Source organism: Salvelinus namaycush, chromosome 29, assembly GCF_016432855.1.
Source record: "Salvelinus namaycush isolate Seneca chromosome 29, SaNama_1.0, whole genome shotgun sequence".
Taxonomy (NCBI): domain Eukaryota; kingdom Metazoa; phylum Chordata; class Actinopteri; order Salmoniformes; family Salmonidae; genus Salvelinus; species Salvelinus namaycush.
Window position 1 is genome coordinate 25,623,741 of NC_052335.1, and position 144,179 is coordinate 25,767,919.

Here is a 144,179-nt window from a genome sequence, read left to right on the forward strand (position 1 = left end):
TGCGAATACGTCCTCCAGGACACCTACAACACCCGATATCACAGGAAGGCCAAAAAGATCATCAAGGACAACAACCACCCGAGCCACTGCCTGTTCACCCTGTTCACCCTTCCATCATCTAGAAGGCGAGGTCAGTACAGGTGCATCAAAGCTGGGACAGAGAGACTGAAAAATAGCTTCTATCTCAAGGCCATAACACAGGCAAATCACGTTTTTGACCGCACTGGGCATTTGACCTGTAAAATGCGATTAAAATCACAGCATTATTTTGCAGATTTAGGGCAAAACTATTAATACATTGACCAGTAGGTGTCAGCAGAATGCAAAGAAACATCATAGCAGCAGGGTATGAAACCAGCTGTTAGAGGACAACGGCTCTGTGCTGCATTGACTCTACTGAAGCATGACTTGGTGCAACGTACTTCATAATGCCCTCTGCGCCCATACATGACTAATGATATTGGCATGAAGGAGAGAATGTACGGGAAGCAAAATAACAAACACTTGCAATGTGAATTCATATGGAAAACAAGAGTTACTCAAGGGCCATCCCCTTTATAGTGCTATGCAAATTGATATGGAAAGATACCATTATCCAAACACTGCCCGGGTTTTTGCTTTCTTATCAAGAAATTGACCTTGACACACCACTCAAGTTAAATATTTAAAAAAACATTTACAAAAAAAATCTGTGGTCTCCTTTGCAATAGAATATGACTGCTAAAGTACTGTCTCGTATGTAAATACAGGGCAATGGACTGTATGCTACTGCAGTGTTTCTCTAAAACACTGTTTTGTGTTTACTGTATTTATATTGTACATTCTGTATGTTGACTTTGTGTAAATCCCTCTGTCTGTGTTCTGTCTGCACATTTGTCTATTGCTGGCAGCACCTGTTCACCAAGTAAAATTCCAGGTATGTGTACTTTTACTGTACTTGGCGAATTAAATGATTCCGATTCAAAGTGTCTCTGGGTGATGATACTGTAAATACGAAAATAGAGACAAACCAAATAGTGAGATCCAACTAGTGTACATTCAGTAGTGAGTGGTCATTTCATTTCATTGATTGATTGATTGATTCTGCACATATTCTGTTTCAAGATGTTGGGGACTTTAATCTGCCATTAAAGTAAAGGCATGGCATGTAACTAGGCATGGCTAATTGTCTTATAGGGATAGGTTTTTTCTCACCATATTTTCTGACCCAGTTTCTCAGAGAAGTATTGAAGTTCTCTTCGATTTTTCTACAAGGGCTGCTACAATTTGATTATATCCTCCACCTGAAAAACACTGGCTTATCCTGCCCAGACACTTCAATATGGTTTATTTAGTTATAAGCATATGAGATTTCAACCACAGAATTATATTATCATGGTAACCAATTTTCAACTTTGACAAACATTGTATAAAATGTGTTGAATTTGTGCCTTCGAAACAATGTCAGATCTTCAACGTTATATCCACTATCAGAAAAAAAATAACAATAGGCCGAGCAGCACCTCCTACTGGAGATTTGATCAATCTACAGCTACCGGTTTAACGAAGTACAGCCCTGCTCAGCTTTGATATTTGTCACGGACTACTACCAAAGTGCTATTGGGAGAATTATTATTGAGAGATCTCTTAATAACTAAAAGATTTCACTGTTGCTATCCAAGTCATTCCAAAAGGGTAGGTTTAACAGAGAAAATGAAATGGAACCATACTTTATCACTCATATCATCAATGATATTATTTAGGCCTATAAAGCATTTGTAAAGTCATCAACAGCTATTGTTTCAATTCAACCCAGGGTTCAACAAAAATGACCAAAATAGACAATATATATAGGCCTAGGGTTTCATGCTTTGGTTGATGTCAAATGTGATCTTAAGTTAATAATTCATATGTTAGATGTACATCTTCATTTCAAAAATCAAAGTTAAATAATAGGGTAAAATCAAATCAAACTTTATTTAAAGTGCATTTAAAGTTTGATTTGATTTAGTCCTATTCTTTAACTTAGATTTTTTTCAACTAGTTAACAAATGATCTGTTGGATTCACGTCTCCAACTAAACCAAATATAAAAGTTAAAGAATAGGATTAAGCCAGTTGCTCAGATGAAACTATCCAAGCATTAGATACATCTCCTTTAAATGTTGATATTTGGTTGCTTTGTCAACCTAACACAATTCAATATGACTTTTGTAATACAGTAAATGGCCTAAAGTTAAGGCTATCTTACAAACTAATGTAACAGTTTTTATTCAACCTTAAAATTAGTTAATCACCACTGGCCACATTGAGGTTACTGTAACTACAAAATTATTATTATGTAATCATAGAAACGGGCATGTTTAAGATAGCATGCAAAGGTCGCAGGTCTGTGGAGATCTTCACAATATAAATATATGTTCAGAATTTCGCAGCACTGATCACTTAACTGTGTACTTTTAATGTAATCTCAACTACAATCGAGGTAATTTGTTTGTGCTATTAGATGAAGCACAGAGATAACACATTAAGTTGTTGGGGGGGGAAAACGAGCCCGTCCTCCTCAATTAAGTTGCCCAGGATGTGTAAATGTTCGGGTTTACACACGAAAGGGCTCATTTTTAGTAAGTCTATTGTCCATGAGCCTGGTGATGCATCCTCCTAGGTTTCGAGAAGTCCAATTCCCTTTATTCATGGTGAAAAAAATCACATCCTTGGGTGGTTCAAATTGAATTATAATCAAACATGATCAACAAGCACCATGCATGGCCATTGTGTGTCATCCAAATAAGGGCTGACTTTTTGGTGGAGCCAGGGTTAGCTACATCTATGGTAAAAATATCTCAAGAGTTGTTATATTCTGTCTTTTATAATTATGTTATATATGGAAGGCAGTCATGGCGTGGTCGGGCTACATTAGTAATGTACACATAGCTAGCAATTGCCTGCTGGGCAGTCATTGGTTTTGAGTGTGAGTCTCACACAAAATAACATAATTTGAAAATGTTATAATGTTTGAAAATATTACATCATATTTTGTGAATCATTTGAGGTGGATTTAATCAAATGAAGATTAATTACATATAATCCTGTGTCCTGTACTCGTATTCCCCTTGATGCAAGTTGGCAGGCTGAGGTGGGGGACAGCTGGCTGGCAGTACAGAGACAGAGTCGACTGGAGGGTAAAGATGTAAAAGGGGAGGGTCCTGGGGTACTGCAGAGATTACATTAACCACAGCCGTAAAGCCCTCCCTTTAATCCTGTTTCACCATGGAGCTATGAAAGGCCACTGCAATCCCATTAAAAGTGTTTCTGGATAAATGGGAAAATATATATATATATAGAGAGAGAGAGAGAGAGAGAGAGAGAGAGAGAGAGAGAGAGAGAGAGAGAGAGAGAGAGAGAGAGAGAGAGAGAGAGAGAGAGAGAGAGAGAGAGAGAGAGAGAGAGAGAGAGAGAGAGAGAGAGAGGGAACGAATGAAATAAAATGTATTTTAATAATAAAATGTATTTTAATAAAGTTTTATTGTTCAAAACTTGACTTTTCTACTTCCTGTTTACGTTTTTCCAGTGACATCACACGACTAACATTTTTCTTCGAACAGGTCACCGTCCCACCAAATTAGTGGAACAACAAACTTGTGCCACGTCAGGATTTACGTTGTAGCAAACTAACTGCATACGACTTTTAGCTGTTGCTGAGCTTTACCGAATACACTGTTTGAATGTTTTGGACGTTTCAGACGAAGCAAAAGTCAGTGTTAGCTAGCTCCTAGCTAGCTAGTAAAGTCAGCTGTCTCTCATAAAAATACACTAGCTACATTTTCAGTCCAGTTGACTTGTTAAAATGGAGAACAAATACAACCTGAAAAGCCCAGGTAAGTTTAAATAAAACAGTTTTTACTCCTTTCAATATCTCGACCGAGCAAAAAACAGCGACGGTGCTATCCTGGCTCGCTAAACTAATGCTAGCTAGCCTGGCAGAAATGATTAGGCTTTATTTACTTCCGCATTGGGTTTCCCATAATGATGGAGTGATGACACCCGCATTCTATTAATTTATTTATCTATCTAGCTACCTAAGACATGACATCCCTTTCACTTTACCACCATGTTAGCTAGCTTGTTCCTGTATGTTTATCCAACTTCGTGCCCAGTGATAATTTAATAATCAGACTAAACTTTATTATTGCCCTGATAGTGGAAATGGACATTTTCAATCATTGAGCTATTTTCTCACAGTCATTTCCTGATTTGTGCAGCTCAATAGCCTTTTGTCGCACATCATTACTGTATTCTCGGGTCTTTCCCATAGTGATGGATGACTATGGGAACTTGGCCTGTATGTCACCTCATATGTATACCCCAGTGAAACAGGAAGTCATAGCTTACCACTTAAGTATTCCTAATCACTCAGGTGAACTTAAAAACGTAAAATATGCATGGGAAATACTTCAGTTAGATTTTACTTAAGAATTTCTAGGGGTGCCAATAATTGTGGCACACATGTTTTGAAGAAAAATATGTATTTCATTTACTTCACATTTATTTTTTTCAATCATTTTACTTAAATTAAAGGTTAGATTTTTTGTGAATATTTTGAATGAAAGACCAAGAGGATAAACAGATAAACATATCTGACGTTAGAGAAGCTTCCATTGAAGAACACTCTCTGGGTTCTATTGAATAAGTAACTCTTCAATCATGTGATGGCAGGTGATGTAAAGTCATAGCAAGTTTTTTTTCAATAACAATTTATGATCAATAACATCAAAGGCTGCGCTGAAATCTAACAGTACAGCTCCAACTATCATCTTATTTGGGGCTGACCCCAATTAGTCGACTAGTCGATTGTTTGGTCGTTAGGCTGTTTGTCGCCCGATATTGTTTTAGTCGAGCAGTAACAAATATACACTACCGTAGAAAAGTTTGGGGTCACTTAGAAATGTCCTTGTTTTTAAAAGAAAAGCACTTTTTTGTTCATTTTTAAAATAACATAAAATTGATCAGAAATACAGTGTAGACATTGTTAATGTTGTAAATGATTATTGTAGCTGGAAACGGCTGATTTTTAATGGGATATCTACGTAGGCGTACGGAGGCCCATTATCAGCAACCATAATTCCTTTGTTCCAATGGCACGTTGTGTTAGCTAATCCAAGTTGATCATTTTAAAAGGCTAATTGATCATTAGAAAACCCTATTTTAATTATGTTAGCACAGCTGAAAACTGTTGTTCTGATTAAATAAGTAATAAAACTGGCCTTCTTTAGACTAGTTGAGTATTTGGAGCATCAGCATTTGTGGGTTCGATTACAGGCTCAAAATGGCTAGAAACAAAGACCTTTCTTCTGAAACTCGTCAATCTATTCTGATGTTATTTTAACGGACAAAAAAATTGCTTTTCTTTCAAAAACAAGTACATTTCTAAGTGACCCCAAACTTCTAAGTGAACATTGCGGAGGCCTAGACTAAAAGCCAATTTATGGTCGGAGGCTTCATATGGAGGGTGTGACGCAATTGCGGAGCCTCCAGAGACATGCAGAGGCCAAATCAAGCTCCGTACCGCATCGCCATGCGCCTACCAAATTTTGTAACAATGTGGAGGGCTCTGTATAGCTCCGCATTGACATGATTGGTTAACGTTATACATCCTGTTTAAACACAAAACTCACTTCCTTGACAACAGCTCTGCACTGCTCTGCAAAGCACAATAAGTGTGAATGCCCTGTCTTCTGCTGAGGCCAAATCACCGTAAATGCATATGTTGGATTGACCATACGCCCAGATGCACAATGTACTCCTCTCTCTGTGTTCTCTCCCACTAATTTGTGCACATTCATTGTTTCATAACGTCATTGTGTGAATTGTTTGCGTTTGATTGTTAGTGTATATCACTTCCCCATTACATACAGTACCAGTCAAAAGTTGACACACCTACTCATTTTTTTTTTTATCAAGGCAAAGGGTGGCTACTTTGAAGAATCTCAAATATAAAATATATTTTGATTTGTTTAACACTTTTTTTGGTTACACATGATTCCGTATGTGTTATTTCATAGTTTTGATGTCTCCTATTATTCTACAATGTAGAAAATACAAAAAATTAAGAAAAACCCTGGAATGAGTAGGAGTGTCCAAACTTTTGACTGGTACTTTATATCGCCAGTAGTACATTTACCGTTAATTCCTATAATTTATAATCTACAATGTGTGTTACTTTGGTTACGGTCATTTATTTGAATGCATTCAATATTATTATTCCAGTCTTCCCGTTCTCATTGCAAGCAAACAAAGTCTGTTTCAACATCCATTGAGAATTACAATAGTTCCTCGGTATATTTGAAAAATCTTTCCAGCTCTCTCCCTTTCGATAACCACTCAGCGTGAAACTGAAAAATGTCATGCTCTGACCCAGTGGAAAGGTCATAAAATAGGCCTACTTGATTACTTCTTATCAGTGCTTGACTTGGACTGAAATAGGTTCCGGTGCTCATTTTGGGTGCTGATACTGTTTATTTTTAGGTGCAGGAGCTCCACAATACTTTTGAGCTAATATTCTATAGGAGGAACAGGAGCTCAAGCAGTAGAACATTTGAGGTGCTGGTAGTCAGCTCCGGTGATACCCTGCCATAGTCAAGCGCTGCTTCTTATCCCTTACGCAAATAGCCTACAGCATTGTCTGTCCCGAGCTCACTGGTGCAGGAAACTGAGGGCCCTGAATATTTTATACAATGTTGCTAGTGCAAGCTTGGGGCTGGACCCAAGTTAATAGTTGAGAAAATGTTTCAAGTTCGTTGCAGACAGGCCATGTGTAGCCAATGTGATTTATAGGATATTTATTTTTATCAGGATATTTTCTACCTGCAGGCTGCAATGTTTTTATTTGTTGGCTTTATGTAGGCTATTTTTTACATCGTTGGCAATGTCATTGTTATTTTTTAGGTTTGTATCATTTTCATTTAGATTTCGATTGAATGTTGATTAACCACATAATAATGATTTTGAGATATGAAGAAATTGTTATAAATTAAATGAAACTGTTTCATGAAAATGTGCATATATTAACCATAACTGGCATTGGTAAGATAAATTGGCATTCCACATGAGAAAGGTTGCCAACTCCTCGTGTCGCCTATTACCGGCAACTTCAGGAGAGTAATGGCAGAATCTGTGAAAGCCAGCAGGAGAGGGAGGAGAATAGTTGCGTCAGGTTAAGGTTTTTTTCTTCTGGTGATATAGATCTATGGCGCACTCTTGGGGCATTTGTCTTATTTCATCAAACGATAAGCTGAAAGCTTCAGACAAGCTCAATGCATAAACTCAAAAAAAGAAACGTCCCTTTTTCAGGACCCTGTCTTTCACAGATCTTCATTGTAAACGGTTTAAACACGGTTTCCCATGCTTGTTCAATGAACCATAAACAATTAATGAACATGCACCTGTGAAACGGTCGTTAAGACACTAACAGCTTACAGACGGTAGGCAATTAAGGTCACAGTTATGAAAACTTAGGACACTAAAGAGGCCTTTCTACTGACTCTGAAAAACACCAAAAGAAAGATGCCCAGGGTGCCTGCTCATCTGCGTGAACGTGCCTTAGGCATGCTGCAAGAAGACATGAGGACTGCAGATGTGGCGCCTAAGACAGCACTACAGGGAGACAGGACGGACAGCTGACCGTCCTCGCAGTGGCAGACCACGTGTAACAACACCTGCACAGGATCGGTACATCCGAACATCACACCTGCGGGACAGGTACAGGATGGCAACAACAACTGCCCGAGTTACACCAGGAACACACAATCCTTCCATCAGTGCTCAGACTGTCCGCAATAGGCTGAGAGAGGCTGGACTGAGGGCTTGTAGGCCTGTTGTAAGGCAGGTCTTCACCAGACATCACCGGCAACAATGTTGCCTATGGGCACAAACCCACCGTCGCTGGACCAGACAGGACTGGCAAAAAGTGCTCCTCACTGACGAGTCGCAGTTTTGTCTCACCAGTGGTGATGGTCAGATTCGCGTTTATCGTCGAAGGAATGAGCGTTACACTGAGGCCTGTACTCTGGAGCGGGATCGATTTGGAGGTGGAGAGTCTGTCATGGTCTGGGGCGGTGTGTCACAGCATCATCGGACTGAGCTTGTTGTCATTGCAGGCAATTTCAACGCTGTGTGTTACAGGGAAGACATCCTCCGCCCTCATGTGGTACCCTTCCTGCAGGCTCATCCTGACATGACCCTCCAGCATGACAATGCCACCAGCCATACTGCTCATTCTGTGCGTGATTTCCTGCAATACAGGAATGTCAGTGTTCTGCCATGGCCAGCGAAGAGCCCGGATCTCATTCCCATTGAGCACATCTGGGTATGACACATAGGGTGTCTCTTGTAAAAATACATGTTTAAAAATTTGGACTAATCGATTGGTCAAAAGAACAGACGACTTTCAGTCGACTCCAGAAATGTTTTGTCAGGGACAGCCTTAATCTTATTATCAATTTCCTTTAACAATCATCAGTCATCAGAGTCAGTGTAGTACAAGTTGAGTGTCCTTCTCTATATGCATGCTGAAAGTCAGTAGTTAACTTGTTAGTGAGTGGGCAGGAAGAACATGACACTTTCAACCAGTTCCAATCAGTTGCACTAAGCTCCATGTGTTCGCAGGTTCTGTGGTTTCACACTCAATCAAATTAGAGATGGTTTCTAGATTTCATTTTCTGCCTTCTGTGGCATTTGCCTTGGGCTGTGTCAAGATAATCGAAATGTACCGAAACCTTGTTTTAGCATGAAGCATTTTTTTGCCTGTTGCTTCTGTCACACTAGATCAGGTATAGAGGTAGAATTCTCTCTGATCAGAATATTGATCAAAGCTGTCTTGTCCTTGCACACTTGGTGTTGGTTGGCAAGTGAGCTGGATTTAAGGTAAGGGCTTACAATAAGGCATGGGTTAGCTAGAGTTTGGATTTTGAGAAATAAGTCTGAGGCAATAGTTGAGTTAGAGAAATTATCAAATAAAAAAACTTGGTTCCAGTTTTGAAATGGGGTCAAAAGAAGGATAAGGCTGCAACACTTTGTAGTAGTTCAATTATATTATGGGGAACTAGAGGAATTATTCACATTGTAAAATAATGCAATTACAGTTTGCCCTCTGTGTGGAAAAGCAAATGAAGATTCTATGTTTAGAGTATCACTTTCCGCCTTTTGTCTCTGAGACCTGGCATTACCTCCCAGTTTGGAGAGCAGATGTGAACAAACAGCATTAGAAACCCACAACCAAAACAATGTTCTCGTCCCAAATGGCACCCTATTCCCTATGTAGTGCACAACTCATAGGGCTCTGGTCAAAAGTAGTGCACTATATAGGTAATAGTTTCAAGTTTTAATGTCTTGTGCACAAGTGCTGTGAAATGTCGTTCTTCCAAGCTCTAAACCTAACAATTCAGTGATCAATATCAATGTAGTACTAAAAAAATGACATATGGTAGAAGAAAAATACACGAGAAATAAAACTGAGTGCCATTTGGGACGTAGCCCTTCTCTACGTTTGGAAAGGGGAGTGGTCAGTAGTGAGCTCCACGTTTTCTATCATCACCTATGTCTCTAAACCCTATCGTGTCTTCTTAAGAGTTTGGTTAAAAGTGGTTACATAACGGTGTCTCCCTGCTCGCAGGACAAACCCTGCCTGAATCGCCCCCAGCTGCAAACACTAAAATGCGTTACGTAAAACGATTTTGTGTACAGGATTATAATCCTATCTCCCAGGGCCGTTGACCGAAACCCTTCTCACCACTGGAGTCAGGAGGCCCATGTGGCAGCAGAGGCTTTTCTTCTTTCACTCCCACTCATTGTTATTTCGAGACATGGCTAAAAAAGGACTCCACATAAAATGTGTCCCAAATGGCACCCTATTCCCAGGGCTCTGGTCAAAAGTAGTGCGCTGAGTGTACAAAACATTTGGAACACCTGCTCTTTCCATGACAGACTGAACAGGTGAATCCAGGTGGAAGCTATGATCCCTTATTGATGTCACCTATTAAATCCAGATGAAGGGGAATGGACAGGTTAAGGTGCGGGGAGCTGCCTTTATCGACATCCACGTCTTCTGCGCACTTTTAAGTGCCTTTTAAAAGAGGTATGATAGTATGTCTCAGGCGCACTGGTTTGAGTGTCAAGAACTGCAACGCTGCTGGGTTCGGGATGTGTTCGGGATGCAGCCATAGAAAACCAATGAGGGTTTTGGGCTCCTGTCAAAGTGCATCCAGGTGTTTGAGGAGGACCAACGGGCTGAGATCCAGCCCTAGTCTGTCTGTTCCTTTTTAGGAACAGTCACAGCATTGACAACTTCCATAGGGAGACAAGTGCTTCACATGTGTAGAGTTTTTATTTCACCTTTATTTAACCAAGTAGGCTAGTTGAGAACAAGAGTTCCACTCCGATGCTCACCAAGTCTCCAAGTAATGAGGCGTGAGGAACTTTGATTATATTCAGCAGAGCAATCAACTGATCCAGTGAAGAAAAAAACGTCACTGTCTGTCTGCAACATCTGGTCCCTGTGTATCAGCAGTGAGTATCAGTATTGATGAAAAGTCTGTGAGCCTTGGTAAGAGCACTGTCGTGTAAAGCTTGACGTTACTGTTGTCCTGATCTGGTTTATTATATGATTTTGAACAGCTGGATTCCTACTGACAAAATTATGCAATACTGTTGTCAAGGATTTTTTTCTTATTATTTTAGCTCTGTGCCCTAACTTGTGAATTTTTACGATAACTCACCATGCTTAACCAATAGCCTGACTCTCACTTTCAAAAGCCCCTGATCCCACAGTGGCTTTAATGAGGGACGGCTGAGTAGTTTAGCCTATACGAGGGGGCATGTTCGCTGTCGGAGGAGGGGTCTAAAAACTGCATCTCACCTTTGTATCCCCCGGGAAACACGAGTGCAGACTAAGCTATATCAGACTGCTCCAAGACCATGCCGATTTGACCACCCACATGCGAAGAAAAGAAAAAAAACCTAGGCTTTTTATTCTCTTCAGGCTTTTTTTCTCTCTCCCCGCAACAACCAGAGTGCCAAGTGTTTTTTTTAAGGCAGCTGCATCTCTTTCAGTAGTGGGAGCCAGTGCTTAATCCCCAAACCAAATGAATTGGACTTGAGGCCGGGTGGTTCTTAGAGTGCTTAGTGGCGCTCCAGGATAGTGCTCACATGGCCATAACACACATTTTTATTTAACCTTACACTCATTATAATATAGCCCTTGAACAATTAGGCTATGCATCGAACTCCCAAGATTCAGAGTTAGAAGTTTACATTAAGCCTATTTGCCTAGTAACAAATGGGCAATTGCAACTTTATGACAAGGTAGGTAGGCTAAATGCACAATAGGAATAGGAAGTGAAGTGTAAGCTATGTAGCCCTATACTGTATGTTCACTGTCATGGCAGCTGTCTCTTCCGGATAATCGTCACAGAGGGGTGGTGTGCACAAGCCGACCACACTGTGCTAGTGTTATCTGGAAATCAACCCTCCAAAGACCTATCAAATCCCAATTGAAACCACTCAGTATACAATATTTTGCTCTTCATCCCACCAGCCTACTGTATTAAACCTGGTTAGTCCAATAGTGGGTGTTTTCTGTGAAATCTCAGAATATTAGTCAGCCAGCTGCTGAGAGAGACAACCACCATGCCAAAGTTGGAGGGGGACCCACATATTACCCAATGAGTTTCCGGACAAACTGTTGACAGCTGCCATGGCCCGGGGATCAGGCCCATGACTGGAGAGCTTAGTGGCACAGGCAGTGTCTGAGTTGCCATTGGCCATGCCATCAAAGCCTGGTGCTGACAGACACCCAGTCATCACCGTAATCAGGCTGAATGAGAAATGGAGCTGAGACACTCCAAGTGGCCCTCAACATAGCAAGCCTGGCATGCCCGCCTCTGATACCGTATCTCACCTCCGTCACAATAATTTCCCCATCGCTGAACCGTAAAGAAGTCCCAAGTGGAAGATTTTGTCTGCCACCCCACAGCAGTAGAGATAGAGGGGAGGTATCAACTTAAAAATTGCTGTGAAAATCTGTATCCACACGTCCACATACAGTGTCCTCTGTAATTATTGGGACAGTGAGAAAGTTACAGACACACAAATATCATACTCCCAAGACGCCATTACAATAACGGGAGGTTATCATTTTTATGGGTGTATGATATTTGTGCGTCTAACTTAATCACTCATCATTATTCACGATTCATTCAGTTCTATCCATAATCATGGTAGCATCTACATTAATGTAGAAGTGTTTAGAAATATATTCTATTCTTATTTACAATAAAAGTAACTCCAAAATGCTACAATACATTATTTACCATTTAATTTCTATTGGGCACAAAATAAAATGGAACACAACCAAAACAAATAGCAAATGCATCCAACAAGTTTGTAGAGTCACAAGCTTGATGTAATCATTGTGTGCTAGGAATACGGAACCAAATACTAAACATTTGACTACTTTAATACACATAAGTGAATTTGTCTCAATACTTTTGGTCCCCTAAAATGGGGGCATGCGGTGGACTATGTACAAAAAGTGCTGTAATTTCATATGGATGAAAATACCCTCACATTAAAGCTGACATTCTGCACTTTAACCTTGTAGTCATTGTATCATTTCAGATCCAAAGTGCTGGAGTACAGAGCCAAAAGAAGAAAAAATGCGTCACTGTCCCAATAATTACGGAGGGCACTATATACTGTAGTTTTTTTAGACCAGAAAACACTTTTCTGCTCATAATCACACACGGTCCTCCTCCACAATAGCTGCTCCTTTGTGTGAATGCATCATCTGTTGCTGCTGGGGAGTGCAAGAGAGGATTGCTCGCTCTGCTTTGCAGGCTTGTTGTGTCAACCTGCTGGAGAGTTGTGCCCTAGTTTGGACAGTTCTAACTCACAGTGGCTGTCACTGTAATTTATTGCCCTTGCCGTCTCCTCCGGTCCAGGGTTTCTGTGGCCCAATGCATTAGGGCAGAGGCTGTAGCACACACACACACACACACGCAAACCATACACTGCATTCGGAAAGTATTCAGTTCCCTTGACTTTTTCTAGACTGATTCTAAAATGGGTTAAATTGTTTCCCCCCCATCAATCTACACACAATAACCCATAATGACAAAGCAAAAACAGGTTTTTAGAATTTTTTGCAAATTTCTACAAAATAAAAAAATATGCATTTACATAAGTATTCAGACCCTTTACTCAGTACTTTGTTGAAGCACCTTTGGCAGTGATTACAGAATCAAGTCTTGGGTATGACGCTACATGCTTGGCACACTTGTATTTGGGGAGTTTCTCCCATTCTTCTCTGCAGATCCTCTCAAGCTCTTCTCAAGCTCTGTAAGGTTGGATGGGGAGCGTCGTTGCACAGCAATCAGGTCTCTCCAGAGATATCCAATCGGGTTCAAGTCCGGGCTCTGGCCGGGCCACTCAAGGACATTCAGAGACTTGTCCCGAAGCCACTCCTGTGTTGTCTTGGCTGTGTGCTTAGGGTCGTTGCCCTGTTGGAAGGTGAACCTTCACCCCAGTCTTAGCATTCTGGAGCAGGTTTTCATCAAGGATCTCTCTGTACTTTGCTCCGTTCATCTTTCCCTCAATCCTGACTAGTCTCCCAGACCCTGTTGCTGAAAAACATCCCCACAGCATGATGCTGCCATCACCATGCGTTACCTTAGGGATGGTGTCAAGTTTCCTCCAGATGTGATGCTTGGCATTCAGGCCAAAGAGTCTTGTTTCTCATGGTCTGGGAGTCTTTTAGGTGCCATTTGGCAAACTCCAAGCGGGCTGTCATGTGCCTTTTTCTGAGGAGTGGCTTCCATCTGGCCACTCTACCATAAAGGCCTGATTGGTGGAGTGCTGCAGAGATGGTTGTCCTTCTGGAAGGTTCTCCCATCTCCACAGTGGAACTCTGGAGCTCTGTCAGAGTGACCATCGGGTTCTTGGTCACCTCCCTAACCAAGGCCCTTCTCCTCCGATTGGTCAGTTTGGCCGGGCGGCCAGCTCTAGGAGAGTCTTGGTGGTTCCAAACTTCTTCCATTTTAAGAATGATTGAGGCCATTGTGTTATTGGGGACCTTCAATACTGCAGACATATTTTGGTACCCTTCCCCAGATCTGTGCTTCGACATAGTCCTGTCTCGGAGCTCAGCGGACAATTCCTTTTTTGCTCTGACATGCACTGTCAACTGTGGGAACTTATAGACAGGTGTGTGCCTTTCCAAATCATGTCCAATCAATTGAATCTACCACAGGTGGACTCCAAGTTGTAGAAAGGATGATCAATGGAAACAGGATGCACCTAAGCTCAATTTTAAGTCTCATAGCAAAGGGTCTAAATACTTATGTAAATAAGGTATGTTTTTTTATTTTTTATACATTTGCAAACATTTCTAAAAACCTGTTTTCGCTTTGTCATTGTGGGGCATTGTGTGTAGATTGATGATAATGTTTTATTTAATCAATTTTAGAATAGAGCTGTAATGTAACAAAATATGGAAAAAATCAAGGGGTCTGAAAATTTTACGAATGCACTGTATATCTTCTGCCATGACCTCTTGACTCCCTACAGTCTTTGTTCAATATTTACTGTGCTATTCATTCATACTATACAAGGTCCTTAAGCTCTATCCACTGTTCTTTCTTCATACTAAACTAGGCAGTTATATTCATTATTTTGTTCTGGAAGAATATTATTTTAAGCACTGTGCAAATGTTAAGCACTGCAAATTAATATATATAATATTAAGCACTCTGTCAATTGATCAAATTGTATTAGAATGCAACACATTTGAATTGATGCCCTGGTCGGTGTCAACAAACAGGGTACAACTTAAAACAACCTATTGCACAATTCCACAGAAAATGATTAATATTTCCTTTGTAATGTGGTTGAAGTTGTGACTAGCTTGAGTGCTTACATACATTGCAGCTTTGTTGTATTGTGCCACTTCCTGTTGAAGCTTAGCATCTATTTGTAACGGATTTCCAAGCTGTACTTCAATATTTGGGAATCGGGATTGTTTCTCTGCTATTGATTATAAACAGAAATGCATTTGTCGGTGTCTGACTCCTACAACATAATGTCTAAGCTTGATTTAAAGGTCCTACACAGGATTTATAAAAAAAATTCATCAGCAAATGTCCATAATATATGTCGCTAATAGTGAAATGATAGTGTTTTACAGTATTACTTCATCTGTATTACTTCATCAGATGAGCGTCATCTGTTGGGAAAAATTATACTGGGAAAGCTGTTCTGACTTTGGCTGTGTTATCAAGTGGATTTGCTAATTTCCTGGTTGCTGCAATTCTACACTGTTCACTCAATTTCAGTTTATGTGAGAAAACAAGCACTGAATAGTGTAAGGAATGATTCTACCATCTAAAATCGCTGTGAAATATATTTTCAATTACACAAAATATCGTTTTTACAGCTATTTGAAGCTGGTGGATATTTTTTGTTATGGAAAATATATTTCACAGCGATTTTAGATGGTACAATCATTTAGATGTTACAATGATTCCCTACACTATTCAGTGCTTGTTTTCTCACATAAACTGAAATTATCAATTTAGTAACACTATCATTCCACTATTGGCACCAGAAATATTTTATTAATTTTATGAAATTACGATGCACCTTTTAAAGCCACAATAGAAACCACTCGCTTCACTAATTAGTATGGGTGACTAAAGTCAGGATGTGAAAAGAAATTTCTCAGACAGTAAAATATTATTCCCCCATTGCTTTGGTCACACTGTTTGACCTGCATGTCATTCGCTCTTCGAAAGGTGCTTATTGATAATTATTAGCATGTCATAACTAGGGCTGTGGCGGTCATGAAACTTCGATTGTCAAGCAAATAACTGTTGGTCTCACGGTAATTGACCGTTAAGTAACAAACACATTTAGCATCTCCTGGCTTCTACACATAGCCTACAACTCACAGATACCTTTGGAACGTCTACATTTTTTTAAAAGTCTAATAAATCCATGTAGTATAGCCTACACCTTCACAATAAATAAAACATTTTTTTAGACAGGTCTAAAGAAACATGATTTGAAGATAATGTTGTCTATTTCAGAAAAACAGAATAGCATTGTCCTTATGTTAGGACCTGATCTGGCTATGCCATATTGCTGTGGGCTACACTAGTTCATTTAGCAGACAAGATTTGCTTAGAATTCCGTGGCATTATTTATATATTATTTCATAGTATGAATACAATTAAACAAAGCTGAATAAAATAGAAAGGATATGATCTCCGAACGATTTGGGGGAGTGTGGTTAAATAAATAGGTACTCCTATATGCTTAATTTAGAGTTATTAATGTATCTTTAGTTGTTCTACAAACATTGGGCTATATGTTTTTATTTTTAATACATTGTAAGGCTGCATGATGCGACTCTAATGATGATTTGAAAAAAAGTGTCTTGAAAGGCATGAGCTCTGCTTTGTTTTTTGCGCAGGCTGTACACACTTCATCACTCTCATTCACAATTTGACAAGCACTTGATAATGCCTGAAATTTCACAGTGGCATCCCCTTTGTGTGGCTGTAATGCACCCTAAAAAAATCCATGCCTTTTGCGGCCAGTGGCCATGGTGCCCTTGGCCCAGAGTGCTGCGTTGTGTGTGCCCTTCTCCCTGAGTGCTGCGGGCTCTGAAGCACCTCTTACTCACATGGCTCTCCATCACGTGATCGGGTCTTTCTCACAGGCTACAAGTGAAGATAGACACACCGGGGACGCAACTGTGTCCTTATCCAATTCCGAGGTGCATATTTAAAATATTGGAAGAACTGTCCACATTTACTTTTCGTCAGCCAACAAGATGAGTAATTCTAACGAACAGCAAAAGCACTAGCCTATGTCAATCTACTATCCCCCATAGTACAGAAGTTTACCTATTCTATTCTGTGCGAGAAACAAATATTCCAAACATAGTCTGGGACAGTTGTGGGATGCTATAGATCTCAAATGAATACAACCACTAGCATCAAAACCACTTTTTTACGCTATGTGGCTGACGCAACAGATCTGAACGTTTAGCTTAAAATGTTGATAAACTATTAGGCTATTTCTTCACATAAGTGCAGCAGTGCACACACAACAGTAGGCTATAAGGGCCAATGTTCCATTAGTGGGAGAACATTATCAAAAGTGACCGGAAATGCGATTATGCAGGTGATGCTTTTATTATAAAAGGTGCATTTTTATGGTAAATGATCTTCCCCAAACTGGAAACTCACGCACTGCTAGGCTCTACACCTCTTGTAAAGTGGATTAATGTGCATCATTTTAAGAAGTTATTTGGACACCTTCCTGTTTTGGAGGACGCATGGTTCTCGACCTTCGCCTCTCCCGAGTCTGTACGGGAGGTGCAGCGATGGGACAAGACTGTAACTACCAATTGGATATCACAAAATTGGGAAGAAAAAGGGCTAAAAAGTACAAAATAAATAAATTTAAAGAAAACATATAGGCCTATGGGCTAGGCTACATGAGGTGCTCGACTATTATTCGAAGAAGTTGCAAAAAAAGGCTTTGTTTCTTGCCTTAAGCTGGGCATCATTCACAAGCTAATATTGTCACCCATCAGACTATTCTTGATTTAATTTTGTCTTTACATATACTAAATAATGTGTGAAATTTGTTTTGATTTAGAATGGACCATTATCATGCACCTGTCTCAAAACAGGGGCAGTGGAAAACGCTTTCCCGGGGTTCATTTTCATGCCAGCCAGGTAGACTATACTCCTATTGTAAAGTTAAGCAATGTGCTTAATATTAGGAAAGTTGAGAAATAAATATAGTAAGCCTAGCCTATAGAAAGCTGATGGGATCCTCCTCTTTTTAATAGAGGTCATCATTGTTTTCTCGCGGAATTGTATAGCCTATAGAAATGTTGCACAACATGAGCTCATGGGCTCTTATCTAAATGATTAGATTATATTTCTAATAGATTTGCATTTATGTCAAAGTGATTTAGAGGGACCATAGAGTGCTGAGTACCAGGCAGTTAACTTCTCTGGGATATGTGGGACGGCAGCGTCCCACTTGGCCAAAAGCCAGAACAAATTCAAATATATTACTATAAAAATCTATCTTTCATGAAATCACACATGAAAGACACCAAATTAAAGCTACACAAGTTGTGAATCCAGCCAACATGTCTGATTTCAAAAAGGATTTACGGGGAAAGCACACCAAACAATTATGTTAGCTCAGTACATAGCCACAGAAAAACACAGCCATTTTCCCAGCAAAAGATAGTAGTCACAAAAAGCAGAAATAGAGATAAAATGAACATTGGCGCCATGTTCAGAAAGGCCTCAGAAAGGCCTCCAAAATATCCTGAGAAATTGCAGAGAGCCACGTCAAATAACATAAATACTCATCATAAACTTTGATGAAAGACACATATTTTACATAGAATTAAAGATACACTTGTTCTTAATGCAACCGCTGTGTCAGATTTCAAAAAAACTTTACGTAAAAAGCACACCATGCAATAATCTGAGACGGCGCTCAGATAAAAACAACATTTCTCCGCCATGTCAACAGAAATACGAGTCAACAGAAATAGAGTCAACAGAAATACGAAATTACATCATAAATATTCCCTTACCTTTTATGATCTTCATCAGAAAGCACTCCCAGGAATCCTAGTTCCACAATAAATCGTTGTTTTGTTCGATAATGTCCATTACTTATGTCTAAGTAGCTCCTTTTGCTAGCATGTTTAGTGCACATGTCCAAACGCTCGCGCAGCTGCAGGCGAACTCGGACGAAAACTTCAAAAAGTTATATAACAGGTCGAATAAACTGGTCAAACTAAGTAGAAAATCAATCTTCAGGATGTTGTTATCATAACTATCCAATAGCGTTCCAACCGGAGAATTCCTTTGTGTCTCTAGAAGAAATGGAACGCAAGGCGATATCATGTGTAATGCGCGTGACCAGGAACTGGCATTCTGCCAGACCACTGACTGAAACACCTCCCATCCGGCTCAACATCACAGCAGAGGCTTCATTCCACGTTCTACAGACTGTTGACTAGTGGAAGGCGTAGGAAGTGCAAACAGATCCATATCTTACAGGGAATTGAAAAGGCGATGAGTTGAACATCGACCAGCCTCAGAATTCTCACTTCCTGTTTGGAATATTTCTCAGGTTTCTGCCTGCCATATGAGTTCTGTTATACTCACAGACATAATTCAAACAGTTTTAGAAACTTCAGAGTGTTTTATATCCAATAGTAATAATAATATGCATATTTTAGCATCTGGGACAGAGTAGGAGGCAGTTCACTATGGGCACGCAATTCATCCAAAAGTCAAAATGCTGCCCCCTATCATAAAGAAGTTAACAAGTTTGGTAGGCTACTAATGACCATCAGCAGCATCAGAGCTTGGAGAAGCCTAATTACCGTGACTAAACGGCCATGTGGAATTTGACTGCCTCGTAACCGCCAGTGTGTGGCGGTAATACAGTCACCGCAACAGCCCTAGTCATAACCTCATCTTTAGTTTATGCAAACAGTTTTTTCCCCCAGAAAGATAAACTTGATCTTACCATCTGTGAGTAAACAGGGGGGTGGAGGGGGAAGAGTTTACTCAGCGCATTCTAGTTTCACACACCGACTTCCTTTTCTTTTCCTTCTCTTTTCAGTGTAGGATTACAGAATAGTACAGATAGATCTTTAGAGGGTCTGGCCCGAGGCGAGATTAGACCTGGAACACGTGCCCTGGGAGGCGTGTGGTGTCAGAGCCTCTCTGTTCCACTACCTTGAACTGCCTTCCTCCCCTGCTCTTCGCCCTATAGTCATACAGGGGATGTGTCTGAAAACCTTACTAGCTGTCAAATCCTTGTTTCTTCTGTCCTTGTTTTTCTCAATTCCTCTCAAAGCAGGTTCAAGGGAGGGACCTTGGATCCTCCTCCAATGTGCTTTAAGAGAAATGTAGGAAACTAGGATGCAGGAAGTAAGGATTTGATTGCTGGTAATGTTTTCAAACATAGCCAGGCCAGCCAGAATTTCTTTCCAACTGATGGTCCCCACTCCCACTCCTGAGCTCATTTCACAGGCTCACTTCTTCTAAAGGATTCCAAACCAATTCCGTTCATCTGAATACCCCTTAGTTCCACTTTCCTTTTCCAATTATTTTCCAATTTCGGTTACATCTCGCCTCCTTTTCAACAGGTCGGTGGGTAAGCGTAACAACTCAATAACTGAACAATCATAGAGAACTCCATGACCTTGCGCGCTGACAATTTTTTTCAATTTAAAATTTGTTTTCGATTTATCAGGGGCTGCTGCAGCACCCTCAGCACCCATACTTCCCGCAGCTATGAGCGCTGTGTACTTCAGGAGTCTAGCCTTTCTGTCATGTCTGTAGGGCTCTATCAGGAGTCTAGCCTACTGCCGTGTCTGTAGGGCTCTATAAAATCTATTATTTTTTGACTGATTTCATTTAGTTTTTCCCCAAAATCATTTAATGCTTTTTCTAGTAAGTTCAATAGAATTTTGAATATTGTTGAATTCTGTTTTAATGTCTGAATCCTGTGATTCTGTCCGCGTTTTCCACAACGCAGATTTTATAGGGCCCTATATCTGTCTGTGGATATGGGGATGTAGACCTACCGGTGGAGAAGATGCCTGGAACACCACATGCTAGTGGAAGTAAACTGCAAGCTTGGTGTCAGCTGGGATAAAGAATGAGTGGATGTCAGCTTTACCTGGCGCTAACCGTGATGTTTTGTTTGTTCTCTTCACCGGGTGGGTGCTAGCTGTGAAGAGGCTGATGAAGGAGGCAGCTGAACTGAGGGACCCCACAGAGCACTACCACGCCCAGCCACTGGAGGTCAGTCATACCTGGGGCCACCCAAACTCACTCAGGCTCATCATCAGATGACGCTTACCTGACACACTTGTCTAAATTGATGGTTCATGTGAAGGAAATGCTATAACCACCCCCAGTCACATCTAGCTAAGTGGATGGGTCACTATTGTCTAGACATGTACACGTTCATGAAATACAATAAATGGCCGTAATCACCCCCAGACATACCTGGCTAATTTGATGGGTCATGTAATAATCCGGCCGAAGTGGAGTCTTTTGTTTAGACATGTAGCTAGCTAGTAGGTAGCTAGCAAGCTAAACAATGAAACGGCATAATCCCAACTCATAAAACTAACCAATACAAACATTGTCATAGCTGTAGTATAAATTTGCAGGTAGCTAAAGCTAACAAACTAGGTTCAATGTTAGCTAGCTAACATTAGGCTATAACTAGCAATGCAAATGGCTTTCTGATTCTAATAATATTACTACACAGATCATACACGTAACTTTAGCTAGCGAGCCAGCAAGCTAATGTTCCCTAACTAACAGTACAATTGAACTTGCAATAAAAAATATTTTCTGACTAAATTAAAAACTTATATCAGAAAATGTAGCTAGACTCTTACCTGTATAACATGGATGAATGCTTCATGGCAGGCTGGAACCATTTAACTCCGTTTGTAGCTACATCTTGTTTGGCCAGCATTGTGTCAAGTCACTCCGGTTCACATTGACCGTGGCATGTGCAGAAAGTAGCCCATCACTTTTTCCAACTGATCTGTCGATAGCGCCTGCTAAATTCAAGGCATCAATGTTGTTGAGAAAAGTAGCAAAACTTTTGTTGTTCTCGATGGCTAACGTTATATCTTTCAAAAAACGGCGCGTTAGAAAGGACTATCAACACATACTGAAAAGCTCACATTACAAACTGAAGCATGATACATAGCAGACCAATCCAAACTCATCTCCCAGCATGTCCAGCCCTTCCATTATCTCAGCCAATCATGGTTGGTGGGAAGGTTCCTTTCTTTTTCAGTGGCTAAATCAACTAGGCTTGTAATTTAACAATTGTATTCGTATTTATGGATGGAATACAAGTTTGTTATTAAGGCACATGAAAGTTCACATGTTCCAGAAGGCATTTTAATAAAAATAAAAAAATGTTTACGTTCAAATGCCTCTCCTGTGTAGTAGTGACGTGCAACATACGCCTAGTTTCCTGAAACGAGTCACATATGTGTTTGTGACTGGCTTGTTGGGTACCCGCAGGATAATCTGTTTGAGTGGCACTTCTCTGTCCGCGGGCCCCCAGACTCAGATTTTGACGGTGGGGTTTACCACGGCAGGATCGTGCTGCCCCCGGAGTACCCCATGAAGCCCCCCAGCATCATCCTACTCACAGTAAGACCCCCAACACACACATGCACACACACACTTATGAAGATATTCCCCTGTTTCGAACAATCACAGCCAATTATGTGTAAATTGAAGTAACAATGAAAAGCAACCAATCAAATTATCAAAGGCTGGATGATAGATAGCTATAGACGTCTTTTCTTAACCCGGAGCCACATCATATGACACACCGAGACACTATTGTCAGAACAAAGCCATGCCTGTCACTGCACTGTCACAGAGGACTTGAATGGTTCTGTGGGAAAGAAGCGGTAATGTGTTTTTTTCATGCACCAATAATAACCTGAAGAATCAATGACAGGCTGATAAAAGCCAGTGGATCAGACAGGTTGTGACAGTCTTTTTTATGTCCAGAGTCTCTTTTTTCTCTCTCTCTTAGCTCAGGCTGGCAGGTTTTACTTGGTCTTTGAAGGCTCACTCTCTTTCTCTTAATATCCCTCCCTTCAACCACCCCCCAGCCCCCACCTCACCTCGGCCTGTCTCACTGTCTCCCTGTTGCTTGTTCAACCTGGTTGTCATAGACCGTGATATGGTAATAGAGATCCTATCATCGAAATCCTATAAATCACTTATCTTTATTATACATGTATTCTATATGTAATTCTATGGATATGCTTCTCTTTCAGCCCAATGGAAGATTCGAGGTGGGAAAGAAGATATGTCTGAGCATCTCTGGCCATCACCCGGAGACATGGCAGCCATCTTGGAGCAGTAGGTATCCCTTTGTAACTGGTGTCACTTGCTTAACAGTATAGATACCTTCTTCATGAGCCCGCACTGGTACTCGATCTCAGATCTTCTGCCTCGTGAACACGTGACCACCACCGCTATTGAAAAGATAGCAGCCTGGCAGATAGTTTTGATTACTTTAACCAAAAAAAGGTCTTGGAGCAAGTTAGAAAAGGCAAATTATCTTGATACATTTTCTGTGTAAGCAAAATCAAGTAAATGGCTTGTCTCCTCCAGCCTGGAGACACACACACACACCCGGCTAACCACAAAGTCCTTGTTCCCTCTTCCAGTCCTACTCATCCAGCTGCTGCACTAAACTTAGCCTAGCATCCCCACTCACTCGTTCTCTGCCTGCCAGGGACCAACAGGAACAAACGACGGATTAAGACTTTTAATTTGAATTTAAATGAAGGCAGATATGCAAATGTTTTTTTGCTCAGGCATTTTTGTTCTATCATTGAGCTTTTTCCCCACAATTTAAAGAGTGGAAACTGGAAGGGGCTGAAAAGAAGACTTCATTTCAGAACAAAGTAAATAAGAAGAAAGTGTGTCACTGGAAATGCATATTTGGCACGCACATCTTATTCGCTCACAAAGCCCCGTATTGGCAGCAGGCAGCACACTATTTCCTACATTAAGTCTGATATTTCCATTATTTTCTGGCATGATTTCATTTACCACCGTTAAGCCATCCTATTTCTGAGTATTCCTCTCATGTTATTCTCCGTACCAAAAGCATGGAAATGTAATCAGATTCAATGGGAGAATCTCGCACTGCTTTTCTTTATATTACTTTCGGGGTATTTTAATGAGCATAAAAAAGCTAATCTAAAATAACTCCCGCTTTTGTCCTCTGGGGTCACATGGCAAGCCACGCTCAAGGTCCTAAACGATATCATAACCTCCATCGATAAGAGACAATACTGTGCAGCTGTATTCATAGACCTGGCCAAGGCTTTCGACTCTGTCAATCACCACATTCTTATCGGCAGACTCAACAGCCTTGGTTTCTCAAATGACTGCCTCGCCTGGTTCACCAACTACTTCTCAGACAGAGTTCAGTGTGTCAAATCGGAGGAGGGCCTGTTGTCCGGACCTCTGGCAGTCTCTATGGGGGTGCCACAGTGTTCAATTCTCAGGCCGACTCTCTTCTCTGTATACATCAATGATGTCACTCTTCCGCTGGTGATTCTCTGATCCACCTCTACGCAGACGATACCATTCTGTATACTTCTGGCCCTTCTTTGGACACTGTGTTAACTAACCTGCAGACGAGCTTCAACACCATACAACTCTCCTTCCGTGGCCTCCAACTGCTCTTAGGGTTAACCCTAACCCTAACCGAAAGCTACCAGCACCTGCCCGCCCGTCCAGCATCACTACTCTGAACGGTTCTGACTTAGAATATGTGGTCATCTACAAATCTCACATTAAGCATCTCCAATCCAAAATTAAATCTAGAATCGGCTTCCTATTTCGCAACAAAGCCTCCTTCACTCATGCAGTCAAACATACCCTCGTAAAACTGACCATCCTACTGATCCTTGACTTCGGCGGTGTTATTTACAAAATAACCTCCAACACTTTACTCAGCAAATTGGACGCAGTCTATCACAGTGCCGTCTTTTTTGTCACCAAAGCCCCATATACCACCTACCACTGCGACCTGTATGCTCTCGTTGGCTGGCCCTGGCTTCATATTTGTCGCCAAACCCACTGGCTCCAGGTCATCTATAAGTCTTTGCTAGGTAAAGCCCCACCTTATCTCAGCTCACTGGTCACCATAGCAGCACCCACCCATAGCACACGCTCCAGCAGGTATATTTCACTGGTCACCCCCAAAGCCAATTCCTCATTTGGCTGCCTTTCCTTCCAGTTCTCTGCTGCCAATGACTGGAACGAATTGCAAAAATCACTGAAGCTGGAGACTCATATCTCCCTCGCTAACTTTAAGCACCAGCTGTCAGAGCAGCTCACAGATCACTGTGCCTGTACATAGCCCATCTGTAAATTAAATAGCCCATCCAACTACCTCATCCCCATACTGTTTTTTTGTTTTGTTTTTCTCCTTTCCACCCCAGTATCTCTACTTGCACATTCATCTTCTGCACATCTATCACTCCAGTGTTTAATTGCTAAATTGTAATTATTTCGCCACTATGGCCCATTTATTGCCTTACCTCCCTTATCTTACCTCATTTGCACACACTTTATATAGACTTTTTTTCTATTGTGTTATTGACTGTACGTTTGTTTATGTGCACTGCTTTGCTTTATCTTGGCCAGGTCGCAGTTGTAAATGAGAACTTGTTCTTAACTGGCCTACCTGGTTAAATAAAGGTGAAATAGATATATTTTTTAAAGCCAATGAGTCCATGACCCAGAGATTGAACATCCCCCACTGGGTTTTTGGTGTCTCAGCTCTCCACTACAGGTTCACTCCGGGGGGGCAGCTGCATTGGTTCCTAGCTTATGTTTGTTCTGCAGTACCATGTGCAGTACCATGAGCCCACAGTTGTAATAATTTGTGGAGAGATAATTCAGACTGATATCACCTTGAGAGCATTCTTCAACCAAATCATTATCTGTTGAAACAGGCTTTCACTGTGTTGCAGGCCTCCTTAACTTGTTATGGCTGCATCCCTTGTTCTCAATTTCCGCCTGAAGACATACCCTAATCTAACTGCCTGTAGCTCACCCCCAGAGGCAAGGATATGCATATTCTTGGTATCATTTGAATGGAAACATTCTGAAGTTTGTGGAAATGTTAATTGAATGTAGGAGGATATAACACAGTAGATCTGGTGGAAGAAAAGAGAAAGAAAGAGCATACGTTTTCTGTTTTTTATTGTTGTAGCATCATCTTTCACATGTACTAGAATAGCCACACAGTCAGATAGGATGCTGGAGATAATTTTGATGGGTAACACAAGAGGGCAACTGTAGGTGTGCAAGGTTTCAGACTGATAACTTCAGGAATGGGTGAGCTACATGACATTTAGCATGAAGTCACCCAGGTGTCCCACACAAGTTGCCCAAATGTACCCAAGTGGCCGAATTGGTGAAACTACCTATAACTATATACAACAGTGCAAATAACTATATACAACATATCAAAAAGCAATTCTAACACACACAAAAATATATAAAAATGTTTTAAAAAATATTAGAAAAAATATATAAAACAAACAGGGGTAGACCCTTTGGAAGTCCTCTACACAATATTTTGCTGCCTGTGCCATGTCCCATAGCAGTCGCTTTCTGATGTAAAGCAGAGGCAAACTGAACAAGTGGTGCAGGTGATGGGGGACTTCATGCGACACAGAACACAACGACTCCTCCATGCTTTGCCCTTTTGGCCCTGAGGCATTGTCATGCCTGCAGTAATGAACTGTGGCATATGAACACCACTGGAGGCAGGAGTAGAGCTGGCAGAGGTAGAGGGGGCAGAATGTGATGCAGTGTACTTTTTTCTATAGCCAGCAAGCTCCCGGATGAGCAGCTCCCTGAAGGCTAGCTGTGAGATGGGGGGCTGTCCACAGCTCTTCGCCATTTCCTTCTGCAGGATGAAGGAATTCACCACAGCAATGTCAATGAAATGGTAAAACAATGTCTTGGATGAACCCGCTTCAGTGGGGGATGGGCACCTTGGCACCGGGGGCTCCCAGTCGGAGTCGCTATCACTGTGAAAGAAAACATTAAAAAAATATTTGTATTGTATGAGCCTTTTATCATCACATAAAATAAACAGATATGTATTGTATAGAGCAGAGGGAACAGTCACTAAGGTGCTGCCATGTGTGTGTTTGCTGTTCTACTCCATTCCATTTGAATAAAAAATTGAAAATATATATATCTGACATGGAATATATATATATATATATATATTTATATTTCATAAAACGGCATTAGCACTTACCAGTCCAGAAGTACGTCCTGTCCTTGCAGAAACAGCTCCTCAATGTTTGAATCATAACTGTGTTCACTCAAAGATTCCTCAAACAAAAAATCTGTCTCACTTTCCCGATCAATCTCTTCTATAATCTGGTGAATATCTGTATACTTAGACTTGGACTTCGCTTTTCCTGATTTATTCGACATGATGTCTTCAATGAAATTGTTGAAAAAACACTTTCCAAAATACTGCTTCCAAAATACTACTTTCCAAAACACTGCTGTGCGTAGCAAGCGTGACTGCAACTAGTCTGATGGTCAATGGCGAGAATGAAGTTTGTTACGCGTGCGTTTACAAACAAGGGATGGTGGTCCAACCCATAACCATCACATACTGGCGTTTACCTCAGCTCATTGGCTATCTACCCAGCTAGATTTCAAGAAGATCAGTGGTCATTGGGCAGAAATACAGTCAATCAACGAAGCTTCGCTAATATTATTGGTGCGCAATGAAGTCATTGCTCGTTGTCTTCAAATCAGTTCACTTCGGTCAATACTCCCCGCAAAAAAAACAATCAAGTTTGGCTGTGTTGCAAACATCCAGAGGATTGCAATGAAACCAACTATGACTAGATAAACGATTGTTTAGTGTGTGTAATTACGTCGAATGCTCCATAAAAAGTTGATAAAGATGGAATTCACGACACAAACGGTTTACAAAATGTTTCGTTTTAGGCTATAAAAATGGATTTTATCAAAGAAAACGGCACTTCATTTGATCACTGGGACCCTCAGGAAGAGAAATAAGAGCAAGATATCAGAATGTAAGTCATAATTTTACCTTTAGATGTGAATGTGTCAAAACTGTCATGGCGGAAAATGTTTGTTAATGTTGATCGCTCTTCTCAAACAAAAGCATGGGATTTGTTCTCTGTAATAGCTATTTTAAATCAGAAAACGTAGTTTGATTACCAAGATTCTAATCTTTTGAAGGATGTAAGACACTTGCATTTTCAAGAATGTTTAATGTTACGACGTTGTATTTTTAGTTAGTCACTCTGAAATTTCCCCGGATATTGATCCCTGTACGGGGATCGCAGCCATAAGAGGTTTTAACCTCTCTCTTCTCTTTTCCCTGTAGTTGTTTTCTCACCTGCTGTCCATTCTTTGCCTCCAGTCAGCCTGCTACTTGATTTCATAGGTGTTTATAATGTACATTCTAGCCTTTTTACAAATGTCTTTATTCAAATCATCCATTGGTTTTGAGTTGTTAGAAAGCCCTGAAGCAACCATTGACATGACAGAAGCTCTCCCAACATTTTGTGAAAAGTGTCCCATCATGTCAGCTGGAGAATGCTATTTGAGGAGTTGCTGTGGCGAATGTCCTCAGAAATACTTTCTAAATCCAGGCTTACGCAGTAGAAAACAAAGCATTACTCCCGCAACGCATTACATAACATGGGTGGCGAACTTGACAGAATGTGCTGTGGTATTTCATGTGATTTAGCGACTCCCTTTATCCACTGCTGTTACGAGACGACAGACAGTTTTTGGGGGTTTTGTCTCTCATAATTTTTCTGTTTCTCCCTTTCAGTCAGAACGGCACTAATAGCTATAATCGGATTCATGCCAACCAAAGGGGAGGGTGCAATCGGATCCCTTGATTATAATCCAGAGGAGAGGAGAGGCCTGGCCAAAAAGTAAGATTACACAGATTAAACCCTCCACTGTTTCCACTTTACTCTCTTTCCAATGCAAAGATTAAGCCATGCAAGTCTAAGTACAAACGGCTGGTAGGTACAGTGAAACTGCGAATGGCTCATTAAATCAGTTGAGTGTCTGCACTGAGGGAGGGATGGATGAATGGTGGCGATAACAATGACTGGGAGGGGAGCAACACAACAACACAACAGTCTGGGGTGAAATGTCTGTTTGCTGTTTGTTTCAATGTGTAATCCTTAAACGCATCATTACATGTATGGTGGATACTTGTATCAAGCACTAGCTTTACATACAATTAGATGGACTAACTGGATATTCATCAAATTGAATTGTATTTATCACATGTGCCAAATACAACAGACCTTACAGTGAAATGCTTACTTACAAGCCCTTAACCAACAATGCAGTTAAGAAAAATAGTTAAGAAAATATTTACTAAATAACAAAAGTAAAAAAATTAAAATAAAAAAAATACAATAACAATAATGAGGCTATATACAGGGGGTACTGGTACCGAGTCAATGTGTGGGGATACAGGTTAGTCAAAGTAATTTGTACATGTAGGTAGGGGTAAAGTGAGAACATATAGTGATAGACAGGTGTTTATTTAACAAAGTTGAGAATAAAGTGATGCTTATGCAAGCATGTCATGTAATTAACACCTGGGCCACAGTGGATTTGCACTCTACAAATAGCTATGGTCATTGCCAGGGAAACAAAGGCATGTCTGGGCATGTTGTTGCTCATTCTTCTCCTCTTATTGTTATGGGTCTCTCCCTTTGAAGAAACATGCAAAAGCTCTGTTGGAGAAGGATAAAAAATGTGTGGGGGGTCCAAGAGCTGTGTCCCAAATGGCACCCTATTGCCTTTATAGTGTATTCCTTTTGACCAGGGCTCTGGTTCGAAAATATACAATAAAGGGAATAGGGTGCCATTTGTGACGCATCCCAGATGACTGTCTGTTCTATTAACACATACAGACAGGGGGTCTTTAGCGACTGGCTGTTTCATTAACACATGAAGATGAGATGTGACACGGGAACATATCCTTGTCTATAAATACATACAGTACACTGCCTGCCTGTTTATCTTCCTGATGAAAGAAAGGCCCATGTTTCACAAAGGGCTGTCGTGGCTGCGGTTGAGACAGAAACTTTGCTTTGATTCAAAAATTCCTTCTTGGTTGTCTCCGTACCCTATGGTAATTGTGAGAGCTGTCAGTCAACACCAGGGCCAGGGGCCCCTAGCAGGAAGCAGATAAACAGCAGCACAGAAGAAGAATTCTGAGTTTTCAGAGTTGGCTCTGTTTCCTGACAGAAAAGTAAACTGCTGGAGAAGTTTTGCTGGCTGGCAGGCTGCTGTAATGACGAGCGTTAATAATGCAGAAGTTAGAGGAACATTTTCAGATGGTTGTCTTTTCTGCCTATAAAAATAATGATATTGGTTGAGTGGGAAAGCACCTTGGAAGAATAGCAACTCTTGGGAGGTGATGCTTGACTTCATTGATGGAATTGTATTTTATATTTATATTGGTCTAGCTGTCAATATTCACAGTTGAATGTTGTCTTCACATAATGAGTTTCAATCCATCCGTCAAATTGCCATCTACCCACCCACACGAGTCATTTTTGACAAACCAAATCTCTAAGAAGTTTGTACGTTTCTCTACGTTTTTTGTGTGTTGTGATGGGAGCTCCTGTCTGACTCAAAGTAAACAGCCTTGTGATCAGAGAGCATCAGCCAACATATCTCAACAGGGTTTCTGTCATAGAGGATATAGGCCCAGATTGGCTCAGTAAGCCTAGGGTTGTGTCCCAAATTATACCCTATGCCCTATAAAGTGCACTACAGGTCAAAAGTAGTGCACTATATAGGAAATAGGGTGCCATTTGCGACAGACACCCAGACTCTGGAAACCCCTCAGGTCTCCTACCTGGATCAACTTTAATTCAGCTGTATAGGACTCGGAAACGGCTTTGACTTGTATCACTTAATGCCTCCAAAACGTACACTAATCCAGGCCCTCTTTTCCTTAGGGGGCTGCTGGGGGTGAATGATTTCCCCTCGTTTGTATACTGGTTTTATTGAGTCATCTAATCTACTCTTTACCCTTCTCATCAGATGAATCCATTGGGCTCCTGGAAAAGTCAATGGAAACCCTTTCTGCCCCTAACTTCCCTAACGCTCCCTCCCTGCCGACCCACTGACAGATCCCAGGACTTCTGCTGTGAGACGTGTGGCTGCTCCTTGCGCTCTGCCCTCCTAGGTCCCTCCCCCACTAACCCCAGTCCAGATGACCAAGAGGACCAAGAGCTCGCCCAGCAGATCAACTTCAAGGTGTGCTTGCCGCTGCCAGCCACAGTCCAATCCCATCCACGTATTGTTGTTTATTTACATTCTAGTCCAGTGACTTCAGAAGTGTTAACAGTTGTCAGAATTGGATGAATTGTGTTTCCATGTCTTTACCCATTCGTGCTTCAAGCAGTCACAGACAGAAAAGACAATGGGCTTTTCACCCGAGGAATATTGTCTCGGGCCTGTGGCCAGAGCTAGAGTATATACTGTATTCTCCGACATTGCTCATCCAAATATTTACATATTCTTAATTCCATTCCTTCACTTTAGATGTGTGTATTGTTGTGAAATTGTTAAATATTACTTGTTAGATATTACTGCACTGTTGGAGCTAGAAACACAAGCATTTCGCTACACTCGTAACATGTGTATGTGACCAATACAATTTGATTTGATTTGAATACATTGTGGGTGACAGCAGCCATTTCCTGTGTGTTGCTTCCTGCAGGCAGAAGCCAGGCAGGCCAGTGAGAGCACAGGGGCAGAGAGCGGGCCCCCCACAGACCCCCGGGGAGAGACGTCCACCTCGGGGGGACAGGAGGAGGAAGAGGCCCACGCTGAGCAGGTGAGACGAACACCACCAGGGTTATGCTTGCTAGATTGTGATGGACTGAGAGATCCAGCTGGAGTAGAAGGCCAGCATCCCGGAGTCGCCTCTTCACTGTTGACGTTGAGACTGGTGTTTTGCGGGTACTATTTAATGAAGCTGCCAGTTGAGGACTTGTGAGGCATCTGTTTCTCAAACTAGACACTCTAATATACTTGTCCTCTTGCTCAATTGTGCACCGGGGCCTCCCACTCCTCTTTCTATTCTGGTTGGAGACAGTTTGCGCTATTCTGTGAAGGGAGTAGTACACAGCGTTGTACAATATCTTCCGTTTCTTGGCAATTTCTCGCATGGAATAGCCTTAATTTCTCAGAACAAGAATAGACTGACGAGTTTCAGAAGAAACTTCTTTGTTTCTGTCCATTTTGAGCCTGTAATCGAACCCACAAATGCTGATGCTCCAGATACTCAACTAGTCTAAAGAAGGACAGTTTTATTGCTTCTTTAAATCAGGACAACAGTTTTCAGCTGTGCTAACATAATTGCAAAAGGGTTTTCTAATGATCAATTAGCCTTTTAAAATTATAAACTTGGATTAACTAACACAACGTGCCATTTGAACACAGGAGTGATGGTTGCTGATAATGGGCCTATGTAGATATTCCATAAAAAATCTGTCGTTTCCAGCTACAATAAATCGTAATGTCTACACTGTATTTCTGATAATTTTGATGTTATTTTACTGGACAAAAAATGTGCTTTTCTTTCAAAAACAAGGACATTTCTAAGTGACCCCAAACTTTAAGGTAGTGTACATGGGTAGAGAAAGAACTATATACTGAAGATATTTGCTATGTTGGGGGATTATTAATTTATTTGCCATAGATGAGGTTGGCATGGTTGCACACGATTATTGTGCCTTGTCGCAGAAGACGTCCCAAAGTCTATTTTCTCCGGCATCTGTATTATTCTCGAACCATTAAATAAAAAAAGTGAATTATGAGAGGCATAGAAAAAGGAGCGGCGGGGGGTCCCTAGGCTCCAGAACAGAGGATAAAAGGGAGAATATGGCAATGTTGTTATCCCGTAAATCATCCCTCATCTCTCATAGTGCTTTATGTAATGTTGTGGCTCCGCTGTGCTACATCAGCCACTGTCACTCACTCAGTGAACATCCCTTTTTAAATCACTGTGTTTAATGGCTTGGTGGGTAATATTGTATGATGACGGTGCAGGCGACACTCTGCTCTCTGGCCCTACAGCTTCTCCAGGGTTCTCCAACTCTGTGTCAATGAGGCATGATGCCACTGTCTAGCAGTCACCTATGACAACATTAAAGATAACTGTGATAGGTGTTTTCTTATAAACCGATTATAGCTGGATATCATCGTTATAATGTATTATTTTAGTAAAAGGCATAAGCTGACTCACGCCCTAAAATGTTGTGTAGAGCTGTACTCCCTGTTCATCCATGACTGAATGGCCAAGCACGACTCCAACACCATCATTAAGTTTGCCGGCAACAAAACAGTGGTAGGCCTGATCAATGACAACGATGAGACAGCCTATAGGGAGGAGGTCAGAGACCTGGCAGTGTGGTGCCAGGATTACAACCTCTCCCTCAATGTAATCAAGACAATGGAGATGATTGTGGACTACAGAAAAAGGAGGACCGAGCACACCCCCATTCTCATCGACAGGGCTGCAGTGGAGCAGGTTGAGAGCTTCAAGTTCCTTGGTGTCCACATCACCAACAAGCTATCATGGTCCAAACACACCAAGACAGTCATGAAGAGGGCACGACAACGCCCATTTCCCCTCAGGAGACTGAAAAGATTTGGCATGGGTCCTCAGATCCTTAAAAAGTTCAACAGCTGCACCATCAAGAGCATCTTGACTGATTGCATCACCGCCTGGTATGCGGTGAAACTGCACGACCTCCGACCGCAAGGTACTACAGAGGGTAGTGCGTACGGCCCAGTACATCACTGGGGCCAAGCTTCCTGCCATCCGCGACCTCTATACCAGGCGGTGTCAGAGGAAGGCCCAAAAAATTGCCAAGGACTCCAGCTACACTAGTCATATACTGTTCTCTCTGCTACTGCACGGCAAGCGATACCGGAGCGCCAAGTCTAGGTCAAAAAAGCTTCTACCCCCAAGCCATAAGACTCTTGAACAATTAATCAAATGGCTACCCGGACTATTTGCATTGTCCCCCCCATTTTTACACTGCTGCTACTCTCTGTGTATTGTCTATGCATAGTCATTTTACCTCTACCTAAATGTACATATTACCTCAATTACCTTGACTAACCGGTGCCCGCGCACATTGACTCTGTACCGTAATCCCCGTATGGATATCATAAGGTGAATGCACCAATTTGTAAGTCGCTCTGGATAAGAGCGTCTGCTAAATGACTTAAATGTAAATGTAAATGTAATATAGCCTCGTTATTGTTATTTTATTGTTGCTCCTTAATTATTTGTTATTTCTTTTTTTAAATATATATATATATATATTTTTTTTTTACTGCATTGTTGGATAAGAGCTTGTAAGCATTTCACTGTAAAGTCTACCTACACCTGTTGTATTCGGCGCATGAGATAATAAACATTTGATTTAGGTGCTGACTAACCGAGAGTAAACTGTAAAAAGAAAAAAGGTTGCTAATTATGCTCCAAGACATTGAATGTGTCTAGCAACCAACGTTTCAGCATGCAGTGCCTTCTTCTGTGTGCCGAAACGTTGGTTGCTAGACCCATTAAATGTTTGGGAGCATAATTAGTGTGCAACTTAATTTTTATAATAACAATTGAAAATATGACAGGAAAACATGACCATTTCCAATCATGGTAAAGATGAGTGTGAGTATTTCTCTTCATGCTAGAAAGGGTCTATGTAGATTGAGATTAAATCTGTCTGAACTTACCTGAGAGAGAGGGACAGTCAAAAAAATGTACTTGCCATCTGCTGCTGGACGCAGTAATAAACGACCGATATAACCTCTGGCCGGGAGAGGGACCGACCAACTTCACCCCTATAGAAATAGAATAGATCATTCTGGTTCTGTGATTATCCCACCCATTAACTGCATTGTCACTGCCTGTCTTGCTCTTCCTATATCAAACTGAACAGAGTGATGTAGACAGGATTACAGCTCCCTGCTCTGTCCCAATGTCTCTCTCTGCATGTCACCCCTCCCTGTCCTGCAGCCATGCCCTAATTATGAGTAAGATTCAGCTTTCTCTCTCGGTGTAAAACCTGAGCTGTACCCTATTGCTCACTGTTTAGTCATCATGCTTAAAGCTGCTTTAAAGAGTTCCCCCTTAAAACAACCGACTGTAGCATTTTTGTTAAATTCAACTGCGTTGGTTTGACTGCACTGCAAGGACAGTTAGTCCCAAGCAGATTCATAGTGTATACAGTGCCTTCGGAAAGTATTCAGACCTCTTGACTTTTTCCACATTTTGTTACGTTACAGCCTTATTCTAAAATGGATTAAATTGTGTTCCCTCCTCAGTCCACACATTTTACCACATAAAAAATCTAAACTTGTTTTTGCTTTGTCATTAACAAATGTATTAAAAATAAAAAACGGAAATATCACATTTACGTATGTATTATTACCCTTTACTCAGTACTTTGTTGAAGCACCTTTGGCAGTGATTACAGCCTCGAGTCTTCTTGGGTATGACGCTACAAGCTTGGCACACCTGTATTTGGGGAGTTTCTCCAATTCTTCCCTGCAGATCTTCTCAAGCTCTGTCAGGTTGGATGGGGAGCGTCACTGCACAGCAATTTTCAGGCCTCTCCAGAGATGCTCGATCAGGTTCAAGTCCAGGCTCTGGCTGGGCCACTCAAGGACATTCAGAGACTTGTCCCGAAACCACTCCCGAGTTGTCTTGGCTGCGTGCTTAGGGTCGTTGTCCTGTTGGAAGGTGAACCTTTGACCCAGTCTGAAGTCCAGAGCACTCTGGAGCAGTTTTTCCTCAAGAATCTCTCTGTACTTTGCTCTGTTCATCTTTGACTCGATCCTGACTAGTCTCCCAGTCCCTACCGCTGAAAAACATAGATTGATTAGGGGGGAAAACAATTTAAGCTATTTTTTAATAAGGCTGTAACGTAACAAAATGTGGAAAGTCAAGGGGTCCGAATATTTTCTGAATGCACTAAAGCCCTAAGCATGTTTGTGTCTGTGTATTCATAAAGTATGTGTGTGTAACTGTTGTATGCACGTGTGTGGGTTCTTGTATTGTGGGTTCTTGTATTGTGGGTGTGTGTCTGCATGCACGTGTGCACCATGTCGAACGAAATGTGTGTGTTTATTCGTACTGTGTGTGTGTGTGTGTGTGTTGGACCACAGTCTGATCCTGTGTATGCTATGCTGTGCTCCCAGCAGGCCGAGGCGGCTCCAGCTGCCAGTGAGGACGAGCCATGTCCCACAGCCTCAAGCAGCCGTTCTCTCAGCCCCCGCCAGCGCCGGGCCCAGCAGCACCAGAGAGAGCCCCCCAGCAGGCCCACCTTCCCTGCCTTCCCCCACACCGCCGCCCCCCACCCCCCTCAGGACGCCAGCCACACAGGCTCTGTGGTGCTCATCATGGTGCTCTCCCTGCTCCTGGCTGCCCTCATCTTCCGCAGGATCTACCTGACCAACGAGTACAAGTTTGACTACGAGCTGTGATGACACTGACCTGAACTTCCCCAGACCACCTGACCATGACACCCTAGCTGGCAACAAACTGACTTTATCTCTTTACATTGTCAGCCTAGAGCCCTGGAAAACATTCTGTTCATAGAGGGTTAGGCATAGCGTTGGTGACTGTTTCTCCCACTAAGTAAAGAGGGCTTGCGGTCCACCTCCAAGGTGTCTTTTATTACTTTGAATTGACTCTAAACTGTACCACATTTTAAAGAAAGGTCCAAACCTTTATAGAACACAGACACTGTGGGCTGTATTCACAAAATGTCTGAGTAGGAGTGCTGATCTAGGATCAGGTCCCCCATGTCCATATAATCTAATTCATTATGATCTAAAATAAATATAGATCCGCACTCCTGAGGTGCTTTATGAATACGGCCTGTATCTCTACTTTTTATTTTGTCAGGCAGCTGTTTATCATGGACGGCTGCTTGCTCTCATTTAAACAAGTTAATGCTGTATCATATGACTTGTAAACAATGAAGACTATTACATTGATTTGTTTGTCTCAAATAATTAATTGTGCACAGGGAATCAATATGCATAATAAATTGTATACAGATAAGATGCTAATTATTTCTGCTCAAATGTTACGCCATTGACATTTATTATTGGTTAGCCAATTCTCCGGTGGTTTCTACTTTAGCGGCAGCAGATACAGTGCAGCCTTCTATACACATACGTCTGTCAATCTTAGCCTGAGTGTGTTAAAAGAATTTCATTCCTATATGTTCATCAACCAATTCAATTAAAACACTCTGCCCATTCATAAGAATTTGTAAGATACTTATTTGCATAAAATGGACAGAAACCAGTCTCAAAATCAATCAATCAATAGCGTTTATTCTCGAGAGTACTGACCATAGTACAATTTACATCAGGTTATATAATAAAAATGACGTCATAGGTTTTAAAATGTCCTTCCTCCTCTCGGATACAACGGCAGTACAGTTTACAAGCCTTCTTACATTGTCTGCCACCTGTTAAACAATCTACAACCAGCCCAAGGTCTCTCCCCTCCCTGGGTAGAGACAGAATGTCCTGTTATGAACACAGCATTCCAGCCTGTCTGATGATAACTCCATTCGTTTCTAACAAGGAACAGACAGTCCTTGTTTTAATACTTGATTAAAATTACACACATTATATTCAGCATTATGATTATAATAAGATTCATACATCCATACAGTAACATAGTACTATTCAGTTTAGTTATAATTCTGTTTAGTCATTATTCATAAAAATCCCATAACAGAGTGTCAGTTTGTTTCTGCTCTCTTGCCAATTTCATGCTGTTCATACTGTAGGAACCTGGCGTTATCACTGATTGGGTCCAAAGATAGTGAGACAGGGATGAGGCAATAAACCATTGTCAACACAGGCGCTTCAGAAAGGGAGATTATACAAGAAAGAGGCTGTATGACTACCTTTTTGAAGGCCTCACAAGAAATGGATTGGGGACTAATGCAAAGCAATTTAAATATTGTGGTTACATTGTACTTCAAGGAAAATAAAATGTCCAGAGTAAGTCCTCTCTCTAAGTTGTGTTCTCATGATATTTGAGCCATGTATAACAGCTTTGTTCATGTGAATACTGAATCCATTGCAGACAACTTCATGTCTTAAGATGGCATTCACACATCTATCCATCATTTCAGACTGTATTTGAATGCTACATATGAACATTGTATCAGAAAATAAATTCCTTGAATAAAAAAATAAATGTTCATGTGTCACAGTTTACAGATTCTGAAATGTTATTTATTTATTTTCTAGGTCTTGGTGGATGACAAAGTAACACTTAGTTATCCATCACCACACACACACCATTAAGTAATCTGAAGATTTTAGAACACATTTGATATGTGCATACAGAAAGGTCAGGTTACACCATCCAGTATGTGTTCTCTCAAATCTGTATTCTTAGGATATGCACTTGCTGTTGATATGAGACTTGATTCCAAGGTCTTTTACATTATCAGTATATGCAAAGAGCTTTCCCAGTTGTTGCAGAGACGTTTATTAAGCACAGGATCCATATATATATATATATATATATATATATACACTTTTTGGTTTTTCGAAAGTGCCCAGAAAGCTGTGCGAATTCTGAGTATGTTACGTCACTTGATCGAGGATGCCCTGGAATGTGGTCATGTCATTATACTGTAGCTAAAACAGGGCTGCTGCTGAAGCTGCGCGCGCGGTGCCTTGGTTTGGAGTGCGTTGAAACCAACCGCTGTGGACCAATCAGGGAGCAATATGCGGGACAAGCCGCTTGGAGTCGTAAACATATCTGTCGTTGTTACTTAATCAACCGACACACTGCCTCACTACAATGCATGTTACCACACATGTTCTGCTTTAGATCAGAATACGCTACAATGCTCAAACCATTGCGGACGTCGATTAAAGGGATTTCTTCACTCGACGACTTTTGAGTTTTCACACATAATGCCTTATTATATTAAGTTCCTGTTTTTAATTTTTTGCTTGATACTTATCGGAGAATGCCGAAAGCACAAAAGTAGGAAAAGGAGGTGGTCCGGGGCGGTAGAATCTCACAAGCATGGCGCGTAAGTACCTGGATCCTTACCTTTTTTGACAGTTCATCCAAATAGGAGAAAATGGGCGTGTTACATTCGCCACATGTTACTTTCTTCCCATCTCCCCATGATTTTCTTGTTTCATTTGCACGTTCACTCTTTAATTTGCAATTTAAAGCAACTGGGGGTCATCATGACATGACCCTCTTTCTTTGGTTAAATTCTGCACTTGTAGACGGACCCTTGCGTTCCGTTTGATTTTAATTCGATTCAATTTGTCACGTTCCAATCATTGATGGCTCGTGTCAGTAATGCAAAACCAGTTATAGTTATTGACACAGACTATGTAAATATTAGCCTAGGGGTGGTCTGGACTCGATGGGGATTGCGCAACGGGTAAACCATGCCGGTGCGTAAAAATGATCCAGAGCGCAGTGCGCATTGATGGGAAGGATGTAATGGGTGGACCCTGTCTACGCAGAGATGTCATGAATCATCCCTATCTGCAAGTTTCATCATCCATACAATTAATTTGAACCTTGCATCATTATTCTGCATCACACTTCACTGTCGGTTGGGCTATGCTCTGCTTCAGATGACCCATGATGTGTTCCGTCATTATTAATAATCTTATCTGTGAAATGAGAGGCGATCCACATGTGAGGCTGTTCAATGACACAACGCTGTCAAATGCACTTGAAATACAGTAAGGGCAGAACATGTTAATGTAATCTGCGAGATTTAACAGTCCCATGGTGACAAAGGATGAACTGGGTTCTCCAGACGGTTCTCAGGCTCCCTTGCTGTATTACACGTAGCCCCCCAATGTCTGTTATTCTTGCATATTGAGTTATAACATGATACGTTTTTGTCCATTACAAAGTATAGGATTACAATTCCGAATCGACCACTAACATGAACCGTGCGTTTCACTATTAATTGCGCAAAATCACAATCACACCAAGCGTGCCTGCCGGTGCCGGTAAAAGTGGTTGTCTGGTGGTTTAATTAGCCAGCCTCCACGCGTTCAATAATTGTCACCCCCTCTATTTTGGGACGTCGTTGAAACTGGCATAGGCGCGCGTAAACGCGTAAATTGAGTCGGATGGGGGTCTATTTGGAACAGAGTTTTCCCTCTCTTCACTGAGCTTTATAACCAAGGAACATAATAAATACAGAATATCGGAACGAACTTCGACCCATGTTATCCTCAACTAACAAACATAACACAAATGGGTTAGATAAGACCACCTTGACAGCAAAGCATAGTAGGTTTCTCTTGATTATTTGAGGGCATGCAGTACACACACACACACACACACAAACACTTATGTTGTAAAGTCTGTGTTCTTACTCCTAATCGTTCTGTGCCTTTCATAATCTCACTGTTGTGGTTTGAGGGTCATTTTAAAGGTGGTTGTATGGTTCTCTGTAAGGAGTAAATGGAAACTTTACACTGTTATCTGCCAATCTTTTCAGAAGTATTGATTGCTGTTTTCTTTTGTAGTCCACTGACTGGAAAAAAGATAGTTGATAACACCAAATCTCACAAGGTGAAGACAGACCACCTGCTGCGAGTTGATGACCATGATTTTACCATGAGACCAGCCTTTGCAGGTAAGGACATAGATCTAAACTAATTGGCTGATGTCACTAAAGTAGACTTCAGTGCCCTCTAGAGCAGGTTTGGGCAACTGGCGGCCCGTCTGTGCCCCCCCTTTTGTAGGATCAACCTCACAAGGTGGGACTGGGGGGGCCAATACAATTTCGCTTAAGGCCTCCAAAAGGCTAGGGCAGGCTCTGACTGCATGTGTGGTTAGAGATGTGGGTACGCAGACCCGCGAGCCACTCCGGCCTCTCATGATGAGTTCAGATTTTTTGTGGCCCCCACCCCCAACAAAGTTGCCCATCCCAGCTCTAGAGGTATTAGGCCTGGCGAAGGGGCACTGATATCACTGGTCAAATCAAGGGTGCAAAACTGTTCCTCCAGGGCCACAGCAGTGTTTCCATGTTTGTTCTCCTTGGGCAATCAGATGTTTCTAGTCTCTCTGAACAATCAATTAGTGGCATTAATGGATCAATTAACTGCCAGGATCAGCTAGCAAGGAATGTTCCTACTGGGCAAAAACTGGTTGAATCAACATTGTTTCCACATAATTTCAACCACAAAACATCTACGTAATGATGTTGAATAAACGTGGGAAAGTGATTGGATTAGCAGAAAGTCATCAACAGGACACTTCACTTTTTCAACTTTTAACATAAATCCAAAGACATGGTAAATTTTTTGTTGATTTCACGTTGAAGTCACGTTAGTTGACAACTCAAACCAAATGTAAATCAAAACTAGACTTGAACTGATGTGCCCAAAGCTGGAAGCTACCAGTATATTATTGCATTGTAAAGGTGTTCTAGCCTGTATGGACATTGTTTTGCGAACAGTAATTAACAGTTTCAACATTTCTGCATGCCGTGTCGCATTATTCAAGTGTGTTAACTTCTGTTCAGCAGGAGTGGGGAGCAGCCCAGACTCCAAGTGCAGGCTAGCAATGAATAAGTGGAGCGTGGAGCAGGCACATGATTGATCCGTGAGACATTTGACAGAAGTACCGAAAGTAACAAAAAGTCTAGTACTGAACCATTTTTCATGTTCTAGTATCGAAAAAGTACAGAAGTTTCAGTTTACCATGCACCAGTTTAGTTCTGAAGGATGTCAAACAAAGAAAAGGACATCGATGTTCATTAGTAGTCTTTTCATATCAATAACATGACCCCAGTGTCTGGTCTGGAGCGTGAAGTCATTCACAAGCTCTGCTGGGTGACTACTGCGTAGCAACCTAGCTGTGCCAAAAGCCCTGGTCTGCCCTAGAAAGGCTATGTAAATTGCAATAGCCAGAACGGCCAAACCAAAAGAATGTAGTCGCCTGTTCTGGGCTTTAAAATGTGTTCATTATGATCAAGTTCGATCCCCACTGTGAATTATTTTTCAAGTTTTCTATGAATCGAGATATTTAATTAAATAGTGACCCATTCTGACTACTCCATTTATCCTCACACCGGACCACGTGCTGACACAGACCAATCACAGGCCGGCAGGCTACGAGGAGACTCTGGTTGACTCTTTCAGGCAGGATGAAAACGGCTACATCGACCATGATCCTATGCTAGTTACAGCCATTTTCACCACAGATAGAACAGTAGGTTAGTTTAAAAAATGTATTGCTTTCACCATGATCTTTAGCGATTTTTTTTGGTGCCATTCATCCCCATTCAGCAATATAGCGTGTTTCAAATTCAAATATTTCCCGGGTCCTACATTTAAAAAAAATGATATCTGTGAGTGGGACACACAGCCTTGTGTCCTGGAAGAGAGCACTTTGGGAGATTCTAAAAGTCTGTCTCATACATTTTGAAAAGCTGACTTGTGTAAGCATCGTGACGTCTGTAAAAACGGTATTAATTTGGGTGGGTGATGTGTAGTGGTAGCTGTGTTTTCTTCCCTAGCTTCAAAAGGAAGTGGCCGTACAGTGTTGCTAATGAAAGCCTCTTACACTACTGCTTCCCACTCGCTGGAGGAATGTTATCTGACTGTGTGACGCTGTGACATGCCAGCAGGGGGTTTCTCTCAACACTGGGGTGGAGAAATCCCACTGTGAAGGAGCAACTGCATTGTCCCATTGCTCATAATAAACAGCTTTGTGTGACATTGTTATCACAAAGAACAGGCATTTTCACAGAGAGAGAAAAGTTAATTGTTTGGTTAGAATTAGGACTGTGCAAATGTAGTTTCTGTGGATGTTTTTTCAGAGACAACGAGTGTGTGAGATTTTACATTATGCATACAGTGCTCTGCAGGTGGGAAGGCCTTTATGGGGATAAGCCTTCAAATATCCCCAGCATAAAGGTTAGAGCTATTCCCATGTGTTTCAGGTTAAGACTGTAGGGAAGCACCCCCGCTGCTCAATAACCATTTCAACTTTTATAAATAGCAGACAAAAGAAGATTCACTTTTATATCCATGCAAGTTGTCTGCATAAAATCACCAGGAATATTCCATTTTGCAGATCGTTGGAAGTTTCTGGTTGGTTTCTGGTTTAGAATCCACCATCTAAACAATGTTAGGATATTGAGACAAAGATTTTTCTGTTGTAGTGAATCTCATATTTGTCATACGGTACATCAAGTTTCACTTTGCTGTGTTCACCTATAAATGGAAGTATTAAAAAATATATATAATAATCTTCCACCGGGTATAAAACCCACCTGAGAAGTATATAGACCATTCATGGCTTAATCACATTTGCATTACACAGATTAATCAAATTTGCATTATGGTTTTTGCATCCCCCCATTTCATTCCTATGATTTCGAAGAACATCCGCCAAAGCCATCCCATCAATCGGATTTCTTTCAGGAGTGAGCAGCAGTGTCTAATGCATGGGCTTAGGTTAGTGATCTGGCCAGTGATAACCAATAGTAGATTTAGAGTTGCTAATCCATGCAAAGGGGAGCACTCCAGTGTTATTCGGTGAAATAGATACGGGCTATTTTTCATTCAGCATCACAAATTCCGCTCCAGTCCTTACCACAAGACCGCTCTCCCCAAATAAGGTGCCATCAACCTCCTGTGATCTGATCTGTGATACTTGTAGCTTGAAATATAGTGCCTTCGGAAAGTATTCTGACCCCTTGACTTTTTCCACATTTTGTTAAGTTAGAGCTTTATTTAAAAATGTATTAAATATATAGATTTTTTTGCAATCTACACACAATACCCCATAATGCCATAATGACAAAGCGAAAAGAGTTGATTTTCTATTTTTTGCAAATGTATTACAAATAAAAAACAGATACCTTATTTACTTAAAGTATTCAGACCCTTTTCTATGAGACTCGAAATTGAGCTCAGGTGTATCCTGTTTCCTTTGATCATCCTTGACATGTTTCTACAAATTGGAGTCCACCGGTGGTAAATTAAATTGATTGGACATGATTTGTAAAGGCACACACCTGTCTATATAAAGTCCCACATTTGGCAGTGCATGTCAGAGCAAAAACCAAGCCATGAGGTCGAAGGAATTCAAATCAAATTGTATTTGTCACATGCTCCAAATACAACAGGTGTAGTAGACCTTAAAGTGAAATGCTTACTTACAAGCCCTTAACCAACAACGCAGTTTTAAGAAAATACAACAAAAAAAAGTAAGAGATAAGAATAACAAATAATTAAACAGCAGCAGTAAATAACAATAACGGGGCTATGTACAGGGGGTACCGTTAGAGTCAATGTGCGGGGGCACATTGAGGTAATATGTACATGTAGGTCGAGTTATTGTCCGTAGAGCTCCGAGACGGGATTGTGTCGAGGCGCAGATCTGGCGAAGGGTACCAAAACATTTCTGCAGCATTGAAGGTCCCCAAGAACACAGTGGCCTCCATCATTCTTAAATGGAAGAAGTTTGGAACCACCAAGACTCTTTTTAGAGCTGGCTGAGCAATCAGGGGAGAAAGGCCTTGGTCAGGAGGTGACCAAGAACCCGATGATCACTCTGACAGAGCTCCAGAGTTCAGTAAAATGCACATGACAGCCCACTTGGAGTTTGCCAAAAGGCACCTAAAGGACTCAGACCATGAGAAACAAGATTCTATGGTCTGATGTAACCAAGATTGAACTCTTTGGCCTGAGGGTGCGGGCAGCAATCGGTTGAAGAGCATGCACTTAGTTTTACTAGCATTTAAAAGCAGTTGGGGGCCACGGAAGGAGTGTTGTATGGCGTTGAAGCTTGTTTGGAGGTTTGTTAGCACAGTGTCCAAAGAAGGGCCAGATGTATACAGAATGGTGTATACATCTGAATGTCCTTCAGTTGCCCAGCCAGAGCCCGGACTTAAACCTGATCAAACACCTCTGGAGAGACCTGAAAATAGCTGAGCAGCGATGCTCCCCATCCAACCTGACAGCTTGAGAGGATCTGCAGAGAAGAATTGGAGAAACTCCCCAAATACACGTGTGCCAAGCTTGTAGCGTCATATCCAAGAAGACATGAAACTGTAATCGCTGCCAAAGGTGCTTCAAGAAAGTATTGCATGAAGGGTCTGAATGCTTACGTAAATGTGATATTTCCAGTGTCGATGTTAGCATGTAAATCTCGGTGGGGAATTTTTTTTAAAGAAAGTGGGATGCACGCCAGCAAAGCCAGTACACAACACAACATTAAACAATACATGAATTGCACTATAACGGCGACAAACGGTGCCCACAAACTGTTAGGGCCTACATAAAGCAGTCCCAACAGCAGTCCCAACATCTTACCACTGCTACACCTGGCTATCAGCGGAGCCTTGTCTGGCGTCTAGCAGCGAAACAGTTCATTCAGCCTCATTTACTGCCTTTTGAAAAAACATAGCTGATATGGCTGACTTGCTAAAACAAATGTGGCTTCGACTGACAATTAATATGTGGAAAATATTGCGTAATGGCACGACAAGCTGTTAAGAGGCAATCTGTAATTTCGATTAAGACATTAATGAGCGAGCTAGGATGGACGTAGTCAATATAACTATTTGTTTAGAACTTTTGAAATGTACAGCGATAGAAATCAGAACATGGGCTGTTCTTACAGTGTTCTCGCTGTACACCAAGTCAGAACCGCAGGATAAATAAACAGGGCATATAAGCAGGCAATGAAAGCTCTTACAAAATTTAATGATTACATTTCTCTAAAACAGGTTATAGGCTACATGTGCACCACCAAGTCAGAACAGTAGGCAAAATGAAGAGGGCTAAATAGACCAAATTATTAGGGTGAGGCACATGGGCTACTAACAGCTTACTACACAACATACACTTAGTATTACTTTCTTAGCTACAGTATACATATCTCCCTGGCATATTACATAATTTATGCAGCAACATCTCACCTTGATGTGAGTCGGTCCTTCGTGGCCATCAGTCTGGCATTCTCTGGATTTATGGTGCTTCAAGACAACTGGGAACTCGGGAAAAAAACAAGATCGAATCATGATGACGTACGTCATTGATCTTCAAGTCGTAGCTCTAGAAAGAGGCCCGAGTTCCCGACTTACAATTCCTATTTAGATGACCATTCCGGAATTCCTAGTTATCTTGAACTCACTGAAGTCAAGTTAACAGTTGTTTTTGAGCATGGCACAAATCTTGCTTCATTGTCAGCATGGCCAATGTTGAATGTTTATCATTTTAAACTTGGAAAAGAGACAATCCCAGATTTGGGACCATACAGCCACTCCACTGAATAGCAGGCTAGTGATTACTTTGCAGCGCTTGCAGTTAGCCACTGTCACTGATTCCTTCCAAACCACTCATTGTTGAATTTGCGATTTCCAGCTTGTTGTGTAATGTTTATGTCCAGTGGCTGATGAGCACCGATACGTTTTATCTATAATTTCTCGTCATTATTTCTCTTCAAATGATAAGGATTAAAAAGGATTTGCCAGTAGATTGTCGACTTGATTCATGATGATGACTGCTAGCTAAGATTTTGAAAGTATGATGTTGACAGTCCAATCAAAGCTACTGTAGATATAACGTGATTTGACGTAATTTTATCTGTGGCCAATGACCTTGAGCCTTGGATGGACACTTCTAATGTAACTCTATGGCAGCACCCAAGGGGCTTGAATTTTCAAGGTCTACCCTTAGACTTGGCTGTGAAGTACTGTCCTGACGAGTGACAGAACACTGAGCTAATCATGGCGCAACTAGAGAACATTACCAATACCTACGCTCCGTATTTTCCGCTAGCTGCCCCACCACCACAGAAAGCACTGACCTAGGCTGAAACACCTGCATTTTGGAGCTGCCTTACTCAAGAAAGCTAAAAAGAGACCATGTTTGTATGCAGCTTTATTAACTTAATGATTTTATTTATTTTTACATTGTTTGCAAACTGATATGTGACACTTATTAATGCCAAAATAACATGCAAACAGGTAAGCTCAAAACAGGTGGGTAATGACGGGTCGCCACTGGATATTTCAGTAGTTTGTTTTAAATACATTTGATAAAATTTCTAAAAACCTGTTTTTGCTTTGTCATTATGGGGTATTGTGTGTAGATTGTAGAACAATTTAATCAATTTTAGAATAAGGCTGTAACGTAACAAAATGTGGAAAAAGTCAAGGGGTCTGAATACTTTCCGAATGCACTGTACATAGAATTCGCACTGATATAGGACCAGGCCTACTGTAAACTGCATTATTGCTGAGCATGGACATGCCAAATGTTGTCAATAAGCAAGATTCAATTCACTAAAAAGAGAGCAAATAATTCAAATCAAACAACTTGTTTTAAATAGGCTATGTCTAAAAACCCTTACAGACACCATAATTGCTTCCCATGGGCATATAATATTAAAACAACGCACATCCAAACTTTTCACAGTAGCTGGACAAAGATCCAATACAAATAGAAAGGGAGAATGTCCACTCACAGTTATACTGCTCCCAAATAGGCCTGTGTTTTATGAACATAATCGGAATCATTTTACAGATCAGATCGCATTCACACATCTCCAGAAGTTGCATTGCAAGCGCGCCACGGACATTGTCACCATAAAACATTCTAATACGTTTGGTTGTAATAAAATTCTACAAAAAACAAGCAAGTGTTTTCTTTATTGTGCATGTCCAAAACGGGACCTTAAAACTTCTTATGGCTGCAGGGGGCGTATTGAAAAACTGGAAAATATGTGCCCATTTTCAAACGGCCTCTTAATCAATTTTTGCTCTTACAATATGCATATTATTACTACTATTGGATAGAAAACAGTCTCTAGTTTCTAAAAACGTTTGAATTATTTCTCTAAGTGGAACAGAACTATTTTTACAGCCCATTTCCTATCCGGAAGTGAGATTTCCAACATCGATGTCTCTCTTCAAGACCTTGTCTATAAAAGGGCATGTCACTTAGGACTGTAGAAACACGTCATACGCCTTCCCCTGGGTGTCATGCGGAAGTGAGAGCAGAAAGGACTTGAATATCTCGTCCAGGGTTTGAACACAACCTCTTGGAGTGAGACTTGCGCACTTTATTTTTTTTTTCTGGGCGCGAAGTAGGACCTGTACTCGGCTCCTGGAAAATGCTCGTTAAAGGTGAATATGACCTCCGGCTTCGATTTTATTTGATACATGTCACAATATCATCCTAAAGTATGTTTTTTCAATATAGTTTAATTATATTATTGAAATTTATTCTGGACTTTAGACGTGATGCGACGCAAGAATTTTGTCAAGATGGAGAGGTTAGCGTCGCACTGCCAGTGTGCTTGCTAATTCAAGAGGGAAATCGTTCGTTCTGGATCGAAATAAAGACGTTTCTGAACAAAGGACCCCTTGGAGAACATTCTGATGGAAGATCAACAAAGATAAGGACCCAATTTGGGATGCTTTTTCATATATCTGTCGAACTGTGCTATGCTACCGTTCGACTAGAATCAATGCTGCTGTGTGCTAGCTAATGTAGTAAGCTAATATAACGATATATTGTGTTTTCGCTGTAAAACACTTCAAAAATCGGAAATATTGTCTCTTTTCACAAGATCTTTGTCTTTCATTAGCTATCCACCATATATTTTTCTGAAATGTTTTATGATGTGTAATTAGTAGTTGACGTTGGTGTCTGTATTTTCTCTGGCTACTCCCGTGCGATTTCTGACTGTTGCTATGATGGTAGCAGTAATGTAAAACTGATTTATAGCTAAAATATGCACATTTTTTGAACAAAACATAGATTTATTGTGTAACATGTTATAGGACTGTCATCTGAGGTAGTTTTTTCTAGGTTATTTAGGTTGGTTCTAGGTTAGTTAGGTTGGCTTGTGCATGCTACTTGCATCCTACTTGTGCTGTGAAAAATGTCTGTCCTCTTTTTTATTTGGTGGTGAGCTAACATAAATATATGTGGTGTTTTCTCTGTAAAACATTTAAAAAATCGGACATGTTGGCTGGATTGACAAGATGTTTATCTTTCAAATGCTGTATTGGACTTGTTAATGTGTGAAAGTTAAATATTTAAAAAAAATAGATTTTGAATTTCGCGCCCTGCACTTGAGCTGGATGTTGTCATAAGTGTACCGATGTCGGGACAGCCCGCCTAACAGGTTTTTAATGGCTAAAATAATGTGGGCCTGCCTACAATGCATAGATAAAAAGGGAATGTCAGCTCACTGTTTTACTCCTCTTAAACTTAATATTATTATTATTATTTTTTTTTTCTTTTTTTTTTCTTTTCTTTTTTTTTAAAATTTTATCCCCTTTTCTCCCCAATTTTCGTGGTATCCAATCGCTAGTAATTACTATCTTGTCTCATCGCTACAACTCCCGTACGGGCTCGGGAGAGACGAAGGTCGAAAGCCATGCGTCCTCCGAAGCACAACCCAACCAAGCCGCACTGCTTCTTTAACACAGCGCGCCTCCAACCCGGAAGCCAGCCGCACCAATGTGTCGGAGGAAACACCGTGCACCTGGCCCCCTTGGTTAGCGCGCACTGCGCCCGGCCCGCCACAGGAGTCGCATGGAACCATGTAGTAACCAGAAAGTGTTAAACAAATCAAAATATATTTTATATTTGTCACGTCTATTCCTGCTCCCCCTCTCCGGCATTCGACATCGCTGGTTTACTAAATCACCGGTCCTGGCAACCATCATTACGTGCACCTAGCATCAATCATTATGTGTACCTGCTCCTCATGATGACACACACCTGGACTCCATTTCCTCACTCATTACCTCACTATATCTAGCACTCACTTAGGTTTATTCCCCAGGCAGTATTGATGTTGTTTCAGGTCTGTACGCTACTGTTGTTTCTTGTATTGTTCCATGTTTATTGTATTATTAAACTCACCACTTGCACTTGCTTTCTGACTCCCAGCGTCTACGTTACAGAATACAGCCTCAACAAATGGAAGCAGCATTCACAAGTGATAGGCTAATATTGTCACCCATCAGACTACTCTTGATTTCATCTTGTCTTTACATATACTAAATAATATATGTGGTAAATTTGTTTTGATTTAGAATGGACCATTATCATGCAGCTGTCTCGAAACAGGGGCAGCGGAATAAAATACAGTTCATCTATACACTTAAATATCGAATGGAGGACACTTTTCCCGTGGCTAATTTTCATGCCAGCCAGGTAGGCTATACTCCTGCTGTAAAGAGAAGCAATGTGCTTAATATTAGGAAAAATAAATATAGTAGTCCTAGCCTAATAGAAAGCTGATGGGATCCTCCTCTTTTTAATAGAGGCCATCACTCTGTTTAATCGAGCAATTGCATAGCCTGTTGTGCAACATGAGCTCATGGGCTCTCATGAAGTGTTTGATTCGATTTTCGATTACATTTGCATTGATGTCAGAGTGATTAGAGGAACAATAGAGTGCCAGGCAGTCAGCAAGTTTGGTAGGCTACAAATGACCATGAGCAGCATCGGCGCTTGGAGAAGCCTAATTACCGTGACTAAACAGTCACTTGGAATTTGACTGCCCTAATGACTTGTGACCGCCATTGTGGCGGTAATACGGTCACCGTAACAGCCATAGGTGTAAGTCGATATTAGGAAAGTCTTCCCAATGTTTGGTATACTCAGTGTATACTTCCATATTTTGTTTTTACCTGGTACCGGGCTACCTTCAGACGAGTCTTGAGAGGCCGGGGGCATCCTAGAGCAAAACAACCGATATGTACGTGTTCGTGGGAGTCTCACCATCCGATAGTGTGTAGCCAAAACAGTTCGGATGCTACAGACGTTTTTGTGAGAAGACTGATTTTCAGGATGTCTCCTGGTCTGACAAACACCGCTATAGCGGTGGAAGGCCGACATCAGCGGATGCAGTGGATTGAGATCTCTAGTTTAAATGGACAGATTTTTATGGGGATTTTTTTATTATGCTCTAGGCCTAGGGGACTTACAGATTTTGTGATCTTTCCTGATCTGCTGGTATTTTACAGCAACATTACATAATTGAGTACGTTTACATGCACAGTAATAATTCAATATTAAACTGATTATGGCAGTAGGCAGATTATGCAATAGTCATGTAAACACCTTACTCTGCTTATCTTAATCGGCGTGAGGTCAAAATCAAAGTAAGCATACAACGTTTAAACACCTGGTTTTCTGAGCAATCATTCAAATTATTAGGACACGTAAACACCATAACCTTTCGTTCTACCAGTGTATTTGATCTGCGCATTTGCTAGCACAAGCCGAGTGAGCCTCCCTCTTTAGCTCGATTGAAGTGAGTTCAGAACTGAATGTATGCATCCTAGAAGTAGTTTTCATATACAAACTTTATATGTCCCAACTCAGAATCAAATATGCTTCCCAAAAATAACATGGTCGGTGTGGTAGAGCGTTTATTTTGATTGGTGATTTTCTGCATTTATCAGAGTGCCATCAGGTAACCTGATCTCAGATGTGTCCATGTAAACAGGATTATTAGGGAATTCGTTCTTCTTGCAAAGCATGTAAACGTTTTAATCAAACTATTAAATTAATCTGACTGTCCACAACAATAATCGCATTACTGTGTGCATGTACCATACTCATTGTTCTGTACAGAGATCTGAATAGCTAGCGGTTGTCTTGACTCCTGTGTATGAGAAAACGGACTAAATTATGCTGATCAACCTGTTTGTTATTTTATTTTATCTGTATTTAACTAGGCAAGTCAGTTAAGAACAAATTCTTATTTTCAATGACGGCCTAGGAACAGCCATGAGGTGTTGTGTACGTGTTAATATTTTTTTTTTGTCGTAGTAGTTTCGTAATTTCAGTGTTATCTTTGAAGTCTTTGTGGCAGTCAGCTGACTGGGGAATTGCTTACTCTATCATCTTGACTTCCACAACAGAGACACTCTTGATGACTGAATTCATCAGCACAGGCCATAGTGGCACAGGCCACAGCACAGGCCATAGTGTCTGGAGTTGTGTGCCCCATTGACAACTGTTTACCAGATCATAGTAACGTCTAGGGTTGCAAAATTCTGGTAACTTTCCCAAAATGGCCATGTTATCCGGATCCCTGTTTATTCCCTCCTGATTCTGGGAATCTTCCAAACGGGATTCATAGAAAACCAGGGAATTCTGGGAAAGTTACTGGAATTTTTCAACCCTACTAACGTCCCACTCTATGAAGAGACTGAAGAGAACAATATAAGTCAGTCACACAGGGCTTTGCTGTGATCTCATCAGAATATCTTATACGTGAGCTTTAACAAACAACTATTTTCTAAGGGAACAGGAAAACTGATACGGAGTCAACTTGAGGTTAAACGCACAGTGAAAATGTCAAACACATAGTTCTCCATTCTCTGGACAGGAGCCTATAATGACCCATAATGATTGTTCTCAGGAGTGGTCTTCTAAGAAGAGCACACCTCCCACAGCCTCCACACCCCCCTCAGCCACAGCCTCCACATCTCCCTCAGCCACAGCCTCCACATCTCCCTCAGCCACAGCCTCCACACCTCCCTCAGCCACAGCCTCCACACCTCCCTCAGCCACAGCCTCCACATCTCCCTCAGCCTCCACATCTCCCTCAGCCATAGCCTCCACAGCCACAGCCTCCACACCTCCCTCAGCCTCCACACCTCCCACAGCCTCCACACCTCCCACAGCGTCCACACCACCCTCAGCCACAGCCTCAACACAGCCACAGCCTCAACACCTCCCACAGCCTCCACAACTCCCACAGCCTCCACACCTCCCACAGCCTCCACATCTCCCACAGCCTCCACATCTCCCACAGCCTCCACATCTCCCACAGCCTCCACATCATAACCATGCCCTCCTGTGGCTCCAGATGGAGGGAGCACATGTAATCACTATGAATTAAAGATATGTTTCTTAAATAACCACCCCAATCCCCCGCTAGTTCCGTCTAATCCAGGGGAAGAGGCCACGGGAGGTCAGGCTGTTCTCCCAGCAGTTGGCAGGTGTGGCAAGCAGCATCATCCACACAGGTCCTGGGAGGGGAGGTGGTCCCGGGGGAGCTACTGCCTGGGAAGCTGGTGCCTGGGTCCCTGGGTCTCTGCCCAGTTAAGGATCTGATAGATGGCATATGGTGTGAGTGAGGAATGACAGGGCACCCAGCTGGCACAGGGCGATGAATTAATATCCTCTCTTCCAGGTAACAGGCTAGTGGAGGCTGAGTGACAAGAGGCTTTAGTTACTAGCGATTACATAAGAGGCTGGCACTACGGCAGCGCAGGCAGATTAGACAATGGCAGGCGATCAGGACACTACCAAAATGCATAACAAACATACAGTTGAAGTCGGAAGTTTACATACACCTTAGCCAAATACATTTAAACTCAGTTTTTCACAATTCCTGACATTTAATCCGAGTAAAAATTCCCTGCCTTAGGTCAGTTAGGATCACCACTATTTTAAGAATGTGAAATGTCAGAATAATTGTAAAGAGAATTATTTATTTCAGCTTTTATTTCTTTCATCACATTCCCAGTGGGTCAGAAGTTTACATAAACTAAATTAGTATTTGGTAGCATTGCCTTTAAATTGTTTAACTTGGGTCAAACGTTTTGGGTAGCCTTCCACAAGCTTCCCACAATAAGTTGGTTGAATTTTGGCCCATTCCTCCTGACAGAGCTGGTGTAAGGTTTGTAGGCCACCTTGCTCGCACACGCTTTTTTAGTTCTGCCCACAAATTTTCAATGGGATTGAGGTCAGGGCATTGTGATGGCCACTCCAATACCTTGACTTTGTTGTCCTTAAGCCGTTTTGCCACAACTTTGGAAGTATGCTTGGGGTCATTGTCCATTTGGAAGACCCATTTGTGACCAAGCTTTAACTTCCTGACTGATGTCTTGAGATGTTGCTTCAATATATCCACATAATTTCCCATCCTCATGATCCCATCTATTTTGTGAAGTGCACCAGTCCCTCCTGCAGCAAAGCACCCCCACAACATGATGCTGCCACCCCCGTGCTTCATGGTTGGCATGGTGTTCTCGGCTTGCAAGCCTCCCCCTTTTTCCTCCAAACATAACAATGGTCATTATGGCCAAACAGTTCTATTTTTGTTTCATCAGACCAGAGGACATTTCTACAAAAAGTATGACCTTTGTTCCCATGTGCAGTTGCAAACCGTAGTCTGACTTTTTTATGGCGGTTTTGGAGCAGTGGCTTCTTCCTTGCTGAGCAGCCTTTCAGGTTTTGTCGATATAGGACTCGTTTTACTGTGGATATAGATACTTTTGTACCTGTTTCCTCCAGCATCTTCACAAGGTCCTTTGCTTTTGTTCTGGGATTGATTTGCACTTTTCGCACCAAAGTATGTGCATCGCTAGGAGACAGAACGCGTCTCTTTTCTGAGCGGTATGACGGCTGCGTGGTCCCATGCTGTTTATACTTGCGTACTATTGTTTGTACAGATGAACGTGGTACCTTCAGGTCTTTGGAAATTGCTCCCAAGGATGAACCAGACTTGTGGAGGTCTACTGAGGTCTTGGCTGATTTCTTTAGATTTTCCCATGATGTCAAGCAAAGAGGCACTGAGTTTGAAGGTAGGCCTTGAAATACATCCACAGGTACACCTCCAATTGACTCAAAGTATGTCAATTAGCCTATCAGCAGCTTCTAAAGCCATGACATCATTTTCTGGAATTTTACAAGCTGTTTAAAGGCTTGTAAAGGCTTTTACAAGCTGTTTAAAGTCAACTTAGCGTATGTAAACTTCTGACCCACTGAAAATGTGATACAGTGAGTTATAAGTGAAATAATCTGTCTGTAAACAATTGTTGGAAAAATGACTTGTGTCATGCACAAAGTAAATGTCCTAACCGATATGCCAAAACTATAGTTTGTTAACAAGAAATGTGTGGAGTGGTTAAACTATTTTTAACCTTTTTGTGCTAGACATGCCACTAGCACCCCACCTCGACAACATCCGGTGAAATTGCAGAGCCCGAAATTCAAAATACAAATATCGTAATATTAAACATTCATGAAAATACAAGTGTCATACATCATTTAAAATCTTAACTTCTTGTTAATCCAGACGCTTTGTCAGATTTCAAAAAGGCTTTACGGCGAAAGCATAACATGCGATTATCTGAGGACAGCGCCCCGCGTACAAAAGCATTAAAAACATTTTCCAAACCAGCAGAGGCGTCACAAAAGTCAGAAATAGCGATAAAATAGATCTTCCTCTGTTTGCAATCCCAAGGATACGAGATACATAACAAATGGTCGTTTTGTTCGATAAAGTCTTTCTTTATATCCCCAAAAAGTCAGTTTAGTTGGCGCGCTTGATTCATTAATCCACCTGTTCCCCTCATTCAAAATGCATACAAAGGAATCCCAAAAGTTACCAATAAACTTTGTCCAAACAAGTCAAACAACATTTGTAATCAATCCTCAGGTACCCTAATATGTAAATAAACGATACAATGTAAGATGGAGAATAGTGTGTTCAATACCGGAGATAAATAACGAAGTGTGCGCCCTCATCCACGCGCGCCACCAGACTACAGTCAAAATGAGAACCACCTTGAAAAACTAGAAATTCTAGCTAATTTTTCAAAAAACAAGCCTGAAACCCTTTCTAAAGACTGTTGACATCTAGTGGAAGCCATAGGAACTGCAATCTGGGAGGATTTCCTTTGATTTTCCCATAGACAGGCATTTCAATGAATGGTCACCTCAAAAATAAATTCCGGATGGATTCTCCTCGGGTTTTCGCCTGCCATATCAGTTCTGTTATATTCACAGACATTATTTTAACCGTTTTAGAAACTTCAGAGTGTTATCTATCCAATACTACAAATTATATGCATATCCTAGCTTCTGGGCCTGAGTAACAGGCAGTTTACTTTGGGCACCTCAGTCATCCGAACTTCTGAATACTGCCCCCTATCCCTAAGAGGTTTCCAACCTAAGTGTATGTAAACATCCGACTTCAACTGTATGTATTATGCGTTACTTGTGCTTCTTATGTGAACCTTTAACATGGGTTAGATGAAACTGTGTGCTATATAATTGCATAGAGAACTGATTTATAGGATCTATGTGCTGTTTAAATAAATATTACTTTATTTGGAGAAATTCTCAAATCAAATCAAGTCAAATCAAATCAAGTTTATTTTATATAGCCCTTCGTACATCAGCTAATATCTCGAAGTGCTGTACAGAAACCCAGCCTAAAACCCCAAACAGCAAGCAATGCAGGCGTAGAAGCACGGTGGCTAGGAAAAACTCCCTAGAAAGGCCAAAACCTAGGAAGAAACCTAGAGGAACCAGGCTATGAGGGGTGGCCAGTCCTCTTCTGGCTGTGCCGGGTGGAGATTATAACAGAACTTGGCCAAGATGTTCAAATGTTCATAAATGACCAGCATGGTCAAATAATAATAATCACAGCAGGGTGTAGCAAGTCAGCACCTCAGGAGTAAATGTCAGTTGGCTTTTCATAGCCGATCATTAAGAGTATCTCTACCGCTCCTGCGGTCTCTAGAGAGTTGAAAACAGCAGGTCTGGGACAGGTAACACGTCCGGTGGACAGGTCAGGGTTCCAGGCAGAACAGTTGAAACTAGAACAGCAGCAAGGCCAGGTGGACTGGGGACAGCAAGGAGTCATCATGCCCGGTAGTCCTGACGCATGGTCCTAGGGCTCAGGTCCTCCGAGAGAGAGAAAGAAAGAGAGAAGGAGAGAATTAGAGAGAGCATACTTAAATTCACACAGGACACCGGATAAGACAGAAGTACTCCAGATATAACCAACTGACCCTAGCCCCCCGACACATAAACTACTGCAGCATAAATACTGGAGGCTGAGACAGGAGGGGTCAGGAGACACTGTGGCCCCATCCGATGATACCCCCGGACAGAGCCAAACAGGAAGGATATAACCCCACCCACTTTGCCAAAGCACAGCCCCCACACCACTAGAGGGATATCTTCAACCACCAACTTACAATCCTGAGACAAGGCCGAGTATAGCCCACAAAGATCTCCACCACAGCACAAAGCACAAACCAAATCAAATGTTATTTGTCACGTGCCGAATACAACAGGTGTAGGTAGACCTTACCGTGAAATGCTTACGAGCTCTTAACCAACAATGCAGAGTTTTAAAAAAAGTGAATAAACAAAATGTGCTAAGTAAACTAAAGAAAAAATAGTAACACAATAGAAATAACAATAACAAGGCTATATACAAGGGGTACCGAGTCAATGTACAGGGGTACAGGTTAGTCCAGGTAATTGAGGTAATATGTACATGTAGGTAGTGGTAATGTGACTATGCATAGATAATAAACAGAAAGTAGCAGCAGCGTATGTGAAGAGTGTGAAGGAATGTGAAAGTGTGTGTGTGTGTGTGTTGCGTCAATATGCATGTGTGTGTGTGTGTGTTTTGTGTGTGTGTTGGAGTGTCAGTGTAGTATGTGTGAGTGTGTGGTTAGAGTCTAGTGAGTGTACATCGAGCCTGTGCAAGAGAATAGGAAATAGGAATAGATAAGAATAAAATAAGGGGGTCAATGTAAATTTGACAATGGCAATTTTTAGGGCCTTCCTCTGACACCCCCTGGTATAGAGGTCCTGGATGTCAGGGAGCTCGGCCCCAGTGATGTATTGGGCCGTACGCAATACACCTTGCGGTCAGATGCTGAGCAGTTGCCATACCAAGCGGTGATGCAACCAGTCAGGATGCTCTTGATGGTGCAGCTGTATAGAGGGCAATATGGTGTTGAGCACTGAGCTGTAGTCGATGAACAGCATTCTCGTGTTGGTATTTGGCGTTCTTGGGCACAGGGACTATGGTGGTCTTCTTGAAACATGTAGGTATTAGAGACTGGGTCAGAGAGAGGTTGAACATGTCAGTGAAGACACTTTCCAGCTGGTCAGCACATGCTCTGAGTACACGTCCTGATAATCCATCTGGCACTGCAGCCTTGTGAATGTTACCCTATTTAAAGGTCTTACTCACATTGGCTACAAAGAGTGTGATCACACAGTTGTCTGGAACAGCTGGTGTTCTCATGCATGGTTCAGTGTTGCTTCCCTCAAAGCGAGCATAGAAGGCATTTAGCTCCCCTGGTAGACTCATGTCACTGGGCAGCTCGAAGCTGGGTTTCCCTTTGTAATCCGTGATAGTTTGCAAGCCATGCCATATCCGATGAGCGTCAGAGCCGGTGTAGCAGGACTCAATCTCAGTCCTGTATTGATGCGTTTTCTGTTTGATGGTTCGTCATAGGGCGTAGCGGGATTTCGACATAGCGTGTCCGGATTAGTGTCCCGCTCCTTGAAGCGGAAGCTCTAGCCTTTTGCTCAGTGTGGCTGTTGCCTGTAATCCATGGCTTCTGTTTGGAATATGTACGTACGGTCACTGTGGTCACTTATTATTGAAGCCGGTGGTATACTTCTCAATGGCATCGGATGATTCCCGGAACATATTCCAGTCTGTGCTAGCGAAACAGACCTGTAGCTTAGCATCCGCTTCATCGGACCACTTCCGTATTGAGCGCATCACTGCTCCTTTTTTGCTTGTAAGCAGGAATCAGGAGGATAGAGTTATGGTCAGATTTGCCAAATAGAGGGCAAATGGATTTTTGCTTGTAAGCAGGAATCAGGAGGATAGAGTTATGGTCAGATTTGCCAAATGGAGGGTGAGGGAGAGCTTTGTACGTGTCTCTGTGTATGGAGTAAAAGTTATCTATTTTTTTCCCCCCTAGTTTTCCTGCATTAAAGTCCCAGGCCACTAGGAGCGTCGCCTCTGGATGAGCACTTTTTTGTTTGCTTATGGCCTTATACAGCTTGTTAAGTGCGGTCTTAATGCCACCATCGGTTTGTGGTGGTAGATAGACAGCTACACTCTTAGAAAACAAATTGCCATCTGGAACCTTAAAGGTTATTTGGCTGTCCCCATAGGAAAACCCTTTGAAGAACCCTTTTGGTTCCAGGTAGAACCATTTTGGGTTCCAGGTAGAACCATTTCCACAGAGGGTTCTAAATGGAACCCCAAAGGGTTCTACCTGGAACCAAAACGCGTTTTTCCTGGAACCAAAAAGGTTTATCTTTGGGGACAGCCGAATAACCCTTTTGTAACCCTTTTTTCTAATACTGTACGAAGAATATAGATGAAAACTCTCTTGGTAAATAGTGTGATCTACAGCTTATAATGAGGTACTCTAACTCAGGCGAGCAAAACCTTTAGACTTCCATAATATTAGATATCGCACAACAGCTGTTGTTGACAAAGAGACACACCCCACCCCCAATCTTACCGGAGGCTGATGTTCAGTCTTGCCGATGCACAGAAAACTGAGCTAACTGTATATTATCCATGTCCTTATTCAGCCACGACTCGTGAAACATAGGATATTACTGTTTTTAATGTCCTGTTAATAGGATAGTCTCGAACAGAGCTCATCAAGTTTATTCTCCAGTGATTGCAAGTTCGCCAGTAGAACTGAGGGGGTAAATGCGGATTATCCACTCGTCGACACAGTCTCGCCAGGCATCCGACTCGCCAACCTCTGTAGCGGCATCTCCTCTTCTTACGAATGACGGGGATTTGGGCCTAGTCTGGGAAGAGCAGTATATCCTTTGCGTCCTACTCATTAAAGAAAAAAATCCTCGTCCAGATCGAGGTGAGTAATCACTGTTCTGATGTCCAGAAGCTATTTTCAGTCATAGGAAACGATGGCAGTAACATTATGTACAAAAAAAGTTCAAAACAACGCAACAAAAACACACAAAATAGCACAATTGGTCAGGAGTGCTGAAAACGGCAGCCATCCCCTCTGGCACCATTTTGAGTCCATATACTCGCAAAACCACACACCTAACACAAATCTATCACTCATGACTCATCCACTGCAATCAAATGAATATTTGAAAATATGAGTGTGTGGGTTTGCCCTCAAACGGTTTTTGATATTAGCTGTAGATTATCTGTAGCTGTAATATCGTGTAGTAATAATTGGAGTCTTGCTGGGATTGTGGTGCTGATCAAAGGAAAAGGATACCAGCGATAACGAGGAAGAAGTACTGTATGTAGAAGATATGGAAATCCCATGAGCTCCAAGTTAAGACCTAAACACAGACAAATGATTTTTTTACCTACACTAATACAATGCAGTAAAAAAGTTTCCACATTTTGTGGTGTTAGAGTCTGAAATGTTGACACTTTTAATGTATTTACATTTTTCTACTGATCTACACAACTTACTTCCCAGGGTTACAATTGAAAGTGTGAACATGTCAGACTCTAACACAACAAAATGTGAAAACTGTGCAGGGGTTCACATGCATTTTCACTGCATACCATACACTGAGTGTACAAACATTAAGAACACCTGCTCTTTCCATGACATAGACTGACAAGGTGAATCCAGGTGAAAGCTATTGATGTCACTTGTTAAATCCGCTTCAATCAGTGTAGATGAAGAGGAGGAGACAGGTTAAAGAATTATTTTTAAGACTTGAGACAATTGAGACATGGATTGTGTATGTGTGCCATTCAGAGGGTGAATGGGCAAGACAAAATATTTAAGTGCCTATGAACAGGGTATGGTAGTAGGTGCCAGACGCACCGGATTGTGTCAAGAACTGCAATGCTGCTGGGTTTTTCACGCTCAACAGTTTCACGTGTGTATCAAGAATGGTCTACCACCCAACGGGCATCTAGCCAACTTGACACAACTGTGGGAAGCATTGGAGTCAACATGGGTCATCATCCCTGTATAATGCTTTCAATACCTTGTAGAGTCCATGTCCTGACAAATTGTGGCTGTTCTGAGGTCAAAAGGGGGAGGGGTGCAACTCAATATTAGGAAGGGGTTCCTAATGTTTGGTATACTCAGTGTATATCAAGAGAAAGTTGCGTTTTTATGTTTGATATCTGATGTCTCTGTGATACGCTTTCACACTAACTCACCTTAAACCATTTATGTCAACTCGCAAAGGGAACCTGTGTTTTCACCTGAAACCTTGTCTGATGAATATGAGTACACTGATTAACAAAAATAATCTCATTCTTGTGACTGTTGTTTTGCAGGCCCTGCTGTCCCTGTGGGAGTGGATGTTCAGGTGGAGAGTTTGGACAGTATATCAGAAGTGGACATGGTAAGTGAATTGATAAACAAACATTGACATTTTAACATTTCAATGAAGTCAATGTTAATAACTTATCACAGGTCAGTGGAACATTTGAAGTGGTCATTGTGATAATGTTTAAATTAATCAACTATTGGATGCAATGGGTAGAGATGCTAGCTACTCCTACAACAAATTGAACCCCTGAAAATGAATGGGTCATTCACAATCTGCCAACAGGTGTTTTGCAGCTGATACGCTATAATCCACTATATTTGTCATGCTCATTAATCTCTTATTCACAGACGGATAATGAAAATGGATAATAGAAGCACAGTGCTAGAAATTATGTTTTATGTTCAAACGATAGACCATGCGCATTTTCCACCACAGTAATATAATTAAATGGAATTCTTTTCTAAGCTGCAAATTGGAGTCCAAACAGCAGTCCTGATGTTCTGTAAGCCTCTGTGTGGGAGGATAACCAAGGATTACATTTCATTCAGATCTCAGTATTTGTATATAATTGTTTGAAAATAGACAGGACAAATTATTGCTTTCAAACAATGACTTTCCTTAATGATATAATGTAAGAATGATGGAGGACAAGTGTGTTCAGTCAGACTTATCAGCCATGCCATTATCATTATGCAATGTTACAGTGGTCTATATTTGTTAAATGTGTCTACATTTGCTGTTCTACACGCATTCTATGTAATGACAAAGGTACTGAAGTGGGCACTTGTTTTTTCGCTGTTGTCATTATTATTTTAAGTCATTATTTCAGATCTATATGAGTTTGAGTCTCTTAAAACAGGTGTGATGAGTGCAGATGCATGAAGACAGGACACACCAAGAGGATTTATCAATAAAACAGACAGCATGGGGGGTGGGGTCATCGTTGTTTTATCAGACTACAGTATGTATGGGTGGGACATAGTTTGTACTACATAGAAGGAAATAGAGATACAATAACAAACGCAAGACCACCTCTTGGGAAACATGTTTTTCTTATTCTAAAACTCACATCCTTGGGAAAAAAATGGAACAACACCAATGATATGATTATGTAATGCTGCGAGGTGAATTGAAAAGAGGATGATCTGCTGTGGTAGATAAAGTGGTGTAGTCGGGCATAAAATAGATCCGTTTGCCTATTAACAGATACAGATCAATGAGCAGATAGGGAGGAAAGGGATATGTGTGACCAATGCAACCTCTAACCCAAAGCTGTCATTACTGTATGCGTCTCATCATCATTAATGTCAACTCTGACGGCCCTCTCTGGACATATTACATAATATGTTCCCTACTTATACTGAGAACATATGTCTGATCATAAACCTACGCTGTAATCCAGGGACAGGGTGAGACCCTGGTAATCCCAATATACAGTTCATTTGGAAAGTATTCAGACCCCTTGACTTTTTTCACATTTTGTTGTAGCCTTATTCTAAATTTGATCAAATTATTTTTCCCCTCATCAATCTACACATCATACCCCATAATGACAAAGCAAACTCAGGTTTTTAGATATGTGTGCAGATGTATTAAAAAGAAAAAAACAGAAATACCTTATTTACATAAGTGTTCAGACCCGGAATCAAAATTGAGCTCAGGTGCAACCAGTTTCCATTGTTCATCCTTGAGACATTTCTTCAACTTGATTGGAGTCCACCTGTTGTAAATCCAACTGATTGTAAATGATTTGGAAAGGCACACACCTGTCTATATAAGGGCTCACAGTTGACAGTGCATGTCAGAGCAAAAACCAAGCCATGAGGTCGAAGGAATTGTCCGTAGAGCTCCGAGACAGGATTGTGTCGAGACACAGATCTGGAGAAGAGTACAAAACAATTTCTGCAGCATTGAAGGTCTCCAATAACACAGTGGCCTCAATCATTCTTAAATGGAAGAAGTTTGGAACCACTAAGACTCTTCTAGAGTCTCTTCTAGAGTCACCACTAAGACTCTTCTAGCTGGCCGCCCGGCCAAACTGAGCAACAGGGGGCGAAGGGCCTTGGTCAGGGAGGTGACCAAGAACCCGATGGTCACTCTGACAGAGCTCCAGAGTTCCACTGTGGCGATGGGAGAACCTTCCGGTAGGACAACCAGCTCTGCAGAACTCCACCAATCAGACCTTTTATGGTAGAGTGGCCAGACAGAAGCCACTCCTCAGTAAAAGGCATATGACAGCCCGCTTGGAGTTTGCCAAATGGCACCTAAAGGACTCTCAGACCATGAAAAACAAGATCATCTGGTCTGATAAAACCAAGATTGAACTCTGGCCTGAATGCCAAGCATCACGCCTGGAGGAAACCTGGCACCATCCTTACGGTGAAGCGTGGTGGTGGGAGCATCATGCTGTGGGGATGTTTTTCAGCGGCAGGGACTGGGAAACTAGTCAGGATCGAGGGAAATGATGAACAGAGCAAAGTACAGAGAGATCCTTGATGAAAATCTGCTCCAGAGCGCTCCGGACCTAAGACTGGGGGCGAAGGTTCACCTTCCAACAGGACAATGACCCTAAACACACAGCCAAGACAACGCAGGAGTGGCTTCGGGACAAGTCTCTGAATGTCCTTGAGTGGCCCAGCCAGAGCTCAGACTTAAACCCTATCGAACATCTCTGGAGACCTGAAAATAGCTGTGCAGCAACACTTCCCATTCAACCTGACATAATTTTAAAGGATCTGCAGAGAAGATTGGCAGAAACTCCCCAAATACAGGTGTGACAAGCTTGTAGTGTCAAGCCCAAGAAGAGGCTGTAATCGCTGCCAAAGGTGCTTCAACAAAGTACTGAGTGAACGGCCTGAATACTTATGTATTCCGTTTAAAAATAATAATAATAATGTTTACAAACCTGTTTTTGCTTTGTCATTATTGGGTATTGTTTGTAGATTGATGAGAAAAAACAAACAATTGAATACATTTTAGAATAAGTCTAACGTAAGAAAATGTGGAAAAAGTAAATGGGTCTGAATGCTTTCCTAATGCACTGTACATAGCCACGGGAAGATGTTTGGGGGTGGGGGTGCTGCTATTTTTTTTGTGACGGCTACAGACTGCTATATCAGTCCGTTAATACAGGGCTAGTAAAGGCCCAGTGCACTAGTTTTGAGAGAAAAAAAGTACTTTTTTTAATGTTTTATTATTAATATTTTTTTTTATTCAGATTTTTCATGGGGCACCCTCAGCACCCCTACTTTCCGCGGCTATGCCAATATATACAATGGTTCAATCTAGAACTCTCAGTCCAGAAAAGGGTTCAGAGGATTTATACAAGGCTGCAACCAACCAACAAGTTAATCCAAAAGCAATCTCTTTTTGTTTTGGTGAACTGCAGGACTTCACTATGACCCTGTATCTGAGGCACTACTGGAAAGACGAGAGGCTGTCCTTTCCCAGCACAACCAATAAGAGCATGACGTTCGACGGGCGCCTGGTCAAGAAGATCTGGGTGCCTGATGTGTTCTTCGTCCACTCCAAGAGGTCGTTCATCCACGACACCACCACAGAGAACATCATGCTCAGGGTGTTCCCAGATGGACACGTGCTCTACAGCCTTAGGTGAGGATGGAAGCTGCTGCTGTTCCTAGACTCCTTTTGTGTCAATCTCCACGTTCTTCAGAAATGCAACAGTGACATTTCTATGATGGCAGCGCAGAACTCAGTTGATCCAAATTTTCCCAGCAGACATTTACCCAATCTCATAGAGGATGTAGCATGTTGATGTGTTATGTTTGCGTCATCGTGGGTATGTTGTGTTTAAATCCCCAGGGTGACGGTTACTGCTGCCTGTAACATGGACTTCAGTCGTTTCCCTCTGGATTCACAGACCTGCACATTAGAGCTAGAGAGCTGTGAGTAGTGGGACTCTTACTGCCTCACACTGTGTTTAAAAAGGGATTTGGTGTGGTGGTACAAAAAATCTGGCAGATTTGAATTTGAAATCCATGTCTGTTATCTCCAGATGCTTACACGGATGAGGACCTCATGCTGTACTGGAAGAGTGGGGATGAGTCCCTGAGCACGGACGACAGGATCTCTCTGTCTCAGTTCCTCATCCAGAAGTTTCACACTACCTCTAGACTGGCTTTTTACAGCAGCACAGGTAGATCCACAAATCAGGTTTTAGGGTCTGATGATAATATGTATTGTATACAAATCACACATACTGTACAAAAATTGACTCCATGTTGCAGGATATTAATAGTCAACATTTGAATATATTGTAGCACAACAGTTTGTTTGGATTTTTGGATGTGACAAGTTCACTGCATCCCTATACAGTACATTGTTGTACAAATACATCTGCTCTTAGGTTCTTAAGAGAAACATAACCCATTTTCATATTTATGGTGATTCCTCACGTGTCTTTGTCCTCTTCTCTCCAGGCTGGTACAACCGTCTGTACATCAACTTCACCCTGCGACGCCACATCTTCTTCTTCCTGCTGCAGACCTACTTCCCTGCCACTCTGATGGTCATGTTGTCCTGGGTGTCCTTTTGGATCGACCGCCGGGCCGTACCGGCCAGGGTCTCACTAGGTAGGTTACACTCTTTGAAAAAACCATTCAACCTAAAACATAAAACAGCTGTCCCTCTGGAGAACCATTTGAAGATCCTTTTCTCTAAGAGTGTGGATTTGTTGGTTCATATCTATATGAGGATACTTCCTTCAGTCTTGTGCTCACACAGATGTTGTGTGTTGTACTGTGCTCCAGGTATCACCACGGTGCTCACCATGTCCACCATCATCACTGGAGTCAACGCCTCCATGCCCAGGGTTTCCTACATCAAAGCTGTGGACATTTACCTCTGGGTCAGTTTTGTGTTTGTGTTCCTATCGGTGTTGGAATATGCCGCCGTCAACTACTTGACGACGGTGAGGGACGGAAAAGATCGGAAGCTTAGGGAAAAGGCCAGAGAGCAGGTAAGGGCCCCCATCCTATCATACCACACTGTACTGCTGTTTTTTATGTCCTTTCAGCATTTTTTCTACTCTGATCTCTCTTTCTCTAATAAATAAATATGCCTTTCAGCAGATGCTTTTATCCAAAACGATTTAGTCATGTGTGCATACATTTGTTTAAATGTAATCTCACTTTCTCTCCCCTGCCCGCCAGTCCCTGAGCCTAGCCAGAGAACAGGTAAGGATCCTCATCATACCACACTGAACTTTGAGTCCTTTCAGCATTTTTCCTACTCTGATCTCTCTATTTTTCTTGCTCCCTCCCCCTCAACCCCCACCTCTCTCTATTTATTTACATTTACATTTTACATTTTACATTTAAGTCATTTAGCAGACGCTCTTATCCAGAGCGACTTACAAATTGGAAAAAATTATCTCTTTCTCTCTGCCCTACAGTCACTCCCCTGCACCTGTGGCATGTCCCACACCGGGACCGGGATGGTGGATGGCGACGGGACCTACAGCGAGGCCGACACCAACAGCCTGGCCGGATACACCAGGGCTGACGCTCCCGAGGACACCCCAGAGAAGCAAGAGCACATGGTGGTGCACCTATCCCTGGACAATGAGTCCACGGGAACCAAGAAGAAAGCGCGCTTCCGCAGCTTCAGCCTCATGCAGAACACCCACGCCATAGACACCTACTCCCGCATGATCTTTCCAGGATCCTACATTATCTTTAACCTCATATACTGGTCTGCATACTGCTGAGGCTTTCCCAGATGGCCCTGGTACAGTCAGCAGAGAGACAATCTACTGGTGTTTACTGTACCAGATAAAACAGGACAGCTATTGGACTCTGATAATGACTCAAAGTGGTAATGACCTCCATATTTCACATTGTGAAGGATATCTTAACACCTGGGTGCATAACGGCAGATCTCACAAAGGATTTCCCAGATCTCTGGATGGATAACACCATACTATCCTCACCATTAGCTACAACCATCTTACTACTTGACTCAACTGTACAGCTTTCCTACTTTCTCTATATAAACTATTTACACAACCATGCAGGTCCAAGCAACAAACTACGATGGACTACCTACCTGCTCTTCTATTTATTTCAATTTGATCTCTGGAATCAATGCTGTTTTATCTTCATGGTACTGTCAAAGCAGGGAAACAATATCTGTAATACTGACAGTATACGTACATCTGGAATGGACTAAGCGCTAAGTGTTGCCCAAGCTTGCCTCTTTAACCAGAAAACAGAACGCTTGCTCTATAATGCGAGGGTTTGACCTCTAAACCATGTTTATTTGACAGATCAGAGTGAGTGCAAGCACCAATTGCTAATGAGCACATTGAAACACAGCCACAGACTTATGTCTTCTAGGAATGCACCAAGTGTTATTATTTTTAACAGTTGATAATGATTGAGAAAATCACACAAAAATGTAAACTGACATAATACAAGATGGAATTCTCATGAAAAAGATTCACATAGATACAGTATTTCATTGTTTATTTCATTATTTATTCATTATTAACCTATTTATTTATGTTTATTTATTCATTCATTTTTGGCCTTTCACTTTACTTACATAATTACTTTTTAGTGCACTGATAGACTCATATTCCATTATACCTTAAGATGTTAAAAACAATGAGGCTGGATAGATTTTTCAGAGTGGCTGCAGTTCCCGAATTTCTTATGAGGTCAGTGGTCACAGAAATTATGTGAGGATGGATACCATTTATGAATGCTTATGTGAACTATCATGAAGCATTATCAGTGATGTAATGAACTTGAACAGCCTTAAGTGAACTGTTTTTTTATGGCTGTGGTTTCACGCCACAGCTATATTTTTCCTGTTTGTTTGTTTGATTGACTGTTTGGATTACGAGTGACTACATATCGCTTTGTGCAAGTTTTCTATCCAGTATTCTAGCCAACCAATATATTAGTAAACATGGTACTATATGTAGTAAGTAGGTAGCCACAAGCATGAGCTGGATTTACTAGCTGTGATGTCACTCATCAGAACGCACGAAGCTCTTGCATCCATATTGCCGCTGTAGATATGTCAGCATGTTGGACAAATGCTTAACCAATGCAAACCTTGTCCACAAGCTGCACAACTACGGCTGATTATTGTTGCATCAAATATTAAGAATGTATCCTTTTTGGAGCAGATTTTATAAATAAAGGCTTTAAACTAAAAGCAAGTTTGCAGTAAAAGTGTTTGAGAATAATTCATGACCATACAGATGTGTTTGCCTGTTGTCAGTCTAAGAAACATTTTCTTTTAAATGCTGGAGGTAGTTACGGTAATTTTCCCAAAATTCCCAGGTTTTCCAAAAATCCCAGTTAGAAGATTCCCTGAATCAGGAGGTGATATGCAGGAAATCCAGAATTCTCCAACCAAGATTTCTCTAAACCCTGGGAATTTGGGGAAAGTTACTGGAATTTTGCAACCCTGGCTGGATTATGATATTGTTTCCTTATGGATGAGACAGCGTTACTCAGGACTAAGGACTATGAGATATTATTACTGGAAATCTTAACTTCTAAGAAGAATTTATATCAGAGACAATCTTCCCATTTGACGTACATCCGTCTATCCGTATTATATATATATATTTTGGAGCGCATTCATTGAACATTTAAATCCCCAAACAAATCTAATGAAATTAGCCTCAGTGAGAACGTCTAAGCTGCCACCACCTACACGGCACACTGCTGCCATATGTGCCTATATATTACAGCATATCATTACAACATAGTGGAGCTCACAGGAGGCTGCTGAGGGGAGAACGGCTCATAATAATGGCCGGAATGGAGCGAATGGCTTCAAACACCTGGAAACCATGTATTTGATGTATTTGACACCATTCCCCAATGCCACTCCAGTCATTACCACGAGCCTGTTCTCCCCAATTACAGTGTCACCAACCTCCTGTGGAGGAGCTACAGTACAGTTGCTTATACATTGCCTTCAGACATTATTCACAGCCCATGACTTTTTCCACATTTTGTTGTGTTACGAAGTGGGATTAAAAGGGATTTTATTTATATTTTTTGTCAAAGAAAACCACAAAATACTATGTAATGTCATGGTCAAAGAAAAAAGCTATTTAAAAAATATATATATTATAGAAAATAAAACACTAATATACCCTGATTCAATACATGTTAGAATCCGCGATTACAGCTTTGAGTCTTTCTGAGCAAGTCTGGATTTGCCCATTATTCTTTAAAAAAATGATTCCAGCTCTGTCTAGTTGGTTGTTGATCATTGCTAGAACCATTTTCAAGTCTTGCCATAGATTTTCAAAACTATAACTAGGCCACTTAGGAACATTCAATGTCGTCTTGGTAGGCAATGTATATTTGGCCTTGTGTTTTAGGTAATTGTCCTGCTGAAAGGTGAATTTGTCTCCCAGTGTCTGTTGGAAAGCATACTGAACCAAGTTTTCCTCTAGGATTCTCCTTAGTCCTTGCCGATGACTAGCATACCCATAACATGATGCAGCCACCAGCATGCTTGAAAATGTGAAGAGTGATACTCAGTGATGTGTTATGTTGGATTTGCCCCAAATATAATGCTTTGTATTCAGGCCAAAAAGTTTCATGCCATATTTTTTGCAGTATTACTTTACTGCCTTATTGCAAACAGGATGCATGTTTTGGAAAATGTGTATTCTCTACAGGCTTTCTTCTTTTCACAATGTCATGTACAGTACAGTATGTTAGTATTGTGGAGTAACTACAATGTTGTTGTTCCATCCTCAGTTATCTCCTATCACAGCCATGAAACTCTATAACTGTTTTAAAATCACCATTGGCGGGGGATCACGTGACCCCTGAACGAGATGGCCGCATGAACTAGGAGCTCCGCACAAGTAGTTTCCAATTCCTAATCTTACCTCCACTTCAAGTTTAAACTCATTTAGCTTTAGTCAAAAAGTCATGGCGGCTTCAAAAGGCAACACTACAGGTGACATTTTTACCCGGACTCGAGTACTAGCGACGGAAAAAACCTCCAAGAAGCAGCTAGCTTCAGAAAAAGCTAGCGCCATTAGCCAGGAGAAAGAGGACCCGCTCCCCCCCGAGGCCCAACGAATGCCAACCTCGCACTCTGTCGAAGACATCTTTTCTGAGCTGAGATCCCAACGTACAGAACTCAACACTAAACTAGATGCCATTAACGCTCAGCTCAGTGCGATAGGGGGCAAGGTGACAATCCTGGAAAATGCTTTGCCTGACATAAACAACAAGATAACCATAAACGCGGGGCGCCTGGACGAGGCAGAGGGGCGAATCCTATCCACGGAAAACTTATTGACAGACGCCATGGAAACAATAGCATATGCTAAAAAAAAAAATAGAGCAGCTGGAAGACAAAATAGAGGACCTGGAAAACAGGGGGCGAAGGAATAATTGTGTTCTATTAAATCTGGGCGAAAAAGAAGAGGGAAACATGCCACTGATCCGCTACCTGCAAGACAAACTTCCCGAGTGGCTCCACCTGTCCACCGACAGGCCCATAGAACTCGAGAGAGCTCACCGAGCACTGAGGCCCCCACCAGCAGCCAGACAACCACCGCGCCCAATCACCATACGTTTCCTGAGATTCACCGACAAGGAACGAGTCCTACAGGCGGCGAAAACCAACACCATTACAGTGGGAAACGCCAAACTCACCTTACTCCAGGACCTGTCAGCTGGAATACGCCGAAAGCGCCGAGAGTTTGACGAGGTGAAGAAATGCTCCATTGACCGAGGCATCTTTAGGGGATTCAAATACCCAAACGAGCTCAGGATTCTTCACCAAGGAGCCCTGCGACACTTCAAAACTCCCGAAGAGGCAAAACGTTTTTTGAAAGACAACCCCGGTCAATGAGAAATGGACCATTGACTAAATGCGATTACTGTTATTACTAAAGGAGGTAAGACAACATATAGCCGATATCCAAAGACCCACCCGCCCTGCTAAATGTCATTATAGCCGTCCAATCTATATTTATGTTCCTTTAGCTGAGAGGGATAGGCCCCATATTATAACCTAGGCCTACTATATGTAGGCTGGGCTATTGATTTTATTTTCTCCCTTTTTTAATGTGGTCTGGACGGGGGCTACGTTGTCATTTACTCAATGCGGGGCGGAGAGGATGAGGCATTTCTTTGGTGGGGAGGGGGAGACGTTGTGCGTTGCTAACTGTTCCCGGTCTTTTTTTTGTTGGAACACAGAATTGTGACTGAGCGGGGAGGTAATAGATCCAACGGGATATGTCGAGTTGTTTGGTAACTCGGCTGGGGTGTTCAGAGATTGTTATTTTATGTAAACCATTTATTTTCCTTTTATGTGAACGCAGCTGTAACTACTATCCACCTTTACCCAGAGATGACTTGCACTAAAGTTCGATTACTGTTCGATGACGATGACTAGTACCTTAAATCTATTGACATGGAACTGCCACGGTCTAGGCCATGCAATAAAACGGAAAAAGATACTATGTGCTCTAAAAAATGAAAAAGCAGACATCGCGCTATTGCAAGAGACACACCTCTGTGATGCTGAACATGCCAAACTCCGCAGAGCTTGGGTGGGACAGGTGTATTTCTCATCTTTCAAATCCAACAGTAGAGGTACAGCAATACTTATCCATAAGAATGTTCCATTCATAATTGACAAAAACATATCTGATCCGGAGGGGAGATTTATTTTGATAACTGGGTCACTGTATGGGCAACCAATTACTATCTTAAACATATACGCCCCTAACACAGATACTCCTGCTTTTATGTCGAAAATGATAACCCTGTTCAATGAGCATTGTGTTTCCTTTGGAGTGTTGGCCGGAGATTTTAATTGTACCCTGAACCCAACCCTAGACAAATCATCTCAAGTCCCCACCACAAATCCTAGATCTGCAAAGATGTTGAACTCTCTTACTAAAGAGATGGGACTGATAGATATCTGGAGAGAGACTAATAGCTCAGCTATGGACTATACATACTACTCTAATGTCCATAACACCTACTCCCGTATAGATTACATTTTTATCCCAAAGAGTTTCATAAATTCAGCCACGTGTACAATCGGACCCATAGCGCTTTCGGATCACGCCTTTGTCCACCTCCGCTTTGACCTCTGCAAAAACATCCCGAGATCAAAGAGCTGGAAATTCAACACCTCCATGCTATCAAACGAAGCATTCCATACATTGGTAACTACATGGATAGACAACTACACACAAGACAACAAAGATTCTCCTGTTTCTCCGGCCACAATGTGGGACGCTGCTAAAGCCACACTAAGAGGTCATCTAATTGCATATGCTTCCTCTAAGAAAAAAGCAATGGAAGCACACAGGCTAGATCTGGAGAGGGAGCTGGAACGCTGTGAAAAAGTACATAAACAATCCCCAGACAGCACCTCCTGGAGTCAACTTAAAGCAGCCAAAGCCAAACTGAATTTGGACTATACTCGGGAGATTAAAAAAAAAGTTTTCTTTACTAAACAGAAATACCATGAGTATAGCAATAGGCCTAGTAGATTGCTTGCTTATCAATTAAAAAAAGAGCAGTCAGAGCGTACAATTATGGCTATCCGAACAGCAGAGGATGAGGTCACATATGACCCAAAAAAGATCAATTTAACTTTTCATGATTTTTACTGCAAACTATATACCTCTGAGAGAAAACACACGGAGGCAGAACTCCACTCCTTCCTAGAGGGAATCTCGCTACCTAAACTATCAGAGACCGACCAAGAAGATCTCAACTCCCCCTTCACTCCTGAGGAGATCCTGGAGGCAATTACCTCCATGCCACCTAACAAGTCCCCAGGCCCAGATGGATTCCCCAGAGAGTTCTACAAAGCTTTTTGGCCCCAGCTTAGCCCTATTTTCATGCCAATGCTGGAGGATTTTTGCAAAAACGGAGTTCTCCCAGACTCAATGCACACAGCTCGCATTACAGTGTTGCTCAAAAAAGACAAGGACCCCCTATCCTGCTCCTCCTTCCGGCCCATAAGCTTGTTGGATTTCGACTACAAAATAATTACCAAATTGCTCGCCAAAAGACTAAACACTCTTCTTCCCAAAATAATAAAAGCGGACCAAACGGGATTTATTAGAGACAGATACTCTTCTGATAACATTCGCCGTCTTTTTGATATTATTGATCAAGTAAACGCACAGAAGACCCCTGTCCTGCTGGCTTCACTGGATGCTGAGAAGGCGTTCGACAGGATGGAATGGAGCTTTCTGTTCTCAGTCTTAGAAAAGTTCAACATGGGCCCAAACTTTATTAAATGGATCAAATCACTATACTCTCATCCAAATGCCATGGTGACTACTAACGGACTGAACTCTGACAGATTCCCTTTGGGACGGGGCACAAGACAAGGGTGCTCGCTGTCCCCCCTGCTCTACTTGTTGGGGGCGGAGCCTCTGGCAGAGTTGACAAGGAGCAATCCAAGTATTATGGGTGTTCCTGCAGGCGGCCTGCAGCACAAGATTTCGCTTTACGCGGATGATGTCTTGCTCTACATATCCAACCCTGAGAAATCCCTTCCTCCCATTTTAGACACAATTGCTCAGTATGGCACGTTTTCAGGTTATAAGATTAATTTTAACAAATCCACTGTCTGCCCTCTCAATATTACACTCACCAGTTCTATGAAGACACTATGCCCATTCCAATGGAAGACACAGGGGTTTCAATAACTTGGGATATTCATAACACCAGATCTGAATAGGCTTTTCAAGGAGAATTATCTTCCACTCCTGGATCGAATCAAGAACAACCTCCAAACCTGGATCTCCCTCCCAATTAGCTTAGTAGGAAGAATTAATGTAATCCGTATGAACATCCTCCCTAGACTGAACTATTTATTTCAGATGCTCCCATGCTATCTCCCAGCTTCCTTTTTCAAAACAATTAACCAAAGCATCACCAAATTTATATGGGGCAATAAAAAACCTAGGATCAAGCTCTCCACTCTATCGAAACCTGAATCTAAGGGTGGTCTTGCCCTTCCCTCCCTTCAATTGTACTACTGGTCTGCCCAAATCCGCAACATGCTAACATGGATCACAAACAGACAAGAGTCAACGTGGATCCAGATAGAAGCCCAATCCTGTGGTTCATTGCCACTAAGCTCAACTATATTCATTAATAACTTTAGTGAAGTGGGCAACATAGCCAAAACATTTGTGATTTACAGCACCCTACGAGCGTGGAGGGACTGTAAGAAATACCTGGGCATCTCCTCCCAAATATGTTCTCACTCGCCTATAGTAGGCAACCCAGACTTGCCAAAAGCCCTGAGGGATGCCAACTTTAATCTTTGGCATACTCTAGGAATCAGGACCTTTTCAGACCTATTTCATCAGAAGACCACTACACTGAAATCCTTTCAAGAGCTCTGCAATGAATTCAATGTGCCAAGATCCCATTTTTTTAAATATCTTCAAATTAGACATGTCATCTCCTCATTTACTTCCAAGAGGAGGTTTAGAACTCAGTTGAATGAAGTTGAAACCCTTCTTGTCACAGCACAATCCATTAAAGGCAAAATATCCTATATCTATAGACTCCTTTCTGAGAAAGGAGGATCCTCCTTTACTCCTTTGAAAATAATATGGGAAAAGGACCTTGGTCTGACTATCAGTGATGAGTTATGGGCGGAGGTTTGCGACAGGGTATACTGCTCCTCTACTAATGTAAAAATGAAAGAATCTAATTACAAATTTTTGTACAAATTTTATTACACTCCCCTGAGACTCCATAAAATGAAAACAGACATTTCTCCTAACTGTAAAAGATGTACCTCTGAAAGTGGAACCTATATGCATGTATTTTGGAGCTGTAGAGAGATTGCCAGATTTTGGCAATCTATACATACTGCTGCACAGAAAATACTAGATGTACAGTTGGATATGACCCCGTGTCTCTATCTTCTTAATGCCCAGCAGGACTTTGTTCTTGATCCTGACAGAGAAAATTTGCTCATGACCATTACATACTTTGCTAAGAAATGTATTCTTCTATTGTGGGCCTCTAATACTTCTCCTACATTTAAAATGTGGATTGACCAGATTGTTGACTTTCTCCCTCTTGAAAAGCTCACTTATGACCTCCACAAGAGACAGCCCAAGTTTGATAGACTCTGGTCTCCACTACTCAACTATATTTCAAATTGGACAGAGTGAATGGGGGAATCAGGGAGATGAGCAGATGCGTGTTGTGTAAGGTGCTGTAAAATCTAAAAACTAATTATTGGCTCGTCATCTCAGCTAAGGCTGGAAATAGCTAATAAGAACCTTGATAGTGCTGCTGCAAGTTCTATAATTTAAATTTTGTTATAATTATTATTTGTGTGTGTGTGTATGTGTATATATATATATATATGTATATGTGTATGTGTATATATATATATATATATATATATATATAAAACAATTTTGTATTATTATTATTATTTTTTTTTTTAAGTCACATCTGTGAATGTGGAATGTGTTTGGTTGGTTGATTGAAAACTTAATAAAACTTTAAATTGAAAAAAAAAATCACCATTGGCCTCATGGTGAAATCCCTAAGCGATTTACTTCCTCCCCGGCAACTGAGTTAGGAAGGACGCCTGTATCTTTGTAGTGACTGGCTTGAAATTCACTGCTCAACTGATAATTGTATGTGTGGGGTATAGAGATGGGGTAGTCATTTAAAAATAATGTTTAACACTATTATTGCACACAGAGTAAGTCCATGCAACGTATTATGTTTACTTGTTAAGCACATTTTTACTCCTGAACTTATTTAGGCTTGCCATAACAAAGGAGTTGAATACTTATTGACTCTAGACATTTCAGCTTTGAATTTTTTATAAATGTCTAAATAATTCCATTGCGAAATTCTATGGCATTGTGTAGAGGCCAGTAACACAAAATCTCAATTTAATCCATTTTTAATTCAGGCTGTAACACAACAAAACGTGGAAAAAGTCAGTAGTATCCCTTTCAGCAGGATATATCTGACCTAGCATTGACCAGTCAAGCAAGGCCCGGTAGTTGACATACTGAACATCATAGATGTCAGGGGTCTTGGCTGAGACATTCAGCAGAAAAATGACATTGCTGTCATCGAACTGCAACACAGTTTGACCCTCTGTCCTCTGTCTTCAGAGAAAGAATAGTTGCCTGCTAGGTTACAGTGATGCATGTTACATTATGTAATCTGTGTATAGATGAGCAGGTTGTTGTCTATTGTTGTCCCATCAGCTGACTGCTGTCTGTCCCCCTCATAGTAACTCAGTCACAGAGGGTGAGGTGGGTCCAGGGATGCCCAGTGCCACTACCCTCCATGGCAATCTATCACAAATTCCCTCTACTCCAAAGGTTAATAATCAGATATATGTTCAATAGCTTAGCTGATATGATACTCATAGAACCATTATGGTGGTTTTCCAGAGGGAATCCAGTAGATCAACTGAGTGCACAAAACATTATGAACACCTGCTCTTTCCATGTCATAGACTGACCATGTGAGTCCGGGTGAAAGCTATTATTCCTTATTGATGTCACTTGTTAAATCCACTTCAAATCAGTGTAGATGAAGGGGAGGAGACAGGTTAAAGAAAGATTTTTAAGCCTTGAGACATGGATTGTGTATGTGTGCCATTAAGAGGGTGAATGGGCAAGACAAAATATTTAAGTCCCTTTACACGGGGTATGGTAGTAGGTGCCAGGCGCACCGGTTGGGGTCAAGAACTGCAATGCTGCTGGGTTTTTCACGCTCAACAATTTCCCGTGTGTATCAAGAACGGTCCACCATCCAAAGGACATCCAGCCAACTTGACACAACTGTGGGAAGCATTGGAGTCAACATGGGTCAGCATCCCTGTGGAACGCTTTCGACACCTTGTAGAGTCTATGCCCCGACAAATTGAAGCTGTTCTGAGGGCAAAAGGGGGTGAACCTCAATATTAGGAAGGCGTTCTTAATGTTTTGTACACTCAGTGTATTGTATGGGACTGTATTATGCCATACTCACACTGTCATATTTAACTGAACCATCATCATCAGTTGACAGTTGGTTAGTGCAGATTAACTTCTAATGAAGAGAGATAGAAAAAACCTTTATGTAATGTCATGCGGTTGGCTTTGCATCAAGTGCTGCAATCTTCCACCAACCAAATCCAGATTAATTCTGTGTGTGGAGAAGCGATTGGTGAGGTAGGGCAAAATCTGTCAGTTCTAAAATAAAACTGCCACACATGCTATGACATAACTGCAACAGCATTCTAAGTTCTTTATGTCATGGGTGAAGATGTGGCTTTCCTTACCTCTGTGATAGCTGATGTGTTGGTGAGCTTTCTGAAACAAAATGGCTGCTGTGGCATCACCCAGTTATGTGCTACTTTTTTGGCAGTGGCAGTAGATAAGGTGAGTTTCCCCCATGCGTAAATCACTTTAAGCATCTCTAAAAGAGCTATATGAATCCAATCAATTGTGTATTGCTAATTTTTTTACATTTAAATTATTAAAATGATAAAATTGGAAATTAAAAAAAGAAGACCTTGCCATCAGGTAATTTATCAGGTAGGCATTTCTGCAAAACAAATCTCCACAAAACATTCTTGCACAATACAACATTTTTGGTTAAACTTCACCACAAGGACATATATATAAATCACTGCCTCACCAGCGTGATCCACTAGATACAATTCAGTGATGTTTTAGACCATGCTGCCGTCTATTGGTTGAAAGGAAGTATGCAATAGAAGGTTCTTTCAGATGAAATCCAACTAGATGTGTTCTCTGTAATCTTGTATGTGCCATTGCTCTCAAACAGCAGGTGGTGGTGCTATAATACTACATACTGCACCTTGCATAGAAACTGTAGCGAACACTGCTGTCATTGAGAAAGACTATATCTTACTTCCTGATAACTTGAATACTGGGTTAGGGTTGGTTGAGGCTAAGGTTAGGCTTGAACCGAGATCTGGACATGAAGCAAGGGTTAGGGTTGAAGTTAAAGTTAGGGTTGAAGTTAGAGTTAGGGTTGCACTGGGATGTGGACTCTAAACCTCAGCCACAACCCTAACTTCATGTCCACATGCCAGTTCAAATATAACCCTCAGCCACAACCCTAAATTCATGTCCACGTGCCAATTCAACTCTAACCCTCAACCACAACCCTATCTTCATGTCCACATGCCTCTAACACTCTACTCAACAATTTGGATGCAGTCTATCACATTGCCATCCGTTTTGTCACCAAAGCTCCATATACTACCCACCCCTGCGACCTGTATGCTCTACTACCCACCCCTGGCTCCTGGTCATCTACAATCAATCAAGTTTATTTTATATAGCCCTTCGTACATCAGCTAATATCTCGAAGTGCTGTACAGAAACCCAGCCTAAAACCCCAAACAGCAAGCAATGCAGGTGTAGAAGCACGGTGGCTAGGAAAAACTCCCTAGAAAGGCCAAAACCTAGGAAGAAACCTAGAGAGGAACCAGGCTATGAGGGGTGGCCAGTCCTCTTCTGGCTATGCCGGGTGGAGATTATAACAGAACATGGCCAAGATGTTCAAAATGTTCATAAATGACAAGCATGGTCAAATAATAATCAGGAATAAATGTCAGTTGGCTTTTCATAGCCGATAATTAAGAGTTGAAAACAGCAGGTCTGGGACAGGTAGGGGTTCCATAACCGCAGGCAGAACAGTTGAAACTGGGACAGCAGCAAGGCCAGGTGGACTGGGGACAGCAAGGAGTCATCATGCCCGGTAGTCCTGACGTATGGTCCTAGGGCTCAGTTCCTCCGAGAGAGAGAAAGAAAGAGAGAAGGAGAGAATTAGAGAGAGCCAAGATGTTCAAAATGTTCATAAATGACAAGCATGGTCAAATAATAATCAGGAATAAATGTCAGTTGGCTTTTCATAGCCGATCATTAAGAGTTGAAAACAGCAGGTCTGGGACAGGTAGGGGTTCCATAACTGCAGGCAGAACAGTTGAAACTGGAACAGCAGCAAGGCCAGGTGGACTGGGGACAGCAAGGAGTCATCATGCCCAGTAGTCCTGACGTATGGTCCTAGGGCTCAGGTCCTCCGAGAGAGAGAAAGAAAGAGAGAAGGAGAGAATTAGAGAGAGCATACTTAAATTCACACAGGACACTGGATAAGACAGGAGAAGTACTCCAGATATAACCAACTGGCCCTAGCCCCCCGACACAAACTACTGCAGCATAAATACTGGAGGCTGAGACAGGAGGGGTCAGGAGACACTGTGGCCCCATCCGATGATACCCCCGGACAGGGCCAAACAGGAAGGATATAACCCCACCCACTTTGCCAAAGCACAGCCCCCGCACCACTAGAGGGATATCTTCAACCACCAACTTACAATCCTGAGACAAGGCCGAGTATAGCCCACAAAGATCTCCACCACAGCACAAACCAAGGGGGGGCGCCAACCCAGACAGGAAGATCACGTCAGTAACTCAACCCACTCAAGTGACGCACCCCTCCTAGGGACGGCATGAAAAAGCACCAGTAAGCCAGTGACTCAGCCCCTGTAATAGGGTTAGAGGTAGAGAATCCCAGTGGAGGGGAACCGGCCAGGCAGAGACAGCAAGGGCGGTTCGTTGCTCCAGAGCCTTTCCGTTCACCTTCACACTCCTGGGCCAGACTACACTCAATCATATGACCTACTGAAGAGATAAGTCTTCAGTAAAGACTTAAAGGTTGAGACCGAGTCTGCGTCTCTCACATGGGTAGGCAGACCATTCCATAAAAATGGAGATCTATAGGAGAAAGCCCTGCCTCCAGCTGTTTGCTTAGAAATTCTAGGGACAATTAGGAGGCCTGCGTCTTGTGACCGTAGCGTACGTGTAGGTATGTACGGCAGGACCAACTCGGAAAGATAGGTAGGAGCAAGCCCATGTAACGCTTTATAGGTTAACAGTAAAACCTTGAAATCAGCCCTTGCCTTAACAGGAAGCCAGTGTAGGGAAGCTAGCACTGGAGTAATGTGATCAAATTTCTTGGTTCTAGTCAGGATTCTAGCAGCCGTATTTAGCACTAACTGAAGTTTATTTAGTGCTTTATCCGGGTAGCCGGAAAGTAGAGCATTGCAGTAGTCTAACCTAGAAGTAACAAATGCATGAATTAATTTTTCTGCATCATTTTTGGACAGAATTCTGATTTTTGCAATGTTACGTAGATGGAAAAAAGCTGTCCTTGAAACAGTCTTGATATGTTCGTCAAAAGAGAGATCAGGGTCAAGAGTAACGCCGAGGTCCTTCACAGTTTTATTTGAGACGACTTTACAACCATCAAGATTAATTGTCAGATTTAACAGAAGATCTCTTTGTTTCTTGGGACCTAGAACAAGCATCTCTGTTTTGTCCGAGTTTAAAAGTAGAAAGTTTTCAGCCATCCACTTCCTTATGTCTGAAACACAGGCTTCTAGCGAGGGCAATTTTGGGGCTTCACCATGTTTCATTGAAATGTACAGCTGTGTGTCATCCACATAGCAGTGAAAGTTAACATTATGTTTTCGAATAACATCCCCAAGAGGTAAAATATATAGTGAAAACAATAGTGGTCCTAAAACGGAACGTTGAGGAACACCGAAATGTACAGTTGATTTGTCAGAGGACAAACCATTCACAGAGACAAACTGATATCTTTCCGACAGATAAGATCTAAACCAGGCCAGAACTTGTCCGTGTAGACCAATTTGGGTTTCCAGTCTCTCCAAAAGAATGTGGTGATCGATGGTGTCAAAGGCAGCACTAAGGTCTAGTAACACGAGGACAGATGCAGAGCCTCGGTCTGACGCCATTAAAAGGTCATTTACCACCTTCACAAGTGCAGTCTCAGTGCTATGATGGGGTCTAAAACCAGACTGAAGCATTTCGTATACATTGGTTGTCTTCAGGAAGGCAGTGAGTTGATGCGCAACAGCTTTTTCTAAAATTTTTGAGAGGAATGGAAGATTCGATATAGGCCGATAGTTTTTTATATTTTCCGGGTCAAGGTTTGGCTTTTTCAAGAGAGGCTTTATTACTGCCACTTTTAGTGAGTTTGGTACACATCCGGTGGATAGAGAGCCGTTTATTATGTTCAACATAGGAGGGCCAAGCACAGGAAGCAGCTCTTTCAGTAGTTTAGTAGGAATAGGATCCAGTATGCAGCTTGAAGGTTTAGAGGCCATGATTATTTTCATCATTGTGTCAAGAGATATAGTACTAAAACACTTAAGTGTCTCTCCCGATCCCAGGCCCTGGCAGAGCTGTGCAGATCCAGGACAGCTAAGCCCTGGAGGAATACTCAGATTTAAAGAGGAGTCCGTAATTTGCTTTCTAATGATCATGATCTTTTCCTCAAAGAAGTTCATGAATTTATTACTGCTGAAGTGAAAGCCATCCTCTCTTGGGGAATGCTGCTTTTTAGTTAGCTTTGCAACAGTATCAAAAATAAATTTTGGATTGTTCTTATTTTCCTCAATTAAGTTGGAAAAGTAGGATGATCGAGCAACAGTGAGGGCTCTTCGATACTGCACGGTACTGTCTTTCCAAGCTAGTCGGAAGACTTCCAGTTTGGTGTGGCGCCATTTCCGTTCCAATTTTCTGGAAGCTTGCTTCAGAGCTCGGGTATTTTCTGTATACCAGGGAGCTAGTTTCTTATGACAAATGTTTTTCGTTTTTAGGGGTGAAACTGCATCTAGGGTATTGCGCAAGGTTAAATTGAGTTCCTCAGTTAGGTGGTTAACTGATTTTTGTCCTCTGACGTCCTTGGGTAGGCAGAAGGAGTCTGGAAGGGCATCAAGGAATTTTTGTGTTGTCTGAGAATTTATAGCACGACTTTTGATGCTCCTTGGTTGGGGTCTGAGCAGATTATTTGTTGCGATTTCAAACGTAATAAAATGGTGGTCCGATAGTCCAGGATTATGAGGAAAAACATTAAGATCTACAACATTTATTCCATGGGACAAAACTAGGTCCAGAGTATGACTGTGGCAGTGAGTAGGTCCAGAGACATGTTGGACAAAACCCACTGAGTCGATGATGGCTCCGAAAGCCTTTTGGAGTGGGTCTGTGGACTTTTCCATATACAAAAATTAGAATATGATCTGCTATGACTACAAGGTCCGATAGGAATTCAGGGAACTCAGAGAGGAACGCTGTATATGGCCCGGGAGGCCTGTAAACAGTAGCTATAAAAAATGATTGAGTAGGCTGCATAGATTTCATGACTAGAAGCTCAAAAGACGAAAACGTCATTTTTTTTTTTGTAAATTGAAATTTGCTATCGTAAATGTTAGCAACACCTCCGCCTTTGCGGGATGCACGGGGGATATGGTCACTAGTGTAACCAGGAGGTGAGGCCTCATTTAACACAGTAAATTCATCAGGCTTAAGCCATGTTTCAGTCAGGCCAATCACATCAAGATTGTGATCAGTGATTAGTTCATTGACTATAACTGCCTTTGAAGTGAGGGATCTAACATTAAGTAACCCTATTTTGAGATGTGAGGTATCACGATCTCTTTCAATAATGGCAGGAATGGAGGAGGTCTTTATCCTAATGAGATTGCTAAGGCGAACACCGTCATGTTTAGTTTTGCCCAACCTAGGTCGAGGCACAGACACAGTCTCAATGGGGATGGCTGAGCTGACTACACTGACTATGCTAGTGGCAGACTCCACTAAGCTGGCAGGTTGGCTAACAGCCTGCTGCCTGGCCTGCACCCTATTTCATTGTGGAGTTAGAGCCCTGTCTATGTTGGTAGATAAGATGAGAGCACCCCTCCAGCTAGGATGGAGTCCGTCACTCCTCAGCAGGTCAGGCTTGGTCCTGTTTGTGGGTGAGTCCCAGAAAAAGGGCCAATTATCTACAAATTCTATCTTTTGGGAGGGGCAGAAAACAGTTTTCAACCAGCGATTGAGTTGTGAGACTCTGCTGTAGAGCTCGTCACTCCCCCTAACTGGGAGGGGGCCAGAGACAATTACTCGATGCCGACACATCTTTCTAGCTGATTTACACGCTGAAGCTATGTTGCGCTTGGTGACCTCTGACTGTTTCATCCTAACATCGTTGGTGCCGACGTGGATAACAATATCTCTATACTCTCTACACTCGCCAGTTTTAGCTTTAGCCAGCACCATCTTCAGATTAGCCTTAACGTCGGTAGCCCTGCCCCCTGGTAAACAGTGTATGATCGCTAGGTGATTCGTTTTAAGTCTAATACTGCGGGTAATGGAGTCGCCAATGACTAGGGTTTTCAATTTGTCAGAGCTAATGGTGGGAGCCTTCGGCGTCTCAGACCCCGTAACGGGAGGAGTAGAGACAAGAGAAAACTCGGCCTCAGACTCCGACTCGCTACTTAATGGGGAAAACCGGTTGGAAGTTTCTGTCGGCTGAATGAGCGACACCAGTTGAGCATTCCTACAGCATTTCCCTCCACAAGCCATGAGAAAGTTGTCCGGCTGCGGGGACTGTGCGGGGGGATTTATACTAACGTTAGTATCTGTACTTACTGGTGGCACAGACGCTGTTTCTTCCTTTCCTACACTGAAATTACCCTTGCCTAACGATTGCGTCTGAAGCTGGGCTTGCAGCACAGCTATCCTCGCCGTAAGGCGATCGTTCTCCTGTATATTATGAGTACAGCGACTGCAATTAAAAGACATCATGTTAATGTTACTACTTAGCTTCGACTGTTGAAAGTGCTGACGAACCATGTCCAGATAAAGCGTCCGGAGTGAAAAAGTTGAATGAGGGAAAAAAGTTGTGATGGAAAAACTAAAAATATAAACGGTAATTAAAAAGTAAAAAAAAAAAAAAAAAATGTAAAAATCTACAAGTCTTTGCTAGGTAAAGCCCCGCCTTATCTCAGTTCACTGGTCACCATAGCAGCACCCACCCGCAGCACGCGCTCCAGCAGGTATATTTCACTGGTCACCCCCAAAGCTAATTCCTCCTTTGGCCGCCTTTCCTTCCAGTTCTCTGCTGCCAATGACTGGAACGAACTGCAAAAATCGCCGAAGCTGGAGACTCTTAACTCCCTCACTAACTTTAAGCACCAGCTGTCAGAGCAGCTCACAGATCATTGCACCTGTACATAGTCCATCTGTAAACAGCCCATACATAGTCCATCTGTAAACAGCCCATCCAACTACCTCATCCCCATACTGTATTTATTTATTTATTTTGCTCCTTTGCACCCCAGTATCTCTACTTGCACATTCATCTTCTTCACATCTATCACTCCAGTGTTTAATTGCTATATCATAATTACCTCGCCACTATGGCCTATTTTATTGCCTTACCTCCCTTATCTTACCTCATTTGCACACACTGTATATATAGTGTGATTTGATTTGGTCCTATTCATATACTTAGATTGTTGGTTGAGATGGAGTGGTGATTCCAACAAAACAATTATTAATTTGTAGACAAACTGGAATCAAAGCCAGACTAAGTCCATGGCACAGATGGAACAATACAAGCAAGAGATACATCTCCTAAAAAAATTGACATTTGGTTGTGTTGACAACCAAACACAATTCAATATCACTAAATATCCTTACATCTTTTGTTGTCTATATTTTTTTAAATTCTGGGTTGAATTGAAACAAGAGCTGTTGGTGACTTTACAAATGCGATATAGGCCTAAATAGCATCATTGATGAGACAGTATATCAGTGATAAAGTATGGTCACATTTCATTTGCTCTGTTAAACCTACCCTATGGAATGACTTTGATAGCAACAGTGAATCTATCTAGTTTTTAAGTGGAGACTGCTTAATTAACAATCATTCTGAAGATAGCACATTGGTATTAGTCAGTGACAATATCATAGCTAAGCAGGGCTGGGATTGGTTAGAACCCTTGATGGGAGACCAAAGGGTAGCTCTAGATAGATCAATTCGTCAGTAGGAGGTGCTGCCCAGCCTACAGTTGTTTTTGTCTGCTAGTGGATATAACATTGAAGATTGTTCTAAAGGTAATTTTTTTTTATTATGTTGAAATTTGGTTACCATGATGACAATCCTGTGGTTGAAATTTGCCCCTCAAAACAACAATTGATGACTTTTTTGAAATCCAATGTATTTTCCACGTAAATTCCACATCACAATACATTGACAAATTACATTGAAACAACGTTGATTCAACCAGTTTGTGCCCAGTAGGTTGTTTCTATGAAGCCATACAAAAATATTTAGGAAGAGCACATGGGGCACAGATGTCAATTCAACGTCTATTCCAAGTTTGTTCAAAGTAATTTAATTGAAATGATGTGGAAACAACATTGATTCAACCAGTGTGTGCCCAGTGGGAGGTCATCATTTCATGATGTCTGTGAAGGAAGAAAAGTGGTCAGCATGTTAGGTCCAAAAAGCAGATTTTCACCAAGTCAAATGAATTTGTGTTAGTGGTTTCAAGAGGCTTCTTTCTAAAGTAAACCAAAGTAGATCATTTAAAGAGTGTTCTATACATCAGTTGGGGTCTCTATAAGCTACAATATGAGATCCTAAACCCAGCATGAAAACGCATCCTTGTAGCTGTGTGGGCTAATATAGTAAAAATGTTTGGGGTTAGGTTAGTAGAGCCAATGGCCATGGGATAAGTTGAGCCAATGGTAAGTTGAGAAAATGTAAGGGTGTTCTACCAAGGGGTAATGCAAGAGGAAGTGTTTGGGAAATAAAGATAGATATGGTTTTAAAAAGGTAGTAGTAATATTTCATTCAGTACACAAATGTGTAGGTGGCTTAACTTACCCTGTGGTAAATTGTGCCAAGAGATCACTTTTTTGGGACAAGCTGTTTTCAAAACGGTAATGTTTACATTAATTCTGATTATTTCCAGGGATACACAACATCCTGAAATATATATATATTTATTTTATTTAACTAGGCAAGTCTGTTCTTATTTAAAATGACGGCCTACCCTGGCCAAACCCTAACGATGCTAGGCCAATTGTGCGCCGCCCTACGGGACTCCCAATCACAGCCGGTTGTGATACAGCCTGGAATCAAACCAGGGTCTGTAATGACACCTCTAGCACTGAGATGCAGTGCCTTAGACCGCTGCACCACTCCGGAGCCCCATATATGTAAATATATTTTTTAGAAAGAATACTATATTTCCATTGACGGAGTGATTCTGAATGTAAAAAATGTCTGAACTTACCCCACTCTCCCCTACTTGAAATGTTTTTTAATTCTTAAACCCTTACCGTGTACCTATGTTTGTCCTCTGTAGCTGTGTTCCTTTCTTTGTTTGCTGAAATCCACACTTTTTAATAAAACATTAGTCAAATACAACCACTGACTGTTTCCTCGTATCGACTGACGGCAACTCGATGTAGTCGGAGGTACACTCCGCCCACAGTCGTCTCAACCCAACTCCACTGAGATGTACATATTGTTGAGCTGAGAAACCCAGCAAAGTTCAACTCTAACCTTTGCCTCAACCACAACACTAACACTTGCTTCCTGTTCATAAAAATCTCACATAACATAATCTGAAGCAGATAATGAATGCCACATAACAGAAAAGTCAATATCATGACACTTGTACTGTATATATGCATCAGAGAACATGAAGTTAATAGCTTTCAAATCTTTGCTGCAGAACAATCCTAACTGCCCTGTGGTGCTACCCTAGTCCATAACACCACGTGGCTACATCCCTTTTACTATTTGTGGTGCTGACAGTCAATCCCTAAGATACGTTCACGTGCCCTCATGGCTATGCCTAGTCTGACCAGATGCTGTGTTTTAGTGGTGGGTGTTTCTTTTATCTGTAAATCCGATTTCAGTCTGGCACAGAATAGTACTATGCTCCTCCCTGTGTTTTGGCCTATTCAGAGACTTCCCGGGTTCTGTCCTGATTCTGTTTGCAGGTAGGGATCAACTAATGATACAGTAGTATCAGGAGTATACTAAGACTTCATAGGCAGTACAGGAGTACTGTAGTATACTGATGCTGCTCCATCAGGAGTACTGTACTATACTGATACTCCTCCATCAGGAGTACTGTAGTGTACTGATACTCTTCCATCAGGAGTACTGTAGTGTACTGATACTCCTCCATCAGGAGTACTGTAGTGTACTGATACTCCTCCATCGGGAGTATTGTAGTGTACTGATACTCCACCATCAGGAGTACTCTAGTATACTGATACTCCTCCATCAGGAGTACTGTAGTATACTGATACTCCACTTTAAGGAGTATTGGAGTATACTGATACTCCTCCATCAGGAGTACTGGAGTGCACTGATACTCCTCCATCAGGAGTACTGTAGTATATTGATACTCCTCCGTAAGGAGTATTGGAGTATACTGATACTCCTCCATCGGGAGTAACGTTACTGTAGTATACTGATACTGCTCCATCGGGAGTAAAGTTACTGTAGTATACTGATACTGCTCCATCAGGAGTAACGTTACTGGAGTATACTGATACTCCTCTATTAGGAGTCCTGGAGTATACTGATACTCCTCTATTAGGAGTACTGAAGTAAACTGATACTCCTCCATCAGGAGTACTGGAGTATACTGATACTCCTCCATCAGGAGTACTGGAGTATACTGATGCTCCTCCATCAGGAGTACTGGATTATACTGATACTCCTCCATCAGGAGTACTGGAGTATACTGATACTCCTCCATCAGGAGTACTGGAGTATACTGATACTCCTCCATCAGGAGTACTGGAGTATACTGATGCTCCTCCATCAGGAGTACTGGATTATACTGATACTCCTCCATCAGGAGTACTGGAGTATACTGATGCTCCTCCATCAGGAGTACTGGATTATACTGATACTCCTCCATCAGGAGTACTGGAGTATACTGATGCTCCTCCATCGGGAGTACTGGATTATACTGATACTCCTCCATCAGGAGTACTGGATTATACTGATACTCCTCCATCAGGAGTACTGGAGTATACTGATGCTCCTCCATCAGGAGTACTGGATTATACTGATACTCCTCCATCAGGAGTACTGGAGTATACTGATACTCCTCCATCAGGAGTACTGGAGTATACTGATGCTCCTCCATCAGGAGTACTGGATTATACTGATACTCCTCCATCAGGAGTACTGGAGTATACTGATGCTCCTCCATCAGGAGTACTGGATTATACTGATACTCCTCCATCAGGAGTACTGGAGTATACTGATGCTCCTCCATCAGGAGTACTGGATTATACTGATACTCCTCCATCAGGAGTACTGGATTATACTGATACTCCTCCATCAGGAGTACTGGAGTATACTGATGCTCCTCCATCATCAAATCATCAAATCAAATGTATTTATAAAGCAGATGTCACAAAATCCTTAAACAGAAACCCAGCCTAAAACCCCAGACAGCAAGCAATGCAGATGTAGAAGCACAGCTTTCCCTAAGAATATCAGTGGAACAAGGAGTTGAAGACACTATATATACATTTTCTGATTAGCCCAAAGGACATTCAGCCAAATTTACACAACTGTGGGAAGCATTGGAATCAACACAGCCAGCATACCTGTGGAACACTTTCAACACCTTGTAGAGTCCATGCCCTGACGAATTGAGGTTGTTCTGAGGGCAAAAGGGTGTGCAACTCAATATTATTAGGAAGGTGTTCCTAATGTTTTGAACACTCAGTGTAAAAAAACAACATTTTATTACACATATAAAAATCTATGAATTAAAAATATGAGAACAGTAATGCTACATGCAATAATTTCTAGTGAATTAACACAAATGTGAAAAATGTGTGGATATAGCGTTTTGGAAATAAACTCTTCAGGAAGTTTTCCTCTCATGTCTGAAGAAGACATGAAATTGTTGAAGGGTTTATTTAAGCTTATCAGCATTAATGTTTGATCAGTTTATCACCAAGAAGGGAAAAGTATACATAGATCAGTAAAAATAAACTCTTCAGGAAGTTTTCCTCTCATGTCTGAAGAAGACATGAAATTGTTGAAGGGTTTGTTTAAGCTTATCAGCATTAATGTTTGATCAGTTTATCACCAAGAAGGGAAAAGTATACATAGATCAGTAAAGAGAATTACAACACAGTTACATTGCACACAAACACTATGATTGCTGCTTGACTAACCAGCTGTCTCTCACAGGGACCTTCATTGTCATCCTTTGTCACACATTTAATGTATTCTTCTATGTCCTTCACCTAAACATAATTTATCATTAATAATCGGTTGTTCGCAGGCGAGAATACAATCACGAAAGGCTAGCCCTCGTGGGAAGCAGTTGAGGGTAAATCTCCCAGCCTGGAGTAGAATCACAACTGACAACAACACAAAGCCAGCCAAGCCCAATGGCCTCCACAGACACACAGGCCAACAGATTACATAGAACACGCTACTAAAATGAGCTCAAATGATAGAATGAGCATAGGAACAGGGAAAAAATAGTAGGCTATAAACATCTCAATGGTAGGCATTAAGAAATGTACTACTTCATTTGTCAAGCCATTGCTAGTGTTGTCAGGTCTTACAAAACATCTAAGTCGGTCTTATATCAAGAATAAACAGGAACGTTGTCCAGAGGCAATCTAGAAGCCGGAATGTTGCTGGTTCAAGTCCAGAGCTGGGCAATGAAAAGTGTGAACTGAACTGACAACCGGAAGGCTGCTGGTTTCAGATCATGTATACCATCTACTAACATTGTGACCTTGAGCAAGGCACATAAACCCTAAACTGCTCATGAGGTGCTGTACTGTGACTGACCCTGTCCTTCTCCCAAAATGTGTCTTGTGTTTGTTTCTAGGGGGATTGGGAGGAGACCAAAATACACATTTCCTTTGTGAGCTGGACAATAACTTTCTCTTCTCCTGTCTTCTATTGAAGTCAACAGAGCATGACATGGTGCTCCTCTCACTACTGGAAATAGCTTTTGGATTTACTTAAAAAGCATCAGGAATGATTGTGGTGACAGTTATCCCAAAATAAACTGCATGTCTTGTTAAAAAGTCCAGTCCAGCATCCGTAGTCACAGTACCAGACAGTGGTTCAGCCTGGTCTGTGGACCAGAGGTTGGAAACCTCCGCAGTAAGGCCACTGATCTAACACCAGTAATGGCTATTACATCCATTACAGTGAGATGCACATGGCTTCAATAAAAGTGGATTTTGTTTGTGCTGCTGTTTCATGCAGCAGCTTACAGCTCTGTTTAGCCTTGTGAAAACTCTCTCCGATGTGGGCTGCTAATGTAGCCTACCCATAGATTACAAAATGTAGTAATTGCAATGTTTTAGCGTCTACATTACAACGCGGTAATGTTATTTGACTATAGGCTGCTGTCAATATGGTATTATGAAAACAATGAGTGGACATTGTTGTGAAAACAAAGAATAGTGAATAGCCATTGTTTAAACAGATAGATTGTTATAGGATTTACTTTATGAAAAAGTGTATTTCAAGACTTTTGATAGTGTATGTTCCTTAGCCACGTGTCAGGTGTTCTGAGGCAGTCCAGCCCACAAGATCATTTTCAATAATTCCCGCCCTATAGCCTAACAATATCATATCATGTGCTCAAATACGTAAATATATTTAGGCTAGGGTGTAGGGACGGGAATCTATAATTTCTGAGAACTGCACTCACATTTTAACCTGGCAAACGGAATCCGCTCTTGACAGACGGAAAACAGGGCGTAGGCTATATGCTGACATATACTGATAGGGAGAAAATCCGAGCCATCTGACGGAAGGATTTATAGGTTTAGACGAAATTGCTTTCCGACAGTGAGATCAAATACAGTGGTATGTTTCAGTGTGTATATGTGTCTGTAGTATTTCACATTGATTTGGCGCGAACGGTAGCCTACCAAGGATCATGCCCGAGGCACGTAAAACGTTTTCACTGTAGCCTTTATTTTCTGAAACTGGACTTTTGGACAACTGGGTCCAGAACGCTGTCAGTGTGGAAATTATGTCCACGGATGTCCTTCTACTGCTGCTACTTGCCTGGATGGTCGGTGCTTTTGGGAGGTCAATTGGTCCGAGGGGACACGTGCGTCAGACCTACAGCCAAATCAGGTAGCCTACAATATTTAGGCTTTAAATTATTGATGAGTGTAGATGTGAGTGAAATTATCGTAATGTCAAGATGTGCATTGATATACCTAGGATCTATAAGCTAATGAATTCTGAGAAACATGCGCTTGCTTCTTGTGAAAGTTTTAACTGCGTCAACCTGTGCTGTGGGTAGGCCTATTATTGGCGGGTATAGGCTTAACAACAATCGATAAAAAGCGCGGGAGGACTAATTTATGTGCTATCAGTGACGCTCAAGATGACAATCACTTACGCTGCACTGTTGGAACAGCATGCCCTTTATATTTGATTTAAGCTAACTGTCCAGTGATTCCAGATTTCTATTAAATGTGACCTATAATTAATTACAATAGTGAAATACTTTTTTGTTGTTGTAATTAAGTACGTTAAAAAGCTGATTTTTCTGTGTTTGAATAGTGTCAGCTTAACCCAACAACAGAATGGTGTGGGCATATACCAGTCATTGAACCCCCAAGAGTAGATGTCCATTTCCTCCTCGAAAATCGAATTATAAAACAAAAGTCCCCATCAAAATGAATGTTTTTTGCATGGGATGCTTCTCAATCCACCACATCCGCAAATGTCGGCCTTGTTCTGCATCTGCAGTGGAAGGTGGCAAAGCTACAGCGGTGTTTCTCAGACCAGGAGACATTCCGAAAATCGGTCTGCTCACGAAAACGTCTAGAAGCGTACGAACTGTTTGGGCTACAAACTAATATGACCCCTCTATGGGAAGATGAGACTCTCACAAACACATTCATGTGGGTTGTTTTGCTCTAGGCCCACAAGCCTCACAAAACTTGTCTGAAGGTAGCTCAGTACCAGTTAAACATTTTTATGGAAGTATATATGGAAGTATATATGGAAGTACTTTAGGGATTAAATATGGGTAAAAAATGAATAAAAATCCTGGGCTAAAAGCAGAAGGGCCAAATTCAATGTTTCTTCAAATATATTTTATATATGTTTTCTTTACAGGTGTCCTACAATTCTAAATCAAATAGCTAAATGATCCTTGGTGTGACCATCTTAAAATATATATATATATTTTACTAAGCAAGTCAGTTAAGAACAAATTCTTATTTACAATGAATGACAGCCTACCGGTTACCTGCCTTGTTCAGGGGCATAACGGTAGAATTTTGTACCTTGTCAGCTTGGGATTCAATCCAGCAACCTTTCGTTACTGACCCGATGCTCTAAGCACTAGGCTACCTGCCGCCCCAATTACGTAGGTTAGCTTAGTAGAAACCCAGCCCCCGGCCATTAGACGTTTAAAGAAATATTCATGTGAGTAGACCGCTGATTGGCCAGCTCAGCCATTGAGGCAGGATGACATCATTCTCTATGTGGAAATAGCAGGCTTTTTTAAAACGTTCTGTTTGAGATACAAGTTTGAGGTGTGGTTTTTAGTGGGGGTTTTTCTCCAATTTATGCTTTGGCCACAGATATGAGTATAAAATGAGTCAACAACATTATTTAGGTAACAGAACATTAACTTTTAAAAATGAGATTTTCACTTTTTTCTGTAATTCATCCAAGGACTACTCTATATAACCATAGATCTACATAACTAGATGAAAAAATACCTGAATTACCAGATGTTATCATTTTTGAAGGGGATATTTATAAAAATGTCAGTATTTAAGCATTCTGTATTATGCTATGTATTTTATGTGCCAGTCTGTATTGTTTAGGTGGCTTGGATGGAATGCTGATGCGTGATACAGTATAGAGGGGATTGTTGGTGACAAGGTGACAGTTCTTGGTTAGAAAAATCACTTACTCTGATTACGTAATCTCATTTTGTTTATTGTTATTGTTGTGGCTTTGCTGCCTGGAGGTTATTTGATTGGAAAGCAAAATACCAAAATCCCAGTGTAATTAAAAGTGATTTTTAATACATCAATGATGTCACCGTCTAGATTGGTTGATTTTATAGATTAGGAATTAGCTCCATTTGTGCTGCATACAGTATGTCATAGTCTATACACTCTTGCAGAATAGCAGTGCCTGCCGCAGCTTCAACCTGACTAAACAGAATAAGCCTATTCCTACAGTGCCTCTTCACCATGCTCTGAACCCCTCACGTCACTTCACATCAATGGTGGGCACTGTCAGGGCAAGCTGGGTACATACAGGAACTTAGTGCCCCAGGAATATTGAGACAGCAGGTGTTCTAATTACATCAGTAACCTCGAGGTCCAGAAACTGATATTGGTCGCAGCACATTTAGCCATCACCATGGCTTTTTACCAGTGCTTGTCCAGGCCAATCACATCGCAACACATCCAAGTCCACCTCACAAGCTGCAACAAAATACATTAATCATTGGGTCATATTGACCCAATGTATTCAAACAGGCATTATCTGTGTGTCTTGCACTGTATTGCACAAATCACATTGCACAAATGAGGGCCCATAGTACACTGTAATCTCTATAACCACTATGTTTAAAGTAGCGATGATCTCCTGTATCCCTCAAAGCTCCAATTGCTTTGATCCTTGAACCTTAGTTTAGTTATAAAACCAAACTACATTTCTTAATGCTATCCTCTCACCACATTTCTGTATAGCTGCTTCTCACTGTTTTATGTTGTCTAATGCTTAGAGCAAAAACATCACATTTTGGACATTTTGCATAATCATTAGCCTGTTTTTATAGTGTTTTTGTTGTGAGGGGGCTGGGGGGATAAATGTTGTACTCTTTTAGACCTCGGATTGGATGTGTTTATTTTAGTTCCCAGATATTGCATCGATTCAAATAACCAACTCATCATCAAGCTTTGATTATTTTAATCAGCTGTGTAGTGCTAGGCCAAAAAACAAAACGTGCATCCAGGGAGTGCCCCAGGGCCGAGTTTGAGAAACCCTGGTTTAACAGTTGACATATGGCACAGAACGGCCCGAGTTCGGGAAACCCTGTGTTAAACCACAAATGGATATGCTGACCTCACCCTTCTGCTGATGGGCCAATCCCTTATGACAATAGAAGGGCATGGGAACTCTGATCATCATTGAAGACCATAGCATTACCAATTCAGTCAGTGCCTGCCAAAAACAATTTAATCATCGATACTGTAATGTTACAAAAAATCCGAGGGGCATTTGCTGAGAGTGTTGAGATTAAGTTGCTTTTCCTCAGAATTTCTCTTTGTGACACCCAGTGTACACCTTCTTCCTTTACTTTACTTTACTTTAAAATACCTAGAGAGGATCATAGTCCCAACATTAATCATGTCTGGCCTTGTGAGAAGAATATGTCATTGATTTACTCGAACTGTATATGTGTGTGACGATTCCAGTGGATTTGAACAGCAGGATTTTCACTCAGGATGCATGATGTTTGAAGCATGATTGTCACTCAGGATGCATGATGTTTGAAGCATGATTGTCACTCAGGATGCATGATGGTTGAAGCATGATTGTCACTCAGGATGCATGATGGTTGAAGCATGATTGTCACTCAGGATGCATGATGGTTGAAGCATGATTGTCACTCAGGATGCATGATGGTTGAAGCATGATTGTCACTCAGGATGCATGATGTTTGAAGCATGATTTTCACTCAGGATGCATGATGGTTGAAGCATGATTGTCACTCAGGATGCATGATGTTTGAAGCATGATTTTCACTCAGGATGCATGATGGTTGAAGCATGATTGTCACTCAGGATGCATGATGTTTGAAGCATGATTGTCACTCAGGATGCATGATGGTTGAAGCATGATTGTCACTCAGGATGCATGATGGTTGAAGCATGATTGTCACTCAGGATGCATGATGTTTGAAGCATGATTGTCACTCAGGATGCATGATGTTTGAAGCATGATTGTCACTCAGGATGCATGATGTTTGAAGCATGATTGTCACTCAGGATGCATGATGTTTGAAGCATGATTGTCACTCAGGATGCATGATGGTTGAAGCATGATTGTCACTCAGGGTGCATGATGGTTGAAGCATGATTGTCACTCAGGATGCATGATGTTTGAAGCATGATTTGACCATTTTTAGTCAAAATAGGAAAAGAACTTGCACATCTGTGTCGGCATGTTTTTACATTTTTAGGTCAACCAGATTTGGGTAGGTAGGTCACCCATAATTCTCTCTGCTTGCCATCAGAGTTCTTTCAGAGTAATGCCTTTTCCTAGGTGTTACTGCACTGTTGGAGCTAGAAGCACAAGCATTTCGCCACACCTGCGATAACATCTGCAAATCTATGTACGCGACCAGTAAACGTTGATTTGATATTTAACACCGCTTTGAATTTGTTTTTATAGTCTGACAGATGTTTTATTATAGTTGCCAAGATAAATCTGCTTGGTATGTTTATCATTTTGAGTGTGTATATAGACATAAAGGGCTTACGTTACTGTATACTGATATCAAACTATGTTGTTGAAGGGACACAACAAATAAGATTGTCTTAAATTGGATATTCATTGCAAATCATAAATGGACCAAAACAGTCAAGCTCTGACTTGACGCATTCTAAAGCAATTAAAAAATCATCTGCAAACTGAATTTGCTTACTGTCATTCTGAAACGAATTACATAATAAAAACATTTTTATGAAACTTGTATGTCATGAGAGAATCATATCATAATTCCCAGATTAAGATATATTTATAGAAAAAAAGATTACATCAGTGAATCCCTCCCTGCTAAAGCAGTGACTGCTCTAATAGCCTGGTGAATATTCTCCTAAAGTGCTTTTAACCTGCGCATATAGAGCTTTTAATCTGCATAGATAGAGCTTTTAACCTGCAGACTCATATTAAATGGTGCTGAGTAGTCCTAGCAGCTGCCTGGACTAAACTAACACTCCACAACTGGGCAAGAGGACAAGTACATTAGTGTCTCGTTTGTAAACAGACGCCTCACAAGTCCTCAACTGGCAGCTTTATTAAATAGTACCCGCAAAACACCAGTCTCAACAGTGAAGAGGCGACTCCAGGATGCTGGCCTTCTAGGCAGAGTTGCAAAGAAAAAGCCATATCTCAGAGACTGGTGTTTTGCGGGTACAATTTAATGAAGCTGCCAGTTGAGGACTTGTGAGGCGTCTGTTTCTCAAACTAGACACTCTAATATACTTGTCCTCTTGCTCAGTTGTGCACCGGGGCCTCCCACCTCTTTCTATTCTGGTTGGAGACAGTTTGCGCTGTTCTGTGAAGGGAGTAGTACACAGCGTTAGTTTCTTGGTATTTCTCGCATGGAATAGCCTTCATTTCTCAGAACAAGAATAGACTGACGAGGTTCAGAAGAAAGGAATTTGTTTCTGGCTATTTTGAGCCTGTAATCAAACCCACAAATGCTGATGCTCCAGATACTCAACAAGTCTAAAGAAGGCCAGTTTTATTGCTGCTTCAATCAGAACAACATTTTTTCAGCTGTGCTAACATAATTGCAAAAGGGTTTTCTAATGATCAATTAGGATTAGCTAACACAATGTGCCATTGGAACACAGGAGTGATGGTTGCTGATAATGGGCCTCTGTATGCCTATGTAGATATTCCATTAAAAATAATCTGTTTCCAGCTACAATAGTCATTTACAACATTAACAATGTCTACACTATATTTCTGATCAATTTGATGTTATTTTAATGGACAAAAAATGTGCTTTACGTTAAAAAACAAGTACATTTCTAAGTGACCCCAAACTTTTCTACGGTAGTGTATATTTTAATGTTGTTTCCCAAATAGCACCCTATTATTCCCTATATGAGTGGTGTAAATTGCTGTCTGACATAAAACTATTTGAAAAAACCATTTAACTACATCATGATATTATCATTCATTCCAAGGCAATAACAAACACATTGTTAAATGAATATAGTACAAAGTCTTTGTTTATATACAGTACATGTTTCTATTGAGAGGTGGCTGTCCCACTTTCTGACTCCTAAATGTCATGTTTGAAAATAAATAATTTGTCATTTTTGTAACATTATTATTTGAATAGAACATCTTGAGTTGTTCTATTATTACATAGAAAGATATTGATCTATTTTGAGGTTTTGTTTATTTTTAAACATCTTTCTCAAAAAAATGCTGTCCCACCTTGGATGTCACTACCGAAACACCTAAAAAGACTGCAGAATGAATGTGCATTAAGCCACATTGCAGAATGAATGTGCCTTAGCCACACCCCTACAAATATCACCAGGTGATGGGATTGCACCCCTCTCCAGCATGGCCACATAGTGAGTAGTCTGTCTGCAAACATCTTCATGTATTTTTAAGAAGTGTCACTACTGAACACCACAGGGGAGCAGTAAGAAAAAGTATGAAAATGTATGCACTCACTCTGGATAAGAGTGTTTTCTAAATTACTAAAATGTAAAAATATATGATTTGGCTGGGATCTGTCCAAATTATAGCTCGCCAGCCAAATGCTAGCTATAGGGATTCATGAACTTCTTCGGGATCAGTGTCCCTTCCACGGGACGGTTGAGCTAGCGTAGGCTAATGCGATTAGCATGAGGTTGTAAGTAACAAGAACATTTCACAGGACATAGACATATCTGATATTGGCAGAAAGCTTAAATTCTTGTTAATCTAACTGCACTGTCCAATTTACAGTAGCTATTACAGTGAAAGAATACCATGCTATTGTTTGAGGAGAGTGCACAATTTTGAACATGAAAAGTTATTAACTTTTTATGGCTGCAGGGGCAGTATTGAGTAGCTCTGTTTAAGGTGCCCATTTCAAACGGCCTCGTACTCAATTCTTGCTCGTACAATATGCATATTATTGTTATTATTGGATAGAAAACACTCTCTAGTTTCTATAGCCGTTTGAATTATGTCTCTGAGTGGAACAGAACTCATTCTACAGCACTTTTCCTGATATGGAGTGAGATTTCAGAAATCTTGGCCCCTGCTCCCAGGTCAGTTCATAAGTCCCTGTGAATGCTATGATGCTACAAACACTGCCTACGCCTTCCTCTAGATGTCAGTAAGAGGTGACAATTTGAATGGAGTCGATTGCGCAATCAGGGCCTGTATAAAAGGCCAAAGACCGGATGTACCGTTCTTTTCCTGCTGCGCCTGACGTACGATGTACGTCGGACCTGCTCTCTTTCCAAGCTTGGGTTTAGCCAGTAATATTTCGCCGGTCATGTTTTTACTCGTTATAGGTGTTAAAAACATCATAAGGTAGTTAATTTAAACCGTTTTATAGCAATTTATATCCGTTTAGTGCGATTTTGAGGCATTGCTTTGTGTTGCACTTTGAAGCGCCGGGCACATTTCGGGGTCCCGGTCGAACGTTAGTGGGCATTTCGACGGACAAGAGGACATCTTTCGACCAAAAGAAGATTAGACCCAAGAAAGGATACATTGCCCAAGATTCTGATGGAAGATCACCTCATAGTAAGAAATATTTAAGATGATAAATCGTTGTTCTGTCGAAAAATTTTAAACGCATATTCCGCCATTTTCTTTGGTATAGCTTCGCTTGGCGAACCCTGTATTGCACAGTAAGGATAATTTTAGAAATGTAATTCAGCGATTGCATTAAGAACTAATTTGTCTTTCGATAGCTGTCCAACTTATATTTTTTTAGTCAAGTTTATGAATAGTTATGCATGAGACAAGATCACTGTTAAAGATGGCGCCCGACATTTTCAGGCTAGTTTTGCTAGTATTGTCATTGTATAACCACGTTTTTTTGTGGCTAAATATGCACATTTTCGAACAAACTCTATATGTATGTTGTAATATGATGTTACAGGAGTGTCATCGGAAGAATTCTGAGAAGGTTAGTGAAAAAATTAATATATTTTGGCGATGATTACGTTATCGCTCTCTTTGGCTTGAATCAATGCTCGGGTAACGTTTGCACATGTGGTATGCTAATATAACGATTTATTGTGTTTTCGCTGTAAAACACTTAGAACATCTGAAATATTGTCTGAATTCACAAGATCTGTGTCTTTCCATTGCTGTGAGCTGTGTATTTTTAAGAAATGTTTTATGATTAGTAATTAGGTAATTCTCGTTGCTCTCTGTATTTATTCTAGTCGAGTTGTGATGGTGGGTGCAATTGTAAACTATGATTTATACCTGAAATATGCACATTTTTCTAACAAAACCTATCCTATACAATAAATATGTTATCAGACTGTCATCTGATGAGGTTTTTTCTTGGTTAGTGGCTATCAATATCTTTATTTGGCCGAATTGGTGATAGCACCTGATGGAGTAAGAAACTGATGGAGTTAGAAAAGTGGTGTCTTTTGCTAACGTGGTTAGCTAATAGATTTACATATTTTGTCTTCCCTGTAAAACATTTTAAAAATCTGAAATGGTGGCTTTATTCACAAGATCTGTATCTTTCATTTGGTGTCTTGGACTTGTTAATGTGTGAAAGTTAAATATTTTAAAAAAATATTTTTTTGAATTTCGCGCCCTGCACTTTGAGCTGGATGTTGTCATAGGTGTACCGACCTCGGGCTTGCAGCCATAAGAGGTTTAATAAACAAATTAGGCACATTTGGGCAGTCTTGACACAACATTTTGAACAGAAATGCAATGGTTCATTGGATCAGTCTAACACTTTGCACATACACTGCTGCCATCTAGTGGCCAAAATCCAAATTGCACCTGTGCTGGAATAATACATTATGGCCTTTCTCTTGCATTTCAAAGATGATAGTACAAAAAATACAAAAGAATGTTTGGTTTTTTCTTTGTATTATCTTTTACCATATCTATTGTGTTATATTCTCCTACACTCCTTTCACATTTACACAAACTTCAAAGTGTTTCCTTTCAAATGGTACCAAGAATATACATATCCTTGCTTCAGGGCCTGAGCTACAGGCAGTTAGATTTGGGTATGTAATTTTAGGCGAAAATTGCGGATCTTTAAATAGACCCATGGGGCGGCGCACAATTGGCCCAGTGTCGTCCGGGCTAGGGGAGGGTTTGGCTGGCAGGGATGTTCCTGTCTCATCGCGCACTAGCGACTCCTGTGGCGGGCCGGGCGCAATGCACGATGACACTGTCGCCAGGTGTACATTGCTTCCTCCGACGCATTGGTGCGGCTGGCTTCTGGGTTAAGCGGGCGTTGTGTCAAGAATCAGTGTGGCTTGACTGGGTTGTGTTTCGGAGGACGCATGGCTCTCGTCCTTCGCCTCTCCCGAGTCCGTACGGGAGTTGCAGCGATGGGACAGGACTGTAAATACCAATTGGATACCATGAAATTGGGGAGAAAAAAGGGGTAAAATGTTTTAAATAAATAAGTCTAAATTGTCCAAACCGAAATGTTCACAACCAAAACAATTGACACCATAGAAATATAAAGAGGTCTCATCTTTGTATCTGTGCCATTATGGCGTCTGTGATTGCAGGCAGCGGCGCCATTGAGGCTATCTCCATTTTAAAGCCATGCTCTACCGAGCTACAGAGGACCACCATGTGAGTAGTGGACAAGTGTACACTTCAGGAAAAAGTGTAGAGTATTGAGATGCAAAGCAAGCAGGGTCTCCAACCCTCCAAGAGCCCAAACTTTGACATTTTTGGACCAAAAATAGATGTCTATAATGAACTGTCCTGTACTTTTTTGCATTGTAATGTACCCTACTGTACCCTACTCTACTGTACTCTACTGTACTCTACTGTACTATTACTGTATTACTTAACTCTACTCAAGTTTCTTTTTTTTAATAAGATATATAATATAAATTGATTATGTTTTAAATTATCATAAAAGTGTGGCAAATATGTACATTATCCTGTTTCAAAAATATTTTGTTAAAAACAAGCTGTTCAGGTACTTAACTGCTTTGCCCCTCAGTGACTGCCGGCAGCAGCAGCTCCGCCTCCGTGGGCGCATAGGCCGTGCGAACATTGCTTGGATTGTTTTGCCAGCTATTTACTATGAGGGGGGAACTGCCCCAATGGCTGATCGCTCCCAACCCATAGGAATCTCCATCCAGTTGACTACCTTAAGATGATGGAAGCCCTCAATGGCAATATATCCATCTAGAGTCCTCTATATATCACTATGATATACAAATGACACCGAAACGGCTGTTGCTGTGCCAAAATAAAGTTAGGAAAAGTGACAATGCATACATCTAGCAACATAGTTAATTAGATGCATAAGTAATTCAATCAATCAATAGGTTTCAGATTCATACAATTGACATTGAACATTTTACAGAGAACAATAATGTAAAGGGTCTATGTACAACAGGTGGGACGGAGTCAGGCGCAGAACACAGAGGATGAGTAATAACGGACTTTTACTCAAGACAACAACAAAATAAATTCCACGCAGGGAAAACAATCCAGCTCACAAAATAGTAGCGACTGCTAAACACAGAACAAATACGCACAAAACCATGTGGGAACCAGATGGTTAAATAGGGAATAAATAATAATGTAATGGAAACCAGGTATGTACAATAAAGACAAAAAAAATGGACAATGAAACGTAGATCGGTGGCGGCTAGAAAATCGGTGATGTCGACCGCCGAACGCCGCCCGAACACGGAGAGGCACCAACTTCGGCGGAAGTCGTGACAAATAAAGATATTTCTCTGAATTCAATTTAAAGGTTTTGAAAATCCGGTTAAAAATCATGTTTGAACTATTTAGTACATTTTGTATACAAATACAATTTATAAAGTGAATCTGATCACTACTGTGCATGGTTTTCCCTTTTCTGCAACTTTTTCACTACGTTTCGGTAGTGACAAATTTAGTGCCTAACAAGCAATTTAGGACACTATTTTCAAATATACAATACAAACAAAGTGTGTGAGTAGTAGATATGTCTATCTGACATACTGCATGTTGGAAGAGATGTGCGCTTCAAAAATTAGAATAACCAACCCCCAATTTGCACCACTTTTGTAGAATCACCCATATAGTGCACTACTTTTGACCAGGGCCCTATCATACTGCACTTCCCACTTTCAAGCAATGCTTTAAGCAATACTCTGTTCTACAATACTACCAACAAGTGGACGAATGCTGTTGCAAATTGATTGTTGTGTTATTTTTTAAAGATGCACAGGGGACTTCTGACGAACTCTTCTGATGAGCTGTTGGAATGGTCTATGATGTTGAATGTAGTCTCCTTTACATCAAATTTTTCTTGTTTTTCTTATAGATTCATACGAGAAGTACCATCGACTGTACAAGGACGTCAAAAAGTTAGCAGGTAAGAATCCTTCATCGAAATACAATGTTACAGACAGAGCATAGTCGAGAGGATCTGATTTAGGGGAACAAAGCAACTCTCACCACAGGATTATTTACTTAGTTATATACTTATTTAAAGCCCTATTTGGATGGGATAAGATTTAATGGGGAACCTCAGGTAATGCAATTATGTGCACGAGCACAAATCACCACATCTGTCTTTTTAGTTCCGTCTGAATTTGTCATGCCAGTCATTTTTACTTGGCAGAAAGGTTATTATCCTAGCATTAAAAACCTACTGTTTTTCGGCAATCTCCCAGGTCCTCTGATAATACTTATCCCGTGCAAATCGTCATCTCTGTGTTTTGAGGGTTATTACAGTCGTGGTCAAATGTTTTGAGAATGACACAAATATTAATTTTCAAAAAGTCTGCTGCCTCAGTTTGTATGATGGCAATTTGCATATACTCCCGAATGTTATGAAGAGTGATCAGATGAATTGCAATTAATTGCAAAGTCCCTCTTTGCCATGCAAATGAACTGAATCCCCCAAAAACATTTCCACTGCATTTCAGCCCTGCCACAAAAGGACCAGCTGACATCATGTCAGTGATTCTCTCGTTAACACAGGTGTGAGTGTTGACGAGGACAAGGCTGGAGATCACTCTGTCATGCTGATTGAGTTCGAATAACAGACTGGAAGCTTCAAAAGGAGGGTGGTGCTTGGAATCATTGTTCTTCCTCTGTCAGCCATGGTTACCTGCAAGGAAAGACGTGCCGTCATCATTGCTTTGCAGAAAAAGGGTTTCACAGATGAGGATATTGCTGCCAGTAAGATTGCACCTATATCAACCATTTATCGAATCATCAAGAACTTCAAGGAGAGCGGTTCGATTGTTGTGATGAAGGCTTCAGGGCGCCCAAGAAAGTCCAGCAAGCGCCAGGACCGTCTCCTAAAGTTGATTCAGCTGCGGGATTGGGGCACCACCAGTGGCGCTTGCTCAGGAATGGCAGCAGGCAGGTGTGAGTGCATCTTCACGCACAGTGAGGCAAAGACTTTTGAAGGATGGCCTGGTGTCAAGAAGGGCAGCAAAGAAGCCACTTCTCTCCAGGAAAAACATCAGGGACAGACTGATATTCTGCAAAAGGTACAGGGATTGGACTGCTGAGGACTGGGGTAAAGTCATTTTCTCTGATGAATCCCCTTTCCGATTGTTTGGGGCATCCAGAAAAAAAGCTTGTCCAGAGAAGACAAGGTGAGCGCTACCATCAGTCCTGTGTCATGCCAACAGTAAAGCATCCTGAGACCATTCATGTGTGGGGTTGCTTCTCAGCCAAGGGAGTGGGCTCACTCACAATTTTGTCTAAGAACACAGCCATGAATAAAGAACGGTACCAACACATCCTCCGAGAGCAACTTCTCCCAACCATCCAGGAACCATCCAGGAACAGTTTGGTGACGAACAATGCCTTTTCCAACATGATGGAGCACCTTGCCATAAGGCAAAAGTGATAACTAAGTGGCTCGGGGAACAAAACATCGATATTTTGGGTCCATGGCCAAGAAACTCCCCAGACCTTAATACCATTGAGAACTTGTGGTCAATCCTCAAGAGGCGGGTGGACAAACAAATTCTGACAAACTCCAAGCATTGATTATGCAAGAATGGGCTGCCATCAGTCCATTGTGGCCCAGAAGTTAATTGACAGCATGCCAGGGCAGGTCTTGAAAAAGAAGGGTCAACACTGCAAATATTGACTCTTTGCATCAACTTCATTGTAACGTTTGTTCTCCTCCTCGTCTGAGGAGGAGCAGGGATCGGACCAAAACGCAGCTTGTGTGGAATACATGATGAATTTATTTAAACGAGACGAACACGAAACACACTTGATAAATTACAAAATAACAAAACGATGTAGACCGACCTGAACATGAGAACATACAGAACACGAAGAACGCACGAACAGGAACAGACTAAACAAACAAAACAGTCCCGTGTGGTACATACACTGACACGGAAGACACTCACCCACCAACAAACGGTGTGAACAGCCTACCTTCATATGGTTCTCAATCAGAGGAAACGTCAAACACCTGCCCCTGATTGAGAACCATATAAGGCTAAATAACAATGAACCTAAACATAGAAACAAATAACATAGACTGCCCACCCAGCTCACGTCCTGACCAACTAAACAAAGCTAAACAAAGGAAAATAAGGTCAGGAACGTGGCATTCATGTAATTATCAATAAAAGCCTTTGACACTTATGAAATGCTTGTAATTATACTTCAGTATTCCATAGTAACACCTGACAAAAATATCTAAAGACACTGAAGCAGCAAACTTTGTGGAAATTCATATTTGTGTCATTCTCAAAACTTTTGGCCACGACTGTACAGAGTTTAACAGGTGCTGTACCCATGGGTAAGAACATGGGGAAAAAATGTATGCTTAAAACAAAGTGCTATGTATGTAGCCTACAGATGAATGATCTGTTTTGTCACATATCAACTTTCCTCGTGCCATACTTCCTTTAAAACAAAAAGTGGAAAAAGTCCATTTTGAATGAGGAAAAAAAATATTACGGGGCAGTTTGGTAAAACAAATCCCGTCTGACTCATCCACTGTAAAAACGGACATGCTGGGATAATAAAGACATAACCAATGTTCTATAGTAATACTAGTCCCTTGCGAATAGGGCTAAGATCACAGCTTTTGTTAAAGTATACTCAGAGTATAAAATAGTTGGCTTTGAAGCATCTAGCTAAACCTTGTGCAATCGAGCCTTTTCCGTAGTATGGGCAGGTTCAGGGCAAATTCATATGCCCTGTGATGCATAGCTCCAAATTTATATGAAAAAAGACTACCCTAATGAATTAATCCTCATGAATATGATCGGAATTCGATGTACATCCTGATAAGCTTATAGCTGGTAAGCCCCTTTAACTTCTGATGACAATGGGGGGGGGGGGGGGGGGGGGCTAGACACGTGTTGTGTGTGTCTGTGTATGGCCCCATTCCATAGGATAAATGGTCTTGATATAGGCTGAGTGCCAGTCTGTTTGTGCATTCATGCCAACTTCTCGTCACTCATTGTCACGCTATTCATGTTTGATTTGACAATGACAGCAATTGAATTGGCAAGAGCACAAAAAACTCTGGGACTAGTCAGTATGCTATAGAGGTTCAGAGACAAGACAAGACAAGACAAGAAGTGTAATTTTAAATATTGATTGTTTCATTGATCATGTTTCTCCACTCCTCACAGCCCTATACTGAGAAGAAGTCCAGATATGACCAAAACCACCATGACAAAGTCAGAGCAGCTTTTAAGCATAAATGACCACGACTTCACAATGAGGCCTGGCTTTGGAGGTGAGATTTTTTAACGGTGCTTTACTGTGTGACGTTCAAATCATCATCATTGGTAAAATTCTAGAGTTCACTGATATTTGATGACAACTTTTATTTTTGGGCTCCCGAGTGGCGCAGTGGTCTAAGACACTGCATCTCAGTGCAAGAGGTGTCACTGCAGTACCTGGTTCAAATCCAGGCTCCATCACATCTGACCTTGATTGGGAGTCCCATAGGGCAGCGCACAATTGGTCCAGTGTCGTCTGGGTTTGGCCGGGGTAGGCCGTCATTGTAAATAAGAATTTGTTCTTAACTGACTTGCCTAGCTAAATAAAGGTTACATTTTAAAAGGTATAATAATTACTTAATCATGGCTCATCGTTAAGTGTAAGTCATGCATTGAAAAATTCCAACTGTTATTACTCAAGTTAAGATTTGGCCTGTTTCAGTTCTTGGAACTCAGGAAATCCATTTTTATTTGTCACATGCTTTGTAAACAACAGGTATAGACTAACAGTGAAATGCTTACTTACCATGGGAAGCAGATACATTAGAAGTGGATGTACACGTATGGGTCGTTCCATCTCAAAAAGCACAAGAAAGAGGATTTCAACACCCAACAACTCAGATTGTTCTGAAATTGTTTCTGTTGTTAGAAACAGAACATTATTTTGTTGAAATATAATTTAATCACATCGGTAGCCGATGTGAGCAAGACCTTTAAACAGGTCAACATTCACAAAGCCGCGGGGCCAGATGGATTACCAGTACGTGTACTCAAAGCATGCGTGGACCAACTAGCAAGTGTCTTTAGTGACATTTTCAACCTCTCCGTGACTAAGTCTGTAATACCTACATGTTTCAAGCAGACCACCATAGTCCCTTTGCCCAAGGAAGCGAAGGTAACCTGCTTTCACTTCTTTGCTTTGAAAGGCTAGTCATGGCTCACATCAACAGCATCCTCCCGGATAACCTAGACCCACTCCAATTCGCAGACCGGCCCAACAGATCCACAGATGACGCAATCTCAATCGCACTCCACGCTGCCCTTTCCCACCTGGACAAAAGGAACACCTATGTGAGAAGGCTGTTCATGGAGTACAGCTCAGCATTCAACACCATAGTGCCCACGAAGCTCATCACTAAGCTAATGAACCTGGGACTAAACACCTCCCTCTGCAACTGGATTCTGGACTTCCTGACGGGCCGCCCCGAGGTGGTAAAGGTAGGCAACAACACGTCTGCCACGCTGATCCTCAACACTGGGGCCCCTCAGGGGTGTGTACTTAGTCCCCTCCTGTACTCCCTGTTCACCCACGACTGTGTGGCCAAACACGACTCTAACACCATCATTAAGTTTGCTGACGACACAACAGTGGTAGGCCTGATCACCGACAACGATGAGGCAGCCTATAGGGAGGAGGTCAGAGAACTGGCAGTGTGGTGCCAGGACAACAGCCTCTCCCTCAATGTGAGCAAGACAAAGGAGCTGATCGTGGACTACAGGAAAAGGCGGGCCGAACAGGCCCCCATTAACATCAACGGGGTTGTAGTGGAGCGGGTCAAGAGTTTCAAGTTCCTTGGTGTCCACATCACCAACAAACTATCATGGTCCAAACATACCAAGACAGTCGTGAAGAGGGCACGACAACCTTTTCCCCCTCAGGAGACTGAAAAGATTTGGCATGGGTCCTCAGATCGTCAAAAGGTTCTACAGCTGCACCATCGAGAGCATCCTGACCGGTTGCATCACCGCCTGGTGTGGCAACTGCTCGGCATCTGACCGTAAGACACTACAGAGGGTAGTGCGTACGGCCCAGTACATCACTTGCCAAGTTTCCTGCAATCCAGGACCTATATAAAAGGCGGTGTCAGAGGAAAGCACATAAAATTGTCAGAGACTCCAGTCACCCAAGTCATAGACTGTTATCTCTGCTACCGCACGGCAAGTGGTACCGGAGCGCCAAGTCTAGGACCGAAAGTCTCCTTAACAGCTTCTACCCCCAAGCCAAAAGACTGCTGAACAATTAATCAAATGGCCACCGGACTATTACATTGAACCCCCCCCCCCCCCCCCTCATTTGTTTTGTACACTGCTGCTACTCGTTCTTTATTATCTATGCATAGTCACTTCACCCCTACCTACATGTACAAATTACCTCTAACTTGTACCCCAGCATACTGACTCGGTACCGGTACCAACTGTATATCGTTATTGTTATGTTATTGTGTTACTTTTTATAATTTTTTTACTTTGTTTGGTAAATATTTTCTTAACTCTTCTTGAACTGCACTGTTGGTTAAGGGCATATAAGTAAGCATTTGACGATAAGGTTTACACTTGTTGTGACAAATAAAGTTTGATTTGATCTCTGAGAAGTTAAGCTAATTGATTGCACCCAAATTGGCTATTTACATATATAGGATTCATATAATATTCAATAAATATAGTACCTAACATCCGATTTGGACCTCCAAAAATTCTAACAATGAGGAATCCTAAGCAATGGTCAAAAGCCTCCCACAGACCCTCCACACCCCACGCCAATCCCACCTAACGAGTATATAGTATCAGTTCTCTATGTTTGAGAAGTAGTATGGAGCTGCGGCTCAGAGTATTGTTTCTTCATCCTATGCAATGTGTTCCCAGTGAATTTGGTGATGTTGTTTTTCCCCTGTTCGGAGAAATTGTTAGGTTTATGTCCCATCCTACATCCTGATATTACCAGGTTCTGACCACTAGATGGGTTCCCCCCTCAATGTTACAGGGCTAGTTCACCCAAATTAATAAATAGGATGCCACCCAAATTAGAAAATGACATATTCTTCCACTGCTCTGTCATTCGCTACATACTTTAGTCTGAGACTGCCATCATTGAAGTCGTTTGTGGTGAAGAGGGGCATTGTACAAAACAAAGTCATCATTGATTGGATCATCTCAGAGTATCAAAGTCAATGAGACATTTTTAAACCTCTGCTTTACCCACATGTGTTCTGTATCTGGCCCAACCCATCAGTTTCTGGACCAATCAGACAGCCCAATCGACCAATCATAAGGAATGTGTTCACATTCAGTGAAGGGTCGAGGAGGTACCCAGATCCAGACTCATTACGGAGAATAAATGAACATCTCTGGGCGTGGCATTTTGTTTGGCCAGAGCAAGGAGTCTGGGTAGCCAGGCAAGTCTATGGACAAGGTATGACAGTAATCCATGCGTTGGTTTTGTTGTCCACTGTTTCAAATGCAAACAAATACAATGCTAGTCAATTGTACCTATATTAACATTTTCGTCCAAATCATCCTGAAGTATCTAAAAAAGTATTGTTAACTCAATGATGCTGCTTATAGAGGATTTGGATATGAAGTGTGAAAATGCTAAAGATACCATTGACTTGCGTTGGATTTGTGCCACAAATGCTAAAAAGTTAGCATTTGAAACAGTGGCCAGGTAAACAAAACCAAAGCATGGGTTGTTGTCATATCATGTCCATAAACTGCTTACATGGTAAGGAAACCAATATGACATTTTGTAATTTGGGTATAAAAAAAAAGTTTATTGTTAAAAGTAGTCCTTGTGGATAGAGTTGTATGGTTTGTTAAACTTTGAAATCAATGGATTTTGTTTTGCATACATTTTAAGATGAAAAACTCAGTCTCAGCGTTATTCCATTACCATGGAATTGCCCACATATGGATGTTTCCATCCCAAATACCAGTAAAAGGGGATAAATTGTGCTGCAATTTAAGTTCCAAAATAATAAAGATTCTAGAATAATCTATACAGACAGCGAATCGTAACAGACGTAAACATTACCAGGGTTGGAAAGGTTACTTTCTAAATGTTATCCATTACAGTTACTAGTTACTACTGTCCAAAATTGTAATTTAACTTTTGGATTACCCAAACTCAGTAACGTAATCTTATTAATTTCAGTTACTTTTAGATCACCTTCCTCTTAAAAGGCATCAGAAGAAGACAAAAATGACGCAGCAAACGCATTTAGTGTGTCATCATAGTGGTCTCTGACTTGTGGTGTCTGACTTGTGGTCAGACTCGCTCAGGTGGAATAAACTTAAACTTGCATTTTTTTTCAATGCTGAATTGAATGTCATTGAGAAAACTAAAAGGTGTCATAATGTATTTTTTTTCCTGCTAACATCCTTTCAGAATCTAAAAGTAATCCAATAAGTAATCATATAGTTTTTCAAAAGTTTCTGTAATCTGATTTACAATATTTTAGCTGGTAACGTAACTAATTACAGTTACAGTTTTATGTAAGCAGATTACATGTAACTGACTTGTTGTATCTTTGACATGTAATCAGTTACACCCCAACTCTGGACATTACACATGCAGAGTATTCCTCTGTGGCGTTTAAAGCCAGTGAATAGTTGATGTGCTATTGCTCCTTGTGATATGAAGTAATTTACAGAATATTGACTCGGCCATGTATTAACAATATAAATGCAATATATCTGATATATCAAAATGTGTGAATCTGCACCTGAGCATGCAATAACATTGCCACATCATTTTGTACTAAGAGACAATGGCTCATCCACATTTTTAGTTTTATTGTATGTAGGCCCTTAAAGCAGTTATATTTATTTGATTGTTTTACAAAAAACATGGATAGATGGCAGCATTCGCGCAAAACTGAAAGCGCAAATCACCACATTTAACCATGGCAAGGTGACTGGGAACATGGATGTCTACAAACAGACCAGCTATGACTTCCGTAAGGAAATCAAAGAGGCAAAACAACAGTACAGGGACAAACTGGAGTCTCAATTCAACGGTTCAGACAGGAGACGTATGTGGCAAGGACTCCAGACAATCACGGATTATAAAGGAATTCGAGGAAAACAACATCGAGCCGTTCTCCGTGGCCGATGTGAGTAAGTAATTAAAGCGTGTTAAGCCTCGCAAGGCTGCCGGCCCAGACGGCATCCCATGTCGCGTCCACAGAGAATGTGCAGTCCAGCTGGCTGAAGTGTTTACGGACATATTCAATCGCTCCATATCGTAGTCTGATGTCCCCACTTACTTCAAGACATTCACCCTTGTTCCTGTATCGAATGTAACTGAATTAAATTACTATCATAGCACTCACTTACTTCTGTCATCATGAAGTGCTTTGAGAGGCTAGTTAAAGACCATATTACCTACACCTTACCTGACACCACAGACCAACTTCGATTCTCACACTACTCCAACAGATCCACAGACGACACAATTACCATCACACACTGCCCTATCCCACCTAGACAAGAGAAATACCTATGTAAGAATGCTATTTATCGACTACAGCTCAGACTTCAATACCATAGTGCCCTCCAAGCTCATCACTAAGCTCAGATCCCTGGGTCTGAACCCCTCCCTGTGCAACTGGGTCCTGAACCTCCTGACGAGCGAGTGGTGAATGCAGGCAACAACACCTCCACCGCGCTGATCCTCAACACAGGGGCCCCACAGGGGTGCATGCTCAGCCCCCTCCTACATGTATGGCCATGCAGGTCTCCAACTCAATCATCAAGGAATCCAAGATGGCGTAGCAGTGTAGACGTGTTTTGTTTCGTCCTCTCGTGCACGTTTGTATTTTTCGTATTTCTTGTATATATTCTAATTTTTTTTCTATCTCTTTTCGATTTTTAATTCGATTATACCTTCCGGTAACCTACGTCACCCAATGTGATACGGAATCGCTTTTATTTTTTAACTTTGGAACACATTCAAGAACCCCCAGTAGTTAACCAGCTAATCAGCTACAAGCTATTTAGTCATTTTTAGCCGCTGCTAGCAGCTTTTACCTTCTGCACAGACACCAGCCCTGTTATTAGCCTGGATATTACTCACCAATTTACCAGCATCGGACTGTCTCTCCACAACAACGCCGGATTCCTGCCGTAATCCCTGAGCCACTACTTCTGATCCTCACAGCTAGCCTGCAGCTAGCGCCACTGCCACGAAGCTAGCACCAGTTAGCAAACACAATTCTACAATACCTCTTTCGCCATCGCCATCCGGCTTGGATTCTCTGTCGACACGACCACGTCTGGTCTGCAGACGAATACCCCATCCGCTGTGCCCTCAACCGGCCTCCGTCTGAGTAGACCCCCTCCGTCTGAGCAGACCACCCCCCGGGCTACTAACTTTAAACGCCGCGTGCTAGCGTAGTGGCGGCTTCCCTGCTCCATCTACGGCTGCCCCCTGGACACTATGATCACTTGGCTACATAGCTGATGCCTGCCGGACTGTCCATTAATTCACGGTACTCCATTCTGTTTATTTGTGTTTTATCTGTCGGCTCTGTGTTTTAACTCAGGCTCTGTGTGTAGTTAATCCGACCCTCTCTGCCTAGTCGTCGCCATTTTTACCTGCTGTTGCTGTGTTAGCTGACTAGCTGCTGTTATCTCACCTGTTGTTTTAGCTAGCTCTCCCAATCAAGACCTGCAATCACTTTATGCCTTACTGTATGTCTCTCTCAAATATCAATATGCCTTGTATACTGTTGTTCAGGCTAGTTATCATTGTTTTGGTTTGCAATGGACCCCGTAGTTCCACTCTCCGTACCTCTGATACCTCCTTTGTCCCACCTCCCACACATGCGGTGACCTCACCCATTGAGAACAGCATGTCCAGAGATACAACCTCTCTTATCATCACCCAGTGCCTGGGCTTGCCTCCGCTGTACCCGTGCCCCACCATACCCCTGTCTGCACATTATGCCCAGAATCTATTCTACCACGCCCATAAATCTGCTCCTTTTATTCCTTGTCCCCAACGCTCTAGGCGACCAGTTTTGATAGCCTTTAGCCGCACCCTCATCCTACTACTCCTCTGTTCCTCGGGTGATGTGGAGGTAAACCCAGGCCCTGCATGTCCCCAGGCACCCTCATTTGTTGACTTCTGTGATCGAAAAAGCCTTGGCCTCATGCATGTCAACATCAGAAGCCTCCTCCCTAAGTTTGTCTTACTCACCGCTTTAGCACACTCTGCCAACCCTGATGTCCTTGCCGTGTCTGAATCCTGGCTTAGGAAGGCCACCAAAAATTCTGAGATTTCCATACCCAACTATAACACTTTCCGTCAAGATAGAACTGCCAAAGGGGGAGGAGTTGCAATCTACAGCAGAGATAGCCTGCAAAGTTCTCTCATACTTTCCAGGTCTATGCCCAAACAGTTCGAACTTCTAATTTTAAAAATTAATCTCTCCAGAAATAAGTCTCTCACTGTTGCCGCCTGCTACCGACCCCCCTCAGCTCCCAGCTGTGCCCTGGACACCATCTGTGAATTGATCGCTCCCCATCTAGCTTCAGAGTTTGTTCTGTTAGGTGACCTAAACTGGGATATGCTTAACACCCCGGCAGTCCTACAATCTAAGCTAGATGCCCTCAATCTCACACAAATCATCAAGGAACCCACCAGGTACAACCCTAAATCCGTAAACATGGGCACCCTAATAGACATTATCCTGACCAACTTGCCCTCCAAATACACCTCTGCTGTCTTCAATCAAGATCTCAGCGATCACTGCCTCATTGCCTGTATCCGCTACGGGTCCGCGGTCAAACGACCACCCCTCATCACTGTCAAACGCTCCCTAAAACACTTCTGCGAGCAGGCCTTTCTAATCGACCTGGCCCGGGTACCCTGGAAGGATATTGACCTCATCCCGTCAGTTGAGGATGCCTGGTCATTCTTTAAAAGTTACTTCCTTACCATATTAGACAAGCATGCTCCGTTCAAAAAATGCAGAACTAAGAACAGATATAGCCCTTGGTTCACTCCAGACCTGACTGCCCTCGACCAGCACAAAAACATCCTGTGGCGAACTGCAATAGCATCGAAGAGCCCCCGCGATATGCAACTGTTCAGGGAAGTCAGGAACCAATACATGCAGTCAGTCAGGAAAGCAAAGGCCAGCTTTTTCAAGCAGAAATTTGCATCCTGTAGCTCTAACTCCAAAAAGTTCTGGGATACTGTAAAGTCCATGGAGAACAAGAGCACCTCCTCCCAGCTGCCCACTGCACTGAGGCTAGGTAACACGGTCACCACCGATAAATCCGTGATAATCGAAAACTTCAACAAGCATTTCTCAACGGCTGGCCATGCCTTCCTCCTGGCGACTCCAACCTTGGCCAATAGCCCCGCCCCCCCCGCTGCTACTCGCCCAAGCCTCCCCAGCTTCTCCTTTACCCAAATCCAGATAGCAGATGTTCTGAAAGAGCTGGAAAACCTGGACCCATACAAATCAGCTGGGCTTGACAATCTGGACCCCCTATTTCTGAAACTGTCCGCCGCCATTGTCGCACCCCCTATTACCAGCCTGTTCAACCTCTCCTTCGTATCATCTGAGATCCCCAAGGATTGGAAAGCTGCCGCGGTCATCCCCCTCTTCAAAGGGGGAGACACCCTGGACCCAAACTGTTACAGACCTATATCCATCCTGCCCTGCCTATCTAAGGTCTTCGAAAGCCAAGTCAACAAACAGATCACTGACCATCTCGAATCCCACCGTACCTTCTCCGCTGTGCAATCCGGTTTCCGAGCCGGTCACGGGTGCACCTTAGCCACGCTCAAGGTACTAAACGATATCATAACCGCCATCGATAAAAGACAGTACTGTGCAGCCGTCTTCATCGACCTGGCCAAGGCTTTCGACTCTGTCAATCACCGTATTCTTATCGGCAGACTCAGTAGCCTCGGTTTTTCTAATGACTGCCTTGCCTGGTTCACCAACTACTTTGCAGACAGAGTTCAGTGTGTCAAATCGGAGGGCATGCTGTCCGGTCCTCTGGCAGTCTCTATGGGGGTACCTCAGGGTTCAATTCTCGGGCCGACTCTTTTCTCTGTATATATCAATGATGTTGCTCTTGCTGCGGGCGATTCCCTGATCCACCTCTACGCAGACGACACCATTCTGTATACTTCTGGCCCTTCCTTGGACACTGTGCTATCTAACCTCCAAACGAGCTTCAATGCCATACAACACTCCTTCCGTGACCTCCAATTGCTCTTAAACGCTAGTAAAACCAAATGCATGCTTTTCAACCGTTCGCTGCCTGCACCCGCACGCCCGACTAGCATCACCACCCTGGACGGTTCCGACCTAGAATATGTGGACATCTATAAGTACCTAGGTGTCTGGCTAGACTGCAAACTCTCCTTCCAGACTCATATCAAACATCTCCAATCCAAAATCAAATCTAGAGTCGGCTTTCTATTTCGCAACAAAGCCTCCTTCACTCACGCCGCCAAACTTACCCTAGTAAAACTGACTATCCTACCGATCCTCGACTTCGGCGATGTCATCTACAAAATAGCTTCCAATACTCTACTCAGCAAACTGGATGCAGTTTATCACAGTGCCATCCGTTTTGTTACTAAAGCACCTTATACGACCCACCACTGCGACCTGTATGCCCTAGTCGGCTGGCCCTCGCTACATGTTCGTCGTCAGACCCACTGGCTCCAGGTCATCTACAAGGCTATGCTAGGTAAAGTGCCGCCTTATCTCAGTTCACTGGTCACGATGGCTACACCCACCCGTAGCACGCGCTCCAGCAGGTGTATCTCACTGATCATCCCTAAAGCCAAAACCTCATTTGGACGCCTTTCCTTCCAGTTCTCTGCTGCCTGCGACTGGAACGAATTGCAAAAATCTCTGAAGTTGGAGACTTTTATCTCCCTCAACAACTTTAAACATCTGCTATCCGAGCAGCTAACCGATCGCTGCAGCTGTACATAGTCCATCGGTATATAGCCCACCCAATTTACCTACCTCACCCCCCATACTGCTTTTATTTATTTACCTTTCTGCTCTTTTGCACACCAGTATCTCTACTTGCACATGATCATCTGATGATTTATCACTCCAGTGTTAATCTGCTAAATTGTAATTATTTGATTTATTGCCTACCTCCTCATGCCTTTTGCACACATTGTATATAGATTCTCTTTTTTCTACCATGTTATTGACTTGTTTATTGTTTACTCCATGTGTAACTCTGTGTTGTTGTCTGTTCACACTGCTTTGCTTTATCTTGGCCAGGTCGCAGTTGCAAATGAGAACTTGTTCTCAACTAGCCTACCTGGTTAAATAAAGGTGAAATATTTTTTATTTTTTTAAATCAAGTTTGCTGATGACACAACAGTGGTAGGCCTGATTAACAACAATGACGAGACAGTCTACAGGGAGGAGGTGAGAGCCCGGGTGGAGTGGAGCAAGGAAAATAACCTCTACCTCAACAAAAACAAAGGAGATGATCGTGGGCTACAGGAAACAGCAGAGAGAGCAGGCTCCGAATAAATCGACAGATAGTGTGGTGAAGAAGGTCCAAAACCGCTAGGGCTCTCCAAGGGATGGTGCGGTCAGCCCAACGCATCACTGACCCTCTCTATCTAAAATTATCTGCCGAAATTGTTGCAACCCCTATTACTGGCCTGTTCAACCTCTCTTTCGTATCGTCTGAGATTCTGAGATTTCTAAGGTCTTCGAAAGCCAAGTTAACAAACAGATTACCAACCATTTCGAATCCCGCCGTACCATCTCCGCTATGCAATCTGGTTTCAGAGCTGGTCATGGGTGCACCTCAGCCACGTTCAAGGTACTAAACGATATCATAACCGCCATCGATAAGAGACATTACTGTGCAGCCGTATTCATTGACCTGGCTAAGGCTTTCGACTCTGTCAATCACAACATTCTTATTGGCAGACTCAACAGCCTTGGTTTCTCAAATGATTGCCTCGCCTGGTTCACCAACTACTTCTCTGATAGAGTTCAGTACGTCAAATCGGAGGGCCTGTTGCCCGGACCTCTGGCAGTCTATATGGGGGTGCCACAGGGTTCAATTCTCGGGCCAACTCTCTTCTCTGTGTACATCAATGATGTCGCTCTTGCTGCTGGTGATTCTTTGATCCACCTCGACGCAGACGATACCATTCTGTATACCTTTGGCCCTTCTTTGGACACTGTGTTAACTAACCTCCAGATGAGCTTCAATGCCATACAACTCTCCTTCCGTGGCCTCCAACTGCTCTTAAATGCAAGTAAAACTAAATGCATGCTCTTCAACCGATCGCTGCCCGCACCTGCCCGCCCGTCCAGCATCACTACTCTGGACGGTTCTGACTTAGAATATGTGGACAACTACAAATACCTAGGTGTCTGGTTAGACTGTAAACTCTCCTTCCAGACTCACATTAAACATCTCCAATCCAAAATTAAATCTAGAATCGGCTTCCTATTTCGCAACAAAGCATCCTTCACTCATGCTGCCAAACAAACCCTCGAAAAACTGACCATCCTACCGATCCTCGACTTCAGCGATGTCATTTACAAAATAGCCTCCAACACTCTACGCAACAAATTGGATGCAGTCTACCACAGTGCCATCCGTTTTGTCACCAAAGCCCCATATACTACTCACCACTGCGACCTGTACGCTCTCGTTGGCTGGCCCTCGCTTCATACTCGTCCCCAAACCCACTGGCTCCAGGTCATCTACAAGTCTCTGCTAGGTAAAGCCCCGCCTTATCTCAGCTCACTGGTCACCATAGCAGTACCCGTAGCACGCACTCCAGCAGATATATCTCACTGGTCACCCCCAAAGCCAATTCTTCCTTCGGCCGCCTCTCCTTCCAGTTCTCTGCTACCAATGACTCGAACGAACTGCAAAAATCACTAAAGCTGGAGACTCTTAACTCCCTCACTAGCTTTAAGCACCAGCTGTCAGAGAAGCTCACAGATCATTGCACCTGTACATAGCTCATCTGTAAATAGCCCATCCAATCTACCTCATCCCCATACTGTACTTATTTATTTATCTTGCTCCTTTGCACCCCAGTATCTCTACTTGCACATTGATCTTCTGCACATTCTACCGTTCCAGTGTTTAATTGCTATATTGTAATTACTTCGCCACCATGGCCTATTTATTGCCTTACTTCTCTTATCCTACCTCATTTGCACATGCTGTATATAGATTTTTCTACTGTATTATTGATTGTATGTTTGTTTATTCCATGTGTAACTCTGTGTTGTTGTAGATGCCGAACTGCTTTGCTTTATCTTGGCTAGGTCGCAGTTGCAAATGAGAACTTGTTCTCAACTAGCCTACCTAGTTAAATAAAGGTGAAATAAATAAAACACACTTACAGCCAACAGTGCTGTCCCATGTCATAGAGACTTGATTGAACTACTGGTCACTTCCCATTTCACACTGTGTATTTAAATAGTGTATCCCAGACATAGCTTATTCTAATATTTCTACTACTGTACATTGTATTTTAGTTACACACACCACATATTTATTTATATACTGGATTCTTGATATAACTCACACTAATATATCTACTGCTATACAGTTGAAGTCAGAAGTTTACATACACCTTCCCCAAGTACATTTTAACTCAATTTTTTCACAATTCCTGGCATTTAATCCTATTTTATTTATCTGTTATTTTACCAGGTAAGTTGACTGAGAACACATTCTCATTTACAGCAACGACCTGGGGAATAGTTACAGGGGAGAGAATGAGCCAATTGTAAACTGGGGATTATTAGGTGACCATGATAGTTTAAGGGCCAGATTGAGAATTTAACCAGGACACCAGGGTTAACACCCCTACTCTTACAATAAGTGCCATGGGATCTTTAATGACCTCAGAGAGTCATTACACCTGTTTAACATCCCATCCGAAAGACAGCACCCTACACAGGGCAGTGTCCCCAATCCCTGCCCTGGGATATTTTTTAGACCAGAGGAAAGAATGCCTCCTACTGGCCCTCCAACACCACTTCCAGCAGCATCTGGTCTCCCATCCAGGGACTGACCAGGACCAAACCTGCTTAGCTTCAGAAGCAAGCCAGCAGTGATATGCAGGGTGGTATGCTGCTGGCTTAGTAAAAATTCCCTGTTTTAGGTCAGTTAGGATCACCATTGTATTTTAAGAATGTGAAACGTCAGAATAATAGTAGAGAGAATGATTTATTTCAGCTTTTATTTATTTCATCACATTCCCAGTGGGTCAGAAGTTTACATACACTCAATTAGTATTTGGTAGCATTGACTTTAAATTGTTTAACTTGGGTCAAACGTTTCGGGTAGCCTTCCACAAGCTTCCCATTTTGGCCCATTCATCCTGACAGAGCTGGTGTAACTGAGTCAGGTTTGTAGGCCTCCTTGCTCACACACACTTTTTCAGTTCAGCCCACAAATTTTCAATAGGATTGAGGTCAGGGCTTTGTGATGGCCACTCCAATACCTTGACTTTGTTGTCCTTAAGCCATTTTGCCACAACTTTGGAAGTATGGTTGGGGTCATTGTCCATTTGGAAGACCCATTTGCGACCAAGCTTTAACTTCCTGACTGATGTCTTGAGATGTTGCTTCAATATATCCACATAATTTCCCATCCTCATGATGCCATCTATTTTGTGAAGTGCACTAGTCCCTCCTACAGCAAAGCACCCCCACAACATGATGCTGCCACCCCCCGTGCTTCATGGTTGGGATGTATTCTTCGGCTTGCAAGCATCCCCTTTTTCCTCTAAACATAACAATGGTCATTATGGTCAAACAGTTCTATTTTTGTTTCATCAGACCAGAGGACATTTCTCCAAAAAGTTAGATCTTTGTCCCCATGTGCAGTTGCAAACCGTAGTCTGGCTTTTTTATGGCGGTTTTGGAGCAGTGGGTTCTTCCTTGCTGAGCGGCCTTTCAGGTTATGTCGATATAGGACTTGTTTAACTGTGGATATAGATACTTTTGTACCTGTTTCCTCCAGCATCTTCACAAGGTCCTTTGCTGTTGTACTGGGATTGATTTGCACTTTTCGCACCAAAGTATGTTCATCTCTAGGAGACAGAACGCATCTCCTTCCTGAGCGGTATGATGGCTGCGTGGTCCCATGGTGTTTATACTTGCGTACTATTGTTTGTACAGATGAACGTGGTACCTTCAGGCGTTTGGAAATTTCTCCCAAGGATGAACCAGACTTGTGGAGGTCTACTATTTTTTTCTGAGGTCTTGGCTGATTTCTTTTGGTTTTCCCATGATATCAAGCAAAGAGCCACTGAGTTTGAAGATAGGCATTGAAATACATCCACAGGTACACCTCCAATTGACTAAAAGGATGTCAATTAGCCTATCAGAAGCTTCTAAAGCCATGACATAATTTTCTGTAATTTTCCAAGCTGTTTAAAGGCACAGTCAACTTAGTGTATGTAAACTTCTGACCCACTGGAATTGTGATACAGTGAATTATAAGTGAAATAATCTGTCTGTAAACAATTGTTGGAAAAATGACTTGTGTCATGCACAAAGTAGATGTTCTACCCGACTTGCCAAAACTATAATTTGTTAACAAAAAATGTGTGGTGTGGTTGAAAAACGAGTTTTAATGACTCCAACCTAAGTGTATGTAAACTTCCGACTTCAACTGCACATATCATTGTTAGTTTAGCTTGTGTAAATTTGTATAGATTGCATTCTGATTCTGCTACACTGCTGTTTGAGTTGTTAATTGGATTCTTCTTGCCGTTCTTGATGTCTTTAAAACTTCTAATGGCTAGGGGTTCCGCTCGACAACATTCCGCTGAAAAGGCAGAGCGCGGAATTCAAAAATATTTTTTAGAAATATGTAACTTTCATACATTCACAAGTGCAATACACCAAATTAAAGCTTAACTTCTTGTTAATCTACCCATCCTGTCTGATTTCAAAAAGGCTTTACAGCGAAAGCACACAATATGATTATGTTAGGTCAGAGCCTAGTCACAAAAACACATACAGCCATTTTCCAGCCAAAGAGAGGAGTCACAAAAAGCAGAAATAGAGATAAAATAAATCACTAACCTTTGATGATCTTCATCAGATGGCACTCATAGGACTTCATGTTACACAATACATTCATGTTTTGTTCGATAAAGTTCATATTTATATCCAAAAATCTCAGTTTACATTGGCGCGTTATGGTCAGTAATGTTGTGCCTCGAAAACATCCGCCGAATTTTCAGAGAGCCACATCAATTTACAGAAATACTCATCATAAACTTTGATAAAAGATACAACTGTTATGCACAGAATTAAAGATATACTTCTCCTTAATGCAACCGCTGTGTCAGATTTTTTTTTAAATGTACGGAAAAAGCACACCATGCTATAATCTGAGTACGGCGCTCAGACACAAAAACAAGCCATACAGGTACCCGCCATGTTGTGGAGTCAACAGAAGTCAGAAATAGCATTATAAATATTCACTTACCTTTGATGATCTTCATCAGAATGCACTCCCAGGAATCCCAGTTCCACATTTTATTTGAATTTGGCGCGCTGCATTTTCTCTGGCTTTTGGCTAAGTGAGACAGTAGCGTCCCGCCTAAACTCAGATGTTTTGATATAAATATGAACTTTACCGAACAAAACATACATGTATTGTGTAACATGAAGTCCTATGAGTGTCATCTGATGAAGATCATCAAAGGTTAGTGCTTAATTTTAACTCTATTTCTGCTTTTTGTTACTCCTCTCTTTGGCTGGAAAAATGGCTGTGTTTTTCTGTGGCTATGTACTGAGCTAACATAATCGCAAGGTGTGCTTTTGCCGTAAATCCTTTTTGAAATCAGACACTTTAGCTGGATTAACGAGAAGTTTATCTTTAAAATGGTGTATAATACTTGTGTGTTTGAGGAATTTTAATTATGACATTTCTGTTGTTTTGAATTTGGCGCCCTGCAATTTCACTGGCTGTTGGTTAGGTGGGACTGTAACGTCCTGACCAGAGTTCTTATGTGTTTTGCTTGTTTAGTGTTGGTCAGGACGTGAGCTGGGTGGGAATTCTATGTTGTGTGTCTAGTTTGTCTGTTTCTGTGTCCAGCTTAATATGGTTCTCAATCAGAGGCAGCTGTCAATTGTTGTCCCTGATTGAGAATCATATATAGGAGGCTTGTTTTGTGTTGGGATTTTGTGGGTGATTGTTTCCTGTCTCTGTGTTTTGTCTGCACCAGATAGGACTGTTTCGGTTTTCACATTTGTTATTTTGTTATTTGTATAGTGTTACCGTTTATACGTCTAATTAAACATGTTGAACACTAGCCGCGCTGCATTTTGGTCCTCTCCTTCACCAATGGAAGAAAACCGTGACAGAATCACCCACCTAACCCGGACCAAGCAGCGTGGCAACGGGCAGCAGCGACAGCAGCAGCGGTACCAGGAGGAATGGACATGGGAGGAAATTATGAACGGTAAAGGACCCTGGGCTAAGGTTGGAAAGGTAAGGTTGGAAAGGATCGCCTCCCATGGGAACAGCTGGAGGCAGCTAGGAGAGCAGAGGCAACCGGAGAGAGGAACTGGCGTTATGAAGGTACGCGGCTAGCACGGAAACCCGAGAAGAAATCCCAAAAATGTCTTGGGGGGGGGGGGGGGGGCTAAAGGGTAGTGTGGCAAAGGCAGGTAGGAAACCTGCGCCCACTTCCCATGCTTACCGTGGAGAGCGGGAGTACGGGCAGACACTGTGTTATGCGGAAGAGCGCACGGTGTCTCCTGTACGTGTGCATAGCCCGGTGCGGGTTATTCCACCTCCCCGCACTGGGCGGGCTAGATTGAGCATTGAACCAAGTGCCATGAAGCCGGCTCAACATATCTGGCCTCCAGTACGTCTCCTCGGGCCGGTGTACATGGCACCAGCCTTACGAATGGTGTCCCCGGTTCGCCTACACAGCCCAGTGCGGGTTATTCCACCTCCCCACATTGGTCGGGCTACGGGGAGCATGCAACCAGGTAAGGTTGGGCAGGCTCAGTGCTCAAGGGAGCCAGTACGCCTGCACGGTCCGGTATATCCGGCGCCACCTTCCCGCCCCAGCCCAGTACCTCCAGTTCCAGCACCCCGCACTCGCCTTATGGTGCGTGGCCCCAGCCCAGTACCACCAGTGCCTACACCACGCACTAGGCTTCCAGTGCGTCTCCAGAGCCCTGTTCCTCCTCCACGCACTCTCCCTATGGTGCGTGTCTCCAGCCCGGTACCTCCAGTTCCGGCACCACGCACCAAGCCTCCTGTGCGTCTCCAGAGCCCTGTACGCACTGTTCCTTCTCCCCGCACTCGCCCTGAGGTGCGTGCCCTCAGCCCGGTACCACCAGTGCCGGTACCACGCACCAGGCCTATAGTGCGCTTTGAGAGTCCAGTGTGCCCTGTTCCTGCTCCACGCACTCTTCCTATGGTGCGTGTCTCCAGCCCAGTACCTCCAGTTCCGGTACCACGCACCAGTCCTACTGTGCGCCTCAGCAGGTCAGTCTGCCCAACGCCGCCTGCACTGCTCTTCTGCTCAACGCCGCCTGCACTGCTCGTCTGCCCAGCGCCGTCTGAGCTGCCTGCCTGCCCAGCGCCGTCTGAGCTATCCGTCTGCCCAGTGCCGTCTGAGCCATTTACATTTACATTTACATTTAAGTCATTTAGCAGACGCTCTTATCCAGAGCGACTTACAAGTACATACATTCATACTTTTTTTTTTTTTTTTTTTTTTTTGTACTGGCCCCCCGTGGGAATCGAACCCACAACCCTGGCGTTGCAAGCGCCATGCTCTACCAACTGAGCCACACGGGGCCCTCCGTGCCATCCGTCTGCCCAGTGCCGTCTGAGCCATCCGTCTGCCCCGAGCCATTAGAGCCGCCCGTCTGTCCCGAGCCGTTAGAGCCGTCCGTCAGTCAGGAGCCGCTAGAGCTGTCCGTCAGTCAGGAGCTGCTAGAGCCGCCCGTCTGTCCCGAGCCATTAGAGCCGTCCGTCAGTCAGGAGCCGCTAGCCAGTCAGAGCCGCCAGCCAGTCAGGAGCTGCCAGAGCCGCCAGCCAGTCAGGAGCTGCCAGAGCCGCCAGCCAGTCAGGAGCTGCCAGAGCCGCCAGCCAGTCAGGAGCTGTCAGAGCCGCCAGCCAGTCAGGAGCTGCCAGAGCCGCCAGCCAGTCAGGAGCTGCCAGAGCCGCCAGCCAGTCAGGAGCCGCCTTCCAGTCATGAGCCGCCCTCGAGTCATGAGCCGCCCTCCAGTCATGAGCCGCCCTCCAGTCATGAGCCGCCCTCCAGTCATGAGCCGCCCTCCAGTCATGAGCTGTCCTCCAGTCATGAGCTGCCATTAGTCCGGAGCTGCCCTTCAGTCCAGAGCTGCCTCTCTGTCCGGAGCTGCTTTTCAGTCCGGAGTTGCCCCTCTGTTGTGAGCTACCTCTCTGTCTTGAGCTACCTCTCTGTCTTGAGCTACCTCTCTGTCTTGAGCTACCTCTCTGTCCTGAGCTACCTCTCTGTCCTGAGCTATCTCCTCTATCTAGGGGGGGGCCTTGGTGAAGGTTCCTAGACCAAGGTCGGGGGCGAGGGTCGCCACTCAAAGGACGCTAAGGAGGGTGACAAAGACAGTGGTAGAGTGGTGTCCTCGTCCTGCGCCGGAGCCGCCACCGCGGACAGATGCCCACCCAGACCCTCCTCTTGAGTTTTAGGGGTGCGTTCGGAGTCCGCACCTCAGGAGGGGGGTACTGTAACGTCCTGACCAGAGTTCTTATGTGTTTTGCTTGTTTAGTGTTGGTCAGGACGTGAGCTGGGTGGGAATTCTATGTTGTGTGTCTAGTTTGTCTGTTTCTGTGTCCAGCCTAATATGGTTCTCAATCAGAGGCAGCTGTCAATTGTTGTCCCTGATTTAGAATCATATATAGGAGGCTTGTTTTGTGTTGGGATTTTGTGGGTGATTGTTTCCTGTCTCTGTGTTTTGTCTGCACCAGATAGGACTGTCTCGGTTTTCACATTTGTTATTTTGTTATTTGTATAGTGTTACCGTTTATACGTCTAATTAAACATGTTGAACACTAGCCGCGCTGCATTTTGGTCCTCTCCTTCATCCCAGGAAGACAACCGTGACAGGGACTTTGCCTTCAGGTGTGCCTTCTTAAAAGTTCATTTGTGGAATTTCTTTCCTTCTTAATGCGTTTGAGACAATCAGTTGTGTTGTGACAAGGTCGGGGTGGTATACAGAAGATAGCCTTGTTTGGTAAAAGACCAAGTCCATATTATGGCAAGAACAGTCCATGTAAAGAACTTTGAACGTTTCTTCAAGTGCAGTCGCAAAAACCATCAAGCGCCATGATGAAACTGGCTCTCGTGAAGACCGCCACAGGACAGGAAGATGCAGAGTTACCTCTGCTGCCAAGGATAAGTTCATTAGACGTAACTGCATCTCAGATTACAGCCCAAATAAATGTTTCACAGAGTTCAAGTAACATTTCAACATCAACTGTTCAGAAGAATCAGGCCTTCATTGTCGAATTGCTGCAAAGAAACCACTACTAAAGGACACCAATAATAAGAAGAGAGTTGCTTGGGCCAAGAAACACGAGCAATGGACATTAGACCGGTGGAAATCTGTCCTTTGGTGATGAGTCCAAATTTGAGATTTTTGGTTCCAACCGCCTTGTCTTTGTGAGATGCAGAGAGGTGAACGGATGATCTCCGCATGTGTGGTTCCCACCATGAAGCATGGAGGAGGAGATGTGATGGTGTGGCGGTGCTTTGCTGGTGACACTGTGTGTGATTTATTTTAAATTCAAGGCACCCTTAACCAGCATGGCTACCACAGCATTCTGCAGCGATACGCCATACCATCTGGTTTGCGCTTAGTGGGACTATCATTTGTTTTTCAACAGGACAATGACCCAAAACACACCTCCAGGCTGTGTAAGGGCTATTTGACCATGGAGAGTGATGGAGTGCTGCATCAGATTACCTGGCGTCCACAATCATTCGATCTCAACCCAATTCAGAGGGTTTGGGATGAGTTGGACCACAGAGTGAAGGAAAAGCAGCCAACAAGTGCTCAGCATACAGTATGTGGGATCTCCTTCAAGACTGTTGGAAAAGCATTCCTCATGAAGCTGGTTGAGAGAATGCCAAGAGTGTGCAAAGCTGTCATCAAGGCAAAGGGTGGCTACTTTGAAGAATCTGAAATCTAAATATATTTTGATTTGTTTAACACTTCTTTGGTTACTACATGATTCCATATGTTATTTCATAGTTGTGATGTCTTCACTATTATTCTACAATGTAGAAAATAGTAAAAATAAAGAAAAACCCTTGAATGACTGGTACTGTATGTGTAAGAGATATGAATAAATGTTGTATTGCTACCTCATTGGATACACAAACAAAATGAGTGGTTCCTTTTTAAATCCCTTTAAAGGAGATGAGCTCTTTCAGCTGTCTGCAATATGACATTTCAACCCAGGCAGGATTATAAAATGCAACCACTAAATATTGGAGAGCCTCCAGATATGTTTGTGTCTGGCACGGCTGAGTTGGTTTTTGGAACACTGTGGCCTAATTTTGTTTTTTTTGCAGGGCACTGGATGAAGGGACTAATGGAGAAAAAACTCATTGTTTTAAATAGAATTGTCTAGATAAAAATGTCCCCTAAATACAGCTACGTAATCGCGACAGCTTTTATTACATTGTTACAACAATGGAGAGATAATCTTAGCAAGCTATTGACTTTTTTGTTTTTCTCTGTGTTGATTTGTGTACTATCAAGACTATCCCTACCCAGGGACGTTTCTAGGATTTGAGGACATATGGGGCTTAGACCAAAGCCAGAGGGGAACCCCGGTAGGGAGGTTTGGGGGCATCCTCCCCCAGAAGAAGAACATTTGAATTTTAACAGCTAAATGCATCAATCTGGTGCACTTTGAGATTAACATTCAGAGATTAGATCTACTAAGAATTTTGTTAAATTTTTTTTTTTTTAAATTAAGAATCCACTCATGCCAATTGAACTATCAAAAATTTGCTTGTTCCAAAATATCACCTTTTTTAAATGACCACGGTTCCACACGTTTTGCAGTCTGGGAAGAAATATCCTTTCAATTTCATTCTGTTATATTCCATTATATTTTTACTATAAAATGTCAAATATGTGTGTGTTACTGTGATAAGGGCATGGGAATATAAGTGTGTATTGTCTGTAAATAGGGTGTGTTCATAAATTCACTCTGGCAATCTACTCCGAGTTCAGAGCACTCTGGTTTGAGAGTGCCAGACTCTGGTTTGAGAGTGCCGAATAATTGATGAATTTACAAACGACATGTCGTGCCTGTTGTTATGACAGGTGCCAGTAAACATTGTTTAAAAACGTAATTAAATTGTTGCCAGTAACACTGTTACAATCACTAACGCTCTTAATAACATGAAAAGTCTTACCAGCTCTGCTAGGGCAAGTAAAATGGTCAGAGTGACCTGTTTTCTGAACTTCTCTGTGTCTGTAAAGTAGCTAGCAAGCTAGCCAATGTTAGCCAGTTAGCTTGGGTTCTTGACTGACTTACATAAACAAATGAACTATACACTTATCTACCCCAACCATTAACAACTTATGTTATTTATGGAAACAAGTTACATTACCATTAACATATCTGAATGGTTTTGTTTACTTATGTTTATTGTTTTAATTAAGCTAAGATTTGAGTTGTGTATCTTTGCAGGACACACTGTTCAAGTTGGAGTTGATGTTCAGGTAGAAAGTCTGGACACAATCTCAGAAGTTGACATGGTAAGTGTTTCTATACTTTCTGTAAGCTGTGATGTAAACCAAAATGAAGCTGTCCTTCATAGATCAACCATACTTTAATTTGATGAATTGGAAAGAAGAGGGGAAGACATTTATAGTGTATCCCATTCATTTTGGTTATTAATATGTGATCGCTCTGTTGAAATTGCAGCATTGTCATGCTCTGTGTTTCAGGACTTCACCATGACCTTGTATATTAGGCACTACTGGAAAGATGAGCGCCTTTCTTTCCACAGCACCACCAATAAGAGCATGACCTTCGACGGGCGCCTGGTCAAGAAGATCTGGGTGCCAGACCTGTTCTTTGTCCACTCCAAGAAGTCTTTCACACACGACACCACCACAGATAATGTCATGCTGAGAGTCTACCCTGATGGCAAGGTGCTCTACAGCTTAAGGTAATTCACCTGGTCAGAGTCGAACATTGGTTTTGTTCTTTGCTACATGGTTGACACTGGCAATCAGTTTGAAGCATACTGGTATAATAGAAAGGGTTTGGTGAACCACACTTGCACGATGAGTAACCTTGCCTGAGACTGGAAAACTTGTGTTAATATTAATAATGGATTGTATTTACAGTATATAGAGCCTTTCTCCCTACTGAGGTACTCAAAGCTCTTTACATAGTAAGGGGGGAACTCACCTCATCCACCATCAAAGCTAGGCATCAGGAGGCTTAGACAGTTTTGTGGCACACAAAATACCCTTGTGAACTCTAGTGGGTACAGTAGCTTGTTATGTAAAATAAGTCCAGACAAAGCCTACAAATGATGGGTGAAATGAGCTAGCTAGGTCTGATCACTGTTTGGAATGGAATCAACTGAAGAGAAGCTTGTGCTGTTTGTAAACACTAGTCTTTGCCAACTGACAATTTATCCCCAAAGTGATTTCATTACGCAAATCACAGAGCTGCCAGCTGAGCCAGGCTAAATTCAACACTTTCATGCTTTGTTTTTACCCATTAGCAATTTGCAAATTAAAAAATGCTGTGATGCTGTTATGGATCAGGGTCCTGGCCAAGTGCCTATTTATATCTCTTGACCAAATAGACGTGCAGTTTGTATTTCATGACAACATGATGGATGTGATGAAAAACTGTCAGTAAAGTATAGTAAATCTGCAGACAGAGATTGAGTTTGTCATTTTGGTGAGTAATCAGAATGCTGGAGCCAAAAGACTTGTAATCCACAGTTGGTCCATTTGAGAGTCTTGGCAGCAAGAGCCAGTATCAAGATGTCTGCGTCAGTAGCTCCCTCTGCTGGCAGTCAGCACACACTGCATACAGTCTTATTGACACCTGTGGGGCACTGATAGTAAGTAGCGTCATGAACACTTCCATTACTGGTGGTGTCAGCGGTCATGCTAAGATAATGGTGTAAATAGCCATCAAGACAGACTGGTCTTGCGACTTTGAACTATGCCCTGGTATACACATAGGCCATCTGTAAATACCAATCTTGAGGTGTATTATAGAATTTCTCTGTTCTTACAGATGTATTGGACTTGTGGAGCGACAGGGTGGTGTGTGTTCTACTATAGATACCATGCAGGCTCATCAGTAGGGTTAATCTCTCGGAGGGCTGGAACCAGAGATTTATGTTCCAGATGGAAGCAGATTTGGAGAGTAACCAACTGTTTACTGTATGTGGATCTTCCTCCCAGAGGATCCTGTGTAGCGACGGGTCTCTTCTACACTGTGCTGGATTATCTTGGCTATTTTTATCTATTTATCCCTGAATTTCCTCAACCCCCTGACTCTGTGTGTATCTGTCTGAAATATAATGAAACAATAAGGCCCAAGAGGGTGTGGTATATGGCCAATATACCACGGCTAAGGGCTGTTCTTAAGCACGACACAATGTGGAGTGCCTGGATACAGCCTTAGCCGTGGTATATTGGCAATATACCACAAACCCCTGAGGTGCCTTATTGCTTTTATGAACCGGTTACCAAAATAATTAGAGCAGTAAAAATAAATGTTTTGTCATACCCGTGGGATACGGTCTGATATACCACGGCTGTCAGCCAATCAGCATCACGGCTCGAACCACCCAGTTAATAATATACACAACACATATTCACCCACATCCCCAACTGATTTCTCTTTGCCATTATTGTATTATACTACATTGCTCTGTGCAGTGGTGATTTTAGCATGTACATTTTTCTGGGGCAAACTCTCCCAAAAAATGTTGATGCATGCCAGCAAAGCCACTACACTACACAACACTAAACAATACATTAATTGCACTATAATTGTGACCAGTGGCGATTTTAGCATGCAAATCTTGGTGGCGAAAACTCCCCCCAAAATGTTTTGATGCATGCCAGCAAAGCCACTACACAAGACAACACTAAATAATACATTCATTGCACTGTAGGCCCCCACAAACTGGTGCTGAAAAGAAAGCAGAGGTTTCTTTTCAGCACCATGGGGTGAATCCTTAGCACTGCTACATCTGGCTATCAGGGAGCCTTGTCTGGCAGCGAAACAGTTCATTACTTTACTGCCTTTTTAAAAAACATAGCTGATATGGCTGACTTGCTTAAACAAATGTGGTTTCTACTGACAATTTAGATGTACAAACTATGGCATAAGGGGACGACGAGCGGATAAGAGGCAATCCGTAATTTCGATTAAGACATTAATGAGCAAGCTAGGACAGATAAGGTCAAAATAAATATTTGTTCAGCACTTTTGAAATGTACAGAGACAGATTTCAGAACATGGGCTGTTCTTATAGTATTCTCCCTGTATATCAAGTCAGAACTGTAGGATAAATAAAGGGGGCATATAAGCAGACAATGAAAGCTCTTACAATATTTGATGATTACATTTCTGTAAAACAGGCTATAGGCTACATGTGCACCACCAAGTCAGAACAGTAGGCAAAATTATGAGGGGGGAAAGGGACCAAATTATTAGGGTGAGGCACATGGGCTACTAACAGCTTCCTACACAACATACACTTAGTATTACTTTCTTAGCTACAGTATACATATCTCCCTGGCATATTACATAATTTATGCAGCAACTTACAAGACATACAGGTCATAGCTCCAGAAAGAGGCTAGAGTTCCCGACTTGGAATTCCGAGTTGGATGACCGTTCAAAATGTATTTTCCCAGTTGGAGAGTGTTTTTTCCCCCAGAGTTCCCAGTTGTCTTGAACTCACGGAAGTCTGAGATTTACCAGTTCTGAGTTTCCAGTTGTTTTGAATGTGGCAGAAGTCACACTGGATTGACAGCATGGTCAATGTATTCAACCTTTTATGGCCCATGGTGTTGAATGCTTATAATTTTAAGCTTGGAAAAGAGACCTTAACCCAGACTTAGACCCAACATCCACTCCACTGAATAGCAGGCTAGTGATTGCTTTGCAACGCTTGCAGTTAGCCACTGATTCCTTCCAAACCACTCATTGTTGAATTCGTGATTTCAAACTTGTTGTGTAATGTCCAATGGCCAATGAGCACTGATACGTTTTATCTATAATTTCTCTACATAATTTCTGTTCATATGAGAAGGAATGAAAAGGATTTGCCAGTAGATTGTCGACATGATTCATGATGACTGCTAGCTAAGATTTTGAAAGTATGATGTTGACAGGATCATTCCAATCAAAGCTATGGTAGATATAACCTGATTTGACGTAATTTTATCTGTGGCCAATTACCTTGAGCCTTGGATGGGCACTTCTAATCTAAATCTATGGCAGCACCCAAGGGGCTTGAATTTTTTAGCTCTACCCATAGATTTTGTGGCAACGTAGAGTCCCAATGAGTGACAGAACACTGAGCCAATTATGGCGCAACTAGAGAACATAACCAACCCCTACGCTCCGTATTTCCGCGCCTGCCCCACCACCTCAGAAGGCACTGAGCTAGGCTGAAACACCTGCATTTTGGAGCTGCCTTACTCAAGAATGCAAATAAGAGATCATGTTTATATGCGGCTTTATTAACATTTTTTTTTTTTTTTGCATTGTTTGCAAACTGCGTATTAATGCCAAAATAACATGCAGGTGGGGCTCAAAACAGGTGGGGCCCTGAATGACGGGTCGCCACTCGCTCTGTGTATTGCTTGACCAATAGACTACTCAGCTTAGCCTGAGTACCAGTCTGTTTGTGCTATAATGTCAACTCCTTGCCAATGTTTGGCATGACAATGAATGACAATGACTGCAATGGAGCTGGCAAAAGCACAAACAGATCTGGGTATACTCAACTGTCCGTGTTGTTGTTCTCATGCAGGGTGACGGTGACATCCATGTGCAGTATGGACCTGAGTCGCTTCCCTCTGGACACACAGACCTGCTCCCTGGAGATCGAGAGCTGTGAGTCTCTGCTCTAATGATGTCACTTCCCTTTTGACTCTTTCTCTTCTGTCACATTCAAATCATAATAAAATGTACCTATTCATAGACTTGTTTCAAGTGGTGAACACTGAACAGCATGTCTCTTTCTTATCAGATGCGTACACAGATGACGACCTGATGCTCTACTGGAAGAAAGGGAACAATTCCCTGAGTACTGACGAAAGGATCTCCCTCTCCCAGTTCCTCATCCAGGAGTTCCATACTACCAGCAAAAAATCCTTCTACAGCAGCACAGGTACAGCACTGAAGACTGACAAAACACATGCTGTTCACTGTGATTTATCAAGGTTGTGTTTCTGTAATGCTAATGTAATGCAGGCAATGCAATGTACACTACCGTTCAATAGTTTTGGGTCACTTAGAAATGTTCTTGTTTTTGAAAGAAAAGCTAATTTTTTGTCCATTAAAATAACATCAAATTGATCGGAAATACAGTGTAGACATTGTTAATGTTGTAAATTAATATTGTAGCTGAAAACGGCAGATAAAAAAACCCAAAATGGAATATCTACATAGGCGCATTATCAGCAAACATCACTCCTGTGTTCCAATGGCATGTTGTGTTAGCTAATCTAAGTTTATAATTTTAAAAGGCTAATCGATCATTAGAAAACCCTTATGCAATTATGGCTTAAAAACATCAGTCTCAATGTCAACAGTGAAGAGGCGACTCCGGGATGCTGGCCTTCTAGGCAGAGTTCCTCTGTCCAGTGTCTGTGTTCTTTTGCCCATCTTAATCTTTTCTTTTTATTGGCCCGTCTGACATATGTCTTTTTCTTTGCAACTCTGCCTAGAAGGCCAGCACTGTTCAAATCAAATCAAGTTTATTTTATATAGCCCTTCGTACATCAGCTAATATCTCGAAGTGCTGTACAGAAACCCAGCCTAAAACCCCAAACAGCAAGCAATGCAGGTGTAGAAGCACGGTGGCTAGGAAAAACTCCCTAGAAAGGCCAAAACCTAGGAAGAAACCTAGAGAGGAACCAGGCTATGAGGGGTGGCCAGTCCTCTTCTGGCTGTGCCGGGTGGAGATTATAACAGAACATGGCCAAGATGTTCAAAATGTTCATAAGTGACAAGCATGGTCAAATAATAATCAGGAATAAATGTCAGTTGGCTTTTCATAGCCGATCATTAAGAGTTGAAAACAGCAGGTCTGGGACAGGTAGGGGTTCCATAACCGCAGGCAGAACAGTTGAAACTGGAATAGCAGCAAGGCCAGGTGGACTGGGGACAGCAAGGAGTCATCATGCCCGGTAGTCCTGACGTATGGTCCTAGGGCTCAGGTCCTCCGAGAGAGAGAAAGAAAGAGAGAAGGAGAGAATTAGAGAGAGCCAAGATTTTCAAAATGTTCATAAATGACAAGCATGGTCAAATAATAATCAGGAATAAATGTCAGTTGGCTTTTCATAGCCGATCATTAAGAGTTGAAAGCAGCAGGTCTGGGACAGGTAGGGGTTCCATAACCGCAGGCAGAACAGTTGAAACTGGAACAGCAGCAAGGCCAGGTGGACTGGGGACAGCAAGGAGTCATCATGCCCGGTAGTCCTGACGTATGGTCCTAGGGCTCAGGTTCTCCGAGAGAGAGAAAGAAAGAGAGAAGGAGAGAATTAGAGAGAGCATACTTAAATTCACACAGGACACTGGATAAGACAGGAGAAGTACTCCAGATATAACCAACTGACCCTAGCCCCCCGACACATAAACTACTGCAGCATAAATACTGGAGGCTGAGACAGGAGGGGTCAGGAGACACTGTGGCCCCATCCGATGATACCCCCGGACAGGGCCAAACAGGAAGGATATAACCCCACCCACTTTGCCAAAGCACAGCCCCCGCACCACTAGAGGGATATCTTCAACCACCAACTTACAATCCTGAGACAAGGCCGAGTATAGCCCACAAAGATCTCCACCACAGCACAAACCAAGGGGGGGCGCCAACCCAGACAGGAAGATCACGTCAGTAACTCAACCCACTCAAGTGACGCACCCCTCCTAGGGACGGCATGAAAGAGCACCAGTAAGCCAGTGACTCAGCCCCTGTAATAGGGTTAGAGGCAGAGAATCCCAGTGGAGAGAGGGGAACCGGCCAGGCAGAGACAGCAAGGGCGGTTCGTTGCTCCAGAGCCTTTCCGTTCACCTTCACACTCCTGGGCCAGACTACACTCAATCATATGACCTACTGAAGAGATAAGTCTTCAGTAAAGACTTAAAGGTTGAGACCGAGTCTGCGTCTCTCACATGGGTAGGCAGACCGTTCCATAAAAATGGAGATCTATAGGAGAAAGCCATGCCTCCAGCTGTTTGCTTAGAAAATCTAGGGACAATTAGGAGGCCTGCGTCTTGTGACAGTAGCGTACGTGTAGGTATGTACGGCAGGACCAACTCGGAAAGATAGGTAGGAGCAAGCCCATGTAACGCTTTATAGGTTAACAGTAAAACCTTGAAATCAGCCCTTGCCTTAACAGGAAGCCAGTGTAGGGAAGCTAGCACTGGAGTAATATGATCAAATTTCTTGGTTCTAGTCAGGATTCTAGCAGCCGTATTTAGCACTAACTGAAGTTTATTTAGTGCTTTATCCGGGTAGCCGGAAAGTAGAGCATTGCAGTAGTCTAACCTAGAAGTAACAAATGCATGGATTAATTTTTCTGCATCATTTTTGGACAGAAAATTTCTGATTTTTGCAATGTTACGTAGATGGAAAAAAGCTGTCCTTGAAACAGTCTTGATATGTTCGTCAAAAGAGAGATCAGGGACAAGAGTAACGCCGAGGTCCTTCACAGTTTTATTTGAGACGACTTTACAACCATCAAGATTAATTGTCAGATTTAACAGAAGATCTCTTTGTTTCTTGGGACCTAGAACAAGCATCTCTGTTTTGTCCGAGTTTAAAAGTAGAACGTTTTCAGCCATCCACTTCCTTATGTCTGAAACACAGGCTTCTAGCGAGGGCAATTTTGGGGCTTCACCATGTTTCATTGAAATGTACAGCTGTGTGTCATCCGCATAGCAGTGAAAGTTAACATTATGTTTTCGAATAACATCCCCAAGAGGTAAAATATATAGTGAAAACAATAGTGGTCCTAAAACGGAACCTTGAGGAACACCGAAATGTACAGTTGATTTGTCAGAGGACAAACCATTCACAGAGACAAACTGATATCTTTCCGACAGATAAGATCTAAACCAGGCCAGAACTTGTCCATGTAGGCCAATTTGGGTTTCCAGTCTCTCCAAAAGAATGTGGTGATCGATGGTGTCAAAGGCAGCACTAAGGTCTAGTAGCACGAGGACAGATGCAGAGCCTCGGTCTGACGCCATTAAAAGGTCATTTACCACCTTCACAAGTGCAGTCTCAGTGCTATGATGGGGTCTAAAACCAGACTGAAGCATTTCGTATACATTGTTTGTCTTCAGGAAGGCAGTGAGTTGCTGCGCAACAGCTTTTTCTAAAATTTTTGAGAGGAATGGAAGATTCGATATAGGCCGATAGTTTTTTATATTTTCCGGGTCAAGGTTTGGCTTTTTCAAGAGAGGCTTTATTACTGCCACTTTTAGTGAGTTTGGTACACATCCGGTGGATAGAGAGCCGTTTATTATGTTCAACATAGGAGGGCCAAGGACATGAAGCAGCTCTTTCAGTAGTTTAGTTGGAATAGGATCCAGTATGCAGCTTGAAGGTTTAGAGGCCATGATTATTTTCATCATTGTGTCAAGAGATATAGTACTAAAACACTTAAGTGTCTCTCCCGATCCCAGGCCCTGGCAGAGCTGTGCAGATCCAGGACAGCTAAGCCCTGGAGGAATACGCAGATTTAAAGAGTCCGTAATTTGCTTTCTAATGATCATGATCTTTTCCTCAAAGAAGTTCATGAATTTATTACTGCTGAAGTGAAAGCCATCCTCTCTTGGGGAATGCTGCTTTTTAGTTAGCTTTGCAACAGTATCAAAAAGACATTTTGGATTGTTCTTATTTTCCTCAATTAAGTTGGAAAAGTAGGATGATCGAGCAGCAGTGAGGGCTCTTCGATACTGCACGGTACTGTCTTTCCAAGCTAGTCGGAAGACTTCCAGTTTGGTGTGGCGCCATTTCCGTTCCAATTTTCTGGAAGCTTGCTTCAGAGCTCGGGTATTTTCTGTATACCAGGGAGCTAGTTTCTTATGACAAATGTTTTTCGTTTTTAGGGGTGCAACTGCATCTAGGGTATTGCGCAAGGTTAAATTGAGTTCCTCAGTTAGGTGGTTAACTGATTTTTGTCCTCTGACGTCCTTGGGTAGGCAGAAGGAGTCTGGAAGGGCATCAAGGAATTTTTGTGTTGTCTGAGAATTTATAGCACGACTTTTGATGCTCCTTGGTTGGGGTCTGAGCAGATTATTTGTTGCGATTTCAAACGTAATAAAATGGTGGTCCGATAGTCCAGGATTATGAGGAAAAACATTAAGATCTACAACATTTATTCCATGGGACAAAACTAGGTCCAGAGTATGACTGTGGCAGTGAGTAGGTCCAGAGACATGTTGGACAAAACCCACTGAGTCGATGATGGCTCCGAAAGCGTTTTGGAGTGGGTCTGTGGACTTCTCCACATGAATATTAAAATCACCAAAAATTAGAATATGATCTGCTATGACTACAAGGTCCGATAGGAATTCAGGGAACTCAGAGAGGAATGCTGTATATGGCCCAGGAGGCCTGTAAACAGTAGCTATAAAAAGTGATTGAGTAGGCTGCATAGATTTCATGACTAGAAGCTCAAAAGACGAAAACGTCATTTTTTTTTTGTAAATTGAAATTTGCTATCGTAAATGTTAGCAACACCTCCGCCTTTGCGGGATGCACGGGGGATATGGTCAGTAGTGTAACCAGGAGGAGAGGCCTCATTTAACACAGTAAATTCATCAGGCTTAAGCCATGTTTCAGTCAGGCCAATCACATCAAGATTGTGATCAGTGATTAGTTCATTGACTATAACTGCCTTTGAAGTGAGGGATCTAACATTAAGTAACCCTATTTTGAGATGTGAGGTATCATGATCTCTTTCAATAATGGCAGGAATGGAGGAGGTCTTTATCCTAATGAGATTGCTAAGGCGAACACCGCCATGTTTAGTTTTGCCCAACCTAGGTCGAGGCACAGACACAGTCTCAATGGGGATGGCTGAGCTGACTACACTGACTATGCTAGTGGCAGACTCCACTAAGCTGGCAGGTTGGCTAACAGCCTGCTGCCTGGCCTGCACCCTATTTCATTGTGGAGCTAGAGGAGTTAGAGCCCTGTCTATGTTGGTAGATAAGATGAGAGCACCCCTCCAGCTAGGATGGAGTCCGTCACTCCTCAGCAGGTCAGGCTTGGTCCTGTTTGTGGGTGAGTCCCCGAAAGAGGGCCAATTATCTACAAATTCTATCTTTTGGGAGGGGCAGAAAACAGTTTTCAACCAGCGATTGAGTTGTGAGACTCTGCTGTAGAGCTCGTCACTCCCCCTAACTGGGAGGGGGCCAGAGACAATTACTCGATGCCGACACATCTTTCTAGCTGATTTACACGCTGAAGCTATGTTGCGCTTGGTGACCTCTGACTGTTTCATCCTAACATCGTTGGTGCCGACGTGGATAACAATATCTCTATACTCTCTACACTCGCCAGTTTTAGCTTTAGCCAGCACCATCTTCAGATTAGCCTTAACGTCGGTAGCCCTGCCCCCTGGTAAACAGTGTATGATCGCTGGGTGATTCGTTTTAAGTCTAATACTGCAGGTAATGGAGTCGCCAATGACTAGGGTTTTCAATTTGTCAGAGCTAATGGTGGGAGCCTTCGGCGTCTCAGACCCCGTAACGGGAGGAGTAGAGACAAGAGAAGACTCGGCCTCAGACTCCGACTCGCTACTTAATGGGGAAAACCGGTTGAAAGTTTCTGTCGGCTGAATGAGCGACACCAGTTGAGCATTCCTACAGAATTTCCCTCCAGAAGCCATGAGAAAGTTGTCCGGCTGCGGGGACTGTGCGGGGGGATTTATACTAACGTTACTATCTGTACTTACTGGTGGCACAGACGCTGTTTCATCCTTTCCTACACTGAAATTACCCTTGCCTAACGATTGCGTCTGAAGCTGGGCTTGCAGCACAGCTATCCTCGCCATAAGGCGATCGTTCTCCTGTATATTATGAGTACAGCGACTGCAATTAGAAGACATCATGTTAATGTTACTACTTAGCTTCGGCTGTTGAAAGTGCTGACGAACCATGTCCAGATAAAGCGTCCGGAGTGAAAAAGTTGAATGAGGGAAAAAAGTTGTGATGGAAAAACTAAAAATATAAACGGTAATTAAAAACAAAAAAAAAACAAACGTAAAGTTGTCAGCTAGTAAAGTAAGGTTGGCAACAAAACGCACAGCAACAAAACGCACAGCAACACGTCTGCAAATTCAACTGTTGACGTTGAGACTGGTGTTTTGCGGGTACTATTTAATGAAGCTGCCAGTTGAGGACTTGCGAGGCGTCTGTTTCTCAAACTAGACACTCTAATGTACTTGTCCTCTTGCTCAATTGTGCACCGGGGCCTCCCACTCCTCTTTCTATTCTGGTTAGAGACAGTTTGCGCTGTTCTGTGAAGGGAGTAGTACACAGCGTTGTACGAGATCTTTAGTTTCTTGGCAATTTCTCGCATGGAATAGCCTTCATATCTCAGAACAAGAATAGACTGACAAGTTTCAGAAGAAAGATCTTTGTTTCTGGCCATTTTGAGCCTGTAATCGAACCCACAAATGCTGATGCTCCAGATACTCAACTAGTCTAAAGAAGACCAGTTTTAATGCTTCTTTAATGACAGTTTTCAGCTGTGCTAACATACTTGCAAAAGGGTTTTCTAATGATCAATTAGCCTTTTCAAATTATAAACTTGGATTAGCTAACACAACATGCTTTTGTAACACAGGAGTGATGGTTGCTGATAATGCACCTCTGTACGCCTGTGTAGATATTCCATAAACAATCAGCCGTTTCCAGCTACAATAGTCATTTACAACATTAACAATGTCTACACTGTATTTCTGATCAATTTGATGTTATTTTAATGGACAGAAATGTGCTTTTCTTTAAAAAACATGGACATTTCTAAGTGACTCCAAACTTTTGAATGGTAGTGTATATAACTAAACATATGTAATAATCTGATCCTCTTCTCTCCAGGCTGGTACAACCGTCTGTACATCAACTTCACCCTGCGACGCCACATCTTCTTCTTCCTGCTGCAGACCTACTTCCCTGCCACTCTGATGGTCATGTTGTCCTGGGTGTCTTTCTGGATCGACCGCCGGGCCGTACCGGCCAGGGTTCCTCTGGGTGAGTTAGCCCTTAGTAATTCAGGATCTTGTTCGAAGCTTATTATGATTCTGTCTTCTACTGTATTCATGTTTCATTATTACAAAGCCTCTAATATTCTGCCTTCAGTAGAATATCCTGCTGTGTCCCTAAGTTTTAACCTTTCTGATCAGATGTTGTGTGTTGTACTGTGCTCCAGGTATCACCACGGTGCTCACCATGTCCACCATCATCACTGGAGTCAACGCCTCCATGCCCAGGGTTTCCTACATCAAAGCTGTGGACATTTACCTCTGGGTCAGTTTTGTGTTTGTGTTCTTATCGGTGATAGAGTACGCTGCAGTGAACTACCTGTCTACAGTGCAAGAACGGAAGGAAAGAAAGCTACGAGAAAGGGTAAGTGCCATTATAACATTCCATGGATCCAAATAGTCTGTTTCTCAGTCTGTAAAAGATGCTCTGGGAAGGAGTTTTCGATTTCAAATGTGGGTACTGTAGCTCGGTATCTAATCCAGTCTCTGTTTCTGTCTGCAGCTGCCCTGCACCTGTGGCATGACCCACCCAGGCATGATGGGTAGCTACAGCGAGGATGATGTCAACAACACTGGGAACTATGGCGGTGAGCCGATGGAGAACGGCGCTGCAATGCAGCAAAGGATGATGGTCCATCTGGACTTTGAGGAGAACGACCAGATCACAGGACACGTGGGCTCCAGCGCTTACAGCAGCATGTGGATCGACACCCACGCCATAGACAAGTACTCCCGGGTCATCTTCCCTGGGTCCTATATTCTGTTCAACATCATCTACTGGTCCTGCTACCTCTAACGCTGCACAGAATGGGATGGAGGTAGACATACCCACAGAACTAGAATGAATTCTATTAATTCTAATGAGTTATATTAATTATATTATTTTTTTACGAAAATACCCAGGGTGTATGCACCTGGAAAGGAACCACAACTCTGACGATGTGATGATGCAAAATGCTAAACCATGGTACCTGGATTTCTGTACCTGAGATATAGAGGGCATGCCATGCACAGCACACGGACTCAAACACAGCAGTTATTGTCATTTTGAACACCTATATGTTGGTGTTTTATATGTCCGGGGAAGTAATGAGTTCATGTAATGATTAATAAGTAATGGGCTGGCTTGTATCCGTAGCTGAAAACTTCATTGAGTTTTTATCCACATTGAGAATTGCAAAACTGTCATTTAGTTTAGTTGTCATTGCCAATATAAACTCAGCAAAAAAAGAAACTTCCTCTTACTGTTATTTTCAGCAAACTTAACATATGTAAATATTTGTATGAACATAACAAGATTCAACAACTGAGACATAAACTGAACAAGTTCCACAGACATGTGATTAACAGAAATTGAATAATGTGTCCCTGAACAGAGGGGGGGTCAAAATCAAAAGTAACAGTCAGTATCTGGTGTGGCCACCAGCTGCATTAAGTACTGCAGTGCATCTTCTCCACATGGACTGCACCAGATTTGCCAGTTCTTGCTGTGAGATGTTACCTCACTCTTCCACCAAGGCACCTGCAAGTTCCCGGACATTTCTGGGGGGAATGGCCCTAGCCCTCACCCTCTGATTCAACAGATCCCAGACGTGCTCAGTGGGATTGAGATCCGGGCTCTTCGCTGGCCATGGCAGAACACTGACATTCCTGTCTTACAGGAAATCACGCACAGAACGAGCAGTATGGCTAGTGGCATTGTCATGCTGGAGGGTCATTGCAGGATAAGCCTGCAGGAAGGGTACCACATGAGGGAGGAGGATGTCTTCCCTGTAACGCACAGCGTTGAGATTGCCTGCAATGACAAGCTTAGTCCGATGATGCTGTGACACACCGCCCCAGACCATGACGGACCCTCCACCTCCAAATCGATCCCGCTCCAGAGTACAGGCCTTGGTGTAACGCTCATTCCTTTGACAATAAACGCGAATCCGACCATCACCCCTGGTGAGACAAAACCGTGACTCGTCAGTGAAGAGCACTTCTTGTCAGTCCTGTCTGGTTCAGCGACGGTGGGTTTGTGCCCATAGGCGACGTTGTTGCCGGTGATGTATGGTGAGGACCTGCCTTACAACAGGCCTACAAGCCCTCAGACCAGCCTCTCTCAGCCTATTGCGGCCAGTCTGAGCACTGATGGAGGGATTGTGCGTTCCTGGTGTACTTCGGGCAGTTGTTGTTGCCATCCTGTACCTGTCCCACAGGTGTGATGTTCGGATGTACCGATCCTGTGCAGGTGTTGTTACACATGGTCTGCCCCTGCGAGGACGATCAGCTGTCTGTCCTGTCTCCCTGTAGCGCTGTCTTAGGCGTCTCACAGTATGGACATTGCAATTTATTGCCCTGGCCACATCTGCAGTCCTCATGCCTACTTGCAGCATGCCTGAGGCACATTCATGCAGATGAGCAGAGACCCTGTGCATCTTTCCTTTTGTGTTTTTCAGTCAGTAGAAAGGCCTCTTTAGTGTCCTAAGTTTTCATAACTGACCTTAATTGCCTACCGTCTGTAAGCTGTTAGTGTCTTAACGACCGTTCCACAGGTGCATGTTCATTAATTGTTTATGGTTCATTGAACAAGCAGTGTTTAAACCCTTTACAATGAAGATCTGTGAAGTTATTTGGATTTTTACGAATTATCTTTGAAAGACAGGGTCCTGGAAAAGGGCCGTTTCTTTTTTTGCTCAGTTTAAGATGCTATATTGGATTGTTGGAAGATAAATTTTTTCAAAGCCTATGAGAACTAATGCAAAAGTCACACTACAGTAGAATAACGCATTCCCTAAAAATCTTAACATTACATTTGATCAGTTTCATGTAGAGCTATCCATCATGTTAGTCATTGCAGGTGCTATGGCAGGTGCAGTGAAATGCTTATGTTACTAGCTCCAATAGTGCAGTAGGATGTCTTGCAGATACAATAAAAATACACAAATAAGAAAAAAATTCCAAACAAGAATTCAAGAAATAACAATCCAAGTAGATACAGTATATTACAGTGAGCATGTGTGAGCATTATGTTAAAGATACAAAGTAAAGGTCACTCGAAAGCATCAATAATTTTACTGTTTAAGTTAGGGAACAAAGCTATACCAAATACTTTCTGTACCAATAAGTACATGAATGTGCAGTTTTTTATGAGATCAGATATACAGTAGCATCCAGATTTGCATGTCTTGGCAAATATCATATCAAATATATATCAAAACAAATGGTGTCCAAATGGTTATTTCAAACTGTGCTATACAATGTCGGGATCATTTTGTGTATTGTGGTTTCAAATGGGCCATTACACCTATTTTTATTGTGTCCCCCCTTCTCTGGGTATGCTTGAATATGTATTGAATAACTACTTAATAACAGTACTTGTACAGTATTTTAGCATAAATCTGTCAACTGATTCTTCTTACATTATCTCCTGCACTACTTTCAGTTTCTGACCACCCTTCCCATCTATTTTAGTGTATGATTCAACATGTGTGACAGGTAAATGGGCTATTGACATGATGATTTTGTAACTCAGTTTCTGAAACAATAAGTAATGATTAAAATGTTTTCTTCTATTTGCTCTTTACGAATTCTGTACATTGTTCTTACATTTAATTAATAGGCTTCCGTCCAGATATGATAATGACTGTTTCATTCACATGCAATGAAATGTAATGGATGAATAGACTGAAGAAACCCCCCCAAATTATGAGCATCTGTAGACTTTTATCAGATTTATTATTCAATTCCCTGAATGGAGAATATATAAACCTTCCTTTCCAATGCATGTAGGCTTATCTAATGCAACATTGCTATGACATCTGTTTGCAATTAAGCCTAATTTCAACCAAAGCCTGAAAAGGTACACTACCGTAGAAAAGTTTGGGGTCACTTAGAAATGTACTTGTTTTTTAACGTTTTTGGTCCATTAAAATAACATCAAATTAATCAGAAATACAGTGTAGACATTGTTAATGTTGTAAATGACTATTGTAGCTGGAAACGGATGATTTTTAATGGTTTAGAGCATCTGAACCAATGTAAAAGTATGGGTGGATTCCAGGTACAATAAAATACACATTGCCAAAGTCTGTGGAGCCAGTGGAGATAACAAACTATCAAAGTTATTTCGTTCTACGTTACAGCATTAAAGTTCTTTGCATAACAAGAATGTTGCTTCCTAGTTCTTCTGATGACCACAAGAGGGCCTGTGGAAAGCACAGGGAGGAATGCATGGTTGAGTTGGAGTTTTACCAGTGGAGACTTTGAGAACCTCTTCATTTGTAGCGAATTCGCTCCCCAAAGCCTTGCCTTTTACCTCATACAACCCCTGCAGGGTGAGATTCTGCAGTACGTTGTAAAAGGCATTCCTTGCTAACTCCAGTGTAACCTTAAAAGAGTGTGCAAAACTGTCATCAAGGCAAATGGTGGCTACTTTGAAGAATCTCAAATATAAAATATATTTTGATTTGTTCAACACGTTTTTGGTTACTACATGATTCCATATGTGTTATTTCATAGTTTTGATGTCTTCACTATGTGTTGTAGAACATAGTAAAAATAAAGAAAAACCCTGGTACTGTACGTGTTAATGTTAACTGGGCTCAGTGGGCTGTCCTTCACTGTGGATTCTCCAGTCTGGCTTTAGTTGCTGTCTCTGCACAAAGAGGTTACTGTAGGCGAGCTTAGCAGCGTCCAATGCGTTGACTCCTTCCAGGGGTAGGCTGCAGCATGAGAGGCCTTGCCATGGTACCTCACTACGACACTGGAAATGGAAAAGAATAAGTGCCAAAACGTTGGTGTTTACCCATCAATTATTGGGAATATATTTAGAGTGTGCGACTATCTTAATGTATGTATTTGTACACAAGTTTACTATTATTGGTCAGCACAAATCATGCTTTTCACTGGAAATGAAACCAGACGTTGGCCTTTAGAGTTATGCTGTTGGGCTGGTGGTTTATTCTGAGAGTAGGCCAGGGGAACATCAGCTGTATCTTAAATGTTGTAACTGGCCTGACTGCCTGGCAGTGACTGCAGCCTGAAATAGCACTCTGCATGCAGCTAGGGCCCCCAGTACAGAGTTCAACAGAGCTGTTGCCAGAGAATGGAATGTTAATTTTTCTACCATAAGCCACCTCCAACGTTGTTTTGGAGAATTTGTCAGTACATCCAACTGGCCTCATAACCGCAGACCACGTGTAACCACACTAGCCCTGGACCTCCACATCCGGCTTCTTCACCTGCGGGATAGTCTGCAGGGGAGGGGGAAGGCTGAGAAGTATTTCTGCCTGTAATAAAGGCCTTATGTGGGGACAAACTCATTCTGATTGGCTGGACCTGGCTGCCAAGTGGGTGGGCCTATGCCCTCTGAGGCCTATCCATGGCTGCACCTTTTTGTTGTTGTTCTTAAAACAAGATCAGCTTTAAAAACATATTTCTCTAT

The 144,179-nt window shown here is 42.2% G+C and overlaps 3 protein-coding genes and 1 non-coding gene across 6 annotated transcripts; 3 read left to right on the plus strand and 1 right to left on the minus strand.

Moving 5' to 3' along the window:
• The first annotated feature begins 3,547 nt into the window (after positions 1–3,547).
• Positions 3,548–37,077, plus strand: LOC120024280 (ubiquitin-conjugating enzyme E2 J1-like). 3 transcript variants are annotated; one of them, XM_038968475.1, is made up of 8 exons: positions 3,548–3,856; positions 20,820–20,893; positions 22,145–22,276; positions 22,918–23,002; positions 28,512–28,617; positions 30,850–30,976; positions 31,443–31,559; positions 35,939–37,077. In XM_038968475.1, exons 1-8 carry the CDS (start codon positions 3,826–3,828, stop codon positions 36,221–36,223), a joined length of 957 nt encoding a protein of 318 aa, XP_038824403.1. In that variant the 5' UTR covers positions 3,548–3,825; the 3' UTR covers positions 36,224–37,077. The 3 variants fall into 3 exon arrangements, with proteins under 3 accessions (XP_038824403.1, XP_038824405.1, XP_038824406.1); XM_038968477.1 differs by having other exon boundaries at positions 35,942–37,077; XM_038968478.1 differs by lacking the exon at positions 22,145–22,276.
• Positions 37,078–38,695: 1,618 nt separating this feature from the next.
• On the plus strand, positions 38,696–66,572 carry LOC120024464 (gamma-aminobutyric acid receptor subunit rho-2-like). Its single transcript, XM_038968714.1, has 9 exons — positions 38,696–38,817; positions 40,295–40,404; positions 60,849–60,916; positions 64,233–64,456; positions 64,667–64,749; positions 64,860–65,000; positions 65,284–65,436; positions 65,614–65,822; positions 66,258–66,572. The coding sequence occupies exons 1-9, from the start codon at positions 38,696–38,698 to the stop codon at positions 66,570–66,572; spliced, it is 1,425 nt and encodes a 474-aa protein (XP_038824642.1).
• A 38,791-nt stretch (positions 66,573–105,363) lies between these two features.
• LOC120024222 (gamma-aminobutyric acid receptor subunit rho-1-like) lies at positions 105,364–139,547 on the plus strand. Its single transcript, XM_038968416.1, has 9 exons — positions 105,364–105,454; positions 126,936–127,003; positions 127,196–127,419; positions 131,275–131,357; positions 131,494–131,634; positions 138,588–138,740; positions 138,919–139,115; positions 139,152–139,166; positions 139,254–139,547. The coding sequence occupies exons 1-9, from the start codon at positions 105,373–105,375 to the stop codon at positions 139,545–139,547; spliced, it is 1,257 nt and encodes a 418-aa protein (XP_038824344.1). The 5' UTR covers positions 105,364–105,372.
• Positions 122,968–123,043, minus strand: trnaa-ugc. The gene has a single exon. It is a non-coding gene; the product is annotated as a tRNA-Ala (tRNA).
• Positions 139,548–144,179: the final 4,632 nt, after the last annotated feature.

Excerpts from the sequence above, each read along its gene's own strand:
- LOC120024280 (XM_038968475.1), top strand. The coding sequence starts at position 3,826 with ATGGAGAACAAATACAACCTGAAAAGCCCAG. Across the intron at positions 3,857-20,819 it reads ATACAACCTGAAAAGCCCAG|CTGTGAAGAGGCTGATGAAG; the intron begins GTAAGTTTAAAT and ends GGTGGGTGCTAG. Across the intron at positions 20,894-22,144 it reads ACCACGCCCAGCCACTGGAG|GATAATCTGTTTGAGTGGCA; the intron begins GTCAGTCATACC and ends GGGTACCCGCAG.
- LOC120024464 (XM_038968714.1), top strand. The coding sequence starts at position 38,696 with ATGCCTTATTATATTAAGTTCCTGTTTTTAATTTTTTGCTTGATACTT. Across the intron at positions 60,917-64,232 it reads GTATATCAGAAGTGGACATG|GACTTCACTATGACCCTGTA; the intron begins GTAAGTGAATTG and ends GGTGAACTGCAG. Across the intron at positions 64,457-64,666 it reads CACGTGCTCTACAGCCTTAG|GGTGACGGTTACTGCTGCCT; the intron begins GTGAGGATGGAA and ends TTAAATCCCCAG.
- LOC120024222 (XM_038968416.1), top strand. The coding sequence starts at position 105,373 with ATGACCAAAACCACCATGACAAAGTCAGAGCAGCTTTTAAGCATAAAT. Across the intron at positions 127,420-131,274 it reads AAGGTGCTCTACAGCTTAAG|GGTGACGGTGACATCCATGT; the intron begins GTAATTCACCTG and ends GTTCTCATGCAG. Across the intron at positions 131,358-131,493 it reads CTCCCTGGAGATCGAGAGCT|ATGCGTACACAGATGACGAC; the intron begins GTGAGTCTCTGC and ends CTTTCTTATCAG.